At 47.5% G+C, this 106,293-nt stretch overlaps 2 protein-coding genes and 2 non-coding genes across 12 annotated transcripts; 2 read left to right on the forward strand and 2 right to left on the reverse strand.

Annotated features, from left to right (window-relative positions):
- The first annotated feature begins 7,997 nt into the window (after nt 1-7,997).
- Nucleotides 7,998-55,790, forward strand: JADE2 (jade family PHD finger 2). 8 transcript variants are annotated; one of them, XM_061189609.1, is made up of 13 exons: nt 7,998-8,189; nt 13,517-13,701; nt 18,666-18,723; nt 20,840-20,928; nt 31,679-31,836; nt 36,040-36,200; nt 36,874-37,085; nt 38,348-38,515; nt 40,022-40,138; nt 41,387-41,851; nt 50,629-50,746; nt 53,425-53,553; nt 54,823-55,790. In XM_061189609.1, exons 3-13 carry the CDS (start codon nt 18,666-18,668, stop codon nt 55,629-55,631), a joined length of 2,484 nt encoding a protein of 827 aa, XP_061045592.1. In that variant the 5' UTR covers nt 7,998-8,189; nt 13,517-13,701; the 3' UTR covers nt 55,632-55,790. The 8 variants fall into 8 exon arrangements, with proteins under 8 accessions (XP_061045592.1, XP_061045593.1, XP_061045589.1 ...); XM_061189606.1 differs by lacking the exon at nt 7,998-8,189 and adding an exon at nt 9,665-9,760; XM_061189608.1 differs by lacking the exon at nt 7,998-8,189 and adding an exon at nt 9,924-10,045.
- A 16,080-nt stretch (nt 55,791-71,870) lies between these two features.
- Nucleotides 71,871-99,315, reverse strand: SAR1B (secretion associated Ras related GTPase 1B). Of its 2 annotated transcripts, XM_061188184.1 has the most exons (8): nt 99,189-99,315; nt 89,811-89,926; nt 89,155-89,230; nt 85,077-85,196; nt 76,836-76,901; nt 75,268-75,371; nt 74,083-74,214; nt 71,871-72,489 (listed from the first exon to the last, which is right to left on the reverse strand). In XM_061188184.1, the coding sequence occupies exons 3-8, from the start codon at nt 89,210-89,212 to the stop codon at nt 72,373-72,375; spliced, it is 597 nt and encodes a 198-aa protein (XP_061044167.1). In that variant the 5' UTR covers nt 89,213-89,230; nt 89,811-89,926; nt 99,189-99,315; the 3' UTR covers nt 71,871-72,372. The 2 variants fall into 2 exon arrangements, with proteins under 2 accessions (XP_061044167.1, XP_061044166.1); XM_061188183.1 differs by lacking the exon at nt 89,811-89,926 and having other exon boundaries at nt 71,872-72,489.
- On the forward strand, nt 78,794-78,866 carry TRNAR-UCU (transfer RNA arginine (anticodon UCU)). The gene has a single exon. It is a non-coding gene; the product is annotated as a tRNA-Arg (tRNA).
- On the reverse strand, nt 83,473-83,579 carry LOC133091659 (U6 spliceosomal RNA). Its single transcript, XR_009700984.1, has one exon. It is a non-coding gene; the product is annotated as a U6 spliceosomal RNA (small nuclear RNA).
- Nucleotides 99,316-106,293: the final 6,978 nt, after the last annotated feature.

Raw genomic sequence — 106,293 nt, forward strand, 5'->3', positions numbered from 1 at the left:
GACTCCCCAACAACCACAGGGTCACCTCTTCCTCTCCATCTCCACAGCCCTACCCCAGCCCCTTACCCCTTCCCAACCTCACTCCTTATGCTCCAACATAGGCAACTGGTCATCACCAGACACTTCATTTTTTTCTATGAAATTACATATATCTGTGTGTCTGTGTTCAGATTAAAATGTAGACTTTTTAAGGTATTTTTCAAAGTAATTGGGATCATACTGTACATATTACCCTGAAACTTTCTTTTCACATAACATTTTTATTAGGGCTCTTCCTACGTCAGACACACAATGCTTCTTAGTTTGATGCCTTCTTCTTTTTGCTCTTGGTTTATGTAGTGAGTTCTCTAGTGACAAATATTCAAGCTATTTCAAGTTTTCACTGTTATAAACAATACTGTAATGATGCTCTTAAACAGATCCTCTTGTGCCCACATCAGAGGATCTCTCTGGGGGAGATTCCTGGAAGTAGACTGTACATTCTCATCTCCTCCTTCCAACCTGGGACAGCCATAGGGTCTCACCTTTCACCCTCAAGAAGCATACTAGTATATTTTCCTGTACAAAGGGTGGTTCCCTTTTCAGGAAGAATCTTGGGGCCAGCTATGAGCATCATGGTGTATACCGTACTGCACTGCTATAGACCAAGCAGACACTACCCATCTCTCTGGAACATCCTCCATCCTCTCATCATCTGAAATGCCATCTATATGTAGGTCCATCTCCAGGCTCTTTTAAAGAAACTCTCTTGACCTTTACACCTCACAGGCTCCAAGACAGTTTGTTTTACCTTGATCATCCCATCTATGCTTAAGGACTTGTCTTCCTAAATGGGCCTAGATCCCTAGAAGACAGGATCTTGACCTGGAAGTCACTGCCCTAAGACAGAGCCTTGTTTGTATAGGTGCTTGTAAAATGCTTGCTATTTCTAATAAAATCAGGTTACCTCCAATATGGCTATGAACTCATCAGTAAATGCATCGGAAGGGTCTTTGTAAGGCTGCCACATTGGGGGGGGTGCTTTGATTTATGAGAAACCCTGGGAAAAGTAGAAAGGGTTTTTCTTACACTGTTCAACTTGATTTGGAGCCAGTACCTTTGGTTCTCGGTGGTTCTTGGATTGGGCCAGACCCCTCAGCTCCGAGTGGGGTGTCTCACACTTTGACTCTGGTCAAGCTGGCCCCTGACTTGGCTGGAGTTACTGCCTGCTGCCAGTTTCTGTGGAGGTGTTTGGAAGCCCCAGGGATCTTCTTTGCCTTCTGCCATCTGTGGCCACTGGGCTGGGGCTGAGAGTCTGAGAACGGACAGGTGGCCTGGCTGGCACATCATCTAGACATCTCCTGGGGCTGGTCAATACCATCTCTAAACCAGCTGGCAAAGGCTCCAGAGGGGTTCCTCTCCCCAGCATGCATTTGTAGCACCACAGAAAAAGCCAAGGCTGGATCTTGCCAGATCAGTGCCTTCAGCCACAGGCACAGCCCTGGGCAGCTTTTCTTTCTGTTCCAAACCCCAACTGCAGCCCCTGTTTAGAGCCTAGGAGGCAGAAGCTGCTGAATTTGTCCTCTCTTGAATGCCAAACTATGTGCTTTGCACAGGGCTTGACACAGAATAGGCAGCCAGGAAATATTTACTGAATGGCCAACAAAATGAATGTTCACCCTCCCTTAGGGGAGGCCACCTAATGCCACTGACTATATGTGGGAGGGTAAGGATTGGATTCCAGAAACAGAGGAGACAGAAGAAAGTGTGAGCGAACCTCACTTATATCTATGCAATCTTCCCGGATTTCACTTTTTCCCTTCAGGATTCCCAAGAATTCTCCAGGAACTCCAATGTTAGGTTAAGTGTTGTGACCCACTTTTCCTAACCCTCTAAACCTGTGCCGCTTCAAGCGTGATCCGTGGACCAGCAGCAGCATCATCTGGGAACTTGTTAGAGATGCAGAATGGCAGGCCCCACCCCAGACCTACAGAATCAGAATCTGCATTTGAACAAGATTCCAGGTGATTTATGTGCATGTTATGGTTGGACAAGTACTGCCTTAAGCAGCTAGTGAGTGAACATAGGACTTCTCACCTGGCACAGAGGTTGGCTGCTAGAGAGCATGGCTAACTACATCTGGGCTTTTGCCTACCTTAATGACTCAGACAAATTATTGAGTCAGATATTTTCTGTCTCTCCAGTCCTTGAATACTGTCTAGAACATAGTAGGCACTCAATAAATATTTGATAAATAAAGGTTGAATAATTATCATGCTATTTTCTCAATTTAGGGTGCTTACAGTATGCTGGACCTCTGCTTCTGGACATAAATTGCAAGTTATTAGAAAGATTTTTTTTGTCTCCAATAAGAGCCCCAGGAAGAATGGCTATTATCAAATGAGCAATTAGTGAAATGCCAGGCTAATTCTTGGTACCATGTGGGTAAGTTCTAAGTGTTTTAAAAAGTGTGGTTCAAGGCCAACAGCATCAAGCATGACTAGGTGCTTGTTAAAAATGCAGGTCCTCAGGCCCTGCCACAGACCTGCCCATTGAGACCCTTTAGGGATGAGGACCCCAAATCTACATTTTTAACAAGCATCCCAGGCACACTAAAGTTTGGAAATTATTGCATCCTTAATTTACAGAGGAGGAAATTAAGGAAACTGATTTGTGCAAAGTCACAGAGCTGGTGAATGGTGGAGACAGGACCAAACCCACGACTGCCTGAATCTGGAGTCCAGTTTTAACCATATTGTCTGTTATACTGGAAAAACTGATGCCCAGGCTGTGTGTGTTTAGCCACATATATCACTTTGTGTGTATTTCATGTGTCCACAAAGTTTGCTAGACTGGGAACTCTTAGGAAATCTTGGAAGACAGTGAATGTGTTTTATTTCTCTCAGTATCTGTAGCATCCATTACCATGCCTGGCAACTGGAATGTCCTCAACAAAAGTAGTTTCAATTGCATTTCTACACATATATAATTATCCATTTCTACAATCATGTATATACAGATTACCTCTCATTTTCAGGTAGTATCTTGGAATAAGCTGTAACAACTATAAATATTCCCACTGTCTTCACTCATTCAAACTTGTGCTCATGCCACTCTGTTGACATGGCTCTTGTCAAGATCACCAGTGGCCTCCATGTGGCTGAACCTAATGATCAATTGTCAGTCCTTATCTTACCTGACGCCTTTGCAGCTTTGGACATAGGGCTTTCCTCCCTCCTGAAACTCTCTTCACTTGGCTCCAGGATATTCCTTCTATCTCTCTGAATGCTGTTGCTCCTTTTTTCACTTTTTTTTTTCAATTTTTTTTTAGTGTGGGAAAATATACATAACATAAATTTTACTATCTTAACCTTTTCTAAGTGTACAGTTCAGTGATATTAAGTCCATTCACACTGTTGTGCAACCATCACCACCATCCATCTCCAGGGCTCTTTCATCTTGTAAAATTGAAACTCTATATCCGTTAAACAATAACTCCCCATTTTCCCCTTTCCCCAGCCCCTGGCAACCACCATTCTACTTTCTGTCTCTATGAATTTCACTACTCTAGATATCTCGTACAAGTGGAATCATACAGCATTTGTCTTTTTGTGACTGGCTTATTTCACTCAGCATAAGGACCTCAAGGTCCATCCACGTTGTAGCCTATTGCAGAATTTCCTTCCTTTTTATTTTTTATTTTATTTATTTTATTATTTTTTAAAATTTTATTTATTTTTGGCTGCGTTGGGTCCTCGTTGCTGCGCGTGGGCTCTCTCTAGTTGCGGCGAGCGGGACCTACTCTTCATTGCAGTGCGCGGGTTTCTCACTGCAGTGGCTTCTCTTGTTACAGAGCACGGGCTCTAGGCGCGTGGGCTTCAGTAGTTATGGCACGCGGGCTTCAGTAGTTGTGGATCGCAGGCTCCAGAGCGCAGGCTCAGCAGTTGTGGCGCACGGGCCTAGTTGCTCCACAGCATGTAGGATCTTCCCGGACCAGGGCTCGACCCCGTGTCCCCTGCATTGGCAGGCGGATTCCCAACCACTGTACCACTGGGGAAGCCCCCTTCCTTTTTAAATTTGAAAAATATTCCATTCTGTATATATACCACATTTTGCTTATCCATTCATCCATCAGTGGACACTGGGTTTTTTCTACATTTTAGCTATTGTGAACAATGCTCTGTGAACACGAGTGTACAAATACCTGTTCAAGACCCTGCTTTCAATTCTTTTGAGTACACACCAGAAATGGAATTGCTGGATCATATGGTAATTCTATTTTGATTTTTTGAGGAATGGCCATACTGTTTTCTACAGTGGTTGTACTATTTTACATTCCCATCAACAGTGTACAATCATTCTAATTTCTCCACATCCTTGCCAACACTTGTTATTTTCTGTTCTTTATTAATAGTAGCCATCCTAATGGGTGTAAGGCGGTACCTCAGTGTAGCATTTCCTTAATGATTAGTGATGTTGAGCATCTTTTCTTGTGCTTATTGGTCATTTGTATCTCTTCTTTGGAGAAACATCTGGATACTTCTTTTTTAACACCATCTTGCTGATTCTTCTTCATCTTCCAGACCTCTTAACCTTGCAGTGCCCAAGGTTGCCATCCTTGGACCTCTTCTCTTTCTACACCCACTTCCTTGGTGATCTCAAACAGCCCTATAGCTTTAAATACCATCCACCTGCTGAAGACTCTCAAATGGTATCTTCCCCAGACCTCGTCCCTGGGCTAAGGCTGCCATTTCTAGCTGCCTACAGGATGGCTGCATTTAGATACCTAATATGCATCTCAAGCTTAACATGTCTAATGCTGAGCTCCTTATTCTTCCCCCAAACCTACTCCTTCCACAGTTTCCCCCATCGAGGTTAATGGCAGCTCCCTCTTTGCATTGGTTCAAGGCAAAAACTCTTATTGTCATCTTTGACTTCTTGTTTTCTCACACCCCATCAACAAATTCTGTCAGAGCTATCTTCAAAATATATACAGAATTTGACCACTTCTACTGCTACTACTCTAGTCCAAGTTAACATCATGTCCCACCTGTTTTATTGTTATGACCTCCTAACTGATCTTCCTGCTTCAGCCTTTCCCCTTCAGTTTGTCCTTCATCTGGCAGCAGAGTGACCTGCAAAACCCAGTGTAAGAACATGTCATTCTTCTGCTCAAAACCCTCCATATTATCCCTAGCAAAAGCCAAATTCCTAACAATGCCCTATATAATCTCTTCCTTGTACGTGTACTTATTAAGCACATTCCTGCCTCAAGGTTTTTGCACTCACTGGTCTCTGTGTAGACAGTGGTTCTTAACCTTTACTTCATGCTATGGACCCCTTTGGCAGCCTGTGATGCCTGAGTATAATATCTTTAAATCCATAAAATAAGCTTCATAAATTATAAAGAAGACCAACTATACTGAAATACAACTCTCAAAATATTTTTAAAATGTGTAATATAGTAATGTATGTGTTTCTTATTAATTCATTAAATTACAAGAGCTAGCAGCATAAGTTTGAAGTAGTGATGAGTGTCATGATATTTTAAGATATTTGCAACAACTATAATGTGATATGAAAATATCTGTGATTTCTACTGGCAACAATGTCACAGGTGCTGCTAATATCACTGTGATTTGCTGTCTGCATTCATAATCAAAGAACACGCCAAATTTTAACTAGTGAAAATTAAAATATAGTTTTTGTTTCCCATCTAAGGTTGAGATCCCCTGAATTCTATACTCAGACCTCTGGAGGGAGGTGTCTATGACTCCAGGTTAAGAATCCCTAGCTTAGAATGCTCTTCCTCCATTAACTCTCACAGTTCATTCCTTCACCTCCTTTTACACAAAAGCCACCTTCTCAGCCAGCTCTTCCCTGAGGACTCTATTTAAATTGCATCCTCACATTCCCTATCCCCCTTTCTACTTAATTTTTCTCCACAGCACTTACTCACCTTCAAATATAATATTTTTTTAACTTTTAAAAAAATTGCATATTTCCTTTAACTAGAAAGTGAGTTGCATGAGAATACACATTTTTGTCTGTCATGTTTGTGCTGTGTTCCTAGCACCCAGAATGATGCCTGGCATACAGAAGGCACTCAATAAATATTTGTTGAAAAAAATGAATGATTACATCTCCAAGGACACCATGTTTCTTCTCTCTTTTTTTTTTCTGTAAGAAGTTAATGAATGATTTGTGAAACTTTTAAGAAGGATTAAGGAGTTATAATTAGCTTTAATGCTATCATTCTATTTACATTTCCAAGGTTAACCTTAAACAGTAGCAGAGAGCTGTGGGAAGTCAAGGATTCTGATGGAGCGCCCGATCCTAAACAAGAAGTATCTTCCAAGGACTCTTTAGGTGACCTGGATCGTACCCAAACTCAGGGAACCACCTCAGAAACAAAGTGCTGCTCATAAAATTCTTTCTTGCCAATATAGCGATCAGGCTCCCATCCCCAATCAAACCAATAATACTAATACTTTTTATTTCTGGCAGTGTGGTAAAATGGAAAACACATAGGTCCTGGGGTCTGTTGGACTAGGTGCCAGTTCTGCCACCACTTGCTAGCTGTGTGACTGTTGGTAAGTTGCTAAACCTTTCTGAATAGGTAACATGGTTTTTGTGAGGATGAAATGGGATGACTAACAGTCCACAGCACAGAGCAGGTGCCCTATAAATGGTCATCCACTCCCTCTTCCTCCTCTAGGTCATTTTATAACTGCTTGCCATGGGATCCTGATGGCTAGGAGGAGGAGCCTGTCCAGTCCTCTCCTGCATGTAAACCCTCTGCAACTAGACCCAACAAGAGCAGTCCCCTTGAACTGGGCCACTGTAAATTGGTACCTCCACTCTCACCTCATATGTGTGGCTACCATCTGGATCTTGACCATGAAGGCCACAATCATTTACAGTTTTTTCTCCTGGCCTTCCCTTTTGCCCACGCTGGGAGATCTTGTGTATGTCCCTCAGTTTCTCAGTGCTAAGAGCTTTCAGGGAGTGTATTCACACCCTTCCAAAATGTAGGCACCAGGAAAAAGTGCTAATGTGCACTGCGTACTCTGAGCCAGGCCCTGCTGTACACATATAGTGTGTGTGTGTATACACACACACACACACACACACACACACACACACACACGGCCTCAGGAAGCCTTCAACTACCCCATTCTACAAAAGAGGAAAAAGAGACCCAGAGATGAATTCACTTGCCCACATGAAGCCACCTCTGAACTGCAGAGCCAGGATTAGAGCCCAGGTATTTAACCATTTTGTTACATGCTCACAGCCTGCAACATCTGTTTCTAGGCACTGAGCTTGATGTTGGGAAAATCCTACCAACTGACCACTAAAAGCTAGAACAGGTCTAATTGGGAGGTGATACCTAGCCCCTCAGTCTTGCCAGACAGGCCTCCCCAGACTTTGTGAATGAAGGCCAAGGAAATGTTGCAGTGACTCTCTTTGAGCTCGTATTTCTTTCCTGTTGCAAAAAGTGCTTATTTCAGCATCCATCATCTCCCTCTGTTGTGTAGACAATCCGCCCTGTCAGAGGATTTGTGCTGTTATTATGAGTTTGTTTATTATTAGATTTATTTCTCCTATAAGCAAATGTGTTCACAACATTCCACCGGGGAATCTTCTTAATTGTCACATAAATGTCATCTTATGTAAATTGAATATTTATCTTTCCACAGAAGGGGTGGAGGGGAAAGAAAGAATAAACAAACTTCAGTCTTGGAGAGGGAAGGTGGTTTCTGTCCCAGTTCACAACTCACCCACGTGCCTTCAAAGCCAAAGGTGAGGTGAAGAAATTATTGGACCATCTTTGAGGGGCAGCCAAAAAGGAGGGGGAAGAAAAAGTTGGCAATGATGCTTTGAGGATATTGGGCCAGGCTCCCAGGTCTCCCCCCATCCCAAACCCCGCCTGAGACCAGACCACCCCCTCCCTAGCTGGGAGCATCTGAGAAGGCTGCAGCTTGCCCCCCACTTCTCCCCATCCAGAAGGCCAGCCCTGCTCCTTCCTCGAGAGAAGGTGAGCGCGGCGGGCGCAGCGGGTTGGGTGGGTGTGGCCCGCGGCTCCGGGAACGGACCCAAGGCCCCGCCACCGCCCGAGAGCCGCCCGACAGCCCGCCTGCCTGGCGAGCGCAAGCTCTTCTTCCAGAAACTGCGAGGATCCCAGCGCACTGTTTGTGCACCACAAGGTCAAGTCGGGAAGTGGAGCCGGAGGAGGAGGGGCGAGGAGGCGAAGGGTGGGGAGAGGGGCGCCCCGCTTCCTCGCCAAGTGCCAATCCTTGGAAGTTGCCCCTTGGTTTTTAACCCTTTAGGGGGACTGGGAAGGACGAGCAAGGGGGAGGTGGCTACCCCGGGGCAAACTCCTACCGGGCCCTGGACGTGCAGCCACCCACCCACCCATCACTGCGTTCCCTACCCCCCGGAAATGCGGGGCAGAGCTGGGCGCCAGGAGGCACTCGGGCGGGGGGAGGGGGCGACGAACCCAAGAGGGACCCTCTCTACGGACCGCCCCTCCTTCTTGAGGTCGCCCACAATTTCAAGTTTCCCCCGCCCGGCATGTTAGTTTCCATCTGCTGTGGGTGGGGGAGGAGAGCCGCGCCCCCTCCCCCAGACTCGCGCGCGCCCCTCCCCTCCGCTCCTGCCAGCACTTTCTGCTCACTTCTGGCGCTGCGAAACGCCACGCGATTTATTCGTTTCGCATTTTAAAACCAGCGATTCAGGATCAGGGCCTAGAGCGAGGGTCTTCCAGCGCTGGAACCCCGGGAGGCGGGGTGCTCAGTGCAAACCTCGTTCCCTCCGCGAGTGTCGCCTTCAGGCTGTTATTTGCAAAGAAACGTCTTTTTGACGCAGGGAGAAATGGCAAATTTTAAGTACGTCATTAATATGGCGCCAAAAGATTTTTTTAAGTATAAGCTTGCTTTTTTTTTTTTTTTTTTAAGGTTGCGGGGGGCGCCGCCCGGGTCTGGGGCGCGAAGGGGGCGGGGTGTGAGCAGAAAGTGTGAGTGAGAGAGTGGAGGGGCGGGGTATGTGTGTGAGTGTGTGAAGTGTGAGCAGACCTGATGGGACTTGCACGGGCGCAGCCGCCGCTTGGGCCCGGCCCTGGGGACAGGGCGGGCTGGGGGCGCCCCAGAGCCCGTGGGGAGTCCAGGCCCGAGGTGCAGGCAAGAGGGCGGTCCGGCAGCGTACCCTCCCCCCGGAGGCCTGCAACGCTACCTGAACCCGCAGCTGAAGCCAAACAACTGGGCGGGGGGGTGGAGGGGCGGGGGGGGGTGTCAGGAGTGGAAATCCGAGTGAATAAGAAAAAAGTGGCTACTCCCCCTCCCTCGCTCCTCCCGCCCGCCCCCACCCCACCCCCACCCCAACACATTTTTTTTTTTTCTAAAGAGATCACAAGGAAGTCTTGGTTTAAAAAGAAACAGAAACATACACAGGGGGGTTGGTGAATGGTGCCGACCGCGGCCATCGCAGTTGGAGGCTATTTGGGGGGGGGTGGGTTAGAAGCGTCCATGGAGTTACTTTGCACCCACTCCTAGCGGCAAGGGCTTAGGTCTGGCGGGCTGACAGTCCCCGGCCGGGTGCGGTGCCGGGGACCCCACGGGCCCGGCCGCCTCCCTCGCCACGACCCCGGATGGATGCGCGCCCCCCGCCCGCCCGCGCCGGCCCCAGGAGCTCCGGGTTTCAGGAGCATCCTTCCCACGCCGGCCCCAGCCGCGGCGCGTAGCCGGGGGTAGCGGCCCTCGGAAGGGCACCGCGGAGCAAGGTAAGATCCAGCCCCCGGCGACTGGCCCTGCGCATCTCCACGGCGTTATTTTGTGTTTTTGCAACAGATCTCCAGCGCTCCTCGCTCCCTCGCGCTCTCTCTCTCTTGCTCGCTCGCTCCCTCTCTCTCCTGCTGGCTGCTTGTTCTAGGAAGCCAGCGCGCGGGGGGGGGGGGTGCCGATGCACAGCACAGGGGAGAGAGATTGCGCATGTTGGTCAGTCGTGTTTTAAAGAGTACATTGCGGGGAGGCTGAGAGGGGCGCATGCAACAACAACTTTTGGAAGGGTGAGCTTGGCGACCTTCTTTATTAATGACTGCGGCAAAGCGCCCCCGGGCCGGGGAGGGGGCGCGGGCGGGCGGGGTCGCGCCGGGGCTGCAACTTGCCCCGCGGGCTCTGGCAGGGCGGAGGGGCTGCGGCGGGAGACCTGTGCGGAGAAGAGGTCGCGCGGCCGGGTACGTGGGTTCGGAGGACCCGGGGCTATCTGCCCTCTTGTCTCCCCGAGTTTATTTTGTTGATACGCAGCACGTCCGGGCGCCGAACCGGGCTGAGCCGGTGCACATGACTCTGCGCTGGGCTCACGTGCAGCCGGTCCGGTCCCAGACACCTTCCGGGGGCCACCGCCTCCGCCCTGTCGCCCCCTCTCCGGGCTGGGTGCACGCGGGCTCTGCACGCGGGGGCAGCATGCTCAGCTCCCGGACGCGGAGGCTCTGCACAAATTAACCACAGTTTTTTGGAGGGGCGGGGGATACCCTTTCCAGGTGAGTATGGAGGGTGCGCAGTCCCAGCGCGGGGGGCGCGGGCTGGGGGTCGGGGGCAGCCCCCCCTCCAGGGCTGCGCGGGAGTCCAGCGGGGGAGAAGCGCTGGGAGTGGAAATGTACCGGCGGCGGCCGGAGCGGCGGGTGCGCGCCCGCGGGGCGACGGCAGGGGGCGTGGCCCTTGTTTACCTTCTCCCAAGTCTGCCGGTTCGCGTCCCGCTCTGGGGACGGTTCTGCAGTCCCCTGCCGTCCGCCTCCACCCCTGAGTCCTGGGTAGTACCGGGAAGATGTAGGCAAACGGCGGCCCGAGCCTGGGACTTACACACCTGACTCCCAAATGAGTGACATTGCAGCCCCCGCCCCCACCAAGCACCGCTGCAGTCCCTCTCCCGGATCCCCGGCCCCGCCCCGCCCCCGGCAGAGGCATCTTCCCGGCCTCACCTCCTTCCTCCCTCTCTCCCTCTCTCCCTCCCTCCCTCCCTCCTTCCCACCCACTCGCCTGCGCCTGCGGAGCCGCTCCTGCCCGCCTCCTCCCCGCCTGGGTGCAGACTTGTGGCTCCCTCCGGTGCATTCCCGCTTATCCCTGGGCCCTGAGACACCCTCTTCTTCAGGCCAAGGGATGAGAGGGGGTCAGCTTGATGACTTGTAGCTTTAATGTCAGAAAAGGGGAATGTCTGCGAGACAAGAAGGAAGCCTTCGCTATAGCTTCTAGAGGCCCAGGACACCCACCCTCCCTACACACACACCATCCTCACACACACAGCTGCCACCCCCCAAGGGGCTCGGATGCCCTCACCCGCTATGCCTAAGCCCCTCCTCCAGCCCCGGGGGCCAAGGCCACCTCCCGGCGCCATCCCGGGCCCGAACTGCTTCTTGCCCTTCCTTCGACTGGGCCGGAGCCCCCCGCAGCCACCTCCGGCTCCTCCTCCCGGCTCCCGCGGTCAGAATCACGCCGGCGTGCCTCCAGCCTGCTGTCCCCCGGACTGCCTTTAGGGGCAGGCTGGAGGCGCGCGCCACCCCCTCCCAATCCCCTTAACCTCTGCTGCCGGCCGGGACATTTTTCCTTAACACCTTGAACGCAGATCTCGTGCCCTGGGCTACTGGGAACGGGAAGGGCTGTGTTTCCCTTTTCTCGGTGCCAAGGGCAGGAAGCATGCGGCGCCTTTGGTCTCTGCAGACTCCCAAACCTTGCCCCGCGCTTAACATTCTCTCCCACTCCTTTACCCCACCCCCCGCCGCCCCCATCTACTGCGGGATTCCAAGACACAAAGTTTCATATAGGGTCTGAGTTTTCAGGGTGTCCTCAGGAGGAGTCGTGTTTGCACTCCGAGCTGAGGAGCTGAGTGGGCACGACTGACCTGCCACCTTGCCTTTGTTGCAAGGGGGAGGAGCCCTGAGCTTTGAGTCCAGACAAACTGTGAGGATGTCCCTTTAACGTTTATGTTTGCAAACTGAGTCCTGGGCCTGGGTGGTGGTTGGGCTGCCTGGCCCCTCCTCCCAGGGTGGCATTAACTCCCTCCCTTCACTGGTAAAATTCCCAGTAGGACATTTGGCAGAAGAGCTGGACAGGGAGCTGCCAACCAGGCCTGGCCCTGTCTCCTGGGTTCCCAGGGTGCTGGCTTCTCCCCTACCCTGACTTCTCCCACCTTAGGGCCCCAAGTGAAGGCACCATCCCTCCCATCCCATCTTCCTCAGGCGGGTTGGGACTCGCAAAGTGATCTAACAAGAAGAGAAGGAAAATAACAACAGAGTAACTGTAAGAGGAAGGAATGAGTAATAAAGCCGACCCAGGCAGGGAGGAGGGCTTTTATGTTTAAGAGATGCTATTTGCTTTTTAGGTCACAGGCTGCAAAAACAGGCTTTGATCCGAAGTGGGCGAATAATTTATTGAGAAAGTTTGCATGGTAGGGGAAAAAAGGGATCTTTGTTTGATCTGGAGGCCTCTCAGTTGTCCCAAGTGCTGTTGGCTGTTGTTTAGAGTGGAAAAGCATTTGGTTCCACAGCAAATGCCTCACCGAGGGAAGTCCTCGCCCCAGGCAGCAAGACTTGCAGTGAATGTTGGTTTTGAAATTGTTTAGCCAAGGGTCTCCCCAGCACTTTTGGAGTTGAAGTGTTTAAGGATAGAGTTGTTTGGGCTCGGGATGCAGCAAATGTGTCCAGAACATTTCCCATCCAACAGGCTTTTCCTTTTCCTAAATTGCCTGGCTAAACAGCCAATAACACTGATCCAAGAGGCTGTCAGAAATCTCCACGTAGCTTTCGTTGACAGGTGAGGTGGGACTGCTGATCCCCAGCCCCCAAGTCCTTCCAGAATCATGAGGTTAGGCTTTTGACACTGATTTCCACATCCTTGAGGTTGGGGGCAAGGTATTCTGGTTAATCAGTGTTCCAGTTAACAGGGAGGTACTTGTCTTATACCCAAGACCCAAGTCAGAGGCTTCTAGTCCAAATTCTTAACAGCTCATCCAGCAGGCTCTTTGTGGGGCTCACAGTTTTCCCTTTAGGTTCTCCAAGGGGAGGCCAAGTCAGAGTTATGAGGAGGAGGGTACCCCTTGCTTGCCCTGTCCTCCACATAGGACCCTCACTATGTGTCTCAAAGATGAGGAACCCGGGAAGATTCTCAGAAAGCCCATAGGAATCTGGAATACCCCAGCCATACCTGGGAGTTGTAGGTCTGTGCACTGTACACTGTACCCCCTGGGGGGGGGAGGGGGGCAAGATGCACTATTTGGAGCCAGACAGTCTAGGTTTGAATGCTAGCTTTGCAGTTACCAGCTGTGGCAATTGCTCTGTGCCTCAGTTTCTTCATCTGCAATTGAGGTTAATAACAGTACCTACCTCATGGTGGGTGTGTGGATTAAACGATATATTGCATAAAGAAGACTAAGCACAAAGCCAGGCATGTGGTAAGCACTTGATTAGTATTAGCCATTCTTACTATTATTATTAATGATCTGGGTAGGACCCAAATGCAGCTGACCTTTGATCTCTCCCCTTTAGGGTAGGCCAGAGAGCCAGCTCCCTTCTCTGAAGAAGGGATCAGAAGGACCCTGCAGTTGCCAATGGGCAGCCATCCATGGGAGCGAGTGGACTGAGCTTTGCCCTCTCTGAGGTGGAGGGTAGGGTGCGAAGGTGCTGAAGGACAAAGTAGACAAAGCCCCTTTCTGTCTCCCAGGATCCCTTTGGTATGTCCCCAGAACTGGGCCTGGAGGGTGGGTGTGGACAGTGTGTTCTAGGGGAGCTGGGTGCCCCCTGGGACACTTGGAATTGCAGGTGGGCAGTGGTGGGTGTTGGAGGAGGGTTAGGCTCCCGCATGATTGGAGAAGTAAGTTTGAGGATCTGTGTATACAGAATCATTTTTGTCATGGCAGTTGCTGTCCCCGAGAAGGCATCAAAGTTAATGAGAGATAGCAAAGAGTGGGGCTCTGACCCCCGTTTAAAATGGTTTAAGAGTGTGCAGCTCTTGTTTTCTGAATGTCTGGCCTTCCCGACACAAGCAGGCTCTGAGGACAGGTTTTCCAGCCGAAATATCATTAAATTGTATTAGCATCTTATTACATACACGCCTTAGTGGCCTGCCTCAGACAGGGAGAGTTTTTGTTTCTCTTTGAAAGATTGTGTCTGGAATGGTAAATTGCCTGCTTGAAAGCCTCTCCATCCCCCCCCTTTTTTTAAGGAGGAAGACGAAATCCTGCTGTGTGTGGTGGCAGGCTGGGTAGGCCTGGTGGCCCCCAGAGAGGAGAGGCCGGAGGCCAGGTTGGGGTGTTTTAACTGCCTAGGGAGCTGCTGCAGTAGCAGGCCTGAAAGGCCCACTGTTTCCAGGGTCAGCTGGAAGGGCGTTAATGGAGGCCCAGGGTGTTTATTTGAGTTTATTTGTGGAGAGATCTTTAAAAGGGGGCTGGCATTGGGCATTGGTGTTTCAAGTCCAGACCCGAGGCCCCCACTAAGACCAATGGCTAATGTTGCCAAGAAAACATCTGCCACCAAATTGCTGCCCTATTACTGAGTTGACATTGATCATTAGCCAGGAGCCCAACCAAATAAAGCCTCCTGGAAAATGTGTGAGGTTAAGACAGGGAAGGCGGGCTATGCAAACGGGACGAAATCTTGGGCTGGGGTGTTTGCTCCCGCAAGCCGCGAGCAGGCCAGCTGGGCTGTGTGGTCCCACACTTCTAGAGGGAGGAGACAAGAACACACGCGGCACTCCATGTGTACCAAGCCCCTGTTATGTGCTGCGGCGCCAGCAGGGATCCAAACAGTTGCGCTTTTTACTCTCGTGGAACGTATATTCCCGAGGAGAAGGACATTCAGCAAGTAGCTCAACAAACACAAATTGTGATGTGTGCTCTGAAGAAGCGGACTGATTGGGTGGTGGGCTTTCTGTAGATAAGGCAGCTGGCATAGACCTCTGTGACATTTAAGCCGAAACTTGAAGGATGAAAAGTCAGACGTGCCTAGGCTGCGTAGATCATTCCAGGCAGAGAGCACACCTGTGCACAGGTCTTGACTCATGGACTGTTTGGTTTGTTTCGGGAAATGAAAGGAGGCCAGTTTGGCTGGGAAGTGGTGGGGATGGGGGCGGTGGTCAGTATGTGGTAGGCAGGGGTAAGATCACGTAGGGTCTTATGGTCTGAAGCTTGAGTTTTGCCCTTTGAGCAGCAGGAAGCCTTTGAAAGATTTTAAATAGGGCATGACATGATCTGATTTATGCTTTTTGAAGATTATTCTGGCTGCTGTGTGGATCTTGGATTATGAGGGAGCCATAGCGGAAGCTGGAAGATGAATGAGGAGTCCTGTAAGAGATGAGACTGGCTTGGACCAGTATGGTAGCAGTAGAGATAGGGGAAAGGTGGGTGGATTCTCACTGTGTCCTGGAGGGAGCGCCCACTGGACTTGCAAGGGTTGGCGGTGGGGCGGAGGAGGCTGTGGGCTGCTGCTCATTGAGGGGACTCAAAGAGGGGACCCGAAGGAGAGCCGTGTGTGTCTCCGTGCTGGGGATGGTGTGGGAGTGCAAGTGGGCTGGTGGCAATGGCAGGAAAAGGGGACACTTTCTTTCCCAAAGTCTTCTTTGTAGGTAAGGTTTCAGGAGCACTTTCTGTCCCTAAAACCAAGTGCCTTGTGACCCTGAGGTATTTTCCCAGAGCAGACCTTGCTTTGGGAGAGGTTGGGGGAGGCAGTGGAAAAGGAAAACCAGAGGCCAAGACCATGTCTTGGCACTCCCATCCCCCGCCTGCATGTATAGCCCTGGATTTCAGCTTTGGTAAAAGAGTCGTCCCTGTCCCCTTTGCTGGGTTGGAGAGGGCCTTCATGGGGCAAAGGGCTATGCCGCAGGGGAGCCCAGGCCTCATTTGGGGCTTCATTAGCCACTGACAGTAGAGGCTCACCTGCGGCAGGGAGGCCTTTGGAACAGACTTGGTTCAAAGGAAAGAAGCAAAGCAGTGGTTTCCCTCTGAACCCTAGTTATTATTCCAGTTAAGCCACCGCAGAATCTGCTCCCTTAATAACACCCTGCTAAGGAGGACTCTGGGGTGTTTCACAGAGGGCAGGTTGGACGGGCGGCTGGCTGAGGGTGGGGTGCAGGTCTGCACGCTGACAGGGCACACTGGTCCTAGGCAGTGAGAAGGTCATTGGCAGTCAAGAGGTCCTGTTGTAGGGGACCTTGCTTACCGTACAGGCTCACTGCCTCGCTGAGGAGGACTTCAGGTGGGCGCTGGTTAGGAGGACTGTCCACCTGGCCCGAGTCCGCTGTGGAATTAAGAACCAGCACTCATATGGAGTGCCAGCCACTGTGCTAAGGGCTTTATACTGCTCTCATTTACTCACCAGCTGGTTCTGGCCCACAGATGTGTTTAGTTTGGCCCTCTCAAAGTGTTTTAAAAATCTGAATCAGTTGCCAACATTTTAAGTTCAGGAGATTTATGTAAAATTCCAGATCCAGTTTGTGTCCTTTGGGAGGTGTGTCTTTTCCAAGGTCCCTGGTCTAGTGAGGGGTGCAGGTAGGATTTGAAGTTGGCCTCCCTGAATCCAGTGCTCCTGCTTTTATGCTATGAGAGAGCCTGGCTTGCAAGTCCCCCTTTGCTGGAAATGAAGAGAAATGCAATTCATGTAGAGGATTGCAGGAGAAAACAGGTGGATGCGCTTAGAGCACCTCTCCCCCTACTCCTGTTCCACCTGTGACAGGGCTGGGTTGGCAAGATGTAGGCTAGAGTCAGAGTTCTGTTAAAGTCACCTCATCACACTCAGACCCCGGAGGACAGCAAGGATGGGCAGCTGTGGGTGGTGGAGCATTATTGCCCCATTCAGTGTATGACCTGAGCCACTGGGCTGCTTGCACTCTGCTGCACAGAGGCAGGGTAACCTAAAGGTCAAGAACATGGTCTCCTGAGTCAGACCTCTTACGAGCACTGTGATCTTGGGCAAGTCACTTAACCTCTGAGCTTCATTTTCCTCAGCTGCAAAAGGGAAGCAGCCATCAGGCCCACCAGCACCAAAGGGCTGTTCTGAGGCCTCAGTGAGGTCCCTGTGTACCAGGACGCACCCCCTTCCCAAGCAATGGGTGCTTAGCAGTTTTAGCTCTTGTTCCTGCCTCCTTGGCGTCCATGCTACCACTAGGCATCCCTCCATACCCCCACACCCTCTAGAGAGCACTTTGCCTGCACCTTTGGAGCTGGGCAGCAAGCAGCCCCAGTGAACCTTCCTGTCATCCTGATCCTGCTACTGGGGACACAGGGGTGGAGAGAAGCTCCTGGCTAAGATCAAGTATGAAGCAGGAGGGTACTTCTGAGTAGCTCAGAGTTCTGGGTAGTCACGCCCCACCTTAGAGAGCCAATGCTCCCTGGTCTCTGCAGGGCCACAGTCAAATAAGGTGACCCCCAGGCTTGGGCATGAGCAGACTTGGGATGACAGCAGGTGGCAAATGGGATTCCGAGTGGGGGTGGGGAGCCTGGCTGGCCTGCAGCTGGGACGGGCAGTGGGGCTTTTTCCCTACTGACACTGGCTCCTTGTCCTTTGCTGTGGACAGTGAGGCGGCCCAGGGTCTAGACTGACAGGAGCACGGTGGGAAGCACTCTGGGCCCTGAGCCCCAGGTCTCTTCTCACGTTAGGACTCGGCCACTGCCTAGCTGCGAGACCCGGGGCAGGTTAACAAGCCACTCAGTGTGCTCCCCTCCAAGAGGGGACAAGAGCAGGCTCTGCCACCCAGGACTCTGCAGGATTAGAGGAAATAGTGGGTGGGAAAGCACGTCCAAGAGGCAGGAGCTGACGGGCACAAAGGCAGCTCAGTGTGGGCTCAGGGATCAGACCACGTGGATTCAAACCCCAGCTCAGCCAGTCACTAGCAGGACAAGGCACTGAGCCTCGTCAGTAAAAGAAGCTAATAGCTCACAACTCCCCAGGTTGTTAGGAGCTGAGATAGCATGGGGAGGGGAAAGAGCTCAGTATGGGAGAGCTGCCCTTCCTACCTCGAAGTTAAATACTGTAGTGGAGAGAAAGTTGGTTTTTACTTTTATCTGGAGAAGGCCATTGAGGGGAGGGAGGGCAGCCCAGCCCAGCCCAGCCCATTCACCCTGGGCCTGGTGTGGCTCAGGGACCCAGCTTGCAGCCTCCCTGCCCCAACCCCATTTCCACACCCCTCTGGCTGCTGCTCTCAGTATGTGCCCTCAGTGCTGTCTGGACTGGCTTGTCCCTCAACTCCGATAACCTGGTCCTCCTGGAAGAGTCAGTCTTGTTTCCTGTGCCCTCCCTCCTCAGCACCCAGCAGGGTACCACTTGTAACTTGTAGGTGAGAGTGGATTCTTCGGTGGGCCTGAGTTTCCTTGAGTGGAAGCTGGCACTGGGCAGGTCCTAGTCTCTGTTCATTCTGGGGCTGCTGACCCCCCTTGCCCTCCCTCATCTTTGACCAGACTCTCCGTTGTCTGAGGCTCTGGGCTCAGGAGGTGGGAGATGGCGCCCCCTCTCCCAGCCCCAGGGCCCTTGTAGGTGGGCGGGGAGAGGGTGAGGCTGGTGAGGAGAAGGCTAGGGCACGACCTTGTTCTCACTCTTTCTCTGCAGTGGGGTGAGTGTGGGGAGGTACGTTATTGGGCAATTTTCTGAAAGACTGAGGATTTCCCAAGCCGCCTGTGAGTATAATGGGGCCTGCCTTTCATTGCAGATGGAAGAGAAGAGGCGAAAGTACTCCATCAGCAGCGACAACTCTGACACCACCGACAGTAAGGCCTTCCATCTGGGGCTCCTACAGGGAAAGTGTTTGCATAGTTACCAGGCCCACAGGTCCAGATGGGGGGACACTGCCCCATGGTCTCAATGTTGATGAAAGCACAAATCAGGCCAGGTGCCTCTGCTCCTGAGAAAGTCCCCACACCACTATGGCCTCCAGGGCCTTGCTGTCGTCTTTACTCTACTCCCCTTTACCCTCTAGCTCTCAGCCCCATGTGTTTTGCTCTGGTTGGAACAGATCAACTGCCCCCTGGGCCTTTGCCTGTGCTGTTCTTGGCTGCTAGGAACACATCCCTCTCCCTCTGGCCCTGCCGTTGAGTCAGGGCCCTGTAGAAGTGTCCACACAACAGATAAAAAACCTGTCACTCTTCATTATAGTGACCTGATAAGTATCATTTCCTAACCAAGTATCATTTCCTTATTAAGGTAAGCTCCTTGATAAGAGGAGTCATGTCTTGCTGACTGCTGTATCCAGCTAGATCGGGCACATAATAGGTGATCAGTAAATGTTTGCTGAAAAAACTAATGAAGGAGTCTGACTTTCATGGGATCTTGGCAACAGAACCTCAGGGTAGACTTGTGCAGGGGCTGGGTGTGCCAGCCCTGGATGGGGGGGGGCACTGTTACAGAGAAAATGGGGCTTAGGGAGCCTCTTCTGAAATACAGAGGCGAAAAGGGAGGTTTGTGTCAGGTGAGGGCTTCTTTCTGGTACTAGAAGGCAGCTCTTCTCAGATGCCCTAGGAACCTGGGCCTGCATGAGCCAGTCGGAGTAAAGAGTTCCATTCTGCCCTGTGTAGGAGAGACACTCTGCCAGGAAGATCCCACTTAGCGGTGCCCTCTGGTGAAAGCCCAGGCTGAGGAAGAGCCTGCACTGCCAGGGAGGCTGGGCCTGGAGCCCTGCAGCTGTAGACCTTAGTTTGTTCACGTATGTGGTGAGCAACTGGGATTGGGGAGATCTCCAAGGCCCCTTAGAGCTCCCTGAGTTCTCTGATCCCCCGGAGCCTGAGGACACATGCACTAGAATGAGAAATCAGGTCCCAGCCCCTTCTCTCCCTCCAGGTTTCACTCATTGTCCTTTGGGGTCTGTTTGCTCAGCTTGGCTCTGGTGTCTGACCTGGCCGGCTGTTCCTCCCTGCAGCAGTAGATCACAGCGTCCGGCCCTTTGTGGCTGCAGTCACACTGCCTGTGGCCTGTTTCAGTAGAGCCAGGAAGAACTGCATCCTCTGCTTCTAACTTTATTTCAGGCAAAGGAACTCTTGAGGGCCAGGCGCCCGCAAGGGAGAGCATCTGGGCAGCTGAGCCCTGTTTCTGCATTGGAGTTGGGCCAGGCTGAGGCATCCTCCCTTTTCACCAGCCCCCACCACTACCCATCCATAGCTGCTGCTCCTTTGACCCGTAGGAGTGGGGGCCAACCTGAGTGTAGTCCAGCAAGGGCCTCTAGACCCTAGTGATAATAGGTAGTCTTTATCAAGGCAGCTCTGTGCGCCAGGGACCGTGCTAAGACTTTACAGGCATGATATTTAATTCTCACAACAACTCTTTGAAGATAGTTATTCTCTGCCCCCATTTTATAGAAAAGCAAGCTGAGACTCAGAGAGACTAAGTCATTCGTCCAGGGTGAGGAGCTAGTAAGTGGCTGAGCCAGGGCTCAAGGTTAGTCTGTGGGTCTACTTTAGAGCAGCAGTCTTCCCACTACCTTGTCTCGCCTCTGCGTACCCACTGGGCATCATCCCAGAGTGTCTAATCAGCAGTGGCGGTGGAGAGTGGCCACAGAAGGCTTATTATAGCCCTCCTTCACCAAGGAGGAAGCAGAGGACCAGAGAGGGCAAGGGACTTGTCATGGATCACACACAGGAAGCTAATACTGAGTCTTGTCCAACTGCCTTTCACCTCCCAGGCCTCTTCTGGTTGGTGAGTAGAGGAGGCATCATGTCCCCATTCATCGTTGGAAAGGCCCAGAGCAGGGTCAGTCCACCAGGTGCTTACAGAGGTCTCCACCTCCTGAACATTCAAGACAGAGCTTTCCTGACAGGCTTCCTTTCCTTGGACATGGGTGGGTGGTGTTCCTGGCCTCCCAGGGGCCCCTCATGGGCTGTGCTCTCTCTGCAGGTCACGCTACATCTGCATCAAGATGCTCCAAACTGCCCAGCAGCACCAAATCAGGCTGGCCCCGGCAGAACGAAAAGAAACCCTCAGAGGTGGGTAGTGACAAGTATCCTGGAGAAAGATGAAACAGAGGTGGAAAGCAGAGGGCGGGATGTATGGGGGAAGTGCAGGTATATGGGGGGGGGGGAGAGGATTCCTGGCAGAGGGTGCAGTCATTGCAGAACAAGACCAGTATGGCTGAGTAGAGTGGATGGGAGGAAGGGGTGGGGGAGCCAGTTCTCATAACCTTGTAGGTTGTTGTAAAGATGTTCCTATTGATCTGAGTGAGAGGAGAAGCCTTTCAAGGATCATAAGCAGGGTAATAATATAGTCTGCAGTTCTAATGAAAGGTCCCACTGGCTGCTGTGAGGAGAAGGGAATATGAGGGGCAAGGGTGGGAGCGGGGAGGATTCTTTGGCAGTTGTCCAGGAGAGAAATGATGGTGGCTTAGAGCTGAGTGATGGCAGTAGGATAAGAAACAGTAGGACCTGGGACATTCTGGAGGTTGAGCCAAGAGTGACAGGATTTGCTGATGTAGGGATGAAGGGTGGAATCCTCAAAGTCATCCAGTAGGTCATCCACTCCTTATTATGCCCATTTCACATGCATCTGCCCTTTAAGCCTTCCTTACTTTGACTCTGTTTCTTGGGACAGGTAGAGGTACTTATGGCCTCTGGAGCTGTGGAGAAGAGCTTTGGGGGTGGGTAGACAAATGGACATGCGATCCTGCCTCTGCAGCCCCTGAAAAATTGCATCCTAGAGCCTCATCGCTCCCTCTTAGGTCTTTAATGCATTGCACTGGGCACAAAAGAGACCCTTGGCACAAATGAGGCTGCCAGAGCCTTGAGTACCCAAGAAGGGGGTTGCTTTCGAATCTGACCCTTAAGAGAGATTGTTCTGCAGCCCACAGAGTAGCCAGGCACTGGGCTAGACACTACTTTTTTAACCCTCCTGTTATAATGAGGAAATTGAGGATCCTAAGGTTATACAGCCAAGATGTGAGGCTCTTGGGGCCAACCGCGCCAAGGGTGGGAAAGCTTAGAGTTCTGGGGCAGAGCACTTGGCCCGGGTTGAGGGAGGATATCTTTGTTCTGAGCCTGGCAGCCTCCTCTCCCCTCCCTCACTGCAGGGGCCATCCTGGAGCTGCTATCATTAGCCAGTCCCCGGGGGGGGTCTTCCGAAGAACCTTGCATTTGAAAAAGGACTCCCCGCCTCCTCCGGGAGCTGGCCTACCCTGGGACTCTCCTTTTGTGGGGTTGGGGGTGGAGACACCTTTGAGACTTGAAACCTCCCATTCCCATCCCCCAACCTAGTGTCCTCCCTCGGCCCTATAGGGGAGCGGTGGAGATGGAAGGAGGTATCTCCAGGAATGCAGTCAGGACTGGCATGAAAGCAGGGGGTGAGGTGGGCATGGGAGGATGCTGTTCTTGAGGCTCTTGGCACCTCCTGGTCTAGCCCTGCTCAGTGGGTGGAAGGCATGTGCTCATGTGCACTGGGAAGTAGGATGCAGAGTGTGCTGGGTCCTGGGACCACCCCTCCACTCCTCTACCCCCACCCCCATCTTGAGAGCTGCAGGGGCTCCCAATTACTACTAGGGTTGGATTAGTAAAACAATAGCCATCTTTTGTGCCTTTCTGGTCCTGGAAGGCAGGAATTGTTCTGCCTGTTTTGGGGCTGAGGAACCTGCCTCTCAGAATCCCACCTGCCCCCTGCTTTCAGGGGCTATTCAGATTGGAGAAAGGAGGGGAAGTTCTGGGGAGGCCCTGGGGCTGGCTTAATCCCTTCCCCCGACTCTCCCTTCATGCCCCAGTGGGAGGAAGGGCCTCCTCTCAGGGCGGAGATGCCTGGGGCAGTGCTGCCATCTACACCCAGGATAGGCAGGGGGCTGGGGGGAAACAGGTGTCAAGCAAAGGCTGAGGGGAAAGGGTGATTTGCATGGGGCTGAAAATTCCCCTGCCTCTTGGGTTTTCCAGCACAGGGCCTTTGAACCTTTCCCCACCTAAAAATAGAGTCAAACCATTGCAAGGGTGTTGATCCCCAGCCCTGCTGGGGACTGGCCAGGCACGGCCCTGGGTTCAAACCCAGGAGCCTCTGCAGGGGGCTCTGAGGCCTGACTGGAGACACCCGCCCTCAAGTCTTAGGCTCCAGGAGAACTGAGGAAGTCTTCCCCGCCTTGAACTGTCGCCAAGGACAGGCTTTTCCTCCCACAGCAGGCTGGAGAGCAGCCTGCGAGGTTTCCCTCTTCCCCTAAGTGAGGAGGCTGAGCCATAGCCGGCATAAATTCCAAGTTATCGTGGGGCAGAGAGGAAACCATCAATGAAAGCTTCCAAATTATTTGGCTCATGAGAAGGCAGAGATGAAAGCGAGGATTTGGCGGCAGATAACGTTTGCAGTAAATCTCTTCACTGGGCTGTCCCTTCTCTTTCTGTGCATGGGCTGGAGAGAAAGGCCTTTATAATCTGTGGGGGCTGGGGGCCGAGGGCTGTGGACACCTGGTGAAAGGGCATCTGGAGTCCCTTCTGCTCAGTCCCCAGAGTAAGAAGCCGGAGGGGGGAGCTGGTTTTCAGGCTGCTCACACGGTCTGCTCCCAGTCTGGCCCAAGTTCCCAGCCTCAGTGCTTACAAGTTGATGTGTGTGGCGCAGGAGTCCCTTCCTGGCGGCCGCAGAGCCACGGGACCTGTGGTTTACTTCGTCTCCTCATCTGTGAAGGTGGACGGTGATGGGTGGAGATTTGAGGATTAGGAGTGTTTAGCGTAGCAGCAGCACTGGCACGTAGAGAAGCCACCAGCTATGGAAAGAGCTGGGGCTGGGTTTAGGCGACACTGGCAGGGCTGCCCCTGGAATGACCTGTGCACTCTGAGGGTGCAGATCAAGGAGCACCCTATACACCAGAGGGAGGTGCCCCAGGCTGGAACAAAGTGCTCTGACCGGGAGTCAGGACCCTGGACAGGGCCGAGGCCTTGAGGCCCAGCTTCCCTTCTGGCCCTTAACCAGTGGGTGGCCTCCCTCATCCTGAGTGAAAGGGGACTGCAGGCCTCAGTACTGGGGGCTGAAAGAACAGGCCCTGGGATTCCTGGGAGGCTGGGTTAGGATTTTTGGTGGAAGTACAGTAAGTCTGAAGTTGGCCCCAGGATCCCGTTTGGCAGTGGAGGGGAAAGGTGGGGCTGACCCCAAGAACACCGGCTGCTGCCTTCCTCTGCTCTGCCTGCCAGCGGGATCCCAACAAAGCTGAGATCTGTCCCTTGGGGCTTAAGTCGGCCAGACTAGTCCTGAAGGAGAGGAAGGGATTAGCCTGGTTGGGGAGGTGATATTAGTACATAAACCGTGCTGAGGCCTTGGGTTTCTGGCCTGGCCTGTCTCACCAAATAGCATGAACATAACTTAGTGGGTCATATCTGTGAGAGCCTGATAGAGATCACAGACCAGAGATTATTTTTTTAAATACCAATATCAGACCCCCATCCCTTATCATTCCCAAGAATTCTGACTTAAATGTTCTGAAGTAGGGCCCCAGGTACCTGTACTTTTTAAAAGCCCTCCTGCTGGAAGCCAGGCTTAAGAACTACTGCCATAGGGTAGGAATAAAGACGCAGACGTAGAGAACGGACTTGAGGACACAGCGGGGGGAGGGGAAGCTGGGACGAAGTGAGAGAGTAGCAGTGACATATATACACTACCAAATGTAAAATGGATGGCTAGTGGGAAGCAGCCGCATAGCACAGGGAGATCAGCTCGGTGCTTTGTGACCACCTAGAGGGGTGGGATAGGGAGGGTGGGAGGGAGGCTCAAGAGGGAGAGGATATGGGGATATATGTGTACATATAGCTGATTCACTTTGATATAAACAGAAACTAACATACCATTGTAAAGCAATTATACTCCAATAAAGATATTAAAAAAAAAAAAAAAAAAGAACTACTGCCATAGACCTTTTCTCCTGATGTGCTAAGACAGGAGTTTCTGGCTTGGTCCTCCCTGGAAGTTGAGGGAGGAAGGGAAGGCCTTCCAGCCTGGGTCCGTGACCTAAACAAAGGCTGGGAGTGTGGGTGGGGGCATCCCGCAGCTCACCCCTTCTCCCAAAGCAGCCAGGGGACTGACAGGTTTCTGCCAAGCCCTCTGCCTGGCATAGGTGGGAAGGGCAGTTTGAGAAGAGACCCGGAGACTGTCCTGTGGTTTGGAGGCTGCTGTTTGAAGCTGTATCTTCCTCAGGCCTGGGGCAGAGAGGCAGATGGAGGGGCAGGCCGAGAAGTGAGGGTTTCCCCTAGGCAGGCTGTCTTGAGGTAGAAAGCTGAAAGCTGTGTTTTCAGGAAGTCAGAGTCCTCAGAAGTCAGCCAGGGGGCAGGGACATAGGTCTTTAGGACCCTAGAACTAGTGATAGTGATTAAACTCAGCAGACACTTGAGAGCACCTACTAGGCCCAGCCTAGTGCTAGGGGCACAGAAAATGCAGGCCCTATCCCTGGGGAGCTTGTCCTCTGACTGTTAGCAGGATGCAGGTGCTATACAGGAAAGTGTCCGTTATGAGAGGTGCAGCCGCTTTGCCACTAAGGAGCTCTGTGACCTTGGGCAAGTAATAGTTTCTCTCTGAGCCTCAGGGTCATCATCTATAGAGCCCTGCCCTGCAGTTACTGTTCTGTAGATGTGACTATCCTGTCCTGAGGCCTGTGGAGCCTGGGGGTGGGGGAGATCCCAGACGTGAGTGGAAGTGAAGCTTGCCTCCCTGGGATGGAAGCCTGGATGGTCCCAGAACAGGGTGGGCAGGAGCTGGCCTCCTTTTTAGGCCCTGGTGACCAACTGTATATACCCCTAGATGAGAGAATGGGGCTTCTCTGCTGGTCCACAGGGGCCCTTCACCAGTGCTCAGCCTTTCCCCTCTGGGACAGGGCCCAGGAGAAAGAGGTGACCCTGTGAACAGCCTCTGCCACCAGTGGAGTGTCTTCCTGACCCAGGGTCTGTGAAAGTTCCTCTATAAGGATGGCCTTCCCTAGGAAAGGCAGCGAGTGGAGAGTGAGAATGCAGTATATCTGCTTGACCCATTGCTTTTGAAAATGGACCCCTTCCTCCCTGGGTGAAGGCGAGGGTGACCAGATTGTGCTGGGGTGCAAAGCCACAGGATAAATAAGGTGCATTCTTGGAGGAGCCAGAAGTGTTACCCAAATGTTTGAAATAACATATTTTATGTTAAAACAACGATGGCGTATGTTGTAGCAAAATGCTCCCAAACTTGAGAGGTAAAACAGGAGGCTCCAAAAAAAAAAAAGTTTTTTGCTTGCCCCTGTGGTTTTGAGCAGTGTTTCTAGCCAGCAGTTCCTCTGCTACCCTGGGAAGCAGGCAGGCAGTGAGGGGAGCTCTTCCGCTGGGCTAAGCGCCTGCTCTCTGAGCCTCCCACTGCCTTCCTCTGGGGTGGGGGGCAGAATCCACTTCTCGTATAGTTGGAAACATTGCTGCTCCCGCCAACTGGAAAGGCCTCCCGGCCTCTGGGACTTGTCTTGCAAAAGAAATGTGTGTAATAAATTCTCTTTAAGAGCAGGAAGTGCTGTTATCCTTGTGAAAGAGAAAGAGATGTTGAGTGTGTGTGTGTGTGTGTGTGTGTGTGTGTGTGTAAATGTCTGACCAAATTAGCCTAGTGGTAGCTTGAATGGGACTGGGAGGCTATTTCCAGAGCCCTTCTCTGGTGTTTTAGGCCTAATTTTAAGTATCTAAGTACGCTCTTGGCTGAGATAGTCTTTATCAGTTTCCAGCCCAAGAAAGAGATTTTTTAAAAGAAGAAATAGCTGACTGGTTTGCAGGCAGCATTACATTGGTTAAAGGACAGTGCAGACCTTAGACAAGTGGTTTAACCTCTCTGAGTCTTGGCCTCCACATCTGTAAAGTGGGAGTAATATGAATTAGGTGAAATTGTATATATATAGCGTTTAGCACAGCACCTGGCATACTATAACAGGGCAATCACTTTTCACTATTAGCTGTTCTTTCTAATGAGATGAGGTGCTCAGAAAAAAACTGTGATTTCAAATGAGGTACCGGTAGTAATTTTACTTGGCTCTTTCAGGACAAACTGTCAAACATCCTTTGGGAGATTAGAGAGAGGGGGCACTCCTAGCTTTGCATTGGGACTTTTGATGTGGACAGAGTCAAGGAGAGGCAGTCCTGGCCAAAGCTATTTTCATTGGCTTTGAGACAGTGACCAAGACCAGTTCCTGAGTTCCACCTGGAAGAATCCTTTGGGCCAGCCCTCTGTCTCCACTCTCCCTGCTAAGAGGACAGGACAGGAAGTTTCAGAGTTTAGTCATACTTCAGACCAATCCTGGGGTTCATTCATTTACTCACTCACTTGTTCCACAAGCATTTCTTGAGTACCTGCTATGTGCCAGGCACTGTGCCACAAACAGGCACAATGATAAGCACGACACATGCAGTCTCTGCCTCTCTCAGCTTGGTTATTAGAGGAGATGGACATTAAACAAATAATTACACAAATAATCATATTCTGTAATTATGATAGGTGTTGGAGCTTTTCCTCAAGTGACTGAACTTCCCCTTGTGCTTCTTGGTCTGAAATACACTATGATATAATACTTCACCCTTGAGAAAAGGAAACAGAAACTAAGGTCCCAGGATGAAATGTTCAAATAACATTCATAAATCTTGTGATCATATACAGAAACTCCTAGCATAGCAGAGTGAAAGTTGCCTGTTGTCATTGTCTTTATTTGCTTTTGGACATCATGTCAGACTCCAGATATGACATGCTTTCTGGCATAGCCTGTTTTTGGTTCTTCTGGGGAAATAGATACAGAAAGCTCAATAGACTTTTCAATGCTTGTGGTCTTCAGTCTTGGGAAAAGGAACTAGAGGGCAAGCCACATGCAGTTTCCCCACGTCTGGGCAGAGCAGGGTCTTCAGCTCCCTTCAGAGCTGCGTTGGCACCTCTGGCACTCACATTGGTTACTAGATTAGAGTTTTAGACCTTTAAACATTCTTCATACTGTTTGAAGAAGCTACAATTAACATCTCCCAAGCAGCTCAGCAGAACTTGGTTGCTAGGCAGCAGACCTTTAAAGACAATTTGTCAATTTCTGCCAAAAGAGAAAAATAGTAAACATTCACATTCTTAGAAAATTGCTTGTTTTCCAGCTTCCAACTTCCTTGCCATGGCAAGGCCTCCAGTTCATCAGTGTCCGTTTTATTCCTTATTTAGTTTTCATAAATAATTCAGAGGCATTTTAGGAGAATAATCGAGCCTTTTTTTAAGCCTAACCTTTGGCAGTTCAAAACAGAAAGATGTTTGGGTTGCCGTATTTGTGGACAGGTTTTATATGAATGTACAGGGGTTCCTTTGGAAGGTACAGAGTACCGAGCTGTAGCCTTGGGCAGCTACCCAGAAAGGTGGTAGCAGATCCATGGGAGGCTCTTGAGTCATTCAGCCTTAGTTAGCACCTAGCATGTGTCAGGCCCTGCGTGCACTGCTGCAGCAAGAGACGAGGAGATTCCAGTACAGGGGCTATGGAAGTTCAGAGGAGCCCAGAACTCAGCCTGGCATCAGGGAAGCCTTCCCAGAGCAGATGTGGGCTGGACTAATACCCTAAGCGTGAAACAGGCTGCCCCCACTTTGGCAGGGAGAAGAGTGTCCCAGCAGGGTCCTCTCATGTGCCAAGGGTGAAAAGTACTTGGGAGGGAGACTACCCGTGCATCCTTGTGGCCATGGGGCCTGGTAGACTCTGCAGCTCAGCCTGAGGGCAGTGGGAAGACAGTAGAAAGCCACTGGGGAACTTGGAACTTGTGAAGGTCACTGTCTGATTTGCATATTCCAGCCCTTGGGGAAACCACTTGATTTGGCTTAGGGTTAACTCAAGGGCATTGGCAATGAGCAGGTGGCCAAGAGGGGCTGGGGTTGTGCAGGGGTGCTGAATGGCTCCGGTGTTGTCTATCTGGGTTCCTTTGCCACTTCCAACATGAAGGACCTTGTGTAGGTTATTAAACTAACCTGAGTCCCGGGTTTCTCAACTGTAAAATATGGATGATGGTAGCACCCACCTCACAGAGTTGGTATAGGGACTAATAATTCAAGAACAGCCATTAGACTGGCGCTGGGCACACAGTGCTCGTTAAGTGTTGACTGGTACCATTAAGATAGTGCTGCCCTTCCTGTGCTTCCGTCAGTCCTCTGCCCAAAGGGGCCACTGGTGTCCAGTCTGCCCCCTGCTGCCTGAGTGACTGCAGATGAAACTTGCAACTCTCTTGGGACTGGACTCTTTTTTTTTTCTCTCTCTCTCTCTCTCTCTCTCCTGAATCTCCCTGACTGAATTGAGCACGGGATCCCTTCCAGCTCTGAGTTCTCAATGCCAAGCCTGTTCCTAGGTCAGGGCCACCTCTCCCCCCGCTGGTGTGGCTTGGCACTCTGTCTGTGCCTTACAGACTAGGGCTGCCTCTTGCTCCATTCAGTCCACGTGCTTGGGTTATTTCAGCTCTGGATATATCCATGATGTGTATCACCTGTTCATGGGGGTTCAAAAAGCATTGCCAAAGAGCCAGCTGGGGGCCCTGAAGGGCCCTTTTATTCATTCATTCATTTAATCATCCACTCAGTCACTATTTATTGAGCACCTACTATGTGCCAGTCACCCTGCCAGGCATTGAGAATGTTGCAGAGAATAGGACAGGTGTGGCAGGAGAGATGACAAGAAGCAAGCAACATGCATACACCAGTTAATTTTCAGGAGTATAAGTACTGAGACGTGAGGCAGAATGATGGGCTGGAAAGTGGCTCTGTCGGGTGGTTGGCGGCCCTGAGTCAGGGTGATCAGGGTGATCCCTCAGAGGTGACATTTAAACTACAGCCCAGGATCGGGGAACAGCAAGAGGTTTCAAACTCACCTGTGCCTTTTTGGAGGGGCACACAGTGACACTTGGCTCTTGAACGGTTGATTTCCGGTGCAAGATGACAGGCTTTCACTGTTGGGCGGTTCCTTTTGGCATCAGAGCAACAGGGCGTTAGATGTCGTACCACGTGGCTTGCCAGGGTTGGGAGAACTTTGAGACAGTCACCAATCCACTGTGGGTTCAGTTTACCCCCACCAGGTCCTATACTGGGCCCCAGAGGGAAATAACCCAGCCCCAGCCAGCAAAGGGAGGTGCCGAAGGATACCACAGAAGCACCCAGTACCTGAGTTTGTGTTCTTCTATCAGCCGTCTTGCTACTTGCTAATAAGATATGCAAATTATCAGGGCTGTGAAATCTTTGCACATTTCATCTTCTGTTTAATTAGCATTTAATCGTAATCTCATTTTAATTTTTTCACACTGGCACCCTAATTAAATGTTAGGGTGTTAGTCTTAACAATTAAATTATATTGGCAAATAGAGTCTTCAAGAAACTTGACCTTTTGCAAGCCAGGGCCCTCTCTAGCTAGATGCAGACATTAATTAGTTTTCTGCAAGATGCTGCCTTGAGCCCCTTTGGTGCCCCCATTTCAGTTGTTTCCTTGTGGTTACAGCCCTAGATTCAAGTGAGACACACAGCCAGCGGGTGGGGCCTCCTGCAGGCAGAGATTACCACTGAATGGCTTGTCACGAGCCTCTGGAAGGCCAGTGGATGCTGATTCTTTCGGGGAGGGGAGTGGGCTTGGAGCTGGGTCTGAGGCCTGGAGGACTCCTTGAAGTGGTTTCTCTTCTCTCCACAATGTGAACTCTCCTTTAACTTGTGATTCTCATGTGATGATCACTGGGAAAGTTGGTACCAAAGCAAGTCACATAGTGTCCAGTGCTGCCACCAGGTCCTACAGCAGCCCTTTGTGGAGGACCCAGTGAGGCCGAGCAGCCAGGGCAGGTGAGGCACTGCCAGTGCCACTGAGACTTGCCTTGGAGGTTGCTCTGGGGTTGGGGCAACAGACAGAATGTGGGAAGAGCTGTTTCCCCCCGAGTGAGCAGGTGCTCAAAAGAAAACCAAAGCACGAGGGTGCGTCCACTCACGGCCTAGCCCTGAGGGAATTTGGATGGGCGCGATTGAGAAGGAATTCAACACGATCCTCCTACCCCATCACAGAGAATGGTACTTCAGAGCTCCCACCGAGCAGGGCTCACGGTATCCTTGTTCTTTTTTTTTTTTTTTTTTTTTTTAATTTTTATTGGAGTAGAGCTGATTTACAATGTTATGTCAGTTTCAGGTGCACAGCAAAGTGAACCAGTTATACATATACATATATCCACTCTTCTTTAGGTTTTTTTTCCATAGAGGCCATCACGGTATCCTTGTTCTTGAGAGACCATGGAGACCCTGACCCATGAGAGGCTGTTCTCTGGGCTGGCCCAAACCCTGGGCTCTCCCTCAGCTATCTGCATGAGGCCCTGGCACGTAGTTGCCTGGACTCTTTGACGCTTGTGACTGTGGTAGCAACAGCAAACATAACTTTGAATCTTCAGCAGAAATTTCTGAACAGTCACTTCACGGCAGTATTGCATTCACAGAAGCCTTTCTGCCATCTGATTTTTCCTCACTGTTTTTGCTTTTCTCGGCAAGTCTTTCCTCTTCTCTCTGAGGTCCACTACCGTCCATCACCAGATTCTGTCCTTGAGCAGGTCAGAGCACATAAATTCAGTCCAACACATTTATTGAAGATCTTCTGTGTGCAAAGCACTGTGCTGGGTTCAGAGAAGATGCATTCTTGTACTTATTGCTTTTGTTCCGTCTTCTTATTTTTGAGTGAGTGGGCTTTCTGCATTTGCCTTTTCCTGCCCTGGTCTGTGAAGCAGATCACACTGAGGCAATCTGAAGCCATTCTCTCTCCACCTTTGCTCCCCACAGGTTTTCCGGACAGATTTGATCACAGCCATGAAGATTCCAGACTCATACCAGCTCAGCCCGGATGACTACTATATCCTGGCAGACCCATGGCGACAGGAATGGGAGAAAGGTGTGCAGGTGCCCGCCGGGGCAGAGGCCATTCCAGAGCCCGTGGTGAGGTGAGCCGGGAAGCCCAGGCCAGGGGGGCCATAGGCAGGGGATGAAGGGGAGGCTAGGACCAGTCAAGGGATTCCTTTCTAGTGTGTCTCTATTCTTATATTCTTTTGCCCTAAAAAAACATTGCAGTGTTCCAGAAATACTGCAGTTTACCTCTGAGGCCAAGGGTTTGAGCTTGGGCTCAGCTCTGGAGCCAGACAGCCTGGGTTCAAATTGCCAGTCGTATTCAGTGTGACCTTGGGCCAGAAATGTAACCTCCCTGGGTGTCAGTTTCCTTGTGCGTAAAATGGGAGTGATAACAATAGCACCTGCCCCATGCAGTGGTCGAGATGATGTAGAGAAACGATGCATGGAAGGTCCTGGACACAGGACCTGGCACACACGAGCACTCAGTGAAAACTGGCCATGGATTAGCTTGATGTCGATCCAAACTGGGTCCCACCAGAGGATCTTCTCAGGGAAATCTCCAGGCTTTTAACTAGTCCTTAAGATAGGGATAAGCCATGCTCTTGACTTCTTAAACCTTTTTAAGGAGTTCTCAGCAGGACGGAGTCCAGTGCCTGGCACACACATCAGATGTTCACGAAGCAGTCGCTATGACCAGACTCTGAGGAGGCCCTCCTGCCAGGGCTAGGTCGGAGTTGGGTCGGGGTTGGGTCAGGGATGAGTCCTCTTTGGGCTTTGGCGCCTTCTGCTCTTGTAGGTCAGAGAGACTCCTGGTGCGCTTGTCAGGAGGTGGCCTTGTGGCCGTAAGCCTTGCATCCAGTGACAGAGTTCAGCCAAGTGCTTCTTTCTGCACCCCGGGAAACCCTCCAAGTCATGTCTTGGGATACAGGGGCCTACTGTCCTGGCCTCCTCTGCCCACCAGCTTGCCTGGGCTGGGCAGCTTGTGTTATTGGCAGTTCACTCCCGGCCTTGCAGCCCTGTGGCTCTCACTTAGGCCCATTTTGACCAGGCCTGGGGCTAAGATCTCAGCTGTCACCTCCCTTGACATTGGCACTGTTGCTTCCTGGCAGCCACACCTATGACTGGCTCACAGACACCCAGTGCCTGCCTGATGCCAGGCCTGTGCTGGGCATGGGATTACAGAGGCGAAGCTGACTCTAAGCCTCACTCGGTGCTCGGTGAGGATTGGGTGTTGAGCAGTGCTCAGCCTCCTGGGCTCCCAAGGGCTGAATGCCTACCAGCTCTTGTCTTCAGCCCTCTGAGAATCAGGGAAGCTCCAGGCCTCTCTGGACGGGAATGTATGCGGGATTTAGAGAAAGAATTTATTCTACACATCCTCTGCCCAGGACCAAAAACGTGGGTCAGCCTCCTAGCCAGTTTCGCACCCTCACCTCTGCAGACTGAAGAACTGTTACTGACCTCTTTGAACCTGTTTCCTTCTCTGTAAAATGGGTCTAAAAACAGTACATGCCTGATACTGTGGTGGTGAGGATTAAATGAGAATTCGCATGCCAAGGGCCCAGGATAATGAGGCAGAGGGGTGGGCCACCAGCTGGGCAGAGAGGAGTGAGCCCTGATTAGGCTCAGCCCAGCAGTCTGTCCTCTGTCCTTGATGTCAATGTCAGGTGGTTCCAGAAACATCCGCCGGCCTGGGTAATTACTTGCAGATGCCTCCACACCAGTAGCTTGGCTTCAGTTGGTGTTTTATCTGTTGACATCAAGACGAGAGCATGTGTTCAGACAGCTCTGGCTCTACTAGGTACATTCCCCACATACACATGGCTGCTCTAGGCTGACAGGAGCCAGGCACTCCTGGACTATCCATGCTCTTTGGAGAGGATAGACTGGAGGGGGAGGGATGCTCTCGTGGAGATGCCTCTATGCCCCATCTTTCCCTGTCTCCCTCCAGCCTGGTCCCTACATCTTCTGGGGTGCCTTCCACTGCACAGCCCTCATCTGGAAGCCAGCACGGCAGCCACCGTGCTCAGAATTGTTATAGGAACCCTGTTCCTGAGAACTTGCTGTGCCGAGCCTGTTACTCTCATCTTCTCATTTAATTATCATGTTGGCCCTCTAAAGGGCATATTGCTGTCCCCATTCTGTATTTGAGGAAGTTGGGAAATTCTGGGGAATTCCCTGCCTGACCGCCGCCAGGGCCTTGTGGGCTGGGCCGGGAAAACACAGGCCACGGGAACAAGCCCTGGGTTGCCCCTGTGTGGCCCAAAGAGAGTCTTATGCCCTGATCACCCTGGCTTGCTGACTCTGCCCTCCCCTGCTGCTACCCTGGCTCCGTCCATCCCTCTCTCCTAGCCCAGTCCTCCCTGGCCCTTGAGCAGGTCTGCCCACCTCATGGTCTGAAACTTCTCTGGATAATGAGAACCTCTCACTCTCAGATCGTGACTCGAGGGAGGGCCTACACTGCTCCCTCGGTGTGGCCAAAAGACTCAGCTCAGGGCAAAACCAACCTCTGGTGTCTGTCTGGTCTCCTGGAGTAGAGAGCCCTCCCCTTCTCCAGATCCCAGCCCAGCCATCCACCTCCTCCCAGCTGACCTCAGTCTTACTGGCTGCAGCTGAGACTGAGGCCTTGGCCTAGGGTAAGGTCTGTCCACCCTTGATAGGAGTGTTTCCTCCATAGTCAGAGCCAGAAGAGGCCAAACAGATGAAGATGAGAGCCCCAGGAAGTACAGGAAATGCCTTTTTTGTTGTGAGCCCTTTAACCTCAGCTTCCCAGAGAAAGGAATGTGATCTTGGCCCCAAGAGGTCTGGCCAGGTGGCAGCTGACTGAGCACACAAGTGTGGGTAGTTATGCCAGTAGGTGCTGGACATTCGGGCAAGAGTTATCCAAAACCCCAGCTAAGCATATGCTGGGGGCACAAACAAGGCAGGGTCATGGCAAAATTGCGGTGTTTTTCAAAGAATATGTTAATTTAAATAAAAGCCTCATGAGGAAAGGCAAAATTTTGTAGGACCAAGAGTACTAATATTCCTTCTATTTGGAATGATCTGGGGGTCAGGGGGCATCACATCATTATCTTTGCCTAAGACCTTCCTTTATCTGGGCATCTTGTGTGGGAAAAGGTGGTGCCAGGCCCTTTCCCTTTCTCCTTGTCTCCCTCAATCTCCTCTGGGCCTCCCTCCTGCCTGGAGGCCATTCTGCCTCCCTGTCTCCTTTATCCTTCCTGCCCCCCTTGCTGACACCGGGGCATTTCCTGGCGCCCAGGAGCCCTCCCCACAGCTGAGCCACGTCTGTGCATCCAGAGCCCTGCCTTCTCCTCCCCAGTCGGCGCTGAGTCACAGCCCCTGGCAGCCCTGCCTTCGACCCCAGGAGGCCTCTCGGGCAAGTAAGGGGCCTCTCAGCCCTGGCAGGGCTGGCCAGATGGAGGCCAGGCTCCGCAGCAATAACCATGGCAACTGGTAGGGGGTGGGAAGAGCTGGCATTCTGAACTGGCATCAGGAACTGAGGGGCAGCGCACAGCTGATCCAAGAGAGGAAGCTGTGCTCTCCCAAGGCAAAACACCCTCATATACCATTTCAGAAGAAGCAAAATGTATATCTTAAAATACATACTCACACACATATAGTGCTTACTACATGCCAGGCACAGTTCTAAGAGCTCTACATGTATTCATCCATTTAATCCTCATGCCAACTGTAGAAGGTAGGTGCTGTTATCATTAGCCCATTTTCTGGGGCACAGAGAAGTTAAGTGGCTTACCCAGAGTCACCCATTAAGTGGTGGAGCTGGGCTTGGAGACCTCACCCTGCAGTCAGGGCGCTTCCAAGCTGCCTCAGAGGCAGAGCCATGGCCTGAGGGTGGGCTGACCTGGAGTGTGACCCTGAGACTGTAGCAGGTGCATCCTCTTCACCCCAGAGGAGCCCTGGCCTCAGTGCCCCCGAGGCTATTGGTGGAGGAGGGGCCAGAGCTTGTGAGGGCCTGGGAACAATCCCTGGCCTCTCCCCAGCTTTGAGGGGTATGCTGAAGGACCTGGAGACCAGCTGGCTCTATCCCCCTGGTCCCAAAGTGGCTGGCACTGGGCATTGCCCAGGACAGCATTTGGAATGCCTCCTACAGCCTCTGCAGGGTGGGCAGGTGGGAGGAGGGAATGGAAAGAGGTGGGCCCTGCTCGGCATCGAAGTCTCACACCTCACTTGCCCACTAGCTCCTCAGCCATGCTGGCCAACTTACTAAAGGCCCCCAGACCCAGCAAGAGTAGCAGGCTGAGGGCACCCTCCCCTCACACCTTCTCTTGATTTCCTAGGATTCTTCCACCATTGGAAGGCCCCCCTACCCAGGTGTCCCCTAGCGGCTCCGAACTTGGTGAGGGCTCCCAGCCTGATTGGCCAGGGGGCAGCCGCTATGACCTGGACGAGATTGACGCCTACTGGCTGGAACTCATCAACTCGGAGCTCAAGGAGATGGGTAGGTGACCCGCCAGCTGAGAATGGGGTGGGGGCAGGCCAAGGAGGGTTTTCTTCTGGACCCCAGCATCCTCACCCTCTGAAGGGCAGTGGCCATCACTGGTCTTTGGCACTACACAGGTCTGGGGGGAAAGTCCCCGCTGCATTACTGACTAGTGTGCTTCAATTTCTGTAGCTCTCAGATGGAGGCAATAATAGCATGTCATTTATATGGTTTGGGGGAATATTGTAGTAAGTGTGACTGTTGCATGAAGATTGAGTGAGCGCTGGGAGTCTAGGATTACAGATGGGGCCAGGGTCAGTTGGTATGGGCCTTCTGGCTGGAGCCCACCACGTCCCAAGAAGGGCCAGCTCTGCCATATTCAGCCACCTTCCCAGGTCCCCCCATACACATAGCTCAAGCAGTGGGTTCCCCACGGAGCCGGCTGCATCCCAGAGACACTTCCATGGTATCTGTGTGTACACAAGCATGTGTGTGGTCACAAGCAGGGTCTGAAGTCACAACACCACACCAGGCCCCGGGGGCCTTTGAGGTTGCGTGGTCCAGCCCAGTCAGTTTTTGGACCATGGAGCTGGGGTCCTGAGATAGTGCAACCAGTGAATGGGTGGAAACCCTCCTGTACAACTGCCCTGAGAGGCCAGGCTCCTGACACCCTGCCCTGCTGTCCTCACAGAGAGGCCAGAGCTGGATGAACTGACGCTCGAGCGCGTGCTGGAGGAGCTGGAGACTCTGTGCCACCAGAACATGGCGCGGGCCATCGAGACGCAGGAGGGGCTGGGCATCGAGTATGATGAGGATGTCGTCTGTGACGTGTGCCGCTCTCCCGAGGGTGAAGATGGCAACGAGATGGTCTTCTGCGACAAATGCAACGTCTGTGTGCACCAGGTAGGCAGCCCCCATTGCCATCACCATGCTGTGCGGGCAGGCCCCTGCCTGACCCGGTCACCCTGGCTGTAGGGGTGCAGCAGCACTGTGGGCACGGGCCCCTAAGAAGGAGGGCGAGGGAGTGGAAGGGAATGGCGTGAGTGCCCTGGTGCCAGGGATACCCAGGGCCCCTCGGCTCAGCCCCCTCAGCCAGATTTGAGTAATGCCCATTGGATGGTCTTTCTGTCCTTTCCTGCCGGCCTCCCTCAGATTCTCCCCACTGAACACCCTACCCCCTCCTCCTCTGCTCCTCACCATCCTGAACTTACAACGAGGCAGCACAGTGTAGTGACTGAGAGCAGAGCCTGGAGCCAGGCCACCTGGTTTCAAACCATGGCTCTGCCCTTTGCAAGCTATTTGATTTTGGGTAAGTTTCTTAATCTCTCTGAGCCTCTGTTTCCTCAAGTGTAAATAAAAGTAAGTTGTTGCGAGGATTAAGTTCCTTGCTATGAGTCATTTGGTTAGAACGGTATAGTAAGAGTTGTTCGTGTTTGTTAACATTATTGGTATTATAAACCAGGTGCCGCCTGACTAGGCTCCCCTCTTGATCTTGGGCCCCAAGGCTCTAGGTCTGGGGCATCTCTGGGCCTTGTTTGTAGAAGATGTAGAAGACCTGACTGAAACCCAGTGGACCCACTCTGGCCCTGACTTTGAGGCCCTCCCTTACCCACTTCTGCTGGAATAGCACCCGGGGAGCTTAAAAGGGCTTCACCTGGCTGGCAGGTTGGTAGGCAGTGCACCACCCTCCTCATTCATCTACGTCCCTTATACCCAGCAGCTCTTAGGTCCATAAGCCCTAGGCATTACCAGAAGGGTGCCCAATCACAGATCCCTGTGAAAAAAGATGAAAGCTCTGGGCCTTGTCCTCAGGCAGCATACATACCCAAATTTGTATTCAATTTAAGGGAGTTCATGGATGCCCCTGAAATCCATCACTGATTAGGAACCTCTGCTGAAGTGACTGTCCTCCCAGCAGAGGGCAGAGCTGAGCCCTTTCACAGAGGACTGTGAGATGGTGACATTTCAGCGCACAACCCACGCAAAGAGAATCCCTGGAGCCCTTGCATTATAGTCCCTTAGGAGATCTCTTTGGCAGACATGAGTAGCAGTGTCACTCTATAGCTCCTAGCTTGGGCTGGGGCTAGGACTATTTGTAGCCGAATGCTGACCAGACGCAGATTGGCCAATGCCTCTGACCTGTGACCACCCTGCTCTCTCCCCAGGCATGCTACGGGATCCTCAAGGTGCCCACGGGCAGCTGGTTGTGCCGGACGTGTGCCCTGGGTGTCCAGCCAAAGTGCCTGCTCTGCCCCAAGCGAGGAGGAGCCTTGAAGCCCACTAGAAGTGGGACCAAGTGGGTGCACGTCAGCTGCGCTCTGTGGATTCCTGAGGTGGGCAGATGTGGGGCTGGGGCGGCCCTGGGGCAGAGCCGTGGGGAAGTGGGTCTGAACAGAACTCAGAACCCCGACGGCAGAGCACTAGGAAAAGAAGGTGATGGGCCACGTTAAATGGCGGCTCTCAGGTGTCGAGCCTGGGAAGAGCTCAGGCAGCAGCCCACAGGGAACTTCACCCATGGACCTAGGCAGAACTTGGGTGGCTGTTTCCATGGGAAAATGGGATTATGAGCCACTGGGGGATCCAGGTGGTAGGTGTGAGAGCTGGACAGAAGTCAGGCAGCCGACTCTAGGGGAAAGCAGGTTGTGGGTCTACCCAAATCTAGGTGGTGGTCCCAACCAAAGTCAAGTGCTTTTTTTAAAACGAAAATAAGCCAAATGACCTAAAAGGAAATCAGGTGGGGAGCCTGATTAAAATTGGAGAGTAGGGCTGTGGCTGGAATTGGGGGGGTGGGCCCAGGTCTGAGTCTAGGCTGGGGGGCGGGAACCATGGACGATGGGCTGGGCCCACAGTGAGTTAGCAGAGGCCCTGGGCTCCTGTCTTATTTGAAATGTGAAACGCTGACATTCACTGGCGTTTCAGCCCTCTCCCTGCTGTGTGCCCTGACCCAGAATGAGGCCCCACTCCAATGCTGCCTGTGCCCGGAAGCAAGCCAGGTGGCCCTGTCAGCAGGTGGCCCCTCCCCTTCCTGGGCTCGCAGTCTGAAAGTCCTTGCTGGGACCCACATCACAGGTTTCTGTGATCATAGTGGTTATGTCAGCAATAGTCACTTGCTGCCACATCAGCATCTTGAAGTCTGGGACTACCTCTGAGTATACCTGGTCTGGGCACAGCAGGGACACAGAGGATCAACAAGGACCTACCACGGGGGCTCTTTGGTTCAGGATCTCTGGACAGGGGCCCTCTTTCCCTCCTCAGGCATGGGCAGTAGGAAGGCAAATGTACCCTGCCTCTGGGGCTGAGGAGTGGGCTGTGCCCAGGAGACGGGCATGACTATAGCCCTTTCTCCATAGGAGGGGCTAAACAAAGGCACATCCCCCTTGGCCAGGAAAGCCCTGGAGGTCCCCAGGAAGAGATCCTACCTTGGGGACCTATAGTCGCCACCCAGAAAAATAAGTAAAATAAATTCAAGTTCTAATAAGAACTCTGAAGATGCTATTAACAAAGGCCTGAGGTACAGAAGAGAGGGAGACCTTGCATGTATTCATCTGCACATGGAAGCATCTCTGTCTTGAGACTCACATAGTCACAGGCACACATACACTCAGTCAGTTACACACACAGAAGCGCACTCTCCCAGTCACAGTTTAAGCCTAGCTGCTATAGAGCACACACTAACCCTCACTCCATGGTCAACTTGGGAAGTCAGGAAGGACTTGGGACTCTCCCACTGCCGTGTCTGCTCACCGCCTGGTTTCAGCAGACAGGTCCCCCATTTAGGTGATCCCTGGAGGCAGGCTGGGGATGAGAGGCCTGATGCAGCTCCCTGTGTCCTGCCCCAGGTCAGCATCGGGTGCCCCGAGAAGATGGAGCCCATCACCAAGATCTCGCATATCCCAGCCAGCCGCTGGGCTCTGTCCTGCAGCCTCTGCAAGGAGTGCACGGGCACCTGCATCCAGGTACACAGCCCCTTCACCCCGCTGCTGCCCGGGAGCCCATGTAGGAGCCAGCTACACAGAGGGGTGTGTCTGGGACACCCTGTAAAACAGGCCGCTGCCAGCACCCTCCACCTGCCCCATGGTGCTACAGACAGAAGCACTGATGCGCCTCGGACAGGGACCAGAGTCAGCACCCCACCTGCTGGGCACTCCTCCATCCCTAGTTCCACTAGGCACAGGGCACAGGCCTGGGGAGCCAGGCTGACCACCCCGTTACAGTACTGAGGGGGCTTTCCCCAAGAGCAAGGGTCTGTGGGCTTACTAAATATGTTGACCTCTCTTCTGATGTCAAACTTGACATGTGAGAGGGGTAAGAATCAAACTTTTCCTCCAACTAAGCTAACAGGCTCTCCCTACACAGGGCAGGGCTGTGTTTGTTGACAGTAACGGTTCCCAAATTGTAGGGCGCATCAGTATTACCCAGAGGACTTGTTAAAACACAGATTGTTTGGCCTACCCCCCAGAGGTCCTGATTCTGTAGATCTGTAGGTGGGGCTGAGAATTTGCATATTTCTAGCAAGCTCCCATGTGATATTGATGCTCCTGGCCTATAGGTTGGGAAGTGGGAGGGTCATCCTTTCTCTCCCTTGTCTCTTCAGGAACAGTTGTCATTGTAAACACTAGATGTACCTCTACCCATTTATAAGACTTTCAGAGTTTGTGAGTGCAGTGTAAACGGCCACTAATATTTTGATGAGTTATTGCTGAAACAGTTGTCAGCTGCCCACAGCCATCATCCCAGGTAACCCAGGCCCTGAGTTGGCCCTAACTGCCTGGACAGGAGAAGAAGGAAGGGACCCAACTCCAGCCCCTCTTCCCAGAGGACAAAGGAGGGGCACAACTCCCCATCTTAGATAACATTGCAGGAGTAGAGGAGGCAGGGACCCATCAACAGCTTCTTTCTTTTGATGCCTCAGATCCAAAGTCATTGTCCACACAGAAATGCAGCTTGTCCCCAGAGGGGTTGTCAGTCATCTGATTGTTGACTTCCCCAGGGTACATGATGCTGTCCAGCTCCCCCAGAGCTCCCCCTTCCCATCTTCCATGACTCCCTCCACAACCTACAGGATGTTGGCAGCCCGTGCCATTTTGTTTAGGGTCTCACCAGCATTCTGCATTCTCAGTGTAACCCTGGGGGATGCCCCACATTCTTCTTCCCTCCCACCAGGGCTCCCTTCATACCTCACGCTGCCCTTCCTCTCCCTCCAGTGTTCCATGCCTTCCTGCGTCACGGCATTCCACGTCACATGCGCCTTTGACCACAGCCTGGAAATGAGGACTATATTAGCAGACAACGACGAGGTCAAGTTCAAGTCGTTCTGCCAGGAGCACAGTGATGGGGGCCCACGGGGTGAAACCACGTCCGAACCCGTGGAGCCCAGCCCAGCCAGCGAGGACCTGGAGAAGGTGACCCTACGCAAGCAACGGCTGCAGCAGCTGGAGGAAGACTTCTATGAGCTGGTGGAGCCGGCCGAGGTGGCCGAGCGCCTGGACCTGGCTGAGGCGCTGGTCGACTTCATCTACCAGTACTGGAAGCTGAAGAGGAAAGCCAACGCCAACCAGCCACTGCTGACGCCCAAGACCGACGAGGTGGACAACCTGGCCCAGCAGGAGCAGGACGTCCTCTACCGCCGCCTGAAGCTCTTCACGCACCTGCGGCAGGACCTGGAGAGAGTGAGTCCCCCTGCCGCCCCCCAACCCGCCTGCCCGGTGGGCAGCCCAGGAGGCCTTTCCACCCCTCCCTCGCTGCCCTGGAGCAGCCATGGTTCACCAGGATTCAAATTGTGAGCTCTGGCCAAGGCGCTGAGGGCCGCCGGCTCTCAGACAGGGTTGGGGTAACTGAGAGTTTGTAGAACAGGGGAGGATCCAGCTCTGGGGTCTCTGAGTCCCCCTTGTCCCAGCCCTTTTGCAGGCCTGGTGAAGGGTGGGGGCCCTGCCAGGACTGTGAGGCTGGGAAACACCAGGGCTGGGGCAAGGACCCAAGCTTCTGACTCCTAGTGGTCTCTGTGGGCCCTGCCTGGTCCCGACACACGCGCTTTGCTTGGAGTCGGAGGCAGGGGAGGAACTGGGAATCACAAGTGAGGTGAATCAGTGTAATACGCACGTGCTGGGCCAAAGCAGGGAAGACGGGTGTGAGTGCAGCTCCTGGGGGTGCTGGATAGAGGGAACAGTGTGAGCAGAGGTGCCGGGGTGTGAGGGTGGGCTGGAGACCAGCAGCGGCCTGTGTGGAGTGGAAGGATGGGGCTGGGTGGGTGGACCAAAGTGTGTCTGGAAGCTGCAGAAGTGTTTTAAGCGGGGACTGTCCTGCTGTGGCTGCAGGTTCCAAACGCTCACCCCGGAGGTGGAATCACAGGGCCCAGATGGAGTGAGTGGGTTGGCCAAAAGCCCTCAGCTGTGCCCTGGGAGGCAGGTGATCTTGTCTTGGTCCAGGCGCATCGCTTTGGGGGCTGAGTGAGACGCGGAAGATGTGCAGACACCTTGGTTTTGGGCTGGGCCGTGGAGGTTGGGGACCAGTGAGAGTTGCTTTCCTAGAGCATGGAGGCCCCCCAAAGCCTCTAATGCCTGCCGTTCCTCCCAGAAAGAAGGGGAAAGGGTCCTGCCTTCTGTGGAGCATGCGCTCGAACTTGGCTTTTTTGGTACCCCTCCCCTGACTCCTCCAGCTGATAAAGTACCACCCCCCAAGTTGGGGGCACCCCAAGGATGAAGCAGGGTGTTCCAAGTCCTTGATCCAGTCCTCTGAACCCCAGGTGCTGTTCTGGCCTCTCCTCTGGGGGACATTCAGTTCTAGGATTCGGAGTATGAGGGGTTATGTCAGGGGGACACAGACTCACATGCCCGCCCTCTCCCCAGGCCATGCTGGGAAACAGCCGGGGTGGAAGCATCAAGGAGGCTTTGTGTGACTTAAGGCAAGCTGCTTTGCTTAGGCGTCTCTCAGTTGGCGAGTCTGTAGAATATGGTTAGAGCAATTCAGCAGATGTTGTGCTGTGGGCTGGGCGGGGCGGGGCGGGGGGCGTGGAGGTGGAGGCTCTGAAACTGGACCCGGCTTCTCCACCCTCCTGCACCCCACGCATCTGCCCTGAGGCCTGGCCACGTGGAAATGACCCTGTTGGCCTGGGAGGGAGCTTACTGCCTGGCAGCCAGCCTGCCACCAGGTCAGAAGGTGGGGGGGCAGGGGGGTCACCAAATGTCCACGGCTCCAGCCAGGACAGAGAGCAAGGCCACCTACACTGCAGTCACCGCTTCCTGGGTAGCCCAGCCTCCTGTCTCCCAGGACCATCAGGTACAAATCCTTCCAAGACCAAAGCTGCTTCCACACTTGTCCTCAGGCCACCCTCGAGTGTCCACCCCCAGGGTCTTGAGTACAGACACCCTGCTTTTAGCCCTCCTATTTCCAAATGACTCAGCACATCTGACCTCCCGGGTCTGTGCTGCTCAGCCCACATGTCTGGCCCTGGCTAGGCTGCGTGGAGAGGTCAGGGGACGGGCTCACCTATTGAACCATCATCCTGGAAAAAGAGATGAGAGGTAGATAGTGCCATCCTTAAGGAGCAGATGGGGAAGGTGGGGCTCAGAGAGGTGAAGAAAGCCTTGGAGGAATGTCTGTTTTCTAGAGTTGAGTTGAATTGGGGCCTGAATAGGGGAGGAGTTTGTCAGAGAGTTGTTGGCTTATTCTCTATTCTGTACATTTCCTGGGCAAAAGTACCCCCTTATCAGTCCCCCGACCTCTCGACCCCATTGTCAACTGGTACAGGTGAAGCCAGGGGCTGAGGTTGTCATGGGCTAGGATACTGAGATAGCTCTGGGGCTGCTGGGTCTGTGCCTCACAGACCCCTTTGGTTGAGGCACAAAGCCCTCCAAAGTCAGGCGTGAGTTGGTCCACTCTTCCCCAGGAAGAGGAGGCAGGGCCAGCCTTGGAGTCTGTGCAGCTTCTTAGGGCTCAGGAGGGCCCTGTCAAAATGCTGCTTCTCCAGCAGCCTCCAGGCTGGGCTGAAGGGCACCAGCTGAGTGCAAGGCCAGGGAGTACACAGCCCTGGCAGGCTGAGGAGAGGAGGTCAGACAGCCATGCGCCAGTTGACCCCCTCCGATCCAGCCTCATATCTTTTCACGGCCATGCGTTGGTGACTCAAGTGAGTGAACAGGGCCGAGAACTATGCCATGGGGGAGGCTTTCTGCAAAGACCCATGGCTGTTGGTGGCCTGGCCAGCAGGCCCAGTCTCTGACCATGACCCTGTGCCAACAGTCAAGAGTATCCAGCCTGTCACTGGGCACCACGCCAGCTTGGGCTGGATCCATCGAGGATTCAAGGCAGGGGTTGAGACTGAGGCTGTGTGTAGCCTGGGTCTACATTCAGTTCCAGCACTTCCAGCTCTGTGCCTTGTGAGTTATAGTTTCTACTTCTCTGAGTTTCAGTTTCCTTGCCTGTAAAATGGGAATAAGGATCTAGCTGACCTTAGATCCCAGGAAAGATGGGGGACAGAGCTTAGCACACTACCGTCCATTGTTAGGGGTGGTCATTGTTGCTGTTCTGTCTCTTAGAAGGGTGGGCTGCTCAGATGGCGGGCTCCAGGGAGGACTGAAAGGGCAGGCCCAGTGCTAGGGCCCAGGAATCATGCATCCTCCCTGATTGATTTGCCTCCCAAGGCAGGAGTTTTGCTGAGAGAAGCAGGGGTCATGCTACCACCAGCATGAAATCCCATTTTACGGTCAGCCTGGAAGATGTGCTTTCCTAAAATTTCAGCCTTAGGCCTCAGCTGTGGCAGGCAGCACAGGAAGGCATGGCCACTGCAGCCTTCCCAGAGTTATTCACAGCTGACAAAAAAATTGCAGCACTGATGATCCGCGATCAGCCCAACAAACACCGGCTGGTGTCCCCTAGCAACCGTGCTGGTAGTTTCGGCTACGCGGGGCCTCACTGCCTGTGGCTCTGGATCTGGTTACCAGGAGTTTATTGAAGGTTTTACCTGGCCTGAGAGGAGCCAAGAGGGCAGGGGCAGCTCTCAGACACACACGCCCCAGGGGATGGACATGTAGGAACTCCCCACAGCCTCATTCCCCATAGCTCTCTCCAGGAGAGGAAGGTCCTGTCCTCCCCCACACTCGCCACCTGCTTCCTCGGCAGTTGTCACACCCCGTTTACTCTGTCCTCAGTGCCTGGGTTGTGCCTCCTTGACCTCCCACCAAAGCATATCTTGTCCCGGGCAGCCGTGGCCTCCAGCCTCCAGCTCATCAACCCCATGGCTCCCAACTCTAGGATTTTTTCCAACCCATTAGCCCCTCCACCCACTCAAACCCTGTCACCCGCTCCAACTGCTTCGGGTCAGTAGCCCCGAATCCCCAATCCCCCTTCTTCACCACAGCCTCCCATTCTCCCTGCTCAGTTCCTCCTTCACTGTCCCCTGCTTTCTTCACTCCCACCCCATGTGGCATTAGCTCACTGCCAGTCCCTTGCACCTGTGCAAAGGCCACACCCCGGACAGAGCCTCACCCGGTAGGAGGCACTCAGCCCACCAGGAGCGATCCTATAGCAGTGAGCAGGTGAGCCCCCCAGGGTGCCTGCCAGCCAGCCTTGGTGGGACACTAGCCAGCAGCATTCTGGGCTCCCCCATTACCACCTGTCTCCACCCCTGCCCCCCCTCCCTCAGGGCTCTCCCGTCTCTTAGCAGACCTCACCTCCTGTTCCTCAGACCAGAACCCTCCAACTCCTTGCCCGGTGGTGCCCTCTGTACCCGTTCTCTGCCCTTTTCTCCCATGTCCTCCCCTCCCCGCCCCCCCAGGGATCTCTTTCCAGCCCACACCCCGCAGCACAGGAGTATCTATCTTGTCTTCACCCCCTCTCCGTCTCCAGGATTCCTCCAGTGTCCGAATTCATTTTACCGTCTCCCATCTTCAAAAGCAAGTCCTCCCTCCCCATGTCCCTCTAGTCATGGGTTTCTCACCCTCGTTACTCTCTCTCCTTTTCTGTCATCCCTCACTGTTCTTACTTCCTTGCTTCTCACTCTGCCTAGGCTCCTGCCACCACCATATTCCAGAACCTTCCACCAGGGCCACCTACAGCCTCCATCTCCCGCTTCTCCATCCTCATCCCCCAGCCTTCTCAGCAGTGGTTGCCACAGTCAAGCATGCCCTTGGTCTTGAAACACTTTTCCTGTGGATGCTCTGACCAGATTCCCCCCGATAGCCCAGTTCTGCTCCCTCTCTGAGTCCTCCTTGGTCCCAGTGGTCGTTCACCACACTAGGTCTGACCTCTCATTGCGCGTCTGCTCCACAGCTTTCCTCCCCATCAGGAGGCTGGCTCCAGCCCACACCTTCCTCCCCAGCTCCAGCATCTCATCCCTGGTATGCCCTGTCCCCACCACAACCTCCCCAGGCTCCATAAATGCCCCCTACACTGGTCCATTCTAGCTCAAGATAACTGGCTGGGAGTCCTCCCTGCCCCTCTCCTCTCCTCAGCCCACATCCAGGTTCTCTCTGCAAAACTTGCTGTTATCAAAACAATTTTATCAAAAAGTAAAACCTGCTTTTATTACTGATCCCTGCTCTAGTTCAGGGGGACTTTTCCACTTGATTCTTTTTTGTACTCTTTGATTTTTTTTTTTTTTTTTGAAGAGAACGTTTTGTCTTTATAATAAGAAAAAAACAATGTAAGGAGTCCGATAGCCTGGGTGGGCTTCTAAGGTGGTATCTATAGTTTTCCCCAAAAGCCATCATGGAAGAGGAATTTTACAACATTCAGTAACATGTAGCTATATTACCAAGAATCTTGGGAGAAATTAGAGAAGTAATTGACGATTCCAGGGTGAAGTGGGAATAAAGGGTCACAATGTGACCAAAGTACCAACCAAAGAATGTGGGCACCATTGGGATTCTCACAGAATCTTCCGTAGCAGGAATCTCCAGACATTAGTGATTGTGTAATGTATGTACCCTTATCATGGAAAGAAAATTGAGCATTTACCTCCAATATGTTGTATTTTTAATATCTCATTTATATCTTCCATGGTATATTATAAAAGCAAACCTAATCAGAATTTCTAATAGGACCAAAAAAACCCCCAACACTAGAAGTTCTAATATTTTCTTCCTATACTGTGATGAGCTGTCAAAATCAACAACCCATGCAGCTCACTTTGGAGGCCCTCGGCCTAGGACAGTAGTTCTCAGGTTCCATGGTGCTATGTAAGATGTATACTTGAGGGCCCCCACCTCCAGAGAGTTTGATATTCCCCCAAGCCTGGGAATCTGTATTTTTAACCAGCCACCCCAGGGATTTGGGGGTAATCTTGGCCAGTAATTCATTTGAGCCTGCCTTGAGAAACCTTGCTCTAGTGTTTCGAAAAGATTTAAAAAAAAGAAAAAGAAAGAAAGAAACTACATCTGTATTTTAATAGGAAGTAGACCTTGGCTGATGTGTTTTTAGGCTGGATATATTGACTGGTTTGTTCTTAGGCCTCCAAAGTAGCCACGAATCCATCCACCTCTCTTCATCCCTACTGTCCCCATGCGCACTTGGCCACATGACTGCCAGGAGGAAAGAGACCAGGGTATGAGGAGAATAAGGTTGGGCTGCTTAGATGTGGTGGACAGGAATGCCCTCTGGAGGTGATATTTGAGCCAAGAGCTGAAGGATGAGGTCTAGCCTTGGGAAGAGAGGGTTGAAGAGCATTTGGGGCCAAGAGTTGAATGTATATCAAGGCCCCAAGGCAGAAGTGGGCTGGACACAGAAAGAAGGGGACTGGAGGGCAGTGCGGCTGGAGCTTGGAGAACCGTGGGGCATAGACTGTGAGATGACAGTGGGAGGTCAAATTGGGCAAGGCTCTGAGCTGTGGCTCTGGTTTTTTTAAGTGTGACAGGAAGAAAGCTATACCTGTTTCCTAGGGCTACTGCGACAAAGTACTACAAACTCCGTGGCTTTAAACAACATAAATTTGTTTTCTCACAGTTCTAGAGGCCAGAAATTCTAGATCAAGGTGTTGGCAGGGTTGATTCCTCCTAGAGGCTCTGAGGCTGACACCCTCCATACCTCTCTCCTAGCTTCTGCTGGTTGCTGGCAACCCTTGGCGTTCTGTGACTTGTAGACCCATGACTCCAGTCTCTGTCATCACATGGCATTCTCTCAGTATGTCTTCACATGGCCTTTTATAAGGACATTAGTCGTTGCATTTAGGGCTCACTTATATCCAGTGTGACTTCATCTTAACTAATTACATCCAAGGTTCCAGGTGGACATAAATTTTGGGAAAGGGCACTATTCAACCCAGTGCAGAATCTATTGGAGGTTTCAAGGGGAGGAGGATTTACATTTTAAGATTTACATTTGTATTTCAAGAATATTGCTCCAGGATAGCAGAGAGGTGAAAACAGCTGGCCGTCCAGGTGAAGATGATGGGGGTGTCCAGGAGGTGGAGGGAGCGGTTGGGATGGGAGGGAGTCAAGTTCACCAGGAACGGGAATTCCCTGTGGTATTGCAGTCCAGTGGTTAGGACTCCGCGCTTTCACTGCCATGGGCCCGGCTTCGATCCCTGGTCGGGGAACTAAGATCCCGCAGGCTGTGCAGGGCAGCCAAAAAAAAAAAGTTCACCAGGAAGGACTGATGGGACATACTGATGGATCAGCTGTGGGAGCAGATGAGGGGGAGCTAGGTCCTTAAGGATGACTCCTGGGTCTCAGCACTTACACATCCCTGCTCCCTGTCCCCACCACCACCAAAATCCCTCCACAGTTCCCGCTGACCTAGCTCAGTCAGGCCTCAGAGCCTGACACTCTAGCCACAAGGCCTTGCTCTCCTCTCCCCTACCTGGCCTTACTCTGGGTTCTTGTCTTCAGCCTGTGCCTCTCTGTGATCACCTCCCACCTGGCCTATCTGCCCCTTTCTCCAGGGAACCTTCTCACCACCCCCAAGTCTAGGTCAGGGCTGCCTGGGTCAGTACTTGGTCAGCATCTCTCTGCTCTGCTGGGCAGCAAGCTCTCAGAAGAAAGGGGCCCTGGTGGCACTGCTCGCAGCTGAGCCCAGGGCCCAACACAAGCCTGTGCTTAGGGACATGTGGGAGGAGTCCAGGATCTGCGAGGAAGTCAGACAGTGCCAGTGAGCTGGAGCAAGGGCAGGCTGGGCCAGGTGGCTGCCCCTTGGGGAGGTGCTGGCCACAGGAGAGCCTGGTGTTCACAGTCTAGGCTGGGGTGCGGAGTGCTGCTGAGAGTCTGTGCAGAACCTGTTCTCCAGAGGCCTGCTAGCCTGGTTCAGGTGTTCCGGGGTCTCCTTCACCATTAGGCTTAGGAAGGAGAGGAGGGGGCCCACGCCAGCAGAGAGGTCTGATAACGGCTACCCCAGGGCAGTAGAAGTGATGGTCACCACAACAGGCAGGGGCTCTGGAACTCTCAAGTCATGCCCAGGCAGTTTAAGGATATGAAGACTGAACTCAGCCTTGAAGACGGAACCCAGCTGGAGGTAGAAGCTGGTGGGACCCAGGATTCCAGTTCCGCACTTTCTGGCCAGCTGTCCCTGTTGCTGCTGGAGACTGTGACCAAGCTGAAGACAGTGCCAGAGCAAGGCAGTGTCCTGATGGGGAGGAGGCCTGGTCTTGGTCCCGGAGGTGTGATGTACCCTGAGAGCAGCCGGTGGGGGATGGCACACTGGGCAGAGGGAGGTGCCGGGTGGACAGGGAGCAACATGGCCCATCCTCAGGTGCTTCCAGACCAGCTACAGGTGGGCCCTGTCCCATGGGCTAAGCAAGCTGGTCTCCCAGGCCCTAAGGGGCTCCTCCTAGCTGGCCTAAGGGAGTCAGAGAGGCCCTGCCCTTCCCCCTGAGGAGTTCTGTCTCTTGCCGAGCGAATATGGCCGAATGCACTTGGGCCCTTGACCAGAGCAGCTGTGGGCCTGGCTCAGGGCCAGTGCAGCAAGTTGACACGGGTCAGCTGCAGGCTGGACCCCAGTGCATCAGGGACAGCCTGTCCGTTCAGAGCTATTCTGCTGGAGCTCTCTCTACTTATGTGCCGGTCATTCGTGTCTCAGGATAGGAGGTGGTTTTTGCCCGAGTGCTTGTGGCTGAAGTTTCTTCAATGGAAAGAAGCCTTGGACAGGAGCCAAGGGGTGAACTTGGTGACCTCTTGAGGCCCCGACAAGCCTTGGGGCACTGTGTATACAGGGCAGGGCAGCCACGTTGGAAGGGCCTTGGGCACTGGCATGACTCAGCCCGGAAGTTTAGGCCGAGAAGAGGAAGGCAGAGTCGACAGCCCGAGCTCCGCAGATGCTCTCCCTGCTGGCTCTGATCCAAAACACAGCCTTGGCCCCGTGTTTTGGATCCGAGTATTGCAGCTCAAGGCTGAGGATGCATTCAGGGCCTGGGTATTGATTCCCAGATGTCCTGGGCAGGTCAGGCAGTGGTGGCCCCTCAGAGCTGGGAGGTCGGGGTGGTTGCTTGTGAGTAAGGTGGAAAACCTCTCTTATGTTTCCTCAGGTTAGAAATCTGTGCTACATGGTGACAAGGCGCGAGAGAACGAAACACGCCATCTGCAAACTCCAGGAGCAGATATTCCACCTGCAGATGAAACTTATTGAACAGGATCTGTGTCGAGGTAGGCGCCCCCCCTGCCCGCCGCTGCCACCCCTCCTGTGCACACCCTCAAGGGGCTGGGTCCCAGGGAGGATGTGCGTCTTCGGGGCCTGGTGCGGTATGTGTACAGGGTCGGGGGCCACTGGCCCCCACCCCTACCCTCTGTATCCAGTTAGTAGGCCCAGGCGGGGGCCTGCCGGGGTCCTAGGTGTGTGTTGGCAGGCAAGGAGCCAAAGATGCAATGTGGGCATCGGGCCTGCCCTCGGGGAGCTTTCTGGTTCACAGGACGCTCAGGCAGTGCTGGGCCATAGTGGTTCAGGAGGAAATTGCACGTGAACAGGTACAAACCAGAAGTCCCAGCGGCTCTGTGCTGGTGCTGGGGCAGGAAGGGCCCAAGCTGGCGAGCTTCCCTGAACCCCTGTGTGCCTGCATTTCGATTCTGAAGAAGGCAGCTGCCCCAGAGGTGGAAGAGGACCTGTGTATTTGTTCTCCCGGACCCTGTCTGACAGGATTCAGGCCCTGCGCCAACAGTTTTTTCCTTCTGTCTTATGCTTTTGCCATCACATGCATTTAACAGATCTGGAAATCAAAGGTCAAAGAAGCTCTGACAGTGGTCTTACTTATTAGTTGTAGATATTGCCGGACAACAGGGCCCTTCCTGGACTGTTTACATGTTAAGGAAGGCAATGCTTAGCCCAGAAAATGGTACTTTAATGTTGAATTGTATGCAGCAGAAATAGCTGGATGGAGAGATTTGTAAGCCAGGGGCTGCCACTGCCAGCTCAGCCTGTGGGTCAGGCTGGGCCTGGAGTAGAGGGAGGAGAGCTGCCGGGCCACCACCAAAGCCAATGACTGAGAACCTGCTACTGCCCCACCCCTGCCCAAGAGCTGAGCTGCCTCGACTGCGCTTTGGAATCACCACCCACTCTGGCCAGCACTGCCCAGGACAGGTGCTGGGTCACTGTGGGTCACAGCCATGTAGAGGTCAGGGCTGACCGTGTACCTCAAGGACTATGGCAGCTTCCTGGCTGCCCGACCTTTCCAGGCTCCCTCTCATCTGTTGGTTCCTTCGGCGAGCACTGATTGAGTGTAGACAGGATGCCGGGCTCTGTGCCGGGCACTGCGAGCACCCTGCCATGGACTGAATGGACAGGCTTCCTGTCCTCGTGGAGCTCACCATCTGGAAAGACAAAGGAAAGTGGTGTCCAAGGGGCTGCCGTTGGTGCCAGTGCAGGGACAGAGGTATCAGGGATGGCTTCCTGGTGGTGGTGTTGCCGGAACATCTCAGCCTTCTAGGACTCACTATGGCCACACACTCAACTGCAGGAAGGCAGCGGAGAGTGGTAAGGTGTGCAGTGCTCACAGGCACAGGATTCCAGACCATGGTCAGGAGCTTGGAGGGTCGGCATCCCCCCATTGAGTCTGGAGACATTCGCAGCTCCTAGGCCTGAGGGGCAGCAACAGGCCACCTTTTGGTCAGGGCAGGGCATTTGGAGAGAAGACCGGTTTGCCTCTGCTTGAAGCTGATGCCCTCAGTGTTGTGACGCTTGACCCGTGGGGTGAGACATGGGCTACAGGCATATTGCTGAGGCCTGTCTGGCCAGAGGGCTAGAGAAGGTTTCCCAGGGGCAGTGTATTTAAGCCGTGAGCTGAACCAGGTGAAGGACAGGGCAAGGAAACTGCATATTTGGAGACCTGGAGGCCGGAGCTGTCTTGTTAGAGAAACTGGAAGGAAACTGGCATATCTGCAACTAGGGCAGAAGGAAAATGTCTGAAGTGAGGCCGAGGGGTTGCCAGGGTCATATGTGCAAGGTCTTGTGCCCTTGGAAGGAGCTCAGACCATGGTGAGGGCAGTGGGGGACTTGAGAAGCCTTTCTCTGAAGTATCTAGACACTGGTCCCATGTGATAGATGAGAAGACTGAGGCCTGGCCTGAGGTTACACAGGGAATTAACAGCAGAGCTGGGAAGATTCCCGGAGTTGGGGCCACACTTCTCAACCTTCTCTTAAACGCTTACTCAGGAAGCCCTCCAGCCTCTGGCTGAGAAGCTGGGAGAAGATTCCTGGCAGCTCCCCACCACAACATGTCCCTCCCCTGCTCCATTGTGTTCTACGGCTCCCCAGACCCATGTGGTCTTCGACTGAAAGGATATGAGGGCCAGGTGTGTACCCTGAGTCTCCCATCAAAGCAGACCAGGAGAGCAAGGCAGGGGACTTGCTCAAGGGGGCTGACCACTGTGTCAGGAGGGGAACCCAAGGCTCTTGACTCCTCAGAGTGTCCTGTCCACCTTCAGGTCTGGCTCCTTGGCCTGGCATTTAAGGCCCTGCCCTGTCCACTCACCTCCAGCCTTCCCACCCGCCAGGACTCTGTGCTGAGATCTTTAGGCCATATAGATCAAACCGCGGTCCAGGTCCTACAAAGCGGTCTTCCACCCTCCGTGTGGCCCTGTGCCCCTCACCAAGCCCCTCAAGGGCAGTTACCCCTCTCTCCCACACTAGCTATTCCCTGACTCACTGGAGCCCCAGTTATCCCAGGTCCCACATGGCTCAGAGCCTGGACCACAGAGGCAGGAGGAGGTGGCCTAGAAGGCAAGGCCCTGGGTGATGGGGAGGACTCCTTGGATGCCATGCAGTGGTCTTAGTTCCGGCTGGGCTGCTTGGGGTAACCATCTCCCTCCTGCTCTCTCTTTCCCTGACGCAGAGCGGTCTGGGAGGAGAGCAAAGGGCAAGAAGAGCGACTCGAAAAGGAAAGGCCGCGAGGGTCCGAAGGGCAGCCCCGAGAAGAAAGAGAAAGTGAAGGCAGGGTCCGACTCAGTCCTGGGGCAGCTTGGTGAGTGGCCTGGTGCACACAGCCAGGCTCATGCCATCACTCCACTTGCAGCTCCCCACGAAAGGCCATGGGGACCACCAGCATCCCTGCTCCAGAGTGGGACGCCCGAGAGGGGTAGCCAGGCCCTTTCTTGCCCACACACTCCTTCCAGCCATAAAGGAGACTGGGATCTGGCATCCTGAGAGTTCCTCTTCTGTAGACTGGAGACTGGGCCCAAGAGCTCAGGGACTGCTAGGCCGTCCTGGCCCTTCCAGGAGCCCAGCATGCTGGGAGGTGAGGGCCTGCCATAATTCTCCGTCCCTGTCCCCCTCTGCCAGAATGTCCTCAAATGGGCCTCCCTTCAGCCCCAGCAAATCTTCCGGGAACCACCCAGAGAGACCCATAGGAGTGGCCCTGGCCCAGCCCATCTCACTGTCACAGACCTATTTACTGCTGCCCCGTTAAGCACAGCAGTCCTAGAGGGATCCTCAGCCTTGGGCTTTGTCTCCTAGGATGTCACATGCTTCCTCTAGAGCACTTCTCAGGGCAGGGGTGGTGTCCCCTTCCCAACCTCACCTCTAGTGTAGAAGCCCCAGGTCATCTTTTATTTTCCTCAGTCTCAGGAAGGAAACAACTTGGTGTCTAATGGGAAGCCCAGTCTCACCAGCTGCCGCCTCCCAAGACCTCAGTAAAGGAGGGAGGACCCATAGCTGGAGCTGGCCCTGGCACCCAAAAGGGACCTTCTACCCAGATATACCTTGCTGTCCGGTTCACGCCTGACGCCCATATCCAAGTTACCTGCTTTGGAAGCTCTGAGAAGCAACACATGAAAATCTAGTGCCCCCTGGTGGCCTGAGGGCGCTTTCCTCCATTCTTCCATCCCTTATGCCCCCAGGATACAGGGTGATGGGCAGGCCTGGGCGTCCACCTTGTGCAATCTCGAAGGGCCCTCTCTTGGTTTCATGCTCTGCTGTTGCCACTTTGAAATTCTTAATAATTTTTGAACAGGGAGCCCACATTTTCACTTTACGCTCTGCTTCTTAAACTGTGAAGCCGGTCCCAGGAGCAGGACGTCCTTCTGGGGAGATGGGTATTTTGTGTGGAGCCTGCTTTTTGGCGGTGTTGGCAGGATGGATGGACGAAACAAGATAACTCAACAGGGTCTAGCACAGAGGGAAAGAGGGAGGAAGGCACGGTGGCGTGCAGGGGAGGGTCAGAGAGGGCTTCCTGAAGGAGAGTGGGACACACACCTGCTGGCATCTCACCTGCCTTCTTTCTCCCCTCGGCCAGGCCTGTCCACTTCATTCCCCATCGACGGCACCTTCTTCAACAGCTGGCTGGCGCAGTCGGTGCAGATCACGGCAGAGAACATGGCCATGAGCGAGTGGTCGTTAAACAATGGGCACCGCGAGGACCCTGCTCCGGGTCTGCTGTCGGAGGAGCTGCTGCAGGACGAGGAGACACTGCTGAGCTTCATGCGGGACCCCTCACTGCGACCTGGCGACCCTGCCAGGAAGGCCCGTGGCCGCACCCGCCTGCCTGCCAAGAAGAAACCACCACAGGATGGGCCCGGTTCACGGACGACTCCAGACAAAACCCCCAAGAAGCCCTGGGGCCAGGATGCTGGCAGCGGCAAGGGGGGTCAGGGGCCACCTGCCAGGAAGCCACCACGGCGAACGCCTTCTCACCTGCCATCCAGTCCTACAGCCGAGGACTGTCCCATTCCAGCAGCTCCCGAGAGCCCCCCACCGCTGGCCCCCGAGACCCCGGACGAGGCAGCCCCAATGGCTGCCGACTCGAATGTCCAAGTGCCTGGCCCTACGGCGAGTCCCAAGCCCTCAGGCCGGCTCCGGCTGCCCCGCGAGAGCAGGGGAACCCGGAGATCGCCAAGTGCCAGGCCTGATGCCGGGACAGGACCGCCTTCTGCTGTGGCCGAGAGGCCAAAGGTCAGCCTACACTTTGACACTGAGACTGATGGCTACTTCTCTGACGGGGAGATGAGCGACTCAGATGTGGAGGCCGAGGACAGCGGGGTGCAGCGGGGTCCCCGGGAAGCAGGGGCTGAAGAGGTGGTCCGCATGGGGGTACTGGCCTCCTAAGTCACCCCCTACCCCTGTCCTGGGCCCTGCCCTGGTCCGCCCACGAGGCCTCAGCCCAGTCACAACTGCCATTTCCAATCTCTGCTGAGCGTCTCAGACCCTCGAGGCTGCCACTCTGTTGTGGTTTTATTTTTAATATAAAGAGAGTTTCGAATTCCACACTATTGTCTTTCCTCTGTGCTGGCCTAGGACATTAGGATTCCTTACATGGCTCTGGCCACAAGGGCCACACCAGGTCCTGGGCACCATCCCTGCCGCGGCAGCATCCCCGCCCAGCCCACGCGGTATTGCTGGGCTCCTGGCTACACGTAGGCAAGATGAAGAAGAGCTCAGGACTCCAGCCCGCTGCCACTGGGTGACACAGAGTGTCATTTGGGCATTATTATGGCAGATGGGCCAGCCCAGGGCCTGTCCCACCTTGCCCCCAAATCCCACTGGGGTCCATCTGGGGGGTCCTGCTGCACTCCACTGATCCCCAAGGAAGTATAATAAGTGATACCCAGCCAGAGTCTACTCACTGTCACAAGCACAACGAGCTTATACGAGAAAGCACTGAGGGGGCGAAGAGGGCCTGTTGGTTCCAAGGGAACCACAGCCGTTCCTGATCAACCCACATCATCTGAGGCCTGCCCGCCCACCCTGTGACCCTCCACTCCCTTGCTGCTCTGCCCCTGCCAGTGCCCAGCCTGGCGGCTCTGGGAAGGGCTTCCCAGAATCCTTCCTGAGCTGTGCCATTTTCTCAGGGGACTCCCAGCCAGCCAGCCGCCAGTGCCGGCGGAGGGCTGCGAGGGAGGGCCAGTGCCCAGATGGGGGGCGTGGGGCTCAGACTCGCCCACTGCAGAGAATCGCTCTGGGACTCCAACTTTCCTTCCTTCCTTTGGGGCCAGTCTCGGCCGAGGTCTGATCACTCCCAGATAGCTGACCAGACCAGACCACTTGCCTTTTCAAGTTTCCCAGTCCTGCTAAGAGATGAGCTTCTTCCTCGGTTTCCTTTTGGAAACTCCTCTTTCCAACAAGCAGTGGGATCCCGGGGCCCAGGACGCGTCAGTGACAGCCTGCTGGGGCTGTTTTAAGTCTTGCTGGATCTTCCTGGTTCCTCTCTCCCTCCGAGCCTTAACCCCCTTTCCCAGCCATTCCCTCCCTCCCCACCATCACTGTCCTGCCTTTCCCACCCCACCCTCTAGGTCCCAGGTAGTAGCTCTGAAGAGTTTCAGTGGAGTGGCCCCAGGGTGACAGCTCAGGGAACAAACAAAAAAAGGAATTCAGTGAAAATATGTTTTTCTTTCTTTTATGAATTACTCGTGGATCACTTCTGCCACTGGTAAAGCCAGAACTTCTCCAACAAGAACCTTGCAAAAGTCCAGTGAATCAGTCGAATCATTCTGTGGATGCCAAAGAATATTTTGACCATAATACAGCACAGCCTGGACCTGACAACTTGTCACTTGGACTTTTTTTTAAATGGAGCTCTTTAGCAACCAAGTATAGAAACATGTTCATTGCACACGTCCAAGAGGCGAGCCCAAGCTCTTGGACGAGCCCAAGCTCTTGGACGAGGATGCTGTTCTGCTGCTGGTGTTGGATTTCAGATCCCCGGGCTGGGCCCACTGTGAGCTCTCCTGAACTCTGAGACTCACTGTGGGAGGAGACTGATGGCGAAACCAGCGTGGCAAAAGTGTTACCATGGGGTTGCCCCCACGTGACACACAAAGCGCAAATCAGCGGGATGGGGAAGCAGCTCGAGCACCCATCCCCGACTCCAAATTTTCAAGGTACGACAGTGGCATGATCATCGACACTCAGTTTCATGTGAATTTTATCAAAACAGGAAACAAAGACAACGACTAAGTTTAAAGGTCGGACAGATTTGTCCAGTCGGAGCAGACTCGGAGTGGGCTTCGAGGACTCTGGGCGTTGGGATGGCATGAGCTACCATGTAGAGTCTAGTCTGCCTGCCCGCCCACCTTGGTAGTAGTGGCCAGTGCAGTGTCAGCATCAGCGTCCCAAACCCATTCTCTGTTTACTGCCTTTGAGTAGACCTTCCTTCCCCGTGCTTCGGGTCACCTCGGGCCACAACCTTGTCTGTGCTGGATTGCTCGGTCTGACCTCACAGGAAGCAAAGGGACGAGCTTTAAAGAACAACCAAACTCTGCCGGGGGATGGGGGTGCCAGGAATGGCTCGGGTCCGGTAGACCCAGTACTTGCCTCTTTACCCTTCATCCATCCTGAGGCAGAGTCTGGGCTCCCTGGGGGTGAGGGTAGGGAGAGAACCAGGGTGGGAAGGTAGTGGGTCTGGCCAGGGTCTGGACTGGGTGGGCCAGGCCGGGCAGCCAGCACTCTTCAGAGGGGCTCTACTCAAGTCGGCCTCTGGATTCCGACCGTTTTCCCGATTGGCTCTTGCTTTGGATTGAACTATCCCCGGGGCCCACATCCTGCACGGAGTCCAAGTGTCTGTAAGGCTGGCTGGCCGGGGTCTCCCAGGCCACGCCCTAGAGCTGTCCTTGCCTGGCAGCTGTCCATCCCTAGGATGTCCACCGGGCTGCAAGAGGACAAGGATACCGATTCCCACTGCTGGCCTTTCTGCTATTAGCCACAGCCCCTTCGCTCTTTTTCCAGCCTGCCGACGGCTTTGCCGCCTCGGAGGTTAAGATGGGAAGCTGGGAAGAAGGCAGGAGGCCTTTTCCAGACCAGAGGCTGAGGCAGATCTTTTGCTTGACCGTATCTGCCCACACTCACTGGCACTCCTCAGGGAGGGAGAAGCTGCTCTGGAACTCATCCGGGCTGTCATCACCACCCTCCCAGTCCCCACAGCCCACCTCCTTCCCCCTCATCACAGTGAGAAAGGATAATGTGCAAGGAAAGTATTTTTATGGATCATAAATGTATTTTAGAACAAATAAGGAGAAGAAAGGTAGAAGGGTTTATTTTATTAAATGAGCTCTGACTCGGTGACAGTGTGTGAGCATTTGCAGTGTAAAGGTCTCAGGTTCCTTGGAGAAGCCACCCAGGTTTCCAAACATGGGTGTTGGACTGTGGATGTGTGAGCCTGTTCCAGAGCACACCTTGTGTGTGTCCGAGTGCATGCGTATCTGTGTGTGTCGTGTATGGGCACACGATGGGACTTGGGGGACAATTTCTAGAGAATCACCTGCTCGATTCTAACAGACATTGGCAGCAGCTGGATTTGGCATTTCCTTGCTTACTGCCAGATGTGGCCAACCTCTGCCCATACCCGAAGCTCTGTAGAATGGCCTGGGTGCCTGTAGCAAGGCCCTTGGGGAGGCCACTTCCCATGCCCCTGGCCCAGCTGGCCACATTGGCCAAAGAGTCAGGCTGGAGTCTGGGACCTTTGGTTGTTCTTTAAGGCACTTCCTGCTACTTTGTCCCTCAGATACACAACACTCTGTGCTCCACATCGGCTCGGGGTGGGGGGATGATATGAATGTCACAGGAGGAGACACCTTCTGTCTTTGTTTCAATGAAAGTGATGTGCCATTTGTTAATATACAAGAGAAATATTGAAAATATATTGAAAAGAGCAATTTTAAATTATTTTTGGCTTATGTTGCAATATTTATTTTCTTGTATTAGAAAAGATTCCTTTGTAGAGAAAAAATGTATTTTTCATTAACGCAAAAACCTATTTCTCCTTTTTGTACATTGTCCATGTTCGCTACCCTTCACGAGCAATAGAATGTATGGCCGCCTGGGGGTGGCCGGTGCCCGCGTGCCCTGCATGATTCTGTGTTGCCGCTGCCGCGTAGCTCCCAGTCCCATCCTGTCCTGCTCACTCATGGGGGTCTTCCAGAGCCCAGCCCCCACTAGGGCCCGTGTCTTCAGGACCCCTCTGCACTCCTCGTGTGTTGGCAAACGCAGTTAATAAAGCGATGTTTTCTGTGCTGGCTGGTGTGAGGCTCTGTTGCACCGGGGGCGGGGGGTAGGGGTTCAGTGAAACAGCGAGCGTTCCCTGGGTGTCCCAAGGGACGTAGCGAGTGCTCAGTACGCACTGGGGCTGGGCGTATTTCATTTGCTCCTCGCTGCTGTCATCCCCTGGAGTTCCGAGTGGATGATGGAGCTTCCCAAAGCCACACCCCTGGTAAGAGGTGAAGTTCAGCGTTAAAGTCGGGACACCTTGAGCCACCTACCTGGGGCAGTGGGAAGGTTTGGGAGGAAACTCGGGCCTCTGTCCCTAGATCAGGAAAGGCTTTTGCCCAGGCTTGTTTTTCACTCATTATTTCCTGAGTACTTACTCCGGACCAGGCTCTGTAAAATGTGGGGAATGTAGCCACCATCTCTGCCCTGGGGGAGCTTGCAGTCCAGCAGGGACACAATGAGGGAACTGGGAGGTACCATGGAGGCCTGGGCTGATTGGGCAGGGGTGCATTCAGGTTACTCTGAGGAAGCAACACCATTCGTTCATGCATGCATTCAATCATTCATTCATTCACTTGACAATTAGTCTACTGAGCATACATCTCGTTCTGCCAGCGTGCTGGGTCGTACACTGTGGATGGCACCAGGACCCTGCCCTCCCGGAGCTTCCAGGCTTCCAGGCGATGTAGACTTGAAGAATAACTAGTTGCTCGCCCAAAGGGAGCTGGCTGGGAGGAAGGGACAACACGCGCTCTGGGTAGAGGGCTCGGCAAGCGCAAAGATGGATTAAGCTACGTGCAGAGGGGTTTTGAACCTCCTCTGAGAGCCCAAGGGGGGGCTGTGTGGAAAGGGGCTTGAATTGAGACTCAAGGAATCTAGCTTCTGGGGCCACTGACTTAGTTGTTAACCACAGAGAACTGCCCCATTTCCTCACTGATGCAATAGAAGGTAAGTCCCCGAGGGCACCTCCAGATCCAAAGTTCTGTGATTCCCCCCGATGCAGAAAAGTGATGGAAAGAAACCTGGGACGAGTGTATGTGCTTTGAACGCCTATGGAGGGAGGTGTCCCTCACTGAGGGGCCACATCCCTGCTGCTGGGACCTGAGAACCCTGTCTGACAGAGCTGTGTGAGTTCTTTCAGGGCACCCAGCTGAGAGTGAGAAGGGATCACTCAGCATCCTCAACCGCAGTCAGCATGAGGTGCTGGTGGATCAGCCCCAGGGTTGAGGGGGCTCCTGCTCGGCCAGCCCCCCTAGCTGTGGTTTGGGGCTGTCAGCTCTCTGGGCCAGCTGCCCTGGGCTCGGCACCCCAGCCTCTCCCTCCTCCCAAATCCAGGCCCACTTGGCCACAGTGCTCCGGAAGAGTGATGCAGGGGCTCCGTGGCCAGGCCTGCAGCTGCAAAGCTGTGGGGCAGGAGAGGTCAAGGTACCTGTGGGTCCAAAGCAGCAATGTGCAGTAGAAATAAAGTGTGAGCCACATATGTAATTCTAGTAGCCACATTTTTAACAAGTGAAAAGAAACAGGTAAAATGAATTTCCATAACATATTTAATGCATTATATCCAAAACATGATCACTTGAACCTGTAATCAATATAAAATAATTACTAATGAGCCAGTGGCACAGGAATCCGAGGGGAGGCCAGGTGTCCACTCCCCCCGCTTCGTTCATGCACACATTGATTCAGTGCTCACGGGGCGTCAGCTGCTGGGCCCTGAGGACTCTGGGATGACCACATGCCCCTGTGCAGAGACCAGGTCAGTGTGGGAGACAAACTTTAATCCGATAGTTCCAAAGCCATGTGCAATGACACACAGACTGCGCGGCAGCGGGGAGGGACTCTCGTGCCCACCCTGAACTTGCCTTGTTCTTGTGAAACTCCTGCAGGGTAGGATCTGGGACGCCATCTGCTGCCCAGCCCTGATAACAGATGATATGTGGTTTTTTTGCCACAATTTTTTAAAAAAAGGAATACTATATAGGAAAAAAAAAAAAGTAACTCTGCTACATTTAATAATGTATGACTGCTTTGCTGCAACAACAAACACAATGTTAAGGAAAAAGAAACCATTCTAAAACATTAAAAAGAAAAAAGAGGGGATTCCCTGGTGGTCCAGTGGTTAGGTCTTTGTGTTCTCCCTGCCGGGGACCCGGCTACAATCCCGGGTTGGGGAACTATGATCTCGCAAGCTGTGCAGTGTGGCCAAAAAAATTTTGTTAATTAAAAAATAAAAAAGAGTTCACATTGGGCCTCTCTGCCTTTCCTAGAGCACCCATGACTCCCCTGGGCCCCCCAACTCAAACTCAAGTCTTCTTTTTATTTTAACCCAACCCTCACAGTTTTTTGCACAGCGCTGTAAGAAAATATGTCTGACCCAGGCTGAGGAAACCAGGGTTCTAGTCTTCTCTCTGCCGTTGACTTGATGTACCTCAGTTTTCCCATCTGTAAAATGGGAGAAGAGGTTGGGGATACTGCTTTCTCTAGGTCCTGGGGGGAGGGTCCATGGTCAGAGAATGTGGTCAGTGAGGATCAGGTGAGAGCCTGCTGGGGCCCTTCATTTTACCTTAAGGCCAGCGGGTGAGGTGGGGCTGGCTGGCAGAGGGGGCTACGTGAGCCTCCAGACTGAACTTGGACAGAGCAACAGCAGGAAGACGCTCCAGGCTTTCACACAATCAGAATGCCATCATGGCCGCTGATTCATCTGTCACCAGGTGAGGGGTCAGTAGGAGCATAGCATTAGCCATGGGTGTGATCATGAGGTGAGACACAAGGTCCCGTTGGGATGGTGACAGGGTTAAGCACTGAGCAGGGCCTGCAGGCACTGGAAGGAAGGTGAGGTGTCCGTCCTCCAGGCTTGGGAATGGGGCCGAGGCCTCCCTGGCAGGGCTGGGGGAGCTCTGTGATTTGGGTGACAGCAATTGTAGGGTGGGCTTGCCCAGGTCTAGGGGTTTGTGTTCAGTGGGCAATTCCCCCTTATTGTCCCTCCATCCTCAGTTAACATTAGCTAACTGTGGCCGTTCAGGTCCAGGGAATTCATCCATGAACACACCATAGACGAGAAAGTGACTAGAAATGGATTCTTGTGGGCCTTGTGGTAATGGAGAATTAGGGACTGTGTTTTGGCCCTTTCTGGGCCTCAGTTTCCTCATCTGTCAAATGAGGATGAGAGTTCCTACTGGGCCCACCATGCAGGGTGGCTGAGAGTCACAAAGTGGGCAAGGATGTGAAGGGAGCAGAATGAGGAACCACTGACTGGGTGAGGGGAGGGGGAACAGCGGTTTAGGCAGAGGGTGCTCTGACGCTGGCAGACTGACCAGAGGCCAGGAGGCCAGAGGGATTTGTTTACTGACTCCCGGAATCCTAGAGGTGAAGCCCCGCTGTTTACAAGTTCTCACGGGCCTTCCTACGCCCAACCAGGACACCTGTGGTCTGGGGGCAGGGCAGGGACTGGCCACGTGCAGCCCGGGAGGGGCCGGCTAAGGGTGGGTTGTAAGCACCTGGTGTTCATCAGGGAAGCCACTCACGTGATGCCTGTGCCAGTCAGCTGCCTATGCCTGAGAAACACCCACCTTCCCAGAATTCCCGGTTCCTCGGTGGCCATCCTGAAACCTTGTAACCCAGGAGGCCCAAGGTAGCCGAATTCCTCCTGTCCCGCACCCTCACCCCCTTCTGCAAAGAAGGAATGTTCCATTGCTAGGGACTGAACGTTGGGAGCAACACGAAACTCAGAAGAGCGCCAGGGTTTGCAGGAGAAGCCAAGTAAGAAAAGTGACTCAGCAAAATAAACCATCACCTGTGGATATTCTGAACTGCTATCTTGGGACTCTGGGTGATTGCCCGGTTCTGGCGACAGGTGCTTGGTATACAAAACTTTGTTTCCCACACGCCAGCTGTAATATTCATGCTCATCAGCTTACAGAAGGAAGCCTAGGAGGCTTGGGAAGGAGCTGCCACGGACGGGCCTGATAGCTGCCTCGTCCAACGTAAGACTCCTAAATGGGTTCACGGCAAAGGGAGCAGTGTGCCCTGTAGGGACGTCAGGAACCAGAGGGGATGCTTAAATCTTAGGGACCCCTCTGCCCTCCAGGAGCACATCCTTCTGGTCAAGGAGGTGTATGGGACCAGAACCAACCTGCACCATCAGTCCTGGGTCCTACTCGGCCCTCATCTGAGGAGCTGCATTGGGGTGATAGGACCTCAGTGTTTGGGGGGGTGGGGGGCGTGAAAGCACATCTTGTCCACCACCTTCTCTAGGACAGCCTCTGAACTCTAGTGACAGAGAGCCTGTCACTTTATAAGCAACCCACTGCTAAGCCATCTGTATTAAATTAAAAAATGTCTTCCTTAAATTCAACTGTAATTGTCACTCTGAAACGATGTTTCTATTCACAGGCGGTTCTGAGCCCGGGAGCCACAGAAGTCAAGTCCAGTCCAGTGTTCGCTGGGCAGCCCTTGGGCTGTGTGATGAGTTAGGATACCCTGCCCACCTGACTTTTCAAGTTCAGGACTTTTCTAGGGGATGAGAAGGCAGGGTACTCCCCTCATCTACTCTATTACGCTTCTCCTGCTCGATGGATGGAACCACCAGATCCCCACACTGTGCAGGCAAAGCCAGTCCCAGGTAAGAGGTGCATGGAGAGGGGGGTCAGAGAGAGACAGATGTGGTCTCAGCTCCCCACTCCCAGCAGTACCCTCAGGGAGCCCCACTCCCTCAGCCCGATGTCTTGTAGGTTGTGTAGCTGTGTCAACAGCTCCAGCTTGTGTTTTATTTTGACCTCAAACATGTGTCTTCCCCGTTGTCAGCACCACACATTCTGGTGCACATGCTCAGTGTGGCGTTTGGGGGATACAAGTCTGTCCAGATGTTCTCAGCTTCAAATAGTGTATCCTGATCTGATGGCCCCATGAGCAGGCTCTCCTGGTGGATCCCCGGCTCCTGCCTTGGGTTGGAAAACATGGTCATACATCATTAAATGCTGGTTTTGAAATCAGTGTTAGAAGTAGCCTACTTATCATGACAGGTGAGAAGCAGGTTGAAAGATGGGAAAGATCAGCCCCGCTCTTCTGCCTCCTTCTCAGTTCAGGCCTCATGTTCTCGTCTTTCCCTCCACTGACATTCCCGTCTAAGATGCTCTCCACACAGCACCTATTCAGGCTCTGGGCTCTACCGGCCCCAAATCACAGCGTGCCCTTTTCTGATGTGCCTCTGTCATCGCTGTTCTGTCTGCTCGCACTATCCTCTCTCACCCCTTCTCCACTAACCAGTTTATACACCTTCAAGATTCAGCTCTGGTGCCCCTTTTCTAGAAACCTCGATGGTGTTTGGGGGCCTTTCCCTTTTGCCTTCCATGGTGCCTTGGGCAGATCTCTGCCCGTTTTTCATCATTCCATGCCAGTCCCCAGCAGGCGGGTGTTGAGGAAATTCCTGCTGACTGACTGGTGGAAGGGCAGACAGAAAGTAAGGCCAAATGTCCCAACCTGAATCCAATACCAGCACAATACTTGCAAAGTCCCTGGTGATAATGGTTTTCCACACATAAGGTTTTGTATATGAGAGAGAGAAAAAAAGAGAGAACCTGGTGAGTAGGGACCCCGCCTCCTATTTTGCCCAGCCCAGCCCTGCGCGTGGAGTGGTGGGCAAAGGCTGCCCACATACCAGGTAATCAGAAGGGTCAGGCACTGCTTCTCCAAAGATGGAAGGCAGATTGAGGCCCCAGAGAATCCAAGAGGGGTCCTCCTGCCACCCGACTGCCAGAGGCCTGTGGATTCTTAAACTGGCCCCACATAGAAGCTGAGGTGGAGAAAGACTCAGACTGTTCTCTGAATATCTTTGTGCCGCTACCATCTGCTGCAGTCGGGAAAGAAAGCAGCGTTGCGTGGTTTCCTTCAGGAGCCGTCAGAGCTGTGTCCCCATGCAATAGAGCCCCTAGTTGTAAATAAGCTCTGGGGCCCAGAACAGGGCTGGAGCTCTCCTGTTCTGCACCTTACCCAAAGAGGGGCTCTTGGCCATTCAGATCTCGAAAGTGAAGTCCCTAGAATGGAGGAAAGTCAACGTGCTTTTCTCCAGACTGCAATCAATCTGGCGTGGCTTCCCAACCAAGAGGTGGATCTGGAGAGCTCAATCCAAACCCAAGGGCTAGGAGAAAACCCTAAAAATGGTGCTGTAACTTGGTAATGTTTATAATCTCTAGTTTCTGAGATTTTGCTAATCCCGGATGAAATGAGACTATAATTCCACTGATGAGGTTCACATTCAGTTCCTTTTAGCTCAAGAAAGTAGTAAACAAAAATCTCCATTTTTGACCCCCAAGTGTTTCTCTGTCCACCTGTACCTCACCTCCAATTATTTCTTCCCTTTGTTTACTTTTACCAGCCATGAAACATGACACCTGTGAAGATTTTGACTGGAGGACTGTTACCCATTAACCCAGGCCCTTTCAATACAGTCAGGTAAGAAAGCTCTTCAGTTTCTTTTTGCAACATTACCAGCTTGTTTGTAGTGGCATAGTGCCATCACTGAAGTCATAGTGACTTTAATAAACATGTTAAATGGTTCACCATAATGCCCCCAATCAAAATCCACATTCCAAAGCAAGGCTTCCTTTGTTTACTAAATAATAGCCAGAAAATTATTGTCTTGGTGTCTGATTTTAAATAAATTGAGTTAAGAGCCTTTGTAAACACAGGCTCTGACCTTTGTCAATTAACTGAATCCCCAGTTGAACCCTTTATAAGGGATGCAGCAGAAACAGGGCCTGTTTTAGGACCTTTGTTAATCATCAGGTTTCTAAGCTGTTGTTCTCACCTTTCAATTAGGAGGATGGTGGCCACCACCCAAAGGGCTTCTTTTAGTTTCCTAGTTCCTCTATTCCCAAAAAGGTGCTTTTCACACTCTTTTAGGGACTATGACATTGCATTACTTGTAGCTTTAGTACAAATATCAGATAGTCTAGTGGGATATTATATAGCTAAATTCAAGAAAATGAGCTATATAAACTGGACTTTATTTTCTTAGCATTTATCCCTTCAGTGCATTCACTACCTACCTATTAGTTTCAGTTCAACAAATAACTTGAGTCCATACTAAATCTCTATTTGATGGACCCAACTGTAATAGAATCATGATTGTTTATGTTAAGAGTTAGCACAAAGCTTGATGTCCTGCACACTGTTAGTGGGAAGGTTAAAGGGATGGCTGTAGAAAGGTTTTATATTTGGATTTAAGTCTCAAAAGTAGCTTGATAATCCTTAACAAAATGATAAAATTTTTCATTCGAATCACCTGAGGAGTTGAAAAAAGTCTGCTTCCTGAGGGCAGCCTGGGCTTTGGGTAATTCTGAATTGCAGCCAAGGTTGAGAACCACCGACTACAGGTTACATCGACATAGGATTTACTAATAAATGAATTCTCAGGGAAAAAAAAAAAAGATAAATTTTTTTCTTCACTGATTGGCCAATGACCATTTAGTGTTACTAGTATTTAGTGTTATATTACTGTTTTTCCTAAATGAAAATCCACACACTTTGGCACCAGAAAAACCTGAGAACCTTGTTGAAGATTCGGATTACTGCCCTCCACCCCACCCCGGATTTACTGAATCACAATTTTTGGTGGGATTTTTTTTCTTGTGTGTGTGTGTGTTTTAAAGCCAGCTCCCCCCCCCGGCCACACACACACACACACACACACACAGGAGATTCCGATGCATACTAAAGCTAGAGAACCTTGATGTAGATAAAACCAACCAGCTGCCTTATTTTTCACATTTCAACTGAATTGGCATTGTGTAAGTCCTACTACAATGTGCCCATGAGTTGTTTTCAGTCTTACAAGGCAAATTAGGCCTCGGTACTTAATTTAAGCAAAGGTTCCTTGGAATCCTTGCACAGAGGGTACGTTCTATAATCTTAATAATTTCAAAGTCCAAGAAATTTCTAATAAGCACAATGAAAATTACAATTGGATGGTAAAAATGGGACTTGACACCAGAGTGTTTCAAAGACCAGGTAATCATTTTATTTTTCTATTCCTGACACTCAAATTCATAGGGGGGTGAAAAGACAATAGAACATAATCAAAATAACACACAAACACAATTCAAGGACATTTAACCAACTATTATAGCTGTTCTTTGTAAAATATATAAAGGTAAACAAACATCTTTATATAAATTAATGCTTAACAATCTGTATACACTGTAAAACAATTGTTAAAATTCACACTAAGATGCTAGTGCAAGCAGTGGTGTACAAAAGTGCAAACAAGGTTAGTGATGAAAAACTTATCACTGACTTACCACTTCAACATACTCTGCATTCAGTCAAATACTGAAGGCCTCACCACGGAAAACACTTTGATCACTTTTAAAGTTAAGTGACTACATTCACCCTGAGTGCTCTTGCCTCAGTGTGGCAACTGATTACGAGTCCAGGTTAGGAGCAGCACCAGGGAATCCAGAAACCCACGCGAAGTTGGCCATTCTGATGTGAATCTTCATACTTGATAATGAAAACAATTTCAAGGACAACTTGTATGTCAGAAACTGTAGAACTGTCACCTCCCTTTACCCTCAAATATTTAAAACTAAAATTAAATCTAATTCCCCCGTTTCATTTAAAATACATGCTGAAGAATTCATCCACTCCAGTGTGGCTTTTCCAGAGAAAATAATTCTGCATGAAATCACTCAAAAGCCTTTCCCATTTCTGTCCTAAAATCTATTTGGGGTGGGGGCACTCCTGAAACAAAGTTTACTTTGGATAAATTTGCTTACTTTACTGTGATTACTTTGGATTCTGTTTAAAAGTGTGGTCAAAGCCCGGAACAATCAATCAGAGGTATTAAATATATTAGCTACTTAATGTTCTAAATTATGAGGACAAAAATTAGTTAGTTCAAAATTGCATCTTCAACAGACTCTGTAGATTTCCTTTATACTCAGGGATCTTTTTATCCAGGTGTGGGCTGGGGTATGTGAGGGGTAATGGTTCCAGGGTTCAAGAGTAGAAACATGGTTTTAACAAAATTCCAATCACTTTACACAGAGGCACAGTCCTATATTTTTAAGAGCTTGTTCTCTTTCTTTTCTTTTTCATCTTTTTCTTTTTCTTTTTTTTTTTTTTTGGTTAAAAAGCACTAATTTGCATTTCAAAAGGACAATGATGGAAATGACCAGAAACATAAATATGGAGCTTTGAGAATTTAGTCCTTAATTGAAGATATACTGTTTTCTGAACTCTTAACTATTTATTACAAAAAAAATTTTTTTAATGTTTATAGAAAACCTTTAATTCCCTATTAATTTTGCATCCAGAAGTTTATATTTGCTAATCTCTATTTTTTTCATGCTCTCTTGGAGACTTTTTGAAGCTTCACCAACTTTTACATACGTTTAAAATGATCCAAACAGGGACTTCCCTGGCAGTCTCCACGATTCCAATGCAGGGGACACGGCGATCCCTGGTCGGGGAACTAAGATCCCACATGCTGTATGGCACGGCCAGAAAAAAAAAACAACAACAAACCATATACTCTAAATAAAATCAACACAAGATTTTTTGAGAGACTTCCTTTTATATTAGCTATTTTCAAGGTACTCTGGTCAAAATTTATTTGGCAATAGAAGTCTTGCAATCTTCAGTCCTGTAAGTGACTAAGACTGAAATGCTACGTTGAGTCACACACCAAGTACAGTTTCAGAAAATGTAAACCTGTCTCCTGAAACTCTCAAATCATGTCAACTAGAGGTATTCTGTTTTTAATGATGGAACTTGTGAAAATGCTGGGTTAATTAAATCATTTTGCAGAAGGCAAGAAACACTATTATCAAATATTACTCTATTTTAATGATTTACAAGTAGCTTATGTGCTGGAAAGTGCTACACAGAAGTGTGAGCCAGTTGAACACTAAAGAAAAGAAATGTTCTGTGTATACATTGTAAACCACAGTAAATTTGTATAAGTACACAGGCACACAAAACTAAAATTTAGATCTATGCAGGCAATATCTGAATTCATACTTCTTTGGCACTCAAAGATACTGGGTCAACTAAGCCAATGGTGAAGAATATTTTTTCATATGCTTTAGGAAATATCTGTGCCCCAATTTTTAAAAATGCTATAATCTTCAATCTAAAAATTCACCAAGATAAAGATAAACTGAAATCCATCAATTTAAACAGTTACACAAAAGTATAATTAACAGCAGTCATTGAAACAGGTGTGAGGTTAAGAAGCTCTTCTTTAAAAATATAAAATTTTGCCAGCTGAGACCCTCTATTTTTAGTTTTGGACTTAAGATTTTAAAACATCTTTTGAACACTTCCTGATTTGTATGGAATCCAATCGCAACTTGTATACAATAGTGTTAATTACATTTTCACACTTTACAGTGGGAGGAACAAAATTAACCTATGTCCCCAATACTACCATTTACCCAAAAACTACTCCGCAAATGTACACACTTGCACAGGCACATACAGAGTATATGTTTTCCCCATGTGCTTTTACTGCTTCTTGGCATTCTCTTAACTTGCTTCTCCTGAAGGAAGCAGTGACTCAGTGTATATGCTCTGAGGAGCTCTCAGAGCTAGATGGTAAGCCCAATGGCTGGGGAACTCTGAGGCCCATCTCCCTGGAGCTGTCAGGAAACTGCAGCTTCATTTCCAGAGGTTCAGGCCATAAGACTCTTACATCATTGGGAAAATATCCACAGTTTAGCTGTGGTCCACAAAGTGACTTTGTTCCTTTGATCCCAGTGACAGACCTAGAATGAGAGTTCTGGAACAAGATATTTTGTACCAGAAAGCAAATCCCCTCTAGAGAAACCAGTAAGCTTTTTCCTTTATACCAATTTATAACACAAATAATTAACTTCTCAATTATCACAATAGATACTAGGAAATACTTGAAGAAAGGCATGTCCCTGTAAATATTGAAAAGGTACCATCAACAAGAGGCAATTACTTTTAATAAGGCTTAATTCTGTCTAGTCAAGACGTTAAAAATGAGTACTTTAAATATCTGGCAGAATAAACCAAGAGGCTAAAATGTCATTTGCTACTTTTCCCATGGTGCTACTGACGTTTCTAGGCAGGGAGAAAGCTTTTTATTTTTGTTTAGAAGGAAGCTGAAAGTGAAATAGAATAGGTGAATTCCTAAAACCAAATGTCATGGTGAAATGACCTTGTTGGTTTAGCTAACTGGTAATTCCTTCCAGGCATATCCTTCAATCCTTATTTGCTTCATATATTACATTATTGATGACAGAAAGGACTACAGTAACTCTGATTTGGACAATAGCTAGATAAAACACTAATTCTGATATTAAAATTACTCTTGATGGAATTGGAGCAATCTATTCTCAATGGAATTGGTTAAATATACTATAAAACCTTGGTTTATGACCAAGAGAGGAAACCTTAAGTTTGACAGTCTTTAAAAATAAATATTTGGCACTTGTCTTTCAGCTAATTATGGGACTCTCCGACATATGGAAAAAAAGAACTCAATTTCTTAGGAAATTAAAATGCTTTAAAAAGCTAACTAAAATCTTATTAGAAAGCCTATCAATGAGGCTTGCAGACACTATCACATGGCAAGAACTGTATCTAAAAACAAAAGCCTTTTGTGCTATAAAGTGAGAGCTAGCTGAGAATAACTAAAAAAAAAGAAAATTAAATACATGGATTCATTTTCTTTCCACCAAGAAATAAAATACGCCCAAAATGCAAAAGAGCTGTAGGACAGGAGCAAAATCCCCAAACATCTCAGTGACAAATGAAGGAGAATAGGCTCTTTTTCCTCAGATGCACGCCTCCACGATGAAACTGCGCACAAGACCCTACTTGTCGTTTGCCCTGGAGAGTACCATTAAGTATAAAGAGACTGGGGAGTACCTGTAAATGTGGGGAGACTGGTGCCTGTCACTACTTTTGGTGAAGAGGCACAGAATACCAAACCAGTAAGACGGAGCACTTCAGAATCAGACAACTGGAATGGGCCTAGCAAACCAAAAATTAACCTTGGGTTGTACCAGAAGATGTGCTTTTCTGCAGAAGGCCGATCCCACAGGGACTAGGACATGGACCCCATCAGCACTGGTAATGGCAGTGTTACAGATAAAAATACACATGATTCAGAGATTAATGTGGTATAAGGTACAACCAAACACAACTTGTCTCCTGGAAAATGCAAAAGCCTCTAGGAACTTAAGCATTATTCTAAGTATTCTGAAGCAGTCTCCTTTCCCAGTAACCCCCTCATATAGATAATAGTAAACATACAAAATTTCAGAGCATACTAGCCAGATAAGACACATTAAAATGAAACATTTGCCCAATAAGGATGCCAAACATTAGGGTTTGCTTTATTGCATGACGTTTGCATAAGAAAAAATAATGAAAACTGTAAGGCATCATGCAATCATCAATAAGCTAATTATTAACTGTTCACTTAAGATAGGTGGACACATAATCTAAAATTTAAAAACTAGTTCCAAAAAAGTACATAAAAAGTTTAACATGATGAACTTTTAAATATGGTTTACATTTGTAGTTTCATATTGTTAAAAAGTGCTTCAAAGGTAGTCTGGAAAGTTGCTCTTTAAAAATGGTGCTGGGGGTAATGTCAGATTATAAACTGTAAAATCTAATTATTTTTATGGAATTAGAAAGCTACATTGCGATATTCAGCTTACTTGAATCAGTCTTCAATTCTCACTCAAATTAGGTTGATAAAATATTAATAATCTAAAAAACATCTGTTTTCTAACCAATAAAAGTCTATTGAATTCAAGTTATGCATGTTGAGTGATCAAATCTCTGAGTAGGCCTGAATGGTGAGACCTTGAACCGATGCGGGCTGGTGTTAATCAATGTACTGAGCCATCCAGCGGAAGCCTTCTCCATAGCCTTGTCTTTTGAGCACACTACACATAAAAACTTCTAAGGGCCGGGCATTCAGTTCTTTCAGAGATACACTGCCCTAGAAGAGAAGATAGACATTATGTTGAATGACCCCTTAATGAAATAAAAGCTGCACTCCCCAGGAGAACTGCAGCTCGTACATCTTAGAACAAAGGGTGACTGTGATAAAGCCACGGCTGTTTGGCATCCGAGTACCCTCCCCTAAACACACAGGACGTCTCCTCTCACTCTACTGGAGGACAGGATGTCTGCTCAGTGGGACAGAGGTGAGCTTATGAGGCACACAAGAATGAAATAATCTGTGACTTAGAAAAAATTCAAGTTACCTGGGACAACTGGCTTCACTTATATTAAAAACAAACATTCTCTGAGTAGGTTTATGACTAAACAAGGCATTTCTTAAAATTAATGTGGAGCAGGGACTTCCCTGGCGGTCCAGTGGGTAAGACTCTGAGCTCCCAATGTGGGGGGTGCCAGTTCGACCCCTGGTTGGGGAACTAGGATCCCACATGCAATGCAGCATGGCAAAAAAAAAAAATTAATGTGGAATTGAGTTATTAAAAAGAAGAAACAGAAAATAGACCAAAGTCTACCATATCTAACATAAGAGTCTCCTTCCATAGGCTGCAATATTTCTCTAGTCTGGGATTTTTCAATACTAAGGTCCTTCCCCAAAACAAATACCAGTAAAAATGAATGCAAAAATAATGTGTCTTAAAGCTTATTATAAAGTATATGTTCAGAAAACCCCAACACTGCTATGGCCAAGTTTACATTTTATTTTTATCTCTGGTGAACTCAGGGCTTAAACACTGAACTGAGGGCCTAAATCCACCTAAATGTTTAAGCATACCTAAATACTGGTATGCTTAAACATTCAAGTATATTATTCAGTGGCTAATTCTGAAAAATTATGACAAATAAAACTTTGAAAGCTTTCATTTAGTTTCTCATAAGCATAGGCTTTGACATTTTTGATATCACCAAGAAAAGGTTTCATTTCATTCAGTGGTAGAAAGAAAATAAATGAGGACATTAAAAAAAGACCCAAATGTATAAATGACAGTTTTTAAGAAAAAAAATGAAAATGGGCTTATGAGGTAGGACAATAGTAATTTAAAGACATCTGGTTATACACCTGAAACTAGTATAATGTTGTATGTCAACTATACCCCAATTAAAAAAAAAAAAAGCCAGACTGTACCAATTAAACCGATAAGCATGATTACTGTTAGGGGTAGTGTGGGAACAAACTATTTCAGAAGATTAAAAATAAATAAGGGGCTTCCCTGGTGGCGCAGTGGTTGAGAGTCTGCCTGCTAATGCGGGGGACGCAGGTTCGGGCCCTGGTCTGGGAGGATCCCACGTGCTGCGGAGCGACTGGGCCCGTGAGCCACGACTGCTGAGCCTGCGCGTCTGGAGCCTATGCTCCGCAAAAAGAGAGGCCACGATAGTGAGAGGCCCGCGCGCTGCGATGAGGAGTGGCCCCCGCTTGCCACAACTGGAGAGGGCCCTCGCACAGAAGCGAAGACCCAACACAGCCAAAAATATAAATAAATAAATAAATAAATAAATAAATAAATAAAAAGATATTTGTACTACTGAATGAAACACTCACACTCGTCAAAAATTTTTCTTTTTTTTTTTTTACCTTTCCTGTTGTCTGACCATATAAACCAAACATCTCTCGCAACCTCTCTTCACTGATGGCTTCAGGTCTGTCAATCTTATTTCCAAGAATCAGTATAGGCACATTAGCAACAGTTTCATCTGTCATTAGTGACTGAAAAAACAAAACAAAACAAAATGAACGACAAGATGTTGATATGAAACCATCTAAAGGGTTCATTATGACAAGCTACCAAATGGGTATCAAGGACTCATTCTCTATCATACCCGTCAGTTTGGCTAACTTTCTTTGGCAAACTCTCCCTACATTTTAAAGTGAGCTCAACAAACCCAAAGCTCAATTCTTCTGCCTCCCTAAGTCTCCTTCTGTAAATGCTCACTCTGTGAATAGACCCAACACTTTAAAGCATGCAGACCTGGTTTCATTTCTCGTTCTGCTGCTTTTGAGTTGTGAGATCTTACACAAATAAGGCTCATTGAAGTTCAAAGAGAATTTGCAATAGTACCACCTACCTTATGGAGTTAATTTGAGAATTAAATGAGGTAATATGCACAGTGCCGGGCACAAAGTAGGAACTCAGGAATTCCCTGACCCTGTTCCATGACCAGAGAACCTATCTGGACTTTTCCACATGAATAAGTACTTGTTTGCTTGCTCTAGGCAGAGGCATGGTCAGGTCAACCTTCCATCAAATCATGGACCTGCTTTCTCTGTGGACCCAGATCTAGCACTGACCTTGCCTACTGCTTCTGAGCCCCTTTATGAAGCATGTGACCTGGGAGACGGGAGAGGAGGTGGCTACACATGGCCCTGATCACTCCTGGGAGCAGTGACAAAGATAGCATGTTATGCCATTTCCAGGTTCTGGCTAACTCCTAAAGAAACCAGCATCCTAGGAGGACCAGGGGCTTAAGACCAAGCCACTACAGGAATGTAGCAGACATGAAATATACTACAAGGGCACACTCTGCACAGAGTGAGCCCAAGCCTTCAGGAAGGAAGTCTGCATTAGTACCTCCTCAATAGCTACAATTACTCCAAGCTACTCCCCCTACGTTCTAAGTAGAATAATCTCAGAACTCCACAAATTGTCAGGAGTTACATCAGAGGCTGCAAAAAAGCCACACTCTGATACCTACATATCCAACCTATTTCCTCAGGCTTACCAGTGATTCAACTATGTTTAGTTTTAATTATTTAACTTACATCAAGTTCTTCTTTTGATTCTAACAGCCTTTCATGGTCTGCACAATCCACCAGAAATACAATGCCATTGATAGCAGGAAGGTAGTTTTTCCACACTCTTCGAGCTAATAAAAACAATCAGGAGTTAGATTTTATTTGCTGGTCAAACCTAGCAGATAGTTTGAGGGAAGAGTCCAAGATATCAAGTGTAATTATCCCTTAGCTGCTGCTACTTCACTATATACTCAAGTTAATCTTTCACCCAATATTGCCAAAACCTTTCCAGGTGACCAAAGAAGAAATAACAGGTTTTCCTTGATTGTGGGCAAGTCAAATACTTCACTCTGCCCCAATTTTCCTATGTTAGAAGAAGAATTAATATTTGCTACTAATGGACAAGGATGCACATTAAGTTCACTGGAGGGACCACTACTATTTCTTATATGCAGTATTCATTTTTCTGACATTCCTAGTTTATCAGTTTTTTGCCACTGATAAATCTGGAGTCAGTGACAGAAGGAAATTAGTATCGGGTACAGACTTGTTAAGTTAAAATAATAAAGCAAACTGTTCTACTCATAAGAGAAATTAAAGTTTATGAAACCATTAGGGTAATTTTTGCCATGACATTCTCTTTTAGAGGGGAAAACAGTTTTGGGGGTACCCTAGGGGAAGGTAACTTTTTTTTCTGACTTCAGTTTTATAATACACCTTAAAATAATATAGAAAGGAAGTCTCAAACTCCATTAGGTTCTAAATCTAATCATTAAATTCCAGGAATTAGTTTATGTATATTTTAAACAATTGATATATGTCTCAAATGTGCTTTCACTAGCCACAGGCTTTGTAATATTCATTATTTATGAATTACCATGTGGTGGATACTGCTAAGTCCTTTTGGGGATATTAAAAAATAACTAGGATTTCAGTCCCAGAAAGTTTAGTAGAGGAATAAGACAGTCGTTCCAAACTTGCAGATATGTATACAAACGCACTAATTGCTACGTAAGTATAGTTGAGAGCACTCCCAGCTGGGGGTGGCTTCTCAGGGGAGGCAGCAGGACTTACACTGGGCCCTGAAGGTGGGTTACTTATGTGCACATGGGGATGGCATAAGCACAGAGGTGGGAGAACACCAAGATGGTTTGGTTTGGTTGGAGTAAAGAGAATGGGAAAGGGTATAGTGGGAAATAAAGACTCATAAAGTAAAGTGTGATCAGATCATAGAGATCCTGAGTGCCAGGTCAGTGAGTTTGGCCTTTATTTTACAGGTAATGAGTTAGCCACGGAAGGTTTTTCATACAGAGCAATAACATATTCATAACATGATTACGACAGTAAGCGAAAGGTGGACTGGAGCAGAGAAGGAATGGAGGCTAAATTTTACTCATATGCTTTACCACCAAAAGCAATTCAGACTTAAATTGGAGTACCATGAAAATCATCCTTTGCATTTAAAGCATTTATCTAGGGGTAATAACTCCTAAATTTTAAGTCTACTCTGGCTTTCTTTGAATAGAATGAGATTTCATGCACTGGAACATAATGGTCACATTTTTATTAAATAAAACAAAGCAATAGAATCTCACCTTGAACATGTCCACCCAGATCAAAAGTTGTAAACGTCATGCCAGCAATGGTTAGTTCTTCTGACGCTAAATAATAATACAAAATATTTTAACAATATGAAAATTAGAAATCCATTCCTGGTATATATTGCCACTTAAAGTTTGATTTACTTTAATTGCAAATAAGGTCAAATCAAAAAGGAATTCTCTGTTGTAACTACTATATTCCATTTCATATTGCCAATATAATGCATGTAAATGGTAATATTCATTTCTAGTATTCACTACCCACCACAAATCCAACACTTACTTATTTTTCCTTCTCTATCCTGCTGAAATTGACAATTATTTACTGTGAATTCAAGCGACTGCTCTAATCTAATAATTTTTCCTGTAATTCATCTTAAACGATAAAGGTGAAATAACAGTATTCTCTCATGGCTGTCATATTTCGCAGGTGACAGTCTTTAATGACAAACACAATTATAATAAAAAATTTGGCTATTATTTCTTCAAATATTTTTTCTGCTCCCTTCCTTCCCCTTCTGGGACTTCAATGATAGGTTTGCTAGACTACTTAATATTGTCCCACAAGTCACTGAGGCTCTGTTGATTTTTTTTTTTCAGTCATTTTTCTCTGTGTTTCTTTTAGTTTCTATTGCATTGACTTAAGTTCACTGGTCTTTCCTTCTGCAGTATTGGCACTAATTTGCTATTAATCCTTGGGACTTCCCTGGTGGTCCAGTGGTTAAGACTTGTGTTCCACTGCAGCGGGTGCGGGTTCAACCCCTGGTCGGGGAACTAAGATTCCACATGCCGTGCAGTGTGGGACACCCTCCACCCCACAAAAAAAATTGCTATTCATCCTATCTAGTGAAAATTTCATTTCAGTTATTTTATTTTTCTTTTCTATAAGTTCCATTTGGTTCTGTCTTATATCTTCCATTTCTCTCCTCATTATGTTCATGTTTCCCTTAAATCCTTAAGCATATTCATAACAGCTATTTCAATGTCCTTATTTGCTAATTCCATCATCTTTTTTACTTCTGCCATCATCCTTGTTACAATCTGTTTTTACTGATTAATTTTTCTCCTGGTTATGGATCATACTTTCCTGCTTCTTTGCATGTCTAAAAATTTTTTATTGAATGTTGGATTTTTAAAAAATTTATTTATTTATTTATTTTTGGCTGCCCTGGGTCCTCCCTGCTGCACGCAGGCTTTCTCTAGTTGCGACAAGCGGGGGCTACTCTTCCTTGCAGTGCGCGGGCTTCTCATTGTGGTGGCTTCTCTTGTCGCGGAGCACGGGCTCTAGGCACACGGGCTTCAGTAGTTGTAGCTTGTGGGCTCTAGAGCACAGGCTCAGTAGTTGTGGCGCACTCACGGGCTTAGTTGCTCCGCGGCATGTGGAATCTTCCCGGACCAGGGATCGAACCTGTGTCTCCTGCATTGGCAGGTGGATTCTTAACCACTGTGCCACCAGGGAAGTCCCTGGATGTTGGATTTTGTTGTACCCTTTTCAAGAAAGTTGGACTTTGGGAATTTCCTGGCGGTCCAGTGGTTAGGACTCAGCGCTCTCACTGCAGGGACCCTGGTCAGGAACTAAGATCCTGCAAGCCACGGGACACGGCCGAAAAAAAAAAAAGAAAAGAAAGTTGGACTTTGTTCTGGCAGGCAGTTAAACTGCTTGCAGATCAGTTTTTAAGTTTTGTTAGGGCAGATCTAAAGTAGCCTTTACTTTGGAGCTACTTTAGCCCCATTACTAAGATATGATCCTTTGGAGTATTCAACAAGGTCTCTCCTTTTTGGCTGGTGCGAACTTGGATTCCCGGCCCCATGTGAGCTATGGGAATTATTTGGCTAACAACTCCACTATAACTGTTCTTCCAGAAATTATTCTTTGACTGGCCATGTGTAGTTTCACCCTATGTATGCACAGATTGGTATTCAGCCATGAAAATATCTGAAGTTCTGGGATTTCCCTGGTGGTCCAGTGGTTAAGACTCCGTGCTTCTACTGCAGGGGGCCCAGGTTCAATCCCTGGTCAGGGAACTAGATCCCGAATGCATGCCACAACTAAGAGTTCGCATGCCACAACTAAGACCCGGTGCAGCCTAAATAAATATATATATATTTTTAATTTCTGGAGTTCCTTCTCTGCAGAGCTCCTTCCTCTGTGGTAATCTGCCCAGCAAATTCTAGTCACCTCAGCATCCCCAAATTCTGGTCTCTGTCTCCTCAACTCAGTAAGACTACTGGGTTGTTTGGGTTTCCTCTCCCTACGCCATGATCTGAAAATTACCTCCTGTGATAAAACTTGAATAGAGAAGCGTTTGTTTTTCTTCTCTCAGGAATCATAGCCCTGTGCTAGCTATTGCCCAATATCTGAAAACAGTTGTAGTATATATTTTTGTCCAGTTTTCTAGTCATTTACAGTGGGATGGTAATTCCAGACTCTGTTATTCCCTCATGGCCAAAAGCAGAAGACCCCCTACAATTACAATGAAAGGTTCAGTATAATTGTTAACTATTCAATATAACTATGAGACCCCAGAGTAGTTTATCTTGCTAAAAAATTCTGTATGAAGACTGCCAACTGAATGAATAAGTAATACAATTTGTGTTCAAAGCATGATCCTTTCCAATAAGGAAAAGATAATGCTTGGATGTGGTTGGCAAACTACCTCTATGGTTACAATCCCCAATACACTCCCTGCTTTATAAAAGAAGTCCCAATTTGATTAATTAAGATACAGAACACTGTTAACATCCCAGCAAGTTCCCTCTTGCCCCTTCCCAGTCAGTCCACACCTCCACTCCCAGAAGCAAGCACTGATCTGAATTCTATCACCACAGGTTTGTTTTGCCTGTTTCAGAATTTTATGTAAATGGTATCATATAGTATATAAATTTTGTGACCAGCCTCTTCCATGCAATATAATATGCATCGTATGTATGAGCAGTTTATTCCTCTTTCTTGTTGAGTAGAATTCCATTGTTTATCCATTCTTTTTTTGAAGGACATCTGAGCTGTTTCCAGTTTGGGGCTATTACAGATAAATAAAACTGGTATAATAAACATTCTTGTATGAGGATTTTGGTGAACACATGTTTTTCATTTCTCCTAGATAAATACCTAGCAATGGAACTGCCAGATCATAGGGTAGACATATGTTACCTTTTTCACATATGCTTTTTCTTTTTAAATTTTTATTGGAGTATAGTTGATTTGCAATGTTGTGTTAGTTTCAGGTGTATAGCAAAGTGAATCAGTTATACATATATACCCATTCTTTTTCAGATTCTTTTTTTTTAAAGATTTTTAAAAGATTTATTTATTTTAAATATTTATTATTTATTAATTTATTTTGGCTGCGCCAGGTCTTAGTTGCAGCACGTGGGATCTTCGTTACTGCATGTGGGATCTTTAGTTGCAGCATGCAGGATCTTTTGTTGCGGTATGCAGACTCCTTAGTTGTGGCATGTGGGATCTAGTTCCCTGACCAGGGATCGAACCCGGGCCCCCTGCACTGGGAACACGGAATCTTACCCACTGGACCACCAGGGAAGTCCCTATTTATTTATTTATTTTGGCTGCGCCGGGTCTTAGTTGAGGCACGTGGGATCTTCGTTGCCATGTGCGGGATCTTTAGTTCCGGCATGAGGAATCTTTCATTGCGGCATTTGAACTCTTAGTTGCGGCATGCATATGGGATCTAGTTCCCTGAACGGGGATTGAACCCGGCCCTCCTGCGTTGGGAGCGAGGCGTCTTAGCTACTGGACCACCAGGGAAGTCCCCAAATTCTTTTCCCATATAGGTTATTACAGGATATTGAGTAGAGTTCCCTGTGCTATACAGTAGGTCCTTGTTAGTTATCTATTTTTTTAAATTTCTTTTTAAAAAATTAATTTATTTTTATTTTCGGCTGCGTTGGGTCTTCATTGCTGCACGTGGGCTTTCTCTAGTTGCGGTGATTGGGGACTACACTTCGTTGCGGTGCATGGGCTTCTCTTGTTGCGGAGCACGGGCTCTAGGCACGTGGGCTTCAGTAACTGTGGCATGCGGGCTCAGTAGTTGTGGCTCGCAGGCTCTAGAGCGCAGGCTCAGTAGTTGTGGCGCACGGGCTTAGTTGCTAAGCAGCATGTGGGATCTTCCCGGACCAGAGTTCAAACCTGTGTCCCCTGCATTGGCAGGCGGATTCTTTTTGTTTTTTTTTGAATTTTTGAATTTTATTTTATTTATTTTTTTATACAGCAGGTTCTTATTCGTTATCCATTTTATACACATCAGTGTATACATGTCAATCCCAATCTCCCAATTCATCACACCTCCCCGCCCCCCAGCCGCCACTTTCCCCCCTTGGTATCCATATGTTTGTCCTCTACATCTGTGTCTCTATTTCTGCCCTGCAAACTGGTCCATCTGTACCATTCTTCTAGGTTCCACATGTATGCATTAATATACGATATTTGTTTTTCTCTTTCTGACTTACTTCACTCCGTATGACAGTCTCTAGATCCATCCACGCCTCTACAAATGATGCAATTTCGTTCCTTTTTATGGCTGAGTAATATTCCATTGTATTTATGTACCACATCTTCTTTATCCATTTGTCTGTCGATGGGCATTTAGGTTGCTTCCATGACCTGGCTATTGTAAATAGTGCTGCAATGAACATTGGGGTGCATGTGTCTTTTTGAATTATGGTTTTCTCTGGGTATATGCCCAGTAGTGGGATTGCTGTGTCATATGCTAATTCTATTTTTAGTTTTTTAAGGAACCTCCATACTGTTCTCCATAGTGGCTGTATCAATTTACGTTCCCACCAACAGTGCAAGAAGGTTCCCTTTTCTCCACACCCTCTCCAGCATTTGTTGTTTGTAGATTTTCTGATGATGCCCATTCTAACTGGTGTGAGGTGATACCTCACTGTAGTTTTGATTTGCATTTCTCTAATAATTAGTGATGTTGAGCAGCTTTTCATGTGCTTCTTGGCCATCTGTATGTCTTCTTTGGAGAAATGTCTATTTAGGTCTTCTGCCCATTTTTGGATTGGGCTGTTTGTTTTTTTAATATTGAGCTGGTGTTTGTTTTTTTAATATTGAGCCGGCAGGCGGATTAACCACTGCGCCACCAGGGAAGTCCATAGTTATCTATTTTATATATAGTAGTGTGTATATGTTAATCCCAATCTCCTAATTTATCACTTCCCCCCACGTTTCCCCTTTGGTAACCATAAGTTTGATTTCAAGATCTGTGAGTCTGTTTCTGTTTTGTAAATAAGTTCATTTGTATCATTTTAAAATTAGATTCCACATATAAGTGATATCATATGATATTTGTCTTTGTCTGACTTTACTTCACTTAGTATGATAATCTCTAGGTCCATCCATGCTGCTGCAAATGGCATTATTTTGTTCTTTTTTATGGCTAAGTAATATTCCACTGTATATATGTACCACATCTTCTTTATCCATTCCTCTGTCGATGGACATTTAAATTGCTTCTGTGTCCTGGCTATTGAAAATAGTGCTGCAATGAACATTCAGGTTCATGTATCTTTTTGGATTATGGTTTTCTCCAGATATATGCCCAGGAGTGGGATTGCTGGATCATACAGTAGTTCTATATTTAGTTTTTTAAGGAACCTCCATACTGTTCTCCATAGTGGCTGCACCAATTTACATTTCCACCAACAGTGCAAGACGGTTCCCTTTTCTCCAGACCCTCTCCAGCTCTTATGGTTTGTAGATATTTGATGATGGCTATTCTGACCAGTGTGAGGCGATACCTCATTGTAGTTTTGACTTGCATTTCTCTAATAATTAGTGATGTTGAACATCTTTTCTTGGGCTTTTTGACCATCTGTCTGTCTTCTTTGGAGAAATGTCTATTTAGATCTTCTGCCCATTTTTGGATTGGGTTCTTTGTTTTCTTGATATTGAGTGGCATGAGCTGTTTGTATATTCTGGAGATTAATCCCTTGTTGGTCTCTTCATTTGCAAATACTTTCTCCCATTCTGTGGGTTGTCTTTTTGTTTTGTTTATGGTTTCCTTTGCTGTGCAAAAGCTTTTACACTTAATTAGGTCCCATTTGTTTATTTTTGTTTTTATTTTCATTACTCTAGGAGGTGAATCAAAAAAGATATTGTGGGACTTCCCTGGTGGTGCAGTGGTTAAGAATCTGCCTGCCAATGCAGGGGACACAGGTTTGAGCCCTGGTCCGGGAAGATCCCCCATGCTGCGGAGCAACTAAGCCCGTGCGCCACAACTACTGAGCCTGCGCTCTAGAGCCCGCAAGCCACAGCTACTGAGCCCGCGAGCCATAACTACTGAAGCCTGCACACCCTAGAGCCCGTGCTCCGCAACAAGAGAAGCCACTGCAATGAGAAGCCCACGCACTGCAAACGAAGAGTATTCCCCGCTCGCCACAACTAGAGAAAGCCTGCGCGTAGCAACAAAGACCCAACACAGCCAAAAATAAATAAATTAATTAATTAAAAAAAAAAAGATATTGCTGAGATTTATGTCAAAGAGTGTTCTGCCTATGTTTTCCTCTAAGAGTTTTATAGTATCCAGCCTTACATTTAGGTCTTTAACCCATTTTGAGTTTATTTTTGTATATGATGTTAGAGAGTATTTTTAATTTCATTCTTAAAAATATGGAATGCTTCACGAATTTGTGTGTCATTCTTGTGCAGGGGCCATGCTAATCTTCTCTGTATCATTCCAATTTTAGTATATGTGCTGCTGAAGTGAGTACACATATGTTTTTTGATTAATTGAAAAATATTAGTTGAAATGAATGTGAGCCACAGGAAGGTTGAGATAGCATCTGTTTTGTGCCACTGCTTTTACTCCTAGTACTTAGAACAATGTCTGACATAGAGCAGGTGCTCAAAAAATATTTGTTGAATAAATTAAAAAGGGCAACATCATAAAATTTTTAAAATGACTTACACCTAATATAAGACCACTGTGTAATCTCTTCCATTTCTGTTGTTTTTGCAGATAATTTTATATACTCAATTTCACCATGATCATTTTTCTTTAACAGTATTGTTCTTGTATCAGAATCTTATTTGTCAAGCCCCACTTTCCTCTAATATAAAAAAAAAGTATCAATTTTACAAAATCTTCCTTTTCCAACTTCACTCACTAACAGCTTTAGAGATAAAATGGTAATTTGTTTTGCTCTGTTTTCCTTCCTTGTTCTTTGTATATTTACTGAACTAAATTAATATCATATTATTTACATTTTAGTCCAGTTCTCAATTTTATACTCATTATTAAGGCCAACACTCATTATTTCATAATTAATCTATGGATTAACTTGTCTTTAAACTCTCTGTGTACTTGATTCATCGTCTTTTCAACAGTAAAAGTAAGTTCACAGGTATTTTAAGATTAGACTTCTGTTTCTAATAATTTTATCACTTTAACATTAACTTTACTTTCTCAAACAGCACCTATTACACAATCTTATATACAGGATGATATGTATTAAGTGATTTATAGAATCATTATTAATGTCTTTCAGGTAGTCTTTCTAAAAGGAAGCACAGTAAATTATTTTTTAATTATTTTAAAACTTTCTAGGGAATTCCCTGGTGGTCCAGTGGTTACAACTCGGCGCTTTCACTGCCGTGGGCCCAGGTTCAATCCCTGGTTGGGGAACTAAGATCCTGCAAGCTGTGGGGTGTGCCCAAAAAGAACACCAAAAACCAAAAAACAAAAACCTTTATATAAATGTATCAATACATGCCCTGTTTTTTGGAATAATTCTATGGTCTTTATATTAGAAATAGTTCAGGTTGTTAGGACTAGAAAAATAACTGGTTAATAAGTTGAGAGCTACCAGCAAAGTATAAGACTATAATCTGTCCATTGAATAATGATTAAAATAGTACAGTTCTAAAATTTGAAAGAAATTTAGGTTATGTAACAAGCTAATGGTGACTATTTATAACCTAAGCAATATGTTGTTGAATATCATATCATAATCCCTGAGACAATAACTTTTTAATTCCTCTAGCTGCACAATGGTATACTAACTGATAAGAAGATATGAGTATTATTTCAAGATCTAAATATACTCCCTAGAGTTGGGTCACTTATTATTTACTATACTATTTTAAGAACAGGTGAAATGACCTGATCATAATTTATCCACCAAAAAAACAAACAAAACCTTTTGGTTAGGGCCTATGAATTGGTATCACTTGATCAAGTAATATATTGTTTGGGAGAATATACTTACTGGGATGTAACGTTGGGACATGTTGTCCAAGTCTATCATCTTTTAGCATGTGTAGCAATGTTGTTTTTCCCGCATTATCCAATCCAAGAAATACCAATTTACCAGTTTTCTTATATAATCCTGCAGAATAAGAGCTATGATTAGTCAAAGTGATATCTGACACAGACTACACAAATAAAATGACTTTAAATAAAAGTATAATATAATATTCACAATTTAGTTATTTAGATACTTTTCCTAATTACCCCAGATTTTTGATAAAGAAACACTTATTAACCTTTTGAACTTTTAAGATTTTATAAATTGGCCTGAAAAAGCTTGGATATCTAACCTATTTTTAGTTTTGAAGAGCTATTTTAAATCTATTATGATTTGGGAAGTCAAATCATTATAAAACTAAACTTTGCCCCGATCAATAAATGTGTGTGTGACCTAAACTTATCTTGCAATGCCAAAATGCCAATTCCCTTGACAATTTATCTTAAATCCTCTTTTATTTTATTTTAGTTTATCCCTTGATAAATATCTGTGTCCTCTACTAGAGAAACACTCATAAAATACTTGACATCATGTATTTATGAAGCTAGACCAAAAGAAAAAGAGTATTTTTCCACAGATAAAAATAAACTAACCATTTTTGACAATAAAAATTACAGTGAGTTTTTTTCAGTAAAAAAGTTTAGTTCACTGTCAAATTTCCCTGAGAATAAGGTTAAACTATTCACATGATTGCATAACACTAAGCAACAACAAAAATATCCAAGCACATAATTTTAAATATATCAATCAAGCATTGATAGATAAAGTGACAAACAGATAAAGACAGCATTGACCAATTTATAGTAGACTGGCATTTACTGCAAAATTCCATATTGAGCTATATATATATATATATATATATATATATATATATATATATATGTGTGTGTGTGTGTGTGTGTGTGTGTGTGTGTATTTTAAAGACTTTTCTTAGAGCACTTTTAGGTTTACAACAAAACTGAAAGGAAGGTACAGAGATTTCCCATATACCTCTGTCCCCACATATACATATCCTCCCCCAAGAGGACAAAAGTTTAATGACACATATTCAACAGTATACAGAGTATTTTCACCACCCTAAAAAGTCCTCTGTGCTCTGCCTATACATCCCATCCCACCCAAGGCCCAGCAACCACTGATCTTTTTATTGTCTCCATATTTTTGCCTCTTCTAGAATGTCATGTAGTTGGAATCACTCAGTATGTAGCCTTTTCAGATTGGTTTCTTTCACTCAGTAATATGCATTTTAGTTTCTTCCATGTATTTTCATGGCTTGATAGTCCGTTTCTTTTTAGTGCTGAATAATATTCCATTGTCTGGCTATACCATAGTTTATCCATTCACCCACTAGAGGACATCTTGGTTGCTTCCAAGTTTTGGCAGTTATGACTAAAGCTGCTACAAACACCTGTGTGCAGGTTTTCGGGTGGACGTAGGTTTTCAGGTGGACGTAAGTTTTCAACTCCTTTGGGTAAATACCAAGGAGCACAATTGCTGGATTGAATGGTAAGAGTATGTTTAGTTTTATAAGAAACCAACAAACTGTCTTCCGAAGTAGCTGTACCATTTTTCATTCCCACCAGCAATGAATGAGAGTTTCTGTTGTTTCAGATCCTCACCAGCATTTGGTGTTGTCAGCATCTGGATTTGGGGCATTCTAATAGGTGTGTAGTGGTATTGAACTTCATTTTTCATGTCTTTAATTGTCTAACACCCATGGAATTACATGAGGACAGGGAATGCAGCAGCAGCTCAAAAAATACTTAATCAATAAATGAAATTTTTAAGACATTAGGCAATTACAGATTCAGGCCATCCATCTTCTAATAAGTTCATGCCAAAATAACATCTAGTTCTTTACCCACATTTAAGTTTAAGAAGTAAATTATTTAAGTCCTAATCTTTTGATCACATATTGACCAACAATTCCAATCCTAAAGAGAAGACTGTTTTCCATATTTACTTGAGCTGGGATATTACATCTCTCCTTTAATTATAAATCTGACTAATAATCTCCTTAAACATTTCTATTTCTTAAAAGGTTTCTACATAGACTGTTTCTAACCAATGCACTCAATCTTACCACTCTTTTTTTTTTTTAATATTTAATTTTATTTATTTTTGGCTGCGTTGGGTCTTTGTTGCTGTGCACGGGCTTTCTCTATTTGCTGTGAGCGGGGGCTACTCTTCGTTGCGGTGCACAGGCTTCTCATTGCGGTGGCTTCTCTTGTTGGGAGCAGTGGCTCTAGACATGCGGGCTTCAGTGGTTGTGGCTTGCAGGCTCTAGAGCGCAGGCTCAGTAGTTGTGGCACACGGGCTTAGTTGCTCCACGGCACGTGAGATCCTCCCGGACCAGGGATCAAACCTATGTCCCCTGTATTGGCAGGCAGATTCCTATCCACTGCACCACCAGGGAAGTCCCTACCACCTTAACTTTTAAATAGTAAAAGTGTACAGGATAATATACTAAAAGGGAACAACTAGAGCATTTAATCTTTAAACTGAGTTGGACTAAATTCTTATTTTGTGGTAGGCACTGTTAAGCACCTGCATACATTATTTCACTTAATCCTCAACTCTGTGAAGTAGCATTATTATTCTCTTTTTTACAGAGGGGAAATGAAGACTCAGAGTTAACTTGCTCAAACGCTGAAGTCAGATCTGAGATTTGAACCTATGTCTGATCCCAAAGCTTTGGTTCATTTTCATTTCTCTATACTGCTTCCTAAAGTTAGCACTATCAACCTTCTTGTTCCTGATTGTGATGCAATCTATTTTGCCTTTTCAACATAATTCAGCATAGATTCATTGTTCTATAAACTGAGATATAGATTCCAACATGTTATAACCCAAAGCCCCAGCAAAATAAAGTTTAAAAGCCTCTATTTCTGACCCAGTTCTTGCAAATATGTGACAAAATATTTCAGTCTGATAAAAAGATTTAAGAATTCTCTTGGAGGTAGTATAGAGAGATCTGACATTTGACCTGTAGTAGAGCAACAGTATAAAATAATGTGAGGAATTATATTTTTAAAAAGAAAAAAAAAAACACTCTGGGTTTTAAAAAATTTGCAATTAAGGTTCAACTAAGAAATAAAAATACAGTGACAAAATTTGATCTTATATTTTTATCCTTTTAATATATAGTAGTCAAACAAAATTTATATTTCCCAATCAAAATTTATTTCCTCAGTCAAGATTATGTTTGTGGAGAAAGAAATATTTATATAGGAGATATCATTCCATAAGTATGGTTGTGGCCAGTTTAGAACTATGTTGACCACTCTATAATTACATGAAATGCTTCTCTTTCTGCCAGTTTACAAGATGATGGTTATAAGGAGACTAAACTTAGGACAAAATTTGAAAATAGGAGACTAGAAATATTTTCATTAATTTTTACAATAATAAAATTGTGTATATCCCAACATAAAAGTTAATCAAAAGCCTGTTTCAGGGAAAAAAAAAAAAAAGCCTGTTTCATCAAAAAATGTGACAAGTCAAGGGTGTCAATAAAAGAATGGGAAGCAAAGATTTTTCCTATCTTTAAAATCTATAAAGAGAGGAAAATCACTAGTCAGAATTGCTGGGTAAACAAGACTCATTTAGTAGGTTATAAAATGCCATTTATAATATATGAGGTACTTTATGGAACATGCATTTTTATAATAATAATAAAAAAAGAAACAATGCATTGGATTCCTGTGAGGATTACGTGAGGTAAAGCATGTAAAGCTCTTCTGCAAACTGGCTAATAAATGGTAGCTATTCCTGTTAATAATATGCTTATCAACAACCTTAAAAAATAGGAATTATTATTATTTTACAGATAAGGAAGTTAAGGCTAAAGTGGAGAAAACAGTTTGTCTAAGATTACTTTGGAACAGGTATAATGAGTAATTGAACATGTTTGTATGATTCCAGAGCCCACATTTGTAACTACTGGGTTACATACAAAGAGGCTCTGGACAAATAAAAGACACTTTTGTATAAGTAGGATTAAATGGGATAACAAAAGAGAACAAAGGGCCAACATTACCTAAAAACTGTAGCACACTGCTGAAACCACTGTAAATCCAGTCAAATATGAAGGACATAGCCAAATCTTATAGGGTCTGGAAAAAAAAGTGTTTTGAATTTAGTAGTCAACATTAAACACCAACAACATTAAACATCAACTGTGAGTAAATAATCCTACAACCTTACTACAAAGAATTAAACACTCTTTTCCATGCCAGTCTAACCTGATCTATACTGATGAATAAAAAACAAAACGTCATTAAAATACCAAGTAGAGACCATTCTTTGCCCCTCAAAGTAGCAAACATGAGAAAATTATAACAGTCAAGACTAGAAAAAATGTGGTAAAAGAAGCATTATTAGTGGCAGTATAAATTGGTACAAATCTTTTTCAAAACCAATTTGACAATAATGTATCTGTTGATACCATTTGACCCAAGAATTCTACTTTTACAAATTGTCCTAAATATGGAAAAGCTTATGTATAAAGATGTTTATCAAAGTGTTCCATAAGAAAATTTTTATAAATAATCTATGTTCAATAGTAAATTAAATATAGTATCTATGGCATATGAAATATTTACCAAAACCTTGGAGTTGGGGACAGGAGAGAAGGGAGAAAAGAGGAGAAGAAAGGAAATTGATCATGAAATAAGTTTCCGAGTCTGATTTTACCTATGTGGAGTAAAAACCCTTTTTCTTTTTCTTTTGTTCTTTTGTAGCAGTTGGTACCAGATAGTAAATTTCTGGGTTTGTTATCTTTCTGCATTTTTCAAATTTTAATCATGTTACTAAATGTAAAAAAAAAAAAAAAAAAGATTAAATCACAGTAGAAAATACAGAGCATAGTTCAATTCAGCATTTACTTGACATGTACTTGATAATATAGCTAATATAGCTAATATGGAAAATAAGAGGAAAAAAGCCTCTTTAGAAAAAAAAATCACTTATACAAAAATATGCTTTCAGATCAACAAAGTTCATTTTCTAGAGCTGAACAAAAAAACCCAGGCCCAAAACTTGGGCCAAGTCCAAAAAGTTTGAAGGGTTGTGCTATGTTTGATATTCTTCAGACTAAGTATGACACACAACACTGCTTTCTATAACTGCCTCTCCCTCCAGTGGGCTGCCAAGCTGGACACAGATGGGCCCACCAAACTCAATATTCCTAGAGGGTAAGATGTTGAGAGCACATCACCTTGAGAGTCAGAAACAGAGAAAAGAGACAGCCTACCTCCAGTCTGTACAAGGCCTAGCAGTGTTTACTAGGAAATCCCCTGGATCCTGGCAATAGATTCTCCCCTCTTCTATTAACTTCTTACTTGAATTAGCATAAGCAGAATTTTGTTCTTGCAATCAGTTGATTCCTGATTAAGACAGAGTGGCTGGCAAACTATGAATAGTTTCATTTGTCAGTATCACAAGAATGAGAACTACAACAGCAACATAAATATATAAGAATCTATTATCTTAGAAGTTCTCATTTTACTCAAGTTGAAAATTATACCTCCTTCTACTATTATCATTTTAGGTCATGTAGAAATTGAAACTTAAAGTCAGAGAAAATATATACAGGTGGCTTGTCTTTTCTGAAGATTCTGAGGTATATGCTTTTCAAAGGGAATCATAATAATTTTCACTGTAGAGAATCAAATAAAGCAGTGGTGTGTTGAGATATTTTATTTAATTTAAAATATATTTACCTAGTTCATATTACATCCAAAGTCCTGAGCTAGACATCATGGGGAATACAAATATTGATGACAAACATGGCTCTCTCTCTCAAAAAGATCATAGAGTGATAAATTAGCTACACAAATGCAATTAAACTGAAAAATGTTAAAACTGAATAGGATATTATCTAAAATGGTCACAACTCACCCTATAGAGTTTCAAGACTTCTTCAAACACAAGGGGAAAAAAATGCCCATACTGTAAATCCTAAGCTACTAGGGGAGTAATGATCATAAGAGCATAAAAACAAAATAATAAAAATAAATAACAGAGATATGAGGTATTTATGTGCACACCAACAGAAAGAGGTATGGTATGCTCACAAATACACTTTATATTTTGTATGAAAAAAGAAAACCAGTCCTGCTTGTCTCTACATCCGAAGTCCTATTTCCATAGTTCTATGGTGACACCAGGGTACAGCTAAGGAAAGGTTTCTTAGATGGTGTTTAGCCTGAATGGGTACAGCAAAAAGTTGGGAATTGTTAGATAATATGACTGGGGTTAGGGGACCGCAAACTGAGAGTAAAAAATCAACGGGTGCTAATTAGTGATGCAGAAGCCAGATTGATAAACAAATCTGAGACTAAATTTAGACATTAGGTCTTCATGCCTGCTACTTTTAATATATGGACATAAGAAATGATGCTGAATCCGCCTTTCAATTTAATAAAACAAAGCAAAACAAACAAACAAAAAATATCAGCTACCATTTATTGAACCCCTACGAGCATTATGGTCTAGAGGTTAAGAGCAGGAGCTCTGGTGCTAGGACTTTACTATCTACTTTAGGTAAGTTACTTCACTTTCCTCATCTGTAAAATGGGGATAACAATATTACCTGAGATGGTTATTATGAAGATTAATTACTACACGCAAAGCATTTAGTATTTCGCATGGAGGAAGCATTTAATTTTAGCTGCTGTTATTATTATTTCTTCTACTACATGGCCCACAGTACTAGACACTTTACAGATATCACCACTAAATACCCCAACAACCTTTCAGAGTACATATATTATTGTTTGCATTTTACAGAAGGAGCTGAAGTTACAGTAAGTAAAACTCAACTATTAGTGATAGGCACAACTAAGTTTCAAACATGAGTCGAACTTCCACGTCCATCCCCTTTCCCTTACATTGCATTGGCTCTCTAAAGCTTTATAACAATAGTTTTAAAGGTTTAAATTTATTTAAGTCATTACATACCATTTTTTAATAACTCCAGCTCATGACTCTGACATGTAATTCCTTCCTCTCCCACACATCCCACACCCAGTCATTTCTTAGTTCTATCAGTTTCTGCACTGAAGTCTCAAGCCTTCTTTGATTCTCACAGGAGCCACCTAGTCAAGAGCCTTATTGTCACTTTCCAAAACTACCATCTTAACATCAAAATGTGTTTCTACCCATCTGTACATGCCCTCCAGAGTAGCTTCCCCAAAATATCATCTTGGACTTGTTGCATAGTCAGGGTGACTATAACTCCCAGTTTGCTGGGGACAGTCTCAGCAAAGTAATTTCAGTGTAATTATTAACAGTGCTTCCTCTCACTCTCAAAAGGGTCCTGATTTAGGTTAAATTTTATGGCCACTCTATGCTTGTGGATGGAGAGCCACTGGAGGTTTGTGAGCTGAGAAATGATACAATCAAACTCCTAGGCCAGTATTCCACATTCCACTCTTAGCTACCTTTCCAAGTTTAATACATATTACTTCCCTACTTGTAGCTTTCCCCAGGCCAAAGTAAACTGCCTGCCATTCACCACTGGTGACCTGGACTTGACTACCTTAAAACCTCTGCTCATTATCCTTCCCAGCATCAGAATATTCTCCCACTATCTCTGCCTAAAGTCTCCTTGCCTCCAGCACCAGCCAAATGCTATGAAAGAAATTAATTCTCACTTGAGGGACAGATATAGGTGGAAGAACCAAAAGAACCCAGGAAGGGTAAAAGAACTAGAAGAGAGAGGCAAGGAAAGAAGTTAGCCACATTAAATGCAGAGATGTCACAGCTAGCTTTGGTGACAAGGAGACAACAGTTGACAGCATGAGTAGCCTGCAGTGGAGTGGTAGTACAGGAGAGCCTATGGCTGGTACTTAAAGCACAGCAGAGCTGTGTGACCTTGAACAAGTTAAAATCTCTCAGGGTGTTTTAAGAGCAAATGAGATACAATGCACAAAGTAAGTATCAATATTTAAAACCTGGCTTCTGTCATTATTGAGAAGAGAATGGGACAGGAGGTTAACAGGTGGAGGCAGTGAGGAAATTCTTCTTTCAAAAAGTTTCAAATGGGATGAGGGAAATGAGATTTTCTTCTTAAGGAAGTGTGAGGCTTGAGAATGTTGATAAATTTAAAGGAAGGAGCTAGTGGCAAGGAAGAGGTTAAAGATGAGAAAGAGAAGGAATTAACCAAAAGGGTCAAAGGCTCAAGAGGAGCCTGGGCAGAGAGCACACTCTTTCTCTAAGATGAGAAGGAAGGAACCCAGGAAAGATGAAGAAGGGGTGTAACTACTGAGCCCGCGAGCCACAACTACTGAAGCCCGCGCGCCTAGATCCCGTGCTCCGCAACAAGAGAAGCCACCGCAATGAGAAGCCTGCACACCGCAACAAAGAGCAGCTCCCGCTCGCCTCAACTAGAGAAAGCCTGCACAGCAACGAAGACCCAACACAGCCAAAAATAAATTAAATTAAATTAAATTAAAAAAAAAAAAGAATAGCTACTGTGGGGAAAAGATCAAGTTAAAAGATTGCTAAAAAGAGCCAGGGACTTCCCTGGTGGCGCAGTGGTTAAGAATCCGCCTGCCAATGCAGGAGACGCGGGTTCGAGCCCTGGTCTGGGAAGATCCCACATGCCGCGGAGCAACTAAGCCCGTGCGCCACAGCTACTGAGCCTGCGCTCTAGAGCCCATGAGCCACAACTACTGAGCCCACGTGCCACAACTACTGAAGCCTGCGTGCCTAGAACCCGTGCTCCGCAACAAGAGAAGCCACCGCAATGAGAAGCCTGCGCACCACAACGAAGAGTAGCCCCCGCTCACCGCAACTAGAGAAAGCCCACGCACAGCAACAAAGACCCAACGCAGCCAAAAATAAATAAATAAAAAATAAATTAATTAAAAAAAATAAAAATAAAAAGCCAGTTGCTAGGGTTGAAAAACATTCACAGCAGTACCAATCTGTACTGATTTCTATCCCCCACCCCCCCACCCCCCAAGCAATGCTCAGCTTTAGAGAACAAGGAGCGCATGGGGTTTAGGGACTTCCAGAACAGCAAATGAAAAAAAGACAGGGGAGCAGAAATTTGACAGTACTAGCGACAGAGACTGTAGTAATCTGATCAGAAGTTCAGGCTGAGTGGATAAGGTATAAACGCAGATAGCACATGGAACGGGGTGGGGATCAAAGGCAGGCTCCCCACAGAATAGAAATGGAAGAATAGGGGAAGAGTCTTTAGCTAAATAGCAGGTGTAGATGTAGTAAAAGGGTGCGAGAAGTGAAAGGTGGGTCAGAATTGTGCCTGAACAGTGGAGGAAAATGTGGGGTTCAGAATTCAAGAAAGGATTGGGTCTGGGTGGTGCCCAGCTCCAAGGCCTGGCTCTGGCATGGGCAGCTGAAGAGAATTAGAGGTGAAGGATTCGGGAAGCTGGGCTATTCCACACTGACAGGCAGTGGAATCATCTAGAAGATTGGAGGGCAGCGTTTTAGAAAGCCAGACTGTGAATCAAGTGGCAAAATCCTTACTGAAGATGACTGTTGGTAGGTGAGAGCCACGAGGACTCAGGGAGGGTAGAGTGGGTAAGCCATGCAGGTAAATGGATTTTTTGCATAAGGATGGTACCAATTTGCTTTTGTATAATTTGTCCCAAGATAACTAATCTAATAACATATATGGGGAAACTCTTCTTTAGAAATTAATGAGATATTTACATTTCTATAAAGTCATGGTTTCTGAGATCCTTAAACAGAAACTCCTTAAGCTAGGAGTCATTAGTCATTTTAAAGTAGAGGGAGTGAAGTAAGTCAGAAAGAGAAAAACAAATACCGTATGCTAACACATATACATGGAATCTAAAAAAAAATAAAAAGAAAAAGTTCTGATGAACCTAGGGGCAGGACAGGAATAAAGACGCCAACATAGAGAATGGACTTGAGGACGATGCCGGGGGCGGAGTAAGCTGGGACAAAGTGAGAGAGTGGCATGGACATATATACACTACCAAATGTAAAATAGATAGCTAGTGGGAAGCAGCTGCATAGCACAGGGAGATCAGCTTGGTGCTTTGTGTCCACCTAGAGGGGTGGGATAGGGAGGGTGGGAGGGAGACGCAAGAGGGAGGGGATATGGGGATATATGTATATGTATAGCTGATTCACTTTGTTATACAGCAGAGACTAACACACCATTGTAAAGCAATTATACTCCAATAAAGATGTTTAAAAAAATAAAATAAAGTAGAGGTAAAAATGCCAACTAAGAATAAAAGTTACTTAGCCACAAACAGATACCTGAACCCTGAGAACAGGTTACACAACACCATGAACACACTATTAAGACATGTGAAAAGCAAAGGTCAAGAACAGGGAAACATATACACGTCAGCAGATTTATTTATTGCATGAACAGCAAACAGGAAAAGTCGCTAAGCAGATTAGAAAAGTGATCTACTCAAGTAACATGAAAATCAATGCAAAGGGTGTAATGGAACAGAAATTCTCAGATTACAAATAACTTCTGAAAGCCTTGCCCCATTAAACTCATAAGGACAATTCCATTTATATGAAATGTCCAGAATAGAACAGAATCTATTTAGAATAGATAGAATAGAATAGAATAGAATAGAATAGAATAGAATAGAATAGAATAGAATAGAATCTATTTAGAGTAAATAGATTAGTGGTTGTCAGACCGGGGGGAAGGTGAAATGGGGAGTGGCTGCTAATAAGTACTGGGTTTCTTTTGGGGGTGATGAAAATGTTCTGAAGTTACTGGTTATGGTTGCACAACATGATGAACTAAAAAAACACTGAATTGTACACTTATAAAGGTAAGAAGTGTATGTACAAGTACCCTTTATGGTATGTACTCTCTCTCTCAATAAAGTTATTATTAAAAAACAAAGAAAATTAAATGTTGAAAATTTACATGGACTTTTAATATTTATAACTAATATAAGTAATTTAGCAAAATCATTTAGGTATGATCTTTTAAAAAATATACATAAGGAAAAAAAATACACATAAGATGACAAGATATAAATACTCCAAAAAGTAGTGCTGGTAGAAAATAAAAACTATTAATATTCTAAGGAGGTAAATCCTATTCAGAATAGAATTCTAGAATCAATACATTAATAACTTTGGGAAGCAAAGCATGGTAGAGCTGTGATAAAATGGATGGAGTGCCTGTCCTAGAATTTAAAAAATCTAAACTGAATGTGCATCTTTTTTTTTTTTCGGCCACGCCATGCAGCAAGGGGAACTTCCCCCACCAGGGATGAAACCTGTGCCCCCTGCAGTGGAAGCTCGGAGTCTTAACCACTGGACCACCAGGTAAGTCCTGAATGTGCATCTTTCGAAATACCATAATTTCATTCTGGGAAAGCCAATCTTTCTGAGTGCCAGTTTGCTTCTCCATATAAGGGAAATACCACCTGCCTCACAGAATGTTAAGAATGATTAACTATGATAATGTACATGAAAACACTTTGAATACTACCCCATATAAGGTGGTATTAATTCATTCAAACTAAATTAGGTAAAATTCAAAGCACAAAACTTTTAAATGCCAATTTTCAAGTTAACTTCAATTTTAACAACTATTAATATGAAAAAGTATTTTTTCATAATGTTCTGATTTTACTTTAAATATTAATAGCACCATCACTGTCACCAGAAAAGGCATTAGAAGAGTTTCCTTCAAATCCAGGTAAGGAAATTTCACTAGGAGAGATTAATCACAATTTTCTACATAATTTTGTCAGGCTTATGATTAAAATATGTACAAATTCCATAAGATCAGTATACTATCTGTAAACTAATTTAGGAACTATACATACCTCTCTCTCAGATTCAAACAGTCCTAGAAATACAAAGGCCAAACTCTGCTTGACCATGTTTTGTAGAATTTCAGCAAGGCCCTATACCTTTCAGTCGTCCCTTGGTGTCCTAGAGGATTGGTTCCAGGCCCCTACACCCCATCCTCAAGTCCCTTATATAAAACGTCATAGTATTTACATATAATCCACGCACATCCTCTAGTATACTTTAAATGATCTCTCAATTACTTATAATATCTAATACAATGTAAATAATAAGCGAATAGTTGTAAATACAATGTAAATGCCATGTAAATAGTCGCCAGCATGTGGCAAATTCAAGTTTTGCTTTTTCAAACTTTCTGAAATTTTTTCCCCCAAATATTTTCCATCCATGGTTGAATCCTTAGAGTGGAACCCATGGATACGGAGGGCCAACTCTGCTAAAAGTATGGACAGTGACAATGTTGAATGTTTTAAGACAATGTTACTTTATAAATACTCACCCCTAAAATTGTTAAATTTTCTTTTTACAACCTTTATTGAAACAGTGATGCAAATTAAAAAAATTCTAGAAAACATTTTAGGATTGAATGTATAGCAATTATAATAATGGAACTAAAAACTAAACCTTTTAGTTCGTGTAATGAACAAAAAGTACATAATCAATTTTCCTTTAAGGGAAAGTGATGCTTGATTGAAATAAGGTTAAATCTATGACAAATATAAATAGGATTTTTTAAGAGGAAAGGAAAAAAACTCTATATTAAAAAAAGTTGTGCACCTGAGTACTGAACTTGCCTATAATGAATTAAGAAAAAAAAAAAAAAAACTGACATAAGCAATGACAAGTTCAATCATTAAAATACTTTTAACTCAAATTGTTCTAAAAGCTATATACAAGGAAGAGAAACTTTTCAATACCATGATTTGAAAATTATTTGCTTAGTAATGTTTTGCAGAAAAATAATTTGAGTTTCAGCCAAGTGTACTTAAAGAAGAGGGTGGAGAAATAATGAATCATTACTACAGAATTCTGATTTATAAGCTTCAAATGATGTGGCAGTGATTTTCATTTCTGATAGCCTACTCTTTGGTCTCAATTCTTGCTTGAAGTGCAAGGCAAAGGAAGGTTAAAATGTACCCTATTTAAACTGCTAATCTGCATAATTAATGACCATGCTTCTTTAATATTTCTAAAATGAAGGCAACACCTTCCTCTTCTGCAAACTCAGAAAACACCAATGAACTATCCTAAAGTTTTTAAAGTTCAAAATATTTTGGTGACGAACGCAAGCCCACTAAAACAACGTTTGATATACACATTGCTTTGAAATGTCAGCACCACTAATTATTGATAAAATGTAAACCTTCCTGTATTCCTCATGTGTAAAATAGAGATGATATTACTACTTCCTCACTGGATTGCTGTGTGCATAGCTAGCGCCTTACACATAGTAGAAAACAAATGTTCCTTTTCTTCTTTCATTTGCTTCATTTAGACTTACTCTAATTCGTATTCTAACACTTAACACTGAACACAGGACATTCTTCAGTGTGAGACACAGTGGTAGTATAGAACTTGATATATCAATAAAAACGTGCAACTAATATTAGGTTTAGTTTTTCAAATTAAAAGGATTTCTTCACCTCATTTTGCCCCATGTACTTAACACCTTAAATTCCTGACGAGTTTGGTTTTTTTGGTCAACAATGTCAGAGTTTTAGCTGTTCTCAAAATCAATTTCTATCTTGTTGGAAACTCTTGAAATAATCCCTAAATCACTGCAGTTTTCCCCCAACAGTGTATCTTTTTCCCAGTCAACTGGGACTTGGGCTATGGAAAGACGTTAACCACTAGTGGGAAAGGAAGTTCGATTTGTCCCCACACTAAGTGGGAGAGCTGAGAACAACACGCCGCGTCACAGCCTCTTGAGCTGTCAATGATCCCCGCCGCCTTCACCTTACTCGGTGAGGAAACTGAGGCCGAGGGGAAGGAAGGGCTTGCCTGCAGTTTAGAGTCATCTCGTTCATTCCTGAAATAACCCACCGTTTGACAGCAGCGGTGTCCTATCCGGATGACCGTCAGAGAGGCCCCGCGAAGCACGAAAGGAGCCCGTCCTCTTTCCCGCCGCCAGATTCCAGGGCAGAAAACAGGAGCCCCTTCCTCGCCCGGCTACAGGCAGGGGCATTGGGTGGGCCCAGGCCCGAAAGGTGCTCCTTCCCCGGGGCCCACAGCTGCCGCCCGCCGGTTCTCCGGGCAGGAGAGGCCGCCACTTACCTGCGATTGGAGAGAACACAATTCCTTACTTGGCGTCGACCCTACTCACTCCGACACCGAACTGCAAAGCGCGATGGCTGCCGCGGCCCTAGTCCGCGCTAGCTCCTTCCGGGCCGGTGGGTGCTTCTCTCCCGAAGGTTCGCAGGACAGCAGCGCCGCGCGCCTCCAGTTCCGCCTCCTGGCGGTTCCGTGGCCAGTCCCACCTCTGAATGCTCCCAGAGCTGGGGCCTGCTCCCCATACACGCCTGAAGGGGCTGCAGGGGCTGCGGGCCTAGGCAGGGAAGGTAACACCGGTTCTTAGCTTGGGGAGATTATACGTGACATGCTTTTCTGAAAAAATACATTTTCAAAGTGCACCTGTTTCTTGAGTTCAAGTAATTTACAAAATGTAACTATGAGCTTTAAACAAGACTGTCTTGACCCCAGCCGTTCTTTGCTCATGGATGTTACTTTTCTTAAATGTATTCAAATGGGAATACTTGGGTGCTTTGAATGAAAGTGTGATGATAGTGCTTCCAAGATTGCTCTTAAGCCTAGGATTCTAGGTGATGCGGACAGAACAAGGAGGTGTTTGGGGACTGAAGCAGAGTTATTTGATAGATTCCCAACAAAGCCTGTAACCGGCTCAGCTGGATCTCCCCCTCTTTCATTCCAGCCTCAGGAAATGCCTTACTCCATTGGTCCTCCCTTCGCACTTGTCATTCTTTCTGCCAGAACTGCTTCCCCAGATCTCTCCTCTCCACCCAGGTAACTCCTATACACTCTTCAGGTCTCAGCACAGATAGCTCTCTCATCAAAGCCTCCCTCTCAGACTTGGTTAAGCCCTCTATTTCAGGTTTCCCCAGCAACTGTACAATTTACCTTATCGTTGAAGTTATCTTGCTTATAATTTGACAATTAAATATGTATGATTATTTATCTATAGCCTCCCCCAACAGGCATTCTAGAAACTTCCTTAGGTCAAGAACCATATCTGCCTTTCCCCTCTTAAACCCATTTTCAGTGCTTGGCATACAATAGGTGCTTAATACATATGAGCAAGTGATTCATTCATAATATGAAGGACTCCTAGCTACATTTTTGTCCTCAAGGGGTTAAAGAATTTCCCTGGAGTCCATTGGTCTGAGCTGGAGGAGCCTACTGTTCCAGTCTGGGTTCACCTCTATTCTCCTTTCCACTCACCTAGTCTTAAATTCAGTTTGGTTTAATAAATACTTTTAAGTAGCTTGAGGCACTTCACCAGGCTCCTCAAGAGTACTCCACAGCTCTTTTCCTGGATTGCCTTTCTTTCCTGATATCCCTGGCATTTTAGTGAGCCTTTAGATAGAAATCTAAATTATGATTCCTGCTGACTTCAGCAACAGATTGTAAATCCTCTAGGAATGGGGGAATGACAATAAGCAAGACAGTCTCTTTCCTCCAGGGCCTTTCGGTTTGGCAGGGAGATGTGTTCGTTCACAACTAACTATAAAAGAAGGTAGGAGGAGAGAAAGGATAGCAAAGTACAAACTTATGGTAGGGGTGAGGAGGTGGAGAGGCAGGAGATATCAGTGTTTGAGGAGAGTCTAAAGGATACATAAGATATTTACCCCCAATCTTTTTGAAGATTGTTATTGTTATAAAAGTAATACTTAGTCATGGTTAAAAAGTTTGGAAAATCCAGAAAAACATAATGGAAACAAAAATCACCCTCTGTCACACCTCACAGATATAACCAGTTTTATAAGATTATAATCATACTATGAACAGTTTTGTAAAACGTTTAAAATTAAAAACATTCCCATGTAATTAAGTATTCTTCTAAATCATGAATTTTAATGGCTGCATTTTTATTTATTTATTTATTTTTGGCTCTGTTGGGTCTTCATTGCTGTGCATGGGCTTTCTTTAGTTGAGGCGAGCGGGGGCTACTCTTCATAGTGGTGCACGGGCTTCTCATTGCGGTGGCTTCTCTTGTTGCGGAGCACAGGCTCTAGGCTCCCGGGCTTCAGTAGTTGTGGCTCGCAGGCTCCAGAACGCAGGCTCAGTAGTTGTGGCACATGGGCCCAGTTGCTCCGCAGCATGTGGGATCTTCCCGGACCAGGACTCAAACCCACGTCCCCTGCACTGGTAGGCAGATTCTTTTTTTTTTTTTTTTTTTTTTATTTATTTATTTATCTATTTATGGCTGTGTTGGGTCTTCGTTTCTGTGCGAGGGCTTTCTCTAGTTGTGGCAAGTGGGGGCCACTCTTCCTCGCGGTGCGCGGGCCTCTCACTATCGCGGCCTCTCTTGTTGTGGAGCACAGGCTCCAGACGCGCAGGCTCAGTAATTGTGGCTCACGGGCCCAGCCGCTCTGCGGCATGTGGGATCTTCCCAGACCAGGGCTTGAACTCGTGTCCCCTGCATTGGCAGGCGGATTCTCAACCACTGTGCCACCAGGGAAGCCCTGGCAGGCAGATTCTTAACCACTGTGCCACCAGGAAAGCCCAATGGCTGCATTTTTAATAGAGTATAATAGTTAAGAGTACAACCCCTAGCTATAGACTATGGTTCTAACATTATTAGCCACTTGAAGTTTCAGTTCCTGTATATGTAAAATGGGGATTAATATCCAGCAGGGATAATATATCATAATGAGAGAATAACATTCAGAAAAGAATAGAGATGGGAAAAGCATCAGGCAGGTATTATGGTTTGACTAAATAGCTTTCGACAGGACTACCAGGGACCTTGACTCCCAAACTGTAGAGCCTTTCAGAGGTTCTGAGCAGAACAGGAATATGGTCAGCCATATTTTTGAAAGTTTGCTCTGGCAGCAGTGCATGGGTTGTATTGGAACAGGTCAGGACTGAAAGCTGAGATCAGTAATGAGACAGCTGCAATCACAGAGGTGAGAGGTAACGTGGGGCGGTGCTGGGTCAGTGGGAACAAAGAAATAGGGAGTCAGACATGACTGATTACATGTTGGTAGCAAAAGTAAAGGAAATACCAAAGTTCAAAGTTTTAACTTGGATTAGTGAGTCTACTTCTCTCTCCACTACAACCACCTTACTGCAGGCCACCATCATCCGTGGCCTGGGTTACTGCAACAACTCTTCTTTCCCCACCAGTCAATTACCCTCACAGCTGTTGGACTGATTTATTTTTTTAATGGATTCATCTTAAAGCATGAATTAGATCAAATTACTCTGCTGTTTACAACTCTTCAATTGCTTCCCAAAGTCTGTAAACTCTTTACAATGCCTTATAAGGCTCTTGCTGCTCTGCCTCCTGTATTTCTCGAATTTCACCTTGTGCCATTCTGCCTTGTTCACCACAGCAAGCTCATTCCTGCCTCTGGGCTTTTGTAGGTGCTGTTCCCTTTGCCCAGTGTCCTTCTTCTCCCCATCTTCTCCCTTTGTATGGCTAGCTTCCTTGTCCTTTAGATCACAGCTTAAATGTTACCTCATGTCCTAACCCTCCTATCCAAATCAGATCCCTGCTTCCTATTCTCTATCTCACTACCAATACCTCAACAGCACTTATCAAATTTGAAATTTATAAAGATATATTTATTTACATTTTTATTGCATTTCCTCCACTGTAAACTCCACAGAAGGAAGAGATCCTATCTATCCTGTTCTGTTTTTGCTTGGTGCCTGACATATGGAAGGCATTTAATCAATATTTGTTGAATGAATGAATAAATCAATGAAAGAGCTAATGAGTAGAAAGTACGATGAAAAGATAGGTTTAAAGGGGAATTTATATCTCAGATCTCTGATACCATGGTGCCAGGGTATGTGTAGATGGGGCAGGGACAGAGTGATATCTTTAGAGTTAGAAAAGGAAAAAGAGTTGGCATTTGATATTGTACGTCCAGTGCTACTCAGGGGAGATAGGGTCTGACCAGAGGCTAACACTATTTCAACTACACTACCAGGTCAGTATCAGATGGGACACAATGCAGCGTAATAGTTAAGAATAAAAGAATTAGAGAACAACATAGTTTAGAAACAAGTGCTAGTGGTGTGGTTTGGGCTACAGTTGCAATATGAACTTACAGTAGTGAATTAGTGAGGCTCAAAATACTCAGAATAGAAGATTGGAAGAGATGACGCTTTAAATTTATCCATTCAAAAATGTTTATTGAATACCTGTCAAGTGTGAGGCCCCAAGCCAAGTGCTGAGAATACAGAGGTAAATAGGAGACTGGCCCTGGTCTCTACTTTCTTACAGTCTAAATAAGGAGACAGACATGAAATCAAAACGATTACCTTGGGCTTCCCTGGTGGCGCAGTGGTTAAGAATCCGCCTGCCAATGGAGTGGACACGGGTTTGAGCCCTGGTCCGGGAAGATCCCACATCCTGCAGAGCAACTAAGCCCGTGCGCCACGACTACTGAGCCTGTGCTCTAGAGCCCGTCAGCCACAACTACTAAACCCGCGTGCCTAGAGCCCGTGCTCCACAACAAGAGAAGCCACCGCAATGAGAAGCCCGCGCACTGCAACGAAGAGTAGACCCCACTCGCCGCAACTAGAGAAAGCCCACGCACAGCAACAAAGACCCAATGCAGCCAAACATAACTAAATAAATAAAATAAACTTATATATAAAAAAAAGTTACCTTAGAATTGTCACGATATGTATAGAATTTTATTCCACTGAAGAAAGATAAACATAAACACAAGTATATAACAATGATGAGAAGTGCTATGAAGAAAAAAAAGCAGGGTAAGAGGGATAGAAAGTGAGCACAGAGGGTATGTTGTTGTATAGGGTGTTCAGAAAAGGCCTTGCCACAAGGTATCATTTGACTAAAGAAGGGGTGAGAGATTGAGCTAGATGGGTGTCTTGAGGAAGAGCATCCCGGGTAATGGAAATAAGTATTAATGCAGACTTGTGCTTGGGTAGCTAGAGAGATGGCAAGTGCTGAGTGAGAGGGAGTGTAGAAGATGATGAGGGGAGAGAAGTAGCAATGTCAAGTCATCTGAGGCCTTGTAAGCTATGAGTAGGACTTTGGATTTTACTCAGAAGGAGATGAGAAAAGCCATGCAGAGAAACTTTAACTTGATGGAGCAGGCAAAGGGAGCAATTACAGGTTTAGGGGTATAGGAAAATAAAAATGGAGTCAGTACTTAGGAGCTCCATTCAGCATGAAGGATGGATGGGAGAGACTGAAACCAATAAGACCATCCCAATAGCTCAGGTGCAAGATGATGATAACTAACCAGAGGGGGCAGTGAGAACTACATAAAGATGAAAAGTTTTCAAAGAAAGCAATGGGATTTACTGGTTTGGTGTGGGGTGACTGTACTTGTAATGTACCTTCAAAGCTACTGACTTCAGATACAGACAGATGTCCTGTGAGAGGCAAATGAGGCCAGAGGAACTGTTCCTAAAGTGGAGCCACAAGAGTTTCAGAACAAACCTGCTGTTTGTAATTGAAACTAGTTCTTTGTTTGTTTGAAATAGAAATAGAAAAAAAAAACCCCAAAACTAGAAGACCTAATATAATTTCCCTTATCCTGAAAAGTAAACAGGATTGATCCTGCTTATCAGCTGACAATTCAAGAGTCATGAGCAGGCAGGCAAAGTGGACTTAGGCTGGTGTGAGCCTAAGTCCACTTCTGCAAATCAGCAAATTTTATTAGGAATGCATCTCCCTCTTTTGGGTCTAAATAAGTAATCAAATTTAATGAAATATTCTTTGTATAGTGTTGTCTCCTTACTCAAACACTTTTGTGTCACTTATTTTGTTGTATATAATTTTCTTAAATAGGGTTGAAGGCTCTGAAAATAATGTGCAGAAAATGTGATACATAGATAAAAATATGAAGGGGCATATGCAGTAGAAGGGTCCTGTTGTTCTGAAAATCAAGGATAAGAAAGTAGAATATATTACTGACATTAGCTTAGAAAAGTGTATGGTAGTGTAGGGTAGATATAAATATTGACCAAAGAAATATCGATACCCTTAACAACTGGTAATAGCACTAATAATTTTTCCATAAAATTTATGTGGCCAACTTAAAGAAGCCAGAGAAGGATTTGGTAATGTGTGGATAATATTTAACAGGAAAAGCACTTAACTGTTTAAATATGTTGTCTCACCTCAGTTATTTACACTTACCTTCCAACTATTCCTAAGGGTGTGCAGATGACAAATTATGCGTTTTTCCTCAATATTTTAAAGCTGACTACATTGAAAATGTAAAAAACACTTGAAAGACTGAACCATTAATTTTGTTTCTTGTTTTTGTTTTCTGGAGTGGGGGTGATAATAGCAACAGGGATACTTAGGGGTGGAACACATTTTAGAAGCACTGTTTACTTATTAGCAAATTATTTATGTTTATTTAACCTGATTTAACCAGAGGTTATTTACTTTTTAAAATGGCTAATTCTTCTTCATCAGTATTTTTTTTTCTCAATACAGATATTGCTTAAACAGAACAAAGTCCAGAGAAACCTTGATTTAACCAAATCAAATTCCTGTGCCAAGGTCAACAAACCAAGATCATTTAAAAGTTGAATTAAAAAAAAAAAAGACAAATTCAACTGAAGCAAGTTTGAGACTAGGCCTAAGGACCTGCTCTTTTGAAGAGCGATGCTGACTTTCTGTCTGACCTCAGGGAGGTTCAGTTTCTGAGGTCTATTTTCTCTTTAAACCATTAAGAGGCTTGTGTTTGTGTATCTTTTCAAGTGTTCTTGGGATATGTGATTTGGGATTTGGTTATAGGGGCTCTAAGCTGAAAACAGTTTGACCAAAAGTATCATCTTCATCCTAAAGAAGTCTTGTGTATTGTACAAAGGAGTTTAATTTTTCAATTTCATACACAGCAAACACATTTTTACACATCTGAGGCAAATGATAAAAAAAGGATAAAAGTTAACATTTAGTTATTTGAATTCTTACTGTTTGTTTTTCAGGCATCGCACAACAGTTTAGTTCTTACTCTTTTTGTATGTAATATAACATTTCATAATAGGCATTTGATATTAAACGAATTAAGTAAGATGTAGTTCACCCTTCACCGGTTTTGAAACTGTTGGCATGACATTTTAATGAACAGTACAAATCTGCAGTCTAAAGAAGGGCTTTATCATCAGCTCAGAACAGGAAAACCTAAGTATAATGAAGGTG

This window comes from Eubalaena glacialis, chromosome 4 (genome assembly GCF_028564815.1).
Source record: "Eubalaena glacialis isolate mEubGla1 chromosome 4, mEubGla1.1.hap2.+ XY, whole genome shotgun sequence".
NCBI lineage: Eukaryota > Metazoa > Chordata > Mammalia > Artiodactyla > Balaenidae > Eubalaena > Eubalaena glacialis.

What these genes read in the sequence shown, in the direction of transcription:
- JADE2 (XM_061189609.1), top strand. Translation starts at nt 18,666, where the DNA reads ATGGAAGAGAAGAGGCGAAAGTACTCCATCAGCAGCGACAACTCTGAC. An exon ending in GCGCTCTGTGGATTCCTGAG is followed by an intron (nt 38,516 to 40,021) that starts GTGGGCAGATGT and finishes GTCCTGCCCCAG; the next exon opens with GTCAGCATCGGGTGCCCCGA. An exon ending in CTCAGTCCTGGGGCAGCTTG is followed by an intron (nt 53,554 to 54,822) that starts GTGAGTGGCCTG and finishes CCCCTCGGCCAG; the next exon opens with GCCTGTCCACTTCATTCCCC.
- SAR1B (XM_061188184.1), bottom strand. Translation starts at nt 89,212, where the DNA reads ATGTCCTTCATATTTGACTGGATTTACAGTGGTTTCAGCAGTGTGCTA. An exon ending in TCTGGGTGGACATGTTCAAG is followed by an intron (nt 75,372 to 76,835) that starts GTGAGATTCTAT and finishes TGTTTTTATTAG; the next exon opens with CTCGAAGAGTGTGGAAAAAC. An exon ending in ATGGTCAGACAACAGGAAAG is followed by an intron (nt 72,490 to 74,082) that starts GTAAAAAAAAAA and finishes CTTCTCTTCTAG; the next exon opens with GGCAGTGTATCTCTGAAAGA.